Here is a 121,896-nt window from a genome sequence, read left to right as displayed (position 1 = left end):
ACCTCTTGCGAGCCCTACTGAAACATGATAAGGTATCAGTATATACCTGCCAAAAAATTCCTCAGAGTTCAAATTTGTTGCGGTCATTATTCCTCTATAATGAGTATTTTCCTAGCTCAAATCCTCAAATTCTGGAACTCCTTTAAAATGCACATTTCTTTCTAGCTCATCACTCAATAAGTGTTAGAAAGTTTGAATGAAAGAATACCTTAATCCTAATGTCTAAAAAATGCACCACTTGTTTTAGGTTCCTACAATTCAGAAGATTCTGCAGGTGACGTAAATAAAGATATCTTCTTGGTTTCCTGGTTCTTGGTGAAGCAAGATATTGCTGCTGTTATTTGTGTCATCCGTGTTTTCTGTTAAAAATAATATATGATACATATATACTATATATAATATATATAGAGAGAGAATGTTGACAATTTTTCACATATTTGGACTAATATTTTCCTTTGTATTTATTGACTTGCTCTTTAAAACTGAAGACTAATGAAACACTTGCATGTTTCCCGTTTTCTTTAATATGTCACAAATACCTCTAATCATCTATGAAAATGGAAGTGGATTAAATGAGTATGGTATGGAAGTTGGGAAAAGAGTTATGAATAATCAAGGAATCATAATAGTCCGTGATGGCTAGAAAAACGAGCACTGAGAATATAAATAGTTTCAAAATTGAATTCCTTGAATTTCCATTTTGTATGGAAATAGTTGTTAACAAGTGGCATAATTTGCAAAGCCGACTGAGGGAGGTGACCCTGGAAATTGAGTTATTAGGGCTAAAGCAACACTGCGTTAATTGTCTGGCTACGTTGTTGCCTTGATGAAAACCTTCCTGGGGAAAGAAAACTTCTAAGATGGAGAAGCAGGTGGCTGTTTCTCAGTGCCATAGCTGAGTCAACACTGGCCTCTTTTCTGAACACTGGCATATCTTCAAAGGTGGTTCATTATTGCGGTGGCCCCTCATTTGAGCTGAGGTCACATAATTTGCATACCAGGACGTTCACAGTCGGAACAGCTTAAAAGTCAATCATGCAATCCAAAGCAGTTCTTTCCCATTGTTTCACGTAAGCTGTGCAACTCCAAGGCTGCTTGAGGTTCTGCTCCAGGCGAAAATGAAGGAGCTGTGTTGGCTCTGTGAGTGTGAAGAGGTGGTCAGCTCTTGAGATTTCTGAGCATGATAGGGACTAGATGTCCACATCCTTCCCCCTCTTAACATCTGCCCTTCCCAAAGCCAGCGAAGGAAATACACAAACTTTCCCATTTCCCATTACTTAAGAGGCTTGGGGGAGATTCTTCCTTACGTCAGGTCTGAAGAATCAAAACCTGCACAACTGAGATACATACTTTGATATTTTCTCTTTGGGTTTGGAATAAGAACATTGCTGTACACACCGTCGATATCTGTTTTCATGTTGTACAAGGAAAGCATTTCTCAGCCCAAACGCTAGAAAAAGGTTACATAGGCAAAAGAAATCGTTTAATATTAAATCCAGTTTCTCAGGACAAGAACCTAGAGTTTTTGAATATTCTCAATGAATATGGAAAGTTTATGTAGATAACAAACAAAAAGAATTGATTCCGAGAGCAAGACTTCAACTACCATGCCCAAAGAGAGCCCACTTAAATATGAAAACCCTTTCTTCCTTAGCTAACAACTTCTGCAGCTTGATGAAATGCAGTTACGGCTTATGTGATGGAAAATGGGCACCTTCTAGAAGATATTTAGCATGCTAGGTGGATAGTGTGTATGTAAAATACAGATAATAAAAAGATGGAAAACAATGTAACTGTTGTCTCTTTCATCCACTACTCCTGTTTAAAATGTTACTGTTGTATTTAAAGTGAAATCCCATCGAAGCAAGGATTATAGACAAAGTAAGATGTACCAAAAATACCAAGTCTCCTGAGTCCTTCATTAACAGGCCAAAAAATTGACTCAAAATTCAGCATCTACAAATTATGTGAGATGTGAAACAAACAAAAATAAGTGTTGGTGTGGTTTCTGTGCTTGTAAAAGAAAGTCTGTTCTGTCATTACCTAGCTGGTCTCTTGGAGAAATGACAGGAGATACTGAGAGAGTAATTCTCGTGTTTTTATTTTGTTTTATTGTTTTTTTTTTTTTAATGTGGCAGGTGCTTTTATTTTTTTTTTAATTTTTTTTAACATTTATTTATTTTTGAGACAGAGAGAGACAGAGCATGAACGGGGGAGGGTCAGAGAGAGAGGGAGACACAGAATCCGAAGCAGGCTCCAGGCTCCTAGCTGTCAGCACAGAGCCCGACGCGGGGCTCGAACTCAGACCGCGAGATCATGACCTGAGCTGAAGTCGGACACTTAGCCGACTGAGCCACCCAGGCGCCCCTGGCAGGTGCTTTTAAAATAAAAACGTCTTCCTTGAATTATTAATACAACACAGGGAGTAAAATTCTGCAGTCCATGCAGTTAATTTATGTGTGGGAACAAACAAAAACCAAACCAGGCTTGTCTTCTTTCTGGTCATACCAAGGAGTACTTCAGAGAGAAGGAGGAGAGCACTGACTTTTTATTCCTGGCGGATCATAAGCTGATGCGTGTCCCCTGTCATTATTTGTATTCAATGAAATGTGTGGGTTTAACTCAGACTCACCGGAAGAGGTTGGGCCTCATTTCAAAATCAGAGTAAATGCAAGACTTTCTTTCTTTCTTTCTTTCTTTCTTTTATTTTTTTAATTTTTTTAAACGTTTATTTATTTTTGAGACAGAGAGACAGAGCATGAATGGGGGAGGCTCAGAGAGAGAGAGACACAGAATCTGAAACAGGTTCCAGGCTCTGAGCTGTCAGCACAGAGCCTGGCGTGGGGCTCAAACTCGTAAACGGCAAGATCATGACCTGAGCCAAAGTCGGACGCTCAACTGACTGAGCCACCCAGATGACCCAAGACTTTCATTTTCTTAACTGCAAGAACTATTCTAGTATCACAGGTAATACTCATAGCAGTCTAAAGTTCCTAATTCCTAAATTCTACCACAACAAAGTCTGTTAAGGGCATGACATTCTGTCAGCTTCTCTGAGATGGGAGGACTATTAAAATGACTTTCTGGGGAAAAAAGATCTGAGTGAATTTGTTTTACCCCTTGATTTTTCTCCTTATAAATATTCTGTAGGGAGTGAGGCTTTTCAGATGAGGTGGTTGTTCTTGGCTGGATTTTGGAATCTGTTATCCTCAAAAATTGTAACTGTAGTTGTCAATTATTCAAGGTATCCGTCATTGGCTTGATTTGTAACATGGGTACAGGGAACATTATAAGCAGGAGAACTGGTCCAGCGAGGCTTGTAAAATAAAACGAGGAGAGAAAACATGTGGTCAAGAATCGCCCTTTTTCTTGCCTGACATTCTAATATAGCAATTAACAATAATTAATACAATAACTGACACCATTTATTAAATCCTTATTCCTGGGCACTGTATATTTTTTCCCCTCCTTTTTGTATCATTTAAACCACACAGCAACTGAGTAAGTCATCTAGTTCCTACTTACGAATAAGGAAGCAGATTTCATTTTCCCCAGGTCACACAGCTTGCAAATGATACAGCCGGGATTTGAAACTAGGTTGTCAATCACTCCAAAGCCCCATCTCTTCTTTTTTAGCCCTTTATTCTCTCCCATCCTACAGCTATTTTGGTTCATGTACTATCTGGACAGTCAAAATAATAGATGAGAGGAATGAGGAAAAAAATACATGAATGTATAGAAGACGAGATGGTAGTAACAAATTAGAAAATAACAAAAAAATGGTGGAAACACAGCTTTAAAAAAAAAGATAGTTTTTATTAAAAAAAAAAAAGGAGGGGAATAGAGAAGAAAAAACCTGCATCTCCCAAGGTAATCCAGGGATGTGAGATTTCCCAGAAAGTCGAGTTCCTAGAGCCGGCAGGGCTGACACTAACCTGAGCCCCCAGCCTAAGCCGCTTCCACTCCTGCCCTGGGGTTCTGACAGCCTCCTGCCCTCAAGTCCGTTTACCACCTTCTGACTGTGGCCGCTGGAGTGACAAAAATTTCCTGCCCTAGGATGGCCTCTGGTGATGGCATTTTTCCCCACGAAAAAGTAAACTAAGCAAGCAAACAAAAGTACTTCTGGGCCCCCGTGCTGAGTCTCTGCCTATCAACACCCCCTCTGCCATCGCTGACCAGGCAGTGGCAGGGATGGGGCTGGGGAGCACACTCAGGGACAAAGGCTTTGCTCCCCTTTTTAGGTTTCCTCTAGAAATGTCTTCTGGCCTTAGGCAGACTTCAGCTTACACAGACCCCAGGGGGTCACAGTCGATTCAAATACGAGGCCTTTCAACCTGCGCAGGTCACGTTTCAGCAAATCCCAGCAGAAGTGGAAAGAACAGACAAGAGGGCAGAAGGCTCGGGTTCTAGATGTTGCCTCTTCGTGGAGCCCATCTGCTCTTGGGGAAAGTTTGCTTCCACTCATGAGTTAACATGCAAAGCATTGACATATATAACTTAGTTACATAACACAACGATGTCAATGTTTGCCATTATTATTATTCAGGTGTGTTTTCATTCATTCACTGTGTAGTGTTTCTCCACCGTGTTTAAGGTCACCCTATGCTTGTCAGTAAAGCTCTGGGCTTGGCTGCTGGTTTGGGAGTTGAGAACCATGGGTAGTGCTCCTGTTTTTTCCTGCTCCTCCCTTAGGACAGAAAGGTGATCCCCTCACCCCCGCCAGCCTGGCTTCAGCAGGTCTCCTAGGAGCCTGTACATGTGGCAGAATCCCCTTCTGCTTCCTTCTGAACACAGGCCATTCCCCCAGCACTGAGGAAACTGAGTCCCAGGGTTTCCACATCAGGGTTTACTATTGATCTTTGATTATTCTGAGGACTCCCCCCAAAACAAGGGCTGTTTCTTATTTGTCTTTGGTTCTCAGGAGACACTCGGGGAATGCTTGAGCAAATGAATAAGATGATATGTATTTTTGACATATACACCTACATTTTTATGTGCACGTGCGCATCTCTCTCTATATCTATCTATCTATATATCTTCATTTCTGACATATTTCTTTCCACAGAGCTATTATAACATCTTAGACTTGTAAGGCAGGCACATCATTGTTTACCAGTGCTTTAACAATACCAATTGTACTAATAATGATATCAAAATACTGATAATAGTGCATTGAGTGCTTTACAGGCGTTGTTCCATCTCACTCTCCTGACCACGGAGGTAGATATTCCTATTTCACCAGGAGAAATCTGTGGCTGAGAAGATTCAAATGCCTCGCCTTTCTTGACATCCTTAAGAAATGGAATTTGCTTTTGGTATTGTTTTTCAGTTCAGAGCTATGGGACTAAAAAAAAGCCCACAGTTGGGAAGCCTGGGTGGCTCAGTCGGTTAAGCCTCCACCTTCGGCTCAGTTCATGATCTCGCAGTTTGTGGGTTCGAACCCCACGTTGGGCTCTGTGCTGACAGCTCAGAGCCTGGAGCCTGTTTCCGGATTCTGGGTCTCCCTAGCTGCCCCTTTCCTGTTCACACACTCTCTCTCTCTCAAAAATAATAAACATTAAAAAAAAAAAGCCACAGTTAGTGAGTGGTAGAGTTGAGTTATCCACGCACTGGAAACCAAGTCCAACACTTTTTGCAGAATTAATTCGTAGAGTGAGTGCTGGTCACATAGGAACCAGGCGTTGTATCTTACAAAGATTTAAATTGGATTCATGTCTTATTACCAAAACAAGGCCAATATGAAACTCCATGATGGCAAACAGCTAAGCTGACTGATGAAAATAGACACATGCCAGACATGTGGAGTGGATCGATACTTTTGACCACCAATCGGTCTAGTGGAATGGGCTGATCAAGTACCATACACGAACCACCCTCTTTTATTACTGTTCACGGCTCAGCAGTAAGCGAAGGACACATTAAACCAATGCCTGAACCTTCAAGTTTCCCAAAGTAAAGAAGAAAATAATGCAATAAATAGGAAATCAACACTGATGCACATACCTAAGGTGCGTCCTTAACCAAATCAATTTTTAGAAACAATTGCTTAAACCCCAGCTAACGATTCTTTCTGGATCTTGAAAAGCACTTCCCTCCAATACATAGTGTTTTTATTTATTTATTTATTTATTTCATACCACGTATTTTTTTTAAATTTTATTTTATTTTTTAAAATTTACATCCAAATTGCTTAGCATATAGTGCAACAATGATTTCAGGAGTAGATTCCTTAGTGCCCCTTACCCATTTGGCCCATCCCCCCTCCCACAACCCCTCCAGTAACCCTCAGTTTGTTCTCCATATTTATGAGTCTCTTCTGTTTTGTCCCCTCCCTGTTTTTATATTATTTTTGTTTCCCTTCCCTTAAGTTCATCTGTTTTGTCTCTTAAAGTCCTCATATGAGTGAAGTCATAGGATTTTTGTCTTTCTCTGACTAATTTCACTTAGCATAATACCCTCCAGTTCCATTTACGTAGTTGCAAATGGCAAGATTTCATTCTTTTTGATTGCCGAGTAATACTCCGTTGTATATATACCACATTTTCTTTACCCATTCATCCATCGATGGACTTTTGGGCTCTTTCCATACTTTGGCTATTGTTGATAGTGCTGCTATAAACATGGGGGTGCATGTGTCCCTTCGAAACAGCACACCTGTATCCCGTGGATAAATGCCTAGTAGTGCAATTGCTGGGTCGTAGGGTAGTTCTATTTTTAGTTTTTTGAGGAACCTCCATACTGTTTTCCAGAGTGGCTGCACCAGCTTGCATTGCCACCAACAATGCAAAAGAGATCCTCTTTCTCTGCATCCTTGCCAACATGTGTTGTTGCCCAAGTTGTTAATGTTAGCCATTCTGCCAGGTGTAAGGTGGTATCTCCTTGTGGTTTTGATTTGTATTTCCCTGATGATGAGTGATGTTGAGCATTTTTTCACATGTCGGTTGGCCATCCGGATGTCTTCTTTAGAGAAGTGTCTATTCATGTCTTTTGCCCATTTCTTCACTGGATTATTTGTTTGTTGGGTGTTGAGTTGGATAAGTTCTTTATAGATTTTGGATACTAACCCTTTATCCAATATGTCATTTGCAAATATCTTCTCCCATTCTGTTGGTTGCCTTTTAGTTTTGCTGATTGTTTCCTTCATTGTGCAGAAGATTTTTGTCTTGATGAGGTCCCAGTAGTTCATTTTTGTTTTTGTTTCCCTTGCTTCCGGAGACGTGTTGAGTAAGAAGTTGCTGTGGCCAAGATCAAAGAGGTTTTTGCCTGCTTTCTCCTCGAGGATTTTGATGGCTTCCTGTCTTACATTTAGGTATTTCATCCATTTTGAGTCTATTTTTGTGTAAGAAAGTGGTCCAGGTTCATTTTTGTGCATGTCGCTGTCCAGTTTTCCCAGCACTACTTGCTGAAGAGACTGTCTTTATTCCATTGGATATTCTTTCCTGCTTTGTCAAAGATTAGTTGGCCATACGTTTGTGGGTCCATTTCTGTGTTCTCTATTCTGTTCCATTGATCTGAGTGTCTGTTCTTGTGCCAGTACCATACTGTCTTGATGATTACAGCTTTGTAGTGTAGCTTCAAGTCTGGATTGTGATGCCTCCTGCTTTGGTTTTCTTTTTCAAGATTGCTTTGGCTATTCGGGGTCTTTTCTGGTTCCATAAAAATTTTAGGATTATTTGTGCTAGCTCTCTGAAGAATGCTGGTGTTAGTTTGATACGGATTGCATTGAATATGCAGATTGCTTTGGGTAGTATCAACATTTTAACAATATTTGTTCTTCCTATCGAGGAGCATGGAATCTTTTTTCCATTTTTTGTGTGTGTCTTCTTCAATTTCTTTCATAAGCTTTCTATAGTTTTCAGTGTATAGATTTTTCACCTCTTTGGTTAGACTTATTCCTAGGTATTTTATGGTTTTTGGTGCAACTGTTAATGGGATCGATTCCTTGATATCTCTTTCTATTGCTTCATTGTTGGTGTACAGGAATGCAACCGATTTCTGTGCATTGATTTTTATATCCTGCAACTTTGCTGAATTCATGAACCAATTCTAGCAGTTTTTTGGTGGAATCTTTTGGGTTTTCCATATAAAGTATCATGCCATCTGCGCAGAAGAAAGTGTGACCTCCTCCTGGCCGATTTGGATGCCTTTTATTTCTTTGTGTTATCTGATTGCGGAGGCTAAGACTTCCAGCACTATGTTGAATAGCAGCGGCAAGCGTGGACATCTCTGTCTTGTTCCTGACCTTAGTGGGAAAGCTCTCAGTTTTTCCCCATTGAGGATGATATTAGCATTGGGTCGTTCATATATGGCTTTTATGATCTCAAGGTATGCTCCTTCTCTCCCTACTTTCTTGGGGGTTTTTATCAAGAAAGGATACTGTATTTTGTCAAATGCTTTCTCTGCATCTATTGAGAGGATCATATGGTTCTTGTCCTTTCTTTCATTGATGTGATGAATCACATTAATTGTTTTGTGGATATTGAACCAGCCCTGCATCCGAGGTATAAATCCCACTTGGTCATGGTGAATAATTTTTTTAATGTATTGTTGGATCCGGTTGGCTAATATCTCGTTGAGGATTTTTGCATCCATGTTCATCAGGGAAATTGGTCTATAGTTCTCCTTTTTCGTGGGGTCTCTGTCTGGTTTTGGAATCAAGGTAATGCTGGCTTCATAGAAAGAGTTTGGAAGTTTTCCTCTTCCTCTTCTGGGACCCCTAGGATTCTGATGTTATTCCTTTTTAATGAGTCACTGATTTCTCTAATTCTTAAATCATTCTCTTTTGCCTTAATCTCCCTCTTTTTTTCTGCTTCACTGTTCTCTATAAACTTGTCCTCTATATCACTGATTCTCTGTTCTGCCTCATCCATCCTTGCCACCGCTGCATCCATCCATGATTGCAGCTCAGTTATAGCATTTTTAATTTCATTATGGCTATTTTTTACTCTCTTATCTCTGCAGAAAGGGATTCTAATCTATTTTCGACTCCAGCTAGTATTCTTATTATTGTGATTCTAAATTCTGGTTCAGACATCTTGTTTGTATCTGTGTTTGTTAAATCCCTGGCTGTCATGTCTTCATGCTCTTTCTTTTGGGGTGAATTCCTTCGTTTTGTCATTTTGAAGGGAGTAAAGGAATTAATGAGGTAGACAAATTAAAATAAAAAAATTAAACACACACACACACACACACACACACACACAAATCGAATAAATGATGCTAGATCCTAGGTGTGTTTTGGTCTGGGTGTTGAAAGTGCTTTGACAGATTAGAGAAAAAAAAATTGGGGGCGGGGGGGAGAAAAAAAAGGAAATCTTTTGAGAATTTGAAAAAATGAATACACTGAAGTAGACTAAAATGAGATGATGGAGGTAAAATAGAATTTGAAAAAATATACACAGAAGTAAAGAATGTAGTAGAAAAAAATTAAAGAAAAATATTTTTATTAAAAATTAAAAATAAAAATGAATTTTTTCTTTTTCTATATTCAAGAAAAAGAAAAGAAATGAGAAAGAGAAAAAAGAGAAAAAAGAAAAAAAGGAAAAAAGGAAATCGTTTCAAAATTTGAAAAAGTGAATACACTGTAGTAGACTAAAATAAAATGATGGAAGTAAAATAGAATTTGAAAGAATTTACATAAAAGCAAAAAATATAGTAAAAAAGGTAAAGAAAAATATTTTTAATAGAAATTGAAGGTAAAAATGAAGTTTTTCTCTTTCTGCATTCAAGAAAAAAAAAGAAATGAGAAAAAGAAAAAAAGAAAGAAAAAAGAAAAGGAAAAAAAAGGAGATCGTTTGAAAATTTGAAAAGGTGAATACACTGAAGTAGACTAAAATAAAATAATGGAAGTAAAATAGAATTTGAAAAAATTTACACAAAAGTAAAAAATATGGTAATAAAAATTAAAGAAAAATATTTTTAGTAAAAATTGAAAATAAAAATGAATTTTTTCTCTTTCTGTATTCAAGAAAATTAAGTTTAAGAGAAAAAAAAAGAAAATTGAATAGATGGACCTATTAACAGACTGAAGTAGAACCGAAATTACTTCGTTTTCCCCTAGAAGTCAGTGTTTCATAGTCAGTGTTTTATAGTGTTTTATAGTTCAAAGTCCATGCTTTATAGTTGATAAACTAAGCCAGCAGTGAGACTTGAGTCCTTGAAGATCGAAGTTGGCCCGGTTGGGCGGGGCTCAGTGTAACGGCGCCGCTCTCCACTAGATGGCACTGCTAGCCTACTGGGGTGGATTGTTGCGGCGCTCATAGGTGCGTATGCGCATGCGCGGGGGCGGTGAAAAATGGCCCCACTCAGCTACCCAGTATGTTCTCCAGGATCAGCAATCGCGGACCCATCCTCTGTCTTCAGCTTTCATCCACTCCCCGCGTTTTCACTCTCTGTGACCAGGCCCTAGGCAATACTTCTGTCCTGAGTTTTGTCTCAGATGCGGCTGTTTTTCCCGGCCCCTTACTTCTGAAGGACTGCGGCTTTGACCCGTTCCGCCCCTCTGCGGGAGGGTCTCACTGAGCAATGGCTGAATGAGCAATGGCCGAATGCCGGTTGCACCCAGGAATGCCCGTTGGACCCTGCTGCTGTCGGTGCCCCAGGACTATGGCCAGGTGCCAGCCCGCCTCAGAAAAAGTTCGCGAGATAGTGTTGCAGCAGCGCGTCAGGGATTATAGACAATCACAACACACATCGGGCACCAGGCTTCACCCTTAAGGACCTTGTTCCAGCACCAGCGAATGTGGCCGTTTTCTAGGGTCTGCTGGGACCAGGTGGCTTCAACAGTCTCTACCAAATGTCCTTCCAGCAGTGGAACTGCTTTTCCCTGTGTGGCCTGAGAACCTCCCGGACCCCACTCTGTTCCTGGGGATTTGCCCTTCCCACCAGAGCGCCTCCAGGTATGGAGCTGTGGAGTTGCAGCCTTTGCCCTCCCCTTGTTTACAGTCCTAATGGAATTTAAACCCTCTCCTTCCTCCTTTCTCCCTTTTTAGTTTAGTCCCTGCGGCTGTTTCCAATTTTCTACTTTCTCTCCAGCTGCTTTTGGGGAGGGGTGCCTTTCCCGTATTTTCCACCCCCCCCACCCCACCCAGTTTCCGTCCTCTCTCCACTCGCAAAAGTACCTCCCTTCCTGCACCTTCTCGCTCCCCAAGTTCACTTCTCCGCGCCGCGTACCTGCTGAATTCTGTGGTTCAGGTTGTGCAGATTGTTGTGTTAATTCTCCAATCAGTTTTCTAGGTGTGTAGGACGGTTTAGTGTTGGTCTGGCTGTATTTCATGGACGCGAGACACACAAAAGCCTTCCATCAATACATAGTGATTTAAAGCCGTAAAGTACATAGTGTTCCAGGTCCCCAAGTTTAGTTGTCTGTATAAATAATGGGTGAGGTCCATGACTGGGAAACATTTAAATTTCCATCACATGAGTGGGAAGATTTTCAGTTCCAGTCTCTCTAGTACTATGTTAGATGAATCAGAAAGGGGAGCCCCATTTTGGCCAACTCCATCCATCCGTGGAATCTAACACTGATAAATAGATTCCATACCTATTATTTGTAAATAATTGAATTATTTAAGACGCTGAATATAAGATGCTGAGTTTTTTAAAAAGAATGTCAAAGATTGTGATTTGCACGACATATATTGTGCATCAAATAGCAAAGAGGAAAAAATAGAGGAATTTAAAACATACCATTCTTTGTTTTGGAATCCGGTTGTGAAGCATGAAACCATATTAGCTTGTGGTTAATATGGGCTGCCATTCGTTCACTTGCTCTCATTTCTGCCACTATTTGAAGTGAAAGCAAGCTGTGTTCGTGTCAAGGTTTGTGAAGGGGATAGAGATTTTTTAGGGCTTGACTTATTCAGATAGGATGGTCTGGGTAGCTTAAAATAGGAGGCCATCCGACCTTCCAAACTGTGACTCTTCATATTTTGTGGCACCGTTCCCTTCCCAAACACCGATCAGCTATTCATAGATTGATTAATGGGTATCTATTTTATTGCTTAAAGAGCCTTAAATTATTTAGCGCAGCTTACCACCATGCTGCCTAGAAGCTTAGGTTATTAAAAGATGTGAACTATCTAGTTCGTGATCTTATATCTGTGCAAAGCTAGTCATTTGGTAAAGAGGCAGAATGAAACAACGTTCGACATCTCCAAGGACCTAAGACAGACCGTAGCTCCTCCTCCCCACTCTAAGGGCAGGTGTCTGAGAGCCTTTGAGGAGGCCCCCCTCCCGCTGCCACTTGGAGCACACTGGGAAGCGGGAGATCAGAAAGCCTTTGGTAGACCCCAAGGCCGTGGCTTAACTTGCGGTAACAACAACCATCGTGGTAACCATCAACACTTAAGTGATGGGAAAAATCCCTGTTCTCAGAAGAGATTTTGTGGCATTAGCCACACACACATTTTTGTCTGTGAAGCCAGCTGCCCATGAATTGGCTTCTGCAGCTCTTATATACAAGTAGGCACTGAGAGCTCGGGACTCTCTCCCACCCCTGGCTCCCAAATCGTCATTTCTCAGAACCCCCGTGAGCTTTCAAATCAGAATGAGGGATGGAGATCACCTCAGCACAGGACAGCAGCTGCTTTTGCTGTGGTGGACAACCTGGGGAGGCACTGATGCGCATTGCTATCCCAGCAAGGCCACCGTGGTGGACAAAGGCCACCATGGATGAAAGTGGTTTGTTTTCATTTGTTTCATTTGCTTAGGCAGGTGAGGCCAAAAGTCCAGGCTTCTGGGACTTACCTCACTAGTACACAGACGAAGTCGTTCTAAAAATGTGTGCATTCTTTGACATCTTTAAGAAATGTAATTTGCTTTTGGTATTGTTTTTCAGTTCAGAGCTGCAAGACTAAAAAAAGCCTCCATTTTTTAGAGGATGCCTCCATTTCATCATGCCTCCATTTTTTAGAGGATGAAATCCAATCTTATGTATAACAATCTTCTATATTTTTTAACACAACTTATTTAGAAATATTTCTAAGCTTATTTAGCAGACTTATTTAGAAATAGCAGCATTTTACCTTTTTGTTGCAATTAGTTTTCACAACTAAGAGGAAATCATCAAAGAGAAATATATAAACACCTAGGAATCTTGTGCTTTCTGAGGAGAAAAAGGTGTAATTGGGGCTGGAAATAGTAAGCAGAAGGTGGTGTTTTTTGAATCAAAGAATCCCTTAGAAAGCAAGACAGGGCGGTGTCAGGGCACAGGAGGCTCGCAGCTTGGGAAACTCCAATCATGTGGATCGGAAAATTGCATTACTGTTAAACCGATTTCCCCCTCAAGCAGAGACTTGATGTGAGCCCATGTTTCCGCCCTTAAAGACATTGTATTTGTGACGTATTTCACGTGGATCCAAGGTAACTCAGTTGGTATTTGCAATGGTTTCAGCTAAGCCTAGGACACATCTATCCACTAATGGAATTTGCAATATTTTCGCCTCTCCACCCATCCTGGTGGTCATTGGCCAAGGTATACTTGACCAGAAAAAAAGGCATTTTATTATTGTTGTGAGCTGAATTGTGTCCCCCGCCCACTCCCCCAACTCATATGTTGTAGCCCTAACCTCCAATGTGGATTTACGAGGAGTAAGTAAGATGAAGTGAGGGCGTAAGGGTGGAGCCCTGGTCCATTAGGATTAGTGCCGTCACAAGAGGATGTACAAGCCAGCCGATTCTCTCTGCCACGTGTGGGCACTGAGAGTGAGGCCGTCTGCAAGCTGAGAAGAGAGCCCTCATCCGTCACTGAATTGGCTGGGAACTTCATCAAGCACTCCCAGCCTCCAGAACTGGGAGAAATAAATTGCTGTCCTTACAGTGGCCCCGTCTGTGGTATTTTGTTATGACAGCGCTAGCTGATTAAGACAGTCAGTAAAGTGACCTGCCCCTCGAGTTTTGCAGTGTGTCCATCCATGTTTAAACATTCTTCATGTAGCTTTATATTTATAAACTTTTCTGGTATCACTTTTCATAGTTACTTAAAGCAAATGGCCTTTTATATTTTTCCCTAAGAAAGGGATGGTAGTAGAAGAGAAATCAAATAGAATGGGGAGGGGCGCCTGGGTAGCTCAGTCGGTTAAGCGTCTGACTCTTGGTTGCCGCTCAGGTCATGATCTCACGGTTCATGAGTTCGAGCCTCGAGTTGGGCCCTGCGCTGACAACTTGCAGTCTGCTTGGGATTCTGTCTCTCTCCCTCTGCCCCACCCCCACTCTGTCTCTCTCAAACTAAACAAATAAACTGAAAAAAATAATAAAATGAGGAATTGTGCCTCCCTATTCTACGCTATCCCTTAGAAATTAGAAAAATAAATGGTTAAATATAAATGATTTCAGAGGAAAAAGCAGTCCCTTCAGAGGCAGATGTAACATATGTTTAAAATAAATATAAGAAAAATAAGTAAATTAATTAAGAAGTTAATTAATATTAGTCTAGGAGTTCTTTCTTAGGTGCTGTAAGCCCAGGAAACTATGTGGCTTAAGGTTAAGTTGGTAGATAAAATATTTAGAATTCAATTCTATTTTCTCCTCTCTTTTAAGTTTAGAGGAAAGATTCTATATTTGCATATCAGATATTTTATTCAATCTGGAATTGTCCTTGAATATATTTTTTAAATGTTTATTTATTTTGAGACAGAGAGCATGAGTGAGGGCAGTGCAGAGAGAGAGAGAGAGAGAGAGGGAGAGAGAGAATCCCAAGCAGGCTCCCCACTCAGCACAGAGCCCAACGTGGGGCTCAATCTCACTAATGATGAGATCATGACCTAAGCTGAAATCAAGAGTCAGATGCTTAACCAACTGAGCCATGCAGGTGCCCCTATCCTTGAATTTTTAAAAAAAAAATTGGGGGCGCCTGGGTGGCTCAGTTGGTTAAGCGTTTGACTTCAGCTCAGGTCATGATCTCGCAGTTTGCGGGTTCAAGCCCTGCATTGGGCTCTGTGCTGACAGCTCAGAGCCTGCTTCACATTCTGTGTCTCCCTCTCTCTCTGCCGCTCCCCCTTCATGCTCTGTCTCTCTCTCAAAAATAAATAAACATTAAAAAGAAATTAAAAAAATTTTTTTTTAACATTTATTCATTTTTGGGAGACAGGGAGCATGAATGGGGGAGGGGCAGACAGAGAGGGTGATACGGAATCTGAAGCAGGCTCTAGGCTTCGAGCTGTCAGCACAGAGCCAGGTGTGGGGCCCGAACCCATGAACCATGAGATCATGACCCAAGCTGAAGGTGCACGCTTAACAAACTGAGCCACCGAGGCACCCTTGTCCTTGAATATTTTTTAAAAATTGTATTTCATCACTACGAAACTTACTTTTTGCAAATCAGGTTGTGGCAAAGACTGCTTGCTGGTTGTCCCTCAAAAACTTTTCACCCCTCCTTTGTAGTAGCAGCATTTCTGAGTTTTAGTGGGTACATGTCCATTTCCAATAAATACTACATCTCCAAGCTCCCCTGTGGTTAAATATGACCAAGCGACTAAATCTGACCAATGAATATGAACAAAAGTGTGTAGCTTCTGGGCCATGTCCTTAAACAGCAAGGCTCTGATCTCCTGTCCCCCTTTCCACTTCCCCCTGGCTAGAATGGAGACATGCCAGTGACTCGTCTTGGACCACACAGAAAAAGCGATTTCCCAGGGATGGCAGAGCCAGCCTCCCATCCAGGTTTCCACGACAGACACCTCGCTCCCACATGACGTGTGAATGCACATCTTCACGTGGCTCTTCACTGAGAGATGGTCATGGGCATGTCCTCCAGGTTCCACCTGACTTCTCATGATGCCCAAACCCGAGCCTCAAAACTGACTCTCTGACCCACTCTCTCCGCCAGTCTCGGTGTTGCTCAACCAGCCTTTCAGCACATAGGTTAGGACACCCGGGGACGGCTTCGACTCGTTCCCTCTTCACCCACTTTGTCCATCAAAAGGTCCCCCTGCTCTTGCCTTTGAAACATCTCTCCCATTTATCTTTTTCTATTTGTGTCCATTTCTAACATTTTAGGATAGGTCAGTGCCCCTTACAGTGTTGGGAATTTGGTAGATAGAAGGCAGGGGTCCATAAAAATCTCTGATAATTCCAGGTGGAGGCCGATTTTGGAGGGAGAGTCATGTTTGAGCACAGAGCTGTGTTTTGCTTCATTACTTTGATTTGGTTTTGTCACAAGGCAAAATTATTATTTTTTTTTTTTAATTTTTTTTTTTTCAACGTTTTTATTTATTTTTGGGACAGAGAGAGACAGAGCATGAACGGGGGAGGGGCAGAGAGAGAGGGAGACACAGAATCGGAAACAGGCTCCAGGCTCTGAGCCATCAGCCCAGAGCCCGACGCGGGGCTCGAACTCACGGACCGCGAGATCGTGACCTGGCTGAAGTCGGACGCTTAACCGACTGCGCCACCCAGGCACCCCGGCAAAATTATTTTTAAAGTGGTGATAACATCAAAGAAAATTAAAATTGTCATCTTTTCAAAAGGAAGTGGGAGGGGCGTGGCCTGCAGGTCACGAACAGTTGAGAAGCCCAGGCCCGGCTCTTTTCACCCCACCCTGCTTCACTGCGGAATTTGCAGCAGGTGTCTGTGCTCTGGTACCCTCCCGCAGCTCAATGCCGTTTTGTGCTTTGCTTCTGATAACTCTTTCTTCACCAGCCCTTTAAACCTATCATGCTCCTATCCAAGAGCTCAATGACTTCTTGTTGCCAGCAGTTTTCTGGCTGGGTCCCTCTGCTTGGTTTCCAAGGTAGTTGCTGTGATTCTGGAAGCCTGCTATGCTGAGGTGGCCTGGTGCAGGTCTGATCTCTGCCATTTAATCAGCCAGGTGGCCTTGAGGACGATTCTAGAACCTCCCTAAGCCTCAGATTCCTTACCTATAACATGGGATTAAGTGTAACTTCTCTGCATAACTCACTGGAAGGAGAAAATGCATGAAACAGGCCCTTGAGGTCAATTGCTGGGCATGTCTATCTTTCCTAAACGGCAGTTGCCAGGTGGGCATTGTGTCCTGAACTGCCATCTAGCGCTCTCCCTAAATTAGAGGAGATTCTCAACGAGGTGTATTCAATAAGGAATTAGCGCCCAGCTCCGCCCCCGGATCACATGACCATAAATAGGCAACCCTGCTTCCGGCAGGGCTTCACACACAGCAGGTGACTAATCAAGAGTCTATGCAGACATGAATAAATGAGTGAATGCAAATCTTATTTCAGTCTGGCAGCCCTTTCTGATCATGATAGTATTTACTGAGCACGGGCTGGGTGCCAGCCATTCTTTAGAGTGCCTATCCATCAGCTCATTGAATCCTCACAACAAAGAGAGGAAACTGAAGTGTGGCAGGATTGCTGTAGGGGCCCGAGGTCACACAGGCACAACAGGCTGAGCCAGGAAGTGAGCCTGGCAGTCAGCCTCGGGGGCTCGCCCTCTGGACCTCAAACCATGTTGCTAGAGTCTCCACCTGCCGGGTGGCTTCTGCCTCCAAGCCTTTCTTCCTGCTATGCTTCTCATCTGGGATGTAATCCCTCCTGTCCTTCCAGGGACCTCTATCCTTTCTATACCCCCAAACCCACCTCCAGCCTCATGGACCACCCCAGTACGCCAACTTCACAGACTCTTAGCTCTTCTGAACTTACGCTGCAGGTCTGCTCATTATGGCAGAGCTTCTCAGCCAGAGGGAAAGGATTATACAGAACAATTACTTTATATTTTCCAATGGTATCTACCTAGCACAGCGTGTATTACATAATAGGGTCCCAATTGACAGGGTGGCCGCCCCAGTCACTGGGGGAGTAAAATGATGATGATAACAGGTGATGTCGAGTGTTTACTGTATTTCAGACCATGAGCTAAGCTCTTCATGTATATTACTTCATTTTAACAATGGCCTTATGGTCATCCCATTTCATAGGGAGAAAATGGAGGGCCTGGAGCTAGTTATGCTGTGAAGTCTTTGATCAAGCCAGAGTCTGCATGAGTCCCTAGGATGCTCTGATCCACATCTTCCATTGCCTCAGCCATACAGAGCAAATGCGATTCCTCCCACACTTCAATTAGTAATGATTGGACAAGTTACAAGATAGCATAGACATTGAATCAAAAAAAATTTTGTTTTAATGTTTATTTATTTTTGAGAGAGAGAGACAGAGCACAAGTGGGAGAGGGGCAGAGAGAGAAAGAGATACAGAATCTGAAGCAGTCTCCAGGCTCCACGCTGTCAGCACAGAGCCCGACATGGGGCTCCAACCCACAAACCATGAGACCATGACCCAAGTTGAATGCTTAACTAACTGAGCCACCCAGGTGCCCCCAAAGATGTTGAATTTTTAAAGGAAGCAGCTATTTGCCTGCAAGAGTTAATTTTCCTTCATAGAAAAGGTGTCTGGTGGTTGGTGACAAGATGTTTTCTGCCGTGTGTTCTTTAAAAATATGTTTCAGGCAAAACAAGGAGAGAAAATCACAGAGATATTGTTAGTGATTAAAAGAGAACATATTCCAGGAACCGGGGCAGCACATTTTACCTAGAAGGTTTGCAACATTAGGAAATGCTGGAAGGTGGACCTGAGAATGGGAAAGAATGGAAAACTGCTCAGAAGGGCCACCCCAAGAATGTCTGATGATGTCAGCCTCCCACATACAATGCCATGTGGATGAAGGCTTTACTTCTGGTTCATAAAATTAGATTTATTATTCAAGTGGACAGCTGGGGACTTTGTAAGACTAGTTTAACAATTTCCATCTATGTACCAAACTTCTGGGGAGGGACATAAGTCCTAATCGAACATTTTTCTACCTCTGGAATGAAGCTTTTTGTTTCTATCCCATAGTGGAGGCCACACAATAATCTTCCATAGATGTCTACATTTTTGGCAATTGTCAAGCCACTTCACTTTTCCTTCAAGGATCCCTGAAAAACAAGACACCATCAATATATTTTTAAATGCATGCATAAAAGTTAACCAAGATCCAAAAGTTAACCAAGATCCACAGAAATCATTTAGAAACACTGACTATCCCTGGAGCCAAACCGTATCTTAGGTTCATTTAACATATTGCTTGTTGTTTAAATGTCTTAGAAAAATGCACTAATTTGAAATCAGCCTCTTGAAGAGAAAAATGAAGCTTAATTAATTTAATTCAGTAAGTTGGAAATGTATTGTGCATTTTTATTTCAATAATATTAATAAAGCCTTTGTAGGTTTCTCTTCGTCCCTACACCATATAGTCTTTAATTAGAGGTGGGAAAATCAGACAAACAAGGACAAACGTATCTTTTGTACTAATCGTAAAACCTACATTAACTTCATAAGGATGATTATTGCTTTTTGACAAGAACTCATTTTCTCTTCTGAAGGGTTATATTAATTTTCCCACATTAAAATAACATATTACTAATGAGCTTTTGAAATAATTTTTGGAAGTATGGAGGGCAAGTCATAGACCCACAGAATCACACGGTGGGTGGGAGTCTTGAGAATTCATCTTTAAGCTCATAGACTTATAGGAAGCCACAGGAGTCTCTTCCCTCAATGATAAGGATCTATTTTTTTTTTTATTGAGAAATCTCCAGAAGAGATGCTGTTCCCCATCTCACAAACCTATCAAAATGAGTAATAATCTGCAAAGTTTTAAAAAGTCTTGCTTTGAGTTTTTGTCTTGTTCACTTAATAAGCTCAATTCAAGTTCCTAGGGTCATTTTAGAATTTGAACAAAAAATTTAGAAAGAGGGAAGAAACTCCCAACCGAATGGCCATTTTACTTTGAAACTTGCAAAAAAGTATTATTTCTGTACAGCTGATAATCTTCAATTTGATGTTGCTCCCTTTGGATGCTTCCCAGGAAATCTTGGTTTATGGGCATATATCAAAGATTTCTTTATTTGAATTTAGTTATAGAAAGCTCCAGAAATAAGGCATCAGAGGACTTGCTTAGTTCCTATTCCCAAATTTCAGTTCTCGAGATTGCAGCTGGCATAATTTTAGATGAGCTCTGGATTTCAGTGACCTAAAAAAAAAAAAAAAAAAAAAAAAGATGAATGATAATTTAGCCTCCGGAAAGGCTCCCCATGGTGTTTACCCCCATTTGCTTTGTGTGTGGGTTCAGCATGGATGTGAAACACAAAGTGCTTTCAATCATCTGGGAAGTAGGTCTTTCCTGCCTGAACTCACTTCTGAACGCCTTGGAGACAGAGCCACGTCCTGCACAAACTTGGCGTGGGAGTTCTCATCGGGTCTGCCAGGATGTGACTGGAGTCCATTGTTTTGCGCGTTTGATTTACAATGCACTCCCACTCGAATCCATGTTTCCGAGAGCCATGACCTCAAGTCAATGGAATTGCCTTCTAGTGTGGAAGTCCAAATGGTTCCCAGCAGCCACGGGGCCCTCTATCGCTTTGAGTAAACTTAGACTGGAGCTCTGGGTCACCTATCTCAGGGGCTTACTGATTGACCTTTCCATCTTTTCCTTGATGTTGTAGATCATGATTTTCTCCATAGAGTCTCTACTCCATTTCCAGACATTCTTTAGCAACAAGGTGCCAAGTCACCCCATCTGTCCAGTGGGGCCACCAGCAGCTCAGGCAGGTGGAGCCGTCCTCACTGTTCATTTTGCTCACACCACTGCAGAAGCCAAAAGCAGACTTTCAGAATATCACTTCTCCTATTAAGGCACTGAGAAGCCTGGACACGGGAAACTCTTAGAGACTTTATTCAGTAATTATATGACATACCTGTGAGCTTGCTAGGAAAGTTTATAAGCCGCGGACTAGACTTTGGTTTTGAAAATTCCATATTAAACTGTCTTTAGCAAGTATCTACCCACCAGTGCCAAAATCAGGGTTGGAAATGGGGTCGTTAAATATGGTTAAGAAGTACTGTTGAGGGGTGCCTGGGTGGCTCAGTCGGTTAAGTGTCTGACTTCAGCTCAGGTCATCATCTCAGGGTTCGTGGGTTCGAGCCCTACGTCAGACTCTGTGCTGACAGCTTGGAGCCTGGAGCTTGATTCTGATTCTCTGTTTACTTCTCTCTGCCCCTTCCCTGCTCTCTCTCTCTCTCTCATAAATAAACATTAACAAAATTAAAAAAAAGAAGTATTATTGAATATTACTGACTTGTTACTTTCCAGTTAAAGAAACGAAAGACTCCTTGTTCAGATGTCTTGTCTCCCCAGTAATGGTGATAAAGGCAGCCGTCCTCAGCCCTCCATGTGACACCACCCAATCCTCCTAAATAGTTTGGAAATTCATCATGATTTTGATGTGCTGGAAAAGTGTGAAATTTGTTAAATCTCCCAGAGAATGCATGGTCTACCCATGGCAGTGATAAGATATATTAATATACATGTTCCAGCTTTGTCTGCTCTTCTCACTTAAGAGTTTAGTTTCACCCATTGGTTTCTCCCTTCTCCCTGGCCCTTGGTGGAGATTTCTGGTTTCACCAGCTCTGCTCCCATCCTCACTGTGATGCACAGTTAGGAGAACTGAGGATGCACATGGGGGTAAAAGGGAAAGGAAGGAATTTTGTTCACTGGGGCAGTTCTTCAAGTCTCCTTTGTCGCTGAGATTCAGGGCAATGAAGAGAAAGTGAAAACAGAAGTCAAGAGGCTAAGTTGATCTACATGATATAGAGCAGAGACAGGAACGAGGAGGGATAAAGACAGACAATTTTCAATAGGGAGAGGTTGGGCCAAAAGGCAGTTGCAAGGTGTGCAAGCACCGGGAAGATTTTAGTAAGTACTGCTATGGGTTATACACTGAATTTCCATCAAAGGCATTTGAGAGACACAAGTAAAGGTGCGAACGGCTCTTCTATTTCTTTCATCTGCTGGACTGTTTTTTGGAATGCGACATGGTCTTGAATGGAGGGGCCCTGGCTTTTGATGACACATGACGAGTGGAACCCAGTGTTTGGCTGCTATGCACACAGGTGCATCAAAAAGTACTATTAGTACTGTTAGTGTGTTCTCTCCCTCTTCTCTTCTCCCACCTGAGTTGAGCTGTAAAAGGGTCCTACCCTTAACTAAATGTATTTCTTGGGGCACGTGGGTGGCTCATACAGTTGAGCATCTGACTCGATTTCAGCTCAGGTCATGATCTTATGGTTCGTGAGATCGAGCCCCACATCAGGCTCTGAGCTGACAGCGCAGAACCTGCTTGGGATTCTTGATATTTTTTCTCTCTCTTCGCCCCTCATGCTTGTGCTCTCTCTTCCCAAATAAATAAATAAACATTAAAATTTTTTTAAAAGATTTTTTTGTGCTGCAGGCTATTGCCCCTTTTCCACTTTTATGCTCAGTCCAGGCCCAGGTTAAATCCTTTGTCTTGTGACCAAGGCACTCCAGGACCAGTCTCAAGTGGGCTAAGGCACACTATAGAGATTCTCTTTGCTTCCCCAAAGACAGCCGTGTCCATCTTTATGCCCACATGTCAGCCCTTGCCTTTTGGAGATCTGGGTACAGCTGACTCAATGGCCCAGGGAAGTCCAAAGCCCTTATGTAGATATTTAGAAACTCACTGAGAGACACGGAGATTCCAATGGCTTTCTCTGGCCCCTGGACTCCTGTTTGCACACATACTTCTTTTTTGAACAGCATGGGACAAATGCCAAGCCAGGTCCATTGGTTGGTTTCCTATGTTGGTTTCCACTGTTAACCCCCTCCTGCCAAACACTTTATGAATTACGTATTTATTTTACTGAAGATTTTGGGTTGTGGGGAGGGGTCAAATACACGGCCCACAGCCCTCCGCCATTTTTCTGGTGCCATTCTCTTCTCTGAAAAGAGAGCTCTTTGTCTCCCTTACCCCTGAACTTTGCCCCCTTTCTCTCTCAGCCTCTTGCTTAGCAATTTATGCTCGTCTTTCACAGTTTGACCTCATCCACCACTGACAGGCTTCTCATCTGGCCACGCTAGCAGCTTTATCAAAGTATTTCTTCTGAAAACATTCAGGGCTCATTCCTCACAGGAATTCTGCCAGACACAGTCTTTTCCACTTCCCCATATACCAATGGCAGGTCATGAAAGTGAGTACTTGGGTGCATGATGAATGGAACTCTAGGAGCAAGGCTTCAAGGTCTTCTGAGGATCCCCTTCCCTTCTCTGCACCCCAGATTCCTGTTTTGGAAAATTGCAGAAGTCTCTAGACCACCTCCAAGTTCTCATCTGGTCAAAATGGCTGTGATTCTCATCAAGGTTGGGAAGGATGAGGAAGGACGCTGGAACTGCAGGTGTGGAGAGGCTGGGGGTGGAAACTGTGAGAAGAGGTGTGGGGGAAGAGGGCCTTCATCTGTGGGCTTAGTGGCTGATTTCCATGCTGACTCACTGGCAGCTGCATTCCAGCCGGGGTGGCTGGGAGCTCCAGTAATGGATTTCCTCAAAACACACAGGCCCAGGCCATTGCCCCATATTTCCACGCCTCAGGGGACAGCTCTGGTGGCCAGCACCCACCTTTAGTGCAGGTAAACGTAGCAACATACAATCTCCCCCACATAACAATATCAGGCAAGAAGTATCAGTGGTAAATAATTTAGACAAAGATCCAGGCAGGTAATTGGAAGCTTTTAGAGTTTTGAAAGTCCTCAGAAGAGAGAATAAAGCTATTTGATGATTCTAAAAGTAGCTATGAGTTTTTCTTTTATCTCCCCTTTTGGCTTTATTTTTCAGGTGCATTAGGGAAGAAAAGAACATCTCTATCAAGAAAGAGTGGACATAAAAGGCCTTTCAATGGATGGGTCTAGATCAATAGGATCTGCTTTTGTTTTATACTAAGTATCCAATGTGTTTAGGGGATCAGTGAAAGGAATTCAGGGCCCCAAATCAAACATTCTTCTCATAAATCTGTCTTGGTGGGACACAGCATGGTGCTGGGCAGTCAGCGTTTGTGGGATCTTGGGAAATATGCTTAAGCTCCCTAAACCTCATCTGTGAAATGGATAATGAGAATGATGATTTCATCAGGCTAGTGAGGGGTTTTGATGAAATAATCTACGCAAAGTGCCCAGAACAGTGTCTGGTATTTCTCAAACACTCGGTCTATGGTAGGTAGAGAGAGGTCTTAGCCACTGTTTAGTCGAACCGCACGAAGAGACCTAGTATAAAGTTGTCTCTTTCTCTGTCTCGTCCTGACTGTTTAGGAAAGAGCAGGGAGCATTCTACTCCCATCAGTGTTTGCCAACACAACATACAGACACTCATAGAGCCCAGGCCCATGTGGTATGGGGGTAAATTGATCCCAGTGCATTCAGAGCCCAATTCCAGGCAACCCATAGCATGACACAGATTTCAGTTCTCCAACCGCTCTGTTTGTTGTTTGTTTGTTTGTTTGAGAGAGAGGGTGCAAGTGAGTGAGGGGCAGAGAAAAAGAGAGAGAGAGAGAGAGAGAGAAGAGGGCTCGTGTTTTACCTGAAGTGGGGCTCGGCCTTACCTGATGTGGGGCTTGAGCTCACAACCCATGATTCAGATCATGACCTGAACTGAAGTCAGACCCTTAACTGATGAGCCACCCAGGTGCCCCAACCACGCTTACATCAGAGCATAGTAGGAGAACGAATGTCAGCCTCAGACAGGACTGAACTGGAATCCTGCCGGCCTCTTCCTTGAACGACTGTATCTTCCAGCAAGTTGCCTAATTTATCTAAGCTCCTGAAAAATGAGGATAATATCAGATCTCACAGGGGCACTGTATAGACAAAGAGATCATAGATGTCTAGTACGCAGCACAGTGCCTGGCCATAACAAGGGCTCAAGAATGAGTCACCTTTATTATTTTTACTTACTATTACATTATTATTATTATTATTATTATTATTATTTTATAATTATTACATGTTATAAGCATTATAATTCTTATATGTATTCTTATATGTATTGTATATCTTATATGTATTGTAATATTATGATTAACTACCTGTGGTGATGCTTTTGCTTCGTACCACGGGGCTGAGGAAGGCAGATGCACCTTCCATTCTTCCAGAGCCTCTACCTGACTCCTCAGTTTTGTTTCATGAGGCTAACAGCTCCCCAGCAATGGGAAATTTACCTGAGGTGTTGGAAATAGTTCTGGTGGAAAGACCATTGGATTGTTTTTTTTTTGCCTGAAGACTTTTATCCAGGTTCTTTTTTGCCACCTACTGGCCATGTGACCTTATAAAGTCACATAATCTTTCTTAGCCTCAGGGACATATGGGGAACATGTAATCAACTTTATAGTTTTGTGCTAAGGATTAAAAGAAATGTTTGACAAAGTGCCTGGTAAAGTATTATGCATTGTAAGGGTATTGTATGTTACCATTACAACATTTCACCCCCTATTTCTTTTCCCTAACTATCTTTGGCTGCTACATATATTTCACGTGTAAATGTAAACCAGTTGATATGAGATTTTTCCACAGTCATTTGGAAGCAGTGGCTGAGCTTTGTTAAATTAATCTCTGTCCTAGCTTGGAAGGGAGAGAAATGGACCTGGATTCTTCCCAGTTTGGGTCCCTGGCTAAGAGTCTAATCCATCAGCTTCCAGGGAAAACTTTTGCAGTAGGGTTATTCATAAATTTGGGAATCTAATGAGCTTCAGTTTGAGTAGCAAATTAAATACTGAAAGGCTGAAGCTACAAAAATGGAGCCAAGTCTCTTCCCAAAGATCATTTTTCTTTTCTTGGGTCATTCCACATCCAGGCTTTCTGGCACATCTGGGCCATGGCAAAGGTGCACTGATCCACAGCGAAGTCTTTGGGGAAAATGGCGGCCTTTCCTCCTTTGCCTTGCCTCTGAGCTGATGCTCTGGCGGGGCTACTTGCAGCTGCAGGGAAGAGCTGGTTTTCTGGAAAAGCTTGGACCATTTTCTCTGGATCACACAGAAGGGCTCTGGCATGATACTGAAAAGGTACAGGTCAGACTAAAGAAATATCAAAAGGAAGGGGGTTGGTCAAAGGAGCTAGAGAAGTCAAGGAAAATTCCTTCAAGATTTGCTTATTAACAAATGCTTAAGTTCCCCAGCAGAAATTCCTTGTTCTGGCACTTTGGAAGCCACTGCTGCCATGTTGTACAGGGTCAGGGCCATTTCCGTTGTGCTCCATGAGGTGTCCGAGGGGCCGCCATTCACATAGACTACAACATAAAGGGTCCTTCAGGCTTTTGCACACTAGGATTTTCCTGTAACCAAATCGCACAAAAGCCAAACTTCTGGTCACAAACAAAGCCTCGTTTTTTGTTCTATTTTCTCCTTACCCTGTACCGATTTCTTCCACAAACAAACCAATGAACAAAGAAAACATTTTTAAGCCCTACCCAAATTTCAGGAAAGAAAGATGACGTAATGTTTCCAGATGTGTACCATTTAAAATTCCAAAGTGTTCAGTGGACCATGTATTTATGGGGAAAGCAGATTTGTAGTTAAAATGTATTGTTGAGCATTCATCTTCTTTCCCATTTAATTGGGGTGTAATAATTCCCAGTACCTGTTATGTCCAAAGAGTCTTAGGAAAAATATAAAAGAAAATGGTACTTTCCTTTTAAATAAATTCCAAAGTCATCTCTTTGCCTCAGGCTCTCAAGATAAAAGACAGTGACTAAGTAATTCAGTAGGTCTGGTGGCTCTGACAGAGGCTGCCTCAGAAATACCGCAGGAAGAGAAGCAGAAGGAGACTCATAGTCAAGGAAAGCATGGACTTTCTCTTCACCTGTACCGTTAATCACAACAGGGAAAACTGGAAAGTCACCGTTATCAAGCAGGAGCTGTGACTGCGTGGATAGAAACAGGTCGTCTTCATTATAAACATTTTAAAAACCGAAATGGCATTCCCATAATAAACAGTTCACTCCTCAAGAAACCAACTCCCCCCATCTCCCACATGCTTAAAGAAAATTCTACTTAAGACATCTTGTTTTTAATGTTTATTTTTGAGAGAGAGAGAGAGAGAGAATGAGTAGGGGAGGAGCAGAGAGAGAAGGGACAGAAGATCTGAAGAGGGCTCTGTGCTGACAGCAGTGAGCCTGAGGTGGGGCTTGAACTAATGAGCCATGAGATCATGACCTGAACTGAAGTCCGAAGCTTAACTGACTAAGCTACCAAGGTACCCCTCCTTTGGATATCTTAATTTAATTCACCCTTTACCTCTGGTTGGCTTTGTTGAGGCCTACATATCCTGCATGGTTTCTGATACAAATATCACCTTTGATTTCAGTGCTCATGTTGGTCGATTAGTTAAGCTGGTGTTAGTAGTAAGTGATTAAAGTAGCAACATTTTACACTTCATCCAATAGTCCTCAAAAATATCCATAAACTTAATTTTCCTGCTGGATTCTAAAAATATAGCATTAAATTGGGGGGGGGCATCTATTAAATGTACTGGGCTTAGCACTTCTCTTCCCTTGTCTTCATTGTTCTTGTTTAATGTCTGAAACCTGCTCTAAAGACTTCACATTTGGGGGTGTCTGGGTGGCTCTGTTGGCTAAGCGTCAGACTCAGGTTGTGATCTCATGGTCCATTAGTTCGAGCCCTGCATTAGGCTCTCTGCTCTCCGCACAGACCTTGCCTCAGACCCTCTGTCCCCGTATCTGTCCCCGTATCTCTCTGCCCCTCCCCTGCTTGTGCGCTCTCTCAAAAATAAACATTAAAAAAAAGACTTCACATTTGTAAGCCATCTCAAATTTATTTTAGCATAAGGCAGATGGCCAATTCATATGTATATGTTCATATATCTAAGGGTCAAACAGAACACATCATACAAAGTGCCACCAGCCTAGCAAAGTGTGTCTTTGGGATGACAGTCACTCTTTTCTTGTTGCCAATGCTTCAGACACTTCTTCAGGATTCCATAGTGCCTACCATGTTGCTAAACCTACGTGCTCCTTGATAGACCTATTTATTAAAATAATGAGTAATGTGTCCCATTAAGAGTTTTCCAACAGTGTGACAATGTGATGGAGCGAGAGATGGAAGACAGATGTGCTTCTGATAATGTTACCACTCTAGGGAGTAGAGAAAGCAGACCCAGTGTAAAAAGCCACTAAAGGAAGTGACAGCAGTAAAGACAGAGATAACAAAAACCCAGAAAATATTTTTGTTATAGGACCTCAGCAGACAAAATGCTATGGGGAGAAAGGTCACAGTTTGGCTTCAACAGGAAGTAATTTGAAAGCCAATGATGTGAGTTTAGTTTCGAGTAGGGGGCTTTGATGCCTGGGCAGGAAATAGAGAGCAGGTCTTCTCAGGAGGCACTGAGATGCTTGAGAACTGCCATTGCCCAGAGGCTATCATTAAGACCACGAAGACTCAGGCTTAGAAATCCAGGTCCACAACCTATTAGCTCTGTGACCTTGGCCAAATTATCTAACCTCTGCAACCCTCATTTTCCTTCATGGTGACGTACTAAATGGCTCCCGTGTGAATAACAAATGTCCCAGTCTTGCCCTGGTGAGCTTCTTGTGAGGCACTGTGGTATTACCCTTCGTCTGCTTCCCCTTCCTGGGGAGGATTGCACGTACCCACTCCACTGAGGGTGAGCTTGGCCACGTGCCTGTCTTTGACCTTTGAAGTATCAGCAGACATGCCGTGCATTGCTTCAGGCAGAAACTTGAAGAGTCAGCGAGTGCTTTGCCCTAATCTCTTATGTCTTTGCCATGCAGACTGGTAACATTCCAGGTGGTGGCTGCTCCCTCAGCATGGGTCCCAGAGCGAGGTCAGTGACAAAAAAATGGAAACAGAGCATAAGTGAGATATGAGCCAAGCCACTGAGATTTGGGGACTGTTATTGTGGTACAAAAATGAGTTTAACCTGACCGATAGAGGACTTTTTAAATTTAGGAAAAGCTTTTATAATCCATCTTTGCACACTGGTAACATTATGTGAAGCATTCACCTGTGGGTTATATTATAGACTTTGGCAAACAGTCTATTGATGCACCATGCTTTAGTAGTCTGTAAAGTGCTCTCATGCTGTGGTCTGAATATTGGTGTCCCCTCAAACTCATATGTTAAATACTAACCCCTAATGTGACAGTATTAGGAAGTGGGCCCTTAGGAGAATAGGTCATGAGAGTAGACACCTTGTGAATGGGATTAGTGCCTTTATAAAAGATGCTCCAGAGAGATCGCTACCTCCTTCTGCCCTGTGAGGATACAATAGGACCAGAAGGGACCCTCACCTGACCATGCTGGCACCCTCATCTCAGTCTTCCACCTTCCGGAACCATGAGCAATAAATTTCTGTTGTTTCAAAGCTGCCCACTCTTGTGATATTTTGTTATAGCAGCTGGAGCAGATGAATACAACTTATGTGTTTTGATGAGAAGTTGCTATTTCTCCAGACTATTTACTAAAAACTACATGTAAATACGTTCCGACTCTGAAGGATTGAGATTTTATCTAATTCCCAATGCTACATTCCTCTTGTTTTTCAAAGCATTTCTTATTCAAATCTGTTTTCAAAATTTACTAAAGATCTCCTTACTATCACCTAATTTCATGCTTGTTTCACCTTAGTAAGTACTCCCTCCATATCTCACCTCGAGCATCACTGCCTTCCAAAGAATCTCCTATCTGTAACTACTTCACCATCTTCCCCAACCTAGAAGCTTTCTTTCATAATATCTATGTTCCTTTCCTGCCCCCCAGCATTTATCTCAATTTGATTGTATCATTAGCATCATTATTGGATTAATTTCTCCCCCACTAGACTGAAAACTCCCCGGGACCAGGGAGTGTATCTAATTTTGCACATTATCATGTATAGGGTCTCAGCTCCACACCTAAGCACTTAGTGAGTGCTCAATAAATCTCAATCTATGTTTATTTTACTTTATTTTTAAATTTTTTCCTACATTTTTTTAAAATGGATTGTAAAAATTTAAATTTTGCTGAATGAGGATATGGATTAAAAAGGTCAAAGTGGAAAAGTGGGGGAGAAAGTCCAAATATCTACTGAGGAAGTAAATAGCATTTATCATACCAAAGGTACAGACTTTCCTCTTTTCTTCTCCTTCCATACAGAAGTCTTATTAAGGGTGTTGATAAATGTGAAGGTTTATTTTGTTCCTTTCCGAGAGCCAGGAACCTCGTTAGAAGAACTGAACCATGTAATTAGCCTACACTAACTATTGCCATGAATATTGCTGTAAGTTGAAGCAATTTAAAAAAACAGACTTGGAAATGGTTTTTCCATGAATGCAGAATTTTCTGTTAATAAAACCCACACAGGAGAGGTGACAATGGCAAACAGAAATCTGCCAGTTATTTTTGAAAATGTCAACTGACAGAGCATCAGATGATGGTTCCTTTGTGGGAGGGTGCTGATGGAACTTTCTCAAGTACAATAACACACACGCACACATCAAGGGGATGTAAACAGCTATCCTGGGAGGTGGGTGAATTTACTGCATGAAACTGGGATGTCCCAGAAGGATTTTGCCTTTGTGAGCATGGAGATGAAATCCATCAGTAGTGAGGTCTCAGAAGGCTCAGCATAGTCCTTGATGATGCCAAAAACACTGTTTACAAAATCGAAGCTTGTCTAGGGTCAGAGAGAAAGAAGACAAGAGTACACATACTTCCAAGGGTAAGGACTAAACAATTTTTAAAAATTTTTTAACATTTATTTATTTTTGAGAGACAGAGACAGAGCATGAGCAGGGGAGGAAGAGAGAGATAGGGAGATACAGAATCTGAAGCAGGCTCCAGGCTCTGAGCTGTCAGCACACAGCCCGACATGGGGTTCAAACTCATGAGCCTTGAGATCATGACCTGAGCTGAAGTCAGAAGCTTAACTGACTGAGCCACCCAGATGCCCCCTTCTGGTTAATTTTAAAACATGGCTACTGGAACCTTCCTGCTTTGACTCACCTGACTTAACTCTTCTAGGTTTGCAAAAAGTCTCCATAAATCTACATCCGGAAGATATTCATGAGTTTGTAGATATTTTAATGTATTCATGAAGATCTTTTTAGAAAATGCAATGCACTTTATATTTTTCAATTTTGAAACTTGCCCTTTGGGAGAACATTGAACATAAACCTGAGTATAACTTTACAAAACAAGGTAGCAACCAGTATTTTCAAGGTTTAAGAATTTTACTAAATACAAATGATGACATTTAAGCTCCATAGAACACATATGGGAAAGGTGCTGTTCTGTACGAAGTCGCTGTTGCTTGCATGAGCCCCCTCAACAGTCCTGCTGAACATAATCTGTTCAAATGGCCCTTCTCTGCTTCTGGGGGCCAGAAAAGTCTCAAAGGTTCTCTTCCTGCCATGGCACTAACTTGAGACCAAAACAACATTCATACTAAATTTTCATTTATTCCTTCCTCTGCAAAAGACCCAAATCTCCTGTACATTCAGGAAATTAAAAATAAACAATTAATGAGTTAATATCTGATAACAGGGAAGATGTTTAGATTTGGAGAAAGGCATAAATATTAATGAGACATTAAGGGAGTCTTTATGTTATTATTACTTGATCAGATGCTTTCATACAATAGGAAAGCAACAGCAAATCAAGAAGGAACTATAGTTCTCCAGATAACTTGCCCTCATTCTATGCACTAGAGATCAGTTTATTGAAACAGGACTACTTTGTAAAAATATGATGAAACATTCAAAGGGGCCAATTATTTCAAAGAGCTTAGGTGTGAAAAAACTGGACTTTAGACCACCAGTCTTCTCCAGTTTCCATTTTCATATTAATGCAGTGGAGGCGCCTGGGTGGCTCAGTCGGTGGAGTGTCCGGCTTCGGCTCAGGTCATGAGCCCCGCGTCAGGCTCTGTGCTGACATCTCAGAGCCCGGAGCCTGTTTCAGATTCTGTGTCTCCCTCTCTCTCTGACCCTCCCCCATTCATGCTTTGTCTCTCTCTGTCTCAAAAATAAATAAATGTTAAAAAAATTAACGCAGTGAATGGTTCTAGAACTTGCATCAGAATCACCTAGAGGCCTTGTTAAATCAGACATTATTGTCAACCCCCCAAGTATCTGATTCGGTAGGTCTCTGATGGGGTCTGAGAATATATATTTCTAGTAAGTTCCCAAGTGATTCTGATGTTGCCAGTGTAGGGACCCCCACTATGAGAACCACTGACTTAGAGCTTCCCAAAGTTCATGTACAGGCAAACCTCATTTTCTTGCACTTCACAGGTATATCATTCTTTACAAATTGATGGTCTGTGGCAATCCTGTGTTGATCAAGTCTATTGGTGCCATTTTCCAATAGCATTTACTCAGTTTCTATCTCTGTGTCACATTTTCATAAATCTCATGTTTCATACTTTCTCATTATTATTATATTTTGTATGGTGATCTGTGATCCATGATCTTTGATGTTACTATTGTGATTGTTTTAGGGTGCCACGAACTATGTCCATATAAAAGGGTGAAGTTAAAATCGATCAATGTTGTGTGTGTTCTGACTGTTCCCCCCAAATCAGTCATTCCCCCATCTCTCTCCCTCTCCTCTGGCCTCCCTATTCTTTGAGACACAACAATATTGAAAGTAGGCAATTAATAGTCTTACAGTGGTCTCTAAGTTTTCAAGTGAAAGGAAGAGTCAATTGATGTGACAAACTTCATTGTTGCTTTGAGAAATTGTCACAGCCTCTTCAGCCATCAGCAACCACCACCCTAAGCAGTCAGCAGCCATCAACACTGAAGCGACACCCTCTACCAGCACGAGGGTTATGACATGCTGAAAGCTCAGACAGATGGTGGTTAGCATTTTTTAGCAATAAAGTATTTTTAAATTAAGGTAAACCACTGTTTTTTAGACATACTGCTATTGCATACTGGATAGACTACAATATAGTGTGAATATAACTTTTGTATGCACTGGGAAACCCAAAGATTCATTTGGCTTGCTTTATTGCCATATTCACTTTATCATGTGGGCAGGAACCAAACCCACAATATCTCTGAGGTATGCCTTGAGTATTGTTGTCTGGAAATCTGGAAACATCCAAGTATTTAAAAACCATAATTGTAAGAGACAGAAGTCATTGCTACAGAATCTTTGAGAAAATTTAGAAGAAATAGTATTTCTGCTATAAGATTCTTAACCTTATACAGAATTTTGCCACTTAAAAAAAAATAGTGAGTCCTCTGGTAGATTTATTTTACCACTTGACTTACAACAAATAACTTTGGGAAACTTGTATTGATTGTGTAAAGGAAGATATGTATCCTCTAAATACACTGGGACATTTGAAAATAAATAAACTCAAATTGACCTTAAAAAAACCCCAGAAAATGCTAGTTTGAAAAGCTTGTGTAGCTTACAGTGGGATTAAATAATTCTTATGCTGTTTATTAGGGCAAGGGCGGTAGCATAGCTCAGGGGGTTAGTGCTCCATAGTGAACATCTAGTGGTTACCACCCAAAACTCCCCTTCCCTAACATCTTCTGGTTTTCACCTCAGGATCTACTCGTCCCTATGCCTCAGATGTGCCATGTATCACAATGACCTTACTCTTAGAGATGGGTCTTCATTGTTTTAAGCCAATTAGCACTTTCCTTCCTCATCAGAGTGGTTGGTTCAGAAGAGGGCATGTGACTTAAGCCAGTCCAATCAGAATGAAAATGAAGACTTTGGCTATGAATGCTGAGAAGAGATCTCCTCTGTCCCCCTCTCTCTCTCTATGGCCTCAAGGACAGCAGCCAACTGTGACTGTAACAGAAGCCTGTCATAAGATGGGACTGATGCTATGGAAAGCAGGGATAAGAGATGGAAAGAAATTTTTCCTGGGTTTTGAATTCCTTGATCAAACCAACCTTGAACTCTCTCCCACCTGTGACATTTACAGCCACATGGGCCAATAAAATCCTACATTACTTAAGCTAGTTTTCTGTACCCTAACAGATATCATCTCTAAGTCTTAATTTTCTGAGTGTCTTTGTGGTTTAAATTTTGCCGGTAAAGTACATAACATTGTGACCTACCCAATCAATATTATTTACATTTTAACTGACATTTGTATAGCACCTGATAGATGTCAAAGAAAACTAATCTGATCATGGCAATGAGTAGATGTTATGAGATAGCCAGAGATGGTATCGTCATCCCTCTTTTATATCTTAGGGGAGGGATTGGTAAATGACAGCCTGTGGGATCAACCAGGCCTGCTACTCAAATAATGTTTTATTGTAATACAGCTATGCACATTATTTTTCTTTTTTCTTCCTTCCTTCCTCCCTTCCTTCCTTCCTTCCTCTCTCCCTCCCTCAGTCTGTCTGTCTTTCTTTCTTTCCTACAAATTATCTATAGCTTCTTTGGCACTGCAACAAAAAAGTTGAGTAGTTGCAATAAAGACCACGTGACCTGCAAAGCCTAACATATTTACTGTCTGGACCTTTATGAAAATGTTGCCAAGCCCTGATTTAGGAAATGGTGGACTAGACTTTCTTAAGGTCAAAGCCAGAGGCAGATCCAGAACTTGAACCCAAGTCTCCAAGCACAGCATTTTTTCCTGTGTAAGAGAGTAGCCTGAGTGCCAAAGCCCTATGGGCAGAGGCAACCTTGGCAGCAATGTGGCTCTTCCTCCCCTGTCATCTTGGAAGGCAGCTGCTCCCTGCCCATCCTTTGCCCTGGAAAGGAATCCTTTGCCAAGGAATTCTCTGCTCATAACTGTACTCAATCACGGCTGCAGCAGCACACAACGTTGGGGGCACCATTTCTCCCACAGATACCACGAATATACTGTGGAATCTGACCCCACTGCATCACGTGTGAATGGTTGCCCCAGAAATCTGTGACCTGTGGCTGATAAGAAGATTTGCTTGGCATTGTTCAGAGGGAACAAGAGCTCCAAAAGAGGGAGCTGACCGAAGGTGGGACCGGTACTTTGAGGATGGCGGTGAGCTCCCCCACTCTAGAAGTGTGTGAACATGGGGTGAGAAGGCAGAAGAGATTCAGACATCAGATGGGGAGCTGGACTAGTTTACTCAGAAGATCTCGCACAAACCAAACAGGCCATGTTTAAAAAAAAAGAACAAAGAGACACCAAGCCGCAGATAAACAAAAATACACCATAAGTGCAATTTTCTTCAGATTCCCTGAAAGAAGGGACCTTCCCCTCAACTTCCTTTTTTTTGCATGGCAGGGAGAAATGAGTCCCCAAAGAATCAAATTAATATTTTCCATCTACTATGAAACTGAAAGCCACATTACCATCTTAGGAACTGATAAATGGTCCAAGAAATCAATGCATTCACCCATGAAGACTTCCCACACGGCCACTTGCTGCTTTCTCAAGTCTAATTAATTGGTAGGAAGTTTTTGATATGTTTCCATGATTTCATTCCAGGTTTTATCCTGGACATGGGAGAAAAGAGAGAACAAAACATTTCCACCTCGGTGAGTTGACTTGCAAAGCAGCAGGAATAGGTGATTTCCAAAACCATGTTTCCCACTGCAGGCCCCGGGCATCCCTCTTGCTAGTGGTTCTGCAAACTACTCAGACTGTAGAACTTACATATCAGTAAGAATGAAGTTTCCTCTCTCTGAGGGACTTTGGGGTGCCAATTCCTCCTGATGCAAAGCATGGGAAGCATAGTATCCATAATGAGAAGAAATCTAAATTGATGTTGTTTTGAATTATGTTTCAGAATTTAATGAGCCCTCTCCAGTTTATTGCCCCAAACCCTCAAAGAACCCCAACCTCAGAACTGGGAAGTCTGATCCAGGTTCCACTGGCAATGCTTGTTGAAATTAACTACTGAAGCATCATGAAATAAGAGTTTTAACGTTTAAAGAGACCTTGAGAAGTTGTCTTATCAACACCGAAAAAACAAGCAGTCCAGTGAAGAAATGGGCAAAAGACATGAATAGACACTTTTTCTTTTCTTTTTTTTTTAATTAAAAAAAAATTTTTGTTAACATTTATTCATTTTTGAGAGTGAGAACGACAGAGCATGAGCAGGGGAGGGGCAGAGAGAGAGGGAGACACAGAATCCGAAGCAGGCCCAAGCTGTCTGCACGGAGCCCAACGCGGGGCTTGAACTCATGGACAGCGAGATCATGACCTGAGCCGAAGTCAGACGCTCAACCAACTGAGCCACCCAGGCATCCCTTAGACACTTTTTCTTTTTTTTTTTTTCAACGTTTATTTATTCTTTTTGGGACAGAGAGAGAGCATGAACGGGGGAGGGGCAGAGAGAGAGGGAGACACAGAATCGGAAACAGGCTCCAGGCTCTGAGCCATCAGCCCAGAGCCCGACGCGGGGCTCAAACTCACGGACCGCGAGATCGTGACTTGGCTGAAGTCGGACGCTTAACCGACTGCGCCACCCAGGCGCCCCACCTTAGACACTTTTTCAAAGAAGACATTCAGATGGCCAACAGACACATGAAAAGACATTCAACATCACCCATCATCAGGGAAATACAAATCAAAACCACAATGAGACACCACTTCAAACCTGTCAGAATGGCTAACATTAACAACTCAGGAAGCAACAGATGTTGGAAAGGATGCGGAGGAAGGGGAAACCTCTTACACTGTTGGTGGGAATGTAAACTGGTGCAGCCTCTCTGGAAAACAGTATGGAGGTTCCTCAAAAAATTAAAAATGAACTACCCCATGACCCAGCAATTGTACTACTAGGTATTTATCCAAAGGAGACAAAAATGCTGATTTGAAGGGGTACATGCACCCCAATGTTTATAGCAGTGCTATCGACAATAGCCAAAAGGTGGAAAGAGTCCAAATGTCCATTGACTGATGAATGGGTAAAGAGATACATAAAATGGAATCTTTTATATTTATGTAAAACTTATATTTCCATTTATATGTAAATGGAAATCCTGCCATTTACAACAACATGGATGAAACTAGAGGGTATTATGGTAAATGAAATAAGTCAGTCAGAGACAGAAAGATATCATATGATTTCACTCATATGTGGAATTTGAGAAACTCAACAGATGAACTAGGGGAAAGGAAGGAAAACTAAGGTAAAAACAGAGAAGAAGGCAAACCATAAAAGACTCTTAAATACAGAGAACAAACAGGGTTGCTGGAGGGGGATGGTTGGGAATGAGCTAAATGGGTGACTGTCATTAAGGAAGGTACTTTCCAGGATAAGCACTGCGTGTCATACATAAGAGAGGAGTCACAGGATTCTACTCCTGAAGCCAAGACTACATTGTATGTTAACCAACTTGAGTTTAAGAAAAAAGTTATCTTATCAAAAAAGGCTTAGAGGGGCCCCTGGGTGGCTCAGTCAGTTGAGCATCCGACTTCGGCTCAGGTCATGATCTCGCTGTCCGTGAGTTCAAGCCCCGTGTTGGGCTCTGTGCTGACAGTTAGAGGCTGGAGCCTGTTTCAGATTCTGTGTCTCCCTCTCTCTCTGCCCCTCCCCCACTCATGCTCTGTCTCTCTCTCTCTCTCTCTCTCTCTCTCTCTCTCTCTGTCTCTGTCAAAAAATAAACATTTTTAAAAAAGGCCCAGAGATGTGAATAATAATAACAACTTTCCACATTTGTACAGGACTTTCTGGTCTACAAAGTGCTGTTATAGCCATTACCTTTGTTAAGATAAAATAGCTTCTCCCAGATTTCAGTGTGCATTAGAGAGAGCAGACCATGTTCTGCTCAGCCTCAGCTTGTCTCCTGCTCTCTGCTGGTATTATGAACAAGAAAATAATCTGACAACTTAAAATAATGACTACAAGAAAAAAAAAAAAAAAAAAACCCAGCCTTGCAGCAAACAAGTTGAGTTACGTTATGGCAGTGGAACTCACAGTCCCTGAAGTCTGTAATTTTCACTGAGGACAGGCAGTTCTCCAGGTCAGGTATGTGCCTGTGTTTGTCTTCGCCCTGCTTAAAGAACATTAGAAATAGGATTTTCAAACACAAATTCTTTAAGGACACAACTTTAGTAGCCACAGCATCTTCCATTCTCTAATATGCATGACAAAAGATTGCACATTTTGTCTGTAAGCCACTAACACTTGAAAAGCCATTTCTGGGGCTCAGGTCATGATCTCACAGTTAGTGAGTTTGAGTCATGCATTGGGCTCTGTACTGACAGCATCGAGCCTTCTTGGGATTTCTCTTTCCCTCTCTCTCTGCCTCTCTCTCTCTCAAAAAATAAATAAATAAACATAAAAAAAATTAAAAAAAAACCATTTCTGAGTCATAGTCTGACCCATAGAACCACAGAATTTTAGATCCAGAGGACATTGACCGCTGAGGATGTCTAGTCTGAATATCTTGTTTTACGTATAAAAAGGAAAAAAATCCAAGACTCAGGACAATCATATATAACAAACTCAGCAGACGGATAAACTTTAGTTTATCTCTTGCCTTGTGGGAGACAGAACGTCCTTCTCAATCCTAACTTCTCCAAATACTGGACCATAGAACTTTAACAGAAGTTGCCTCTGATGTCTTATTTCAACTCATCATTTAGCAGATGACTAAATAAAGCCCAGTGTTAAAGGACTGTCCAACATGATAATTCTGTGCTTAAGAATATCAGAATATTCTAGAAACTCTAGTTTCCTTAGAATGGAACCACCCACATTTTTTGTTGTCATTGTTGCTATTGTTACAATTTTTTAAAAATAATATTACTTTAAAAAATCTGATTACAAAGATAATCATGGTTATGACAGAAAATTTGAGAGACACACAAAATCAAAGTAACCCATAATCCCTATGTCTAGATAACTCCTGAAAACCTTTTTCTGATGGTATTTATGATTCATATTTAATGGTGTCATATTTACCCATCCTTTTGCAACTTGGTTTTTAAACTTAATATGTTGCGATCTTTTTATATTTTTATTTGACTCATTCAGTAGTCTGTTGCAACATCATGAATTATCCACTTAAAGAGTTCATTTTACCAATGAAACCGGGAAGAAACGCTCATAACAATGTGGAGGGCTTTCTGAAGTCTACTTGGCTGCATTTCAAATGAATGTTTATCACAGATAATTTTTTAACTTGTTCTGTTGCCTCAGGGTGCATGATGTATGGTGCATAATGGTGGATCTAAGCAGTTTGGTGAAGTTACTCAACTTTATGTTAAGGAGCAAGAGAAGGCATGAGTTATCTGCTGTTGTGGGCAGACGGCTCCCTGTATATATGTGAAAGGAGAACTGTAATAGTTCTAGAATGTGCTCACGGGCTGTGGCTGGTTTTTCTGGTAGGGTTATGGCACTGGAGAAAGAAATCTATTAGAGGCTCATTAGCTTCCACAGTAGCAAAGGAATCTTGCAGCCAGCTGGAGACCTCCTACAGGATTTAGGACATATGCCTTTTGTTGCTGTCTGAAACCATAGTGACTGCATGTTGTGGAAATTAAAAAATCAGCAGGCAGTGGGAAAATAAAGAAACTGAGACAACAGAAGCAGTGTTGGAGCTGTGGGAAAGTGGGCACCAGCCCTCTATCTTCAGGGGCACTCACTGTTACTTTCCATGGGTCTGACCAACCTTTTGACCAAAATGCTTGGTGGACATACCAGTGAGGAGGGAGGGGACAGTCATTTGAGAGGTCATATTAGCTCTTTAGGGTAACAGACCCATTGTTGGAAACCTTGTTGCTTCTGCTTTGGTGGTATTGGCTAGGAGAGGCAATGAGAAGCATTTGAAGCATATTTGAAAGGATATAGAGGGAAAAGAAAAGGAATAAGCCAAGGTTAATTTTGGGGTCTCAAACTTAATAATTAAAAGGTGGATGGAATGGAAGTTTGCAGTAGCCACTGGTATCTTGGAACTAGAGTAAAATGGACATATGTGGATATATACATTTTGGAGTGGTTGACAAAAATGACATTGAATCGGTAGGAACAGGCAAGATTTTTGAGAGCTCTGATAAGAGAAACGAATGAAGACTGTTCAGGTCTGGTCGTGAAGCCCCACGTTTGGAGAAACAGGGCAATGTCAGGACCGAAACAGACTCAGAGCCAGATTGTCTGGGACTGCTGGGGAGGGGGCAAGACCCCACCCTACCATTTAAGAGAGGTGCGACCTCAAGCAAGCTATTCAGCCTTTCCAAATCTTGACTTACCCATTTGCAAAAGGGGATAGTCATGTGACCTACCTTGTTGGATTGTTGTGAGAATTAATGAATCAACATGTGTAAACTGTGACATACATAAACAGGAACATGTATAACAGAATCAGTGCCTGGTAGCTGGAAACATGATATATGTGTTTGCTTTTATTGCTAATATTGTTTTTTTGAAGTTTATATATTTATTTTTGAGAGAGAGAGAGACAGAGAGGGGTGGGGGGAGAGAGAAGGGGCAGAGAAAGAATCCCAAGAAGGCTCTTTGCCGTCAGTGTGGAGCCCGATGAGGGGCTGGGTCTCACAAACTATGAGATCATGACTTGAGCTGAAACCAAGAGTCAGATGCTTAACCGACTGAGCCACCCAAGCACCCCACTAATATTGCTGTTGATCGTTGGGAAGAAATGAAGGAGAGAAGGAAGGATGGCAAGAAAGGAAAAATCTGTAATAGGTTGGGGGAATCCATTACAACATAGCAGTGCATTTGTTATATTCTTGTGGATTATCATTTATGGAGATATGAATTACTTGATAAATCAGACTCCAAAGATGAAGGAGAGAGTAGACAAGTCAATTTGAAGAGGAGAAAATATTGCATCCTTTTGAAAATGAGGCTTCAAGAAATGAATTTCCCTTCACTACTGAGAACATTTGCTGAACGTTTTGTCATTCCCCTAATTATTCTCTTTGTGGATCTCCACCACTGCCTACTCACCTCCAACATTGTGCAAGCCATTTAGCACGTTTTTTTTTTTTTTTTCTCATTTTCATGTCAGTCCAACCTTCTCAATTGTGAGTTAGGAGAGGGCATCTTGGTGTCTTAGATATCTAGCCCAGTGCTTGGCACATACAGTCACCCAGCACATGTGGAACATGTTGCTCCTTTAGGGGGAAAACTAGACCTGTCAGATTTAAAAATAGATTGGACATCTTCTAGGAGTAGACTTGTAGGAGCATCCCTTCCTTAGGTAAGTCTCTCTCGTCTGATAGCACGTTCTATCTCCCTGGCAGGTCTTAGAACTTCCCTGCTCTGGAGGAGAGCTGGTGGGAGATTCCCCTTCTCCTGGCACCTCACACCCGACTAGTAATGGGCCCTGCCTCCATTTTTATGAGGAAGGAGCCCAGGAAAGGCTGCACCGCAGGCAGTCTCAGATCTGCCAGGTAAACAGCCCAATCATGTCCCTAAAGAAGGGTTAAATGAGAATGAATGATGAGCAACAACCCTGGTGCAAACAGTGTCAGAATTGAACCAGTCGTTTATGATTTGAAGCTTGTGATGTTTAGACTGTGTCCCTACAAATTGAATGTGTCTTTCCCAAACTTTTATGTCAAAGCCCTAACTGCCAAATGCATTGGTACATTTGGAGACGGGGCCTTTGGGGGGTAATTAGGTTTAGATGAGGTCATGAGGTTGGGGCCCCTGTGATGGGACCTGGGTGCTTATAAAAAGAGGAAGAGATACCAGTGTGCTCTCTCTCAGCCATGTGAGGCTGCAGGGAGAAGGTGGCCACCTACAAGCCAGGAAGAGAGCCCTCACCATAACCCAACCATGCTGGCACCTTGATCTTGGACTTCCTAGCCTTCAGAATGTGAGAAATAAGTGTTTGCTGTTTCGGCCAGCCAGTCTGTGGTATTTTGTTATAGCAGTCCAAGCTGACGAAGACACTCATACAGGTTTCTTATGCTTGAAAAAATTATGTGAGGGGCGCCTGGGTGGCACAGTCGGTTAAGCATCCGACTTCAGCCAGGTCACGATCTCGCGGTCCGTGAGTTGGAGCCCCGCGTCAGGCTCTGGGCTGATGGCTCGGAGCCTGGAGCCTGTTTCCGATTCTGTGTCTCCCTCTCTGTCTGCCCCTTCCCCGTTCATGCTCTGTCTCTCTCTGTCCCAAATATAAATAAACGTTGAAAAAAAAAATTAAAAAAAAAAAAAAGAAAAAATTATGTGAAAGTCATTCATATATTCAGTTAGGAGAACAAGTAGTTTCACAAATTCCAATTAAAATAATACTGCCAATAATGTGGCCAGTAATGACTGAGGGTCTACCACATGCCCAGCTCTGTGGTAAGCTCCTACAAACATTATCTGATTTACTCATCATGACCACCTTATGAGACAGGCACTATTACCATCCCTTCCTTACAGGGAAAGACCTGAAGCTGAGAGAGGGTAATTCATTTGGCCAAGGTCACAGAGCAGTAGTCAGAACAGCATAGATTGGAACCTCAGAGGGCTTTTGATTTCTCTATAGGACTTATAAAAAAAATATCAGTGTGTGTGTGTGTGTCCACAGATGACAAACTGATTGGAGGCCACGTGGGTAGATTTTTTATTAGAACGAGGCACAGCCACTACCCATAAGGCCTACCGCTCTGCTGGCTGTAGGCGTGTCGATATGTCAATGAAGCAGGCCTGAAGGAAAGGCTGGATTATGGCCAGTCCTTGTCTGAGGTAGTAAAGAACCAGGGATCATTGATCTCGACTTATAACTCTTCAATAATTGATGGAATCAAGAATGAATTTTAAAAACCTATTAGGATTAATCCAGCTGGCTTTCCCAGAAGTAGATGTGTACGTGTGGAATGTGTTTCTGTAATAGCTCATTAATTTTTCAGCGTTCCCAATGTGCATGGCGCTGATTGCAAGCTGGGGCATACGCTTGTGCAAGTTTACTTCAACGAGCGGGCTGTTTCCTAAGCTGTATCAAGTTGTAAACCTGGGGTTGTAAAGCATCACAATATTAGGATTCCTTGTTTGTTTGTTTGTTTTTGCAGAGCTCATTAGCCACTGGCAATTAGCATGTTTCGCTGCACAAAATGGCATCATTTGGCACCTTCGGCAGCCACTGTCACGGATGCGATGATATCAGTTAAACTCCACGTGCCATCTGCTATCACGCAAAGATAAAGTGGGATGAGGGGGCTCTTTGGCCATCTCTTACTTTCTTAGCTACCAGAGGCTTAATGGAAACAAAAATGACTATGTGCAACACTCTCCATGCCTCTCTGGGAGAAACACCATCTTGGCTTTTTGGATTCTGCTGGGTGAAATGAAAGAACATATATTAGTAATTCAAGTAACTGGTGACAGATCAGTACAGCGGTTTACTAAACCTGCCCTTTCAAATGAGCTCAACAGAATTTATCCTGCTTTGATTCTCCTCTTGAGAATCACAGAATGAATATTTATATTTACGCAGATGAGCAAATAAAGCAATGTCACAACTTAAAGGTCGGTGTCCTCTGGCTACCTTAAGGTGACATTGCCCTGCTTCTTTACTCTTGTAGTATTGTTTAGCGTTCTTCCCCCATCACTTGAGGAGAAACTTATGAACTGTGTTAAAGATGTCCAGTAATTTCTTGAAGTCAGAAAGTCCTGTTTATAGCATTCTACCATACACCAGGCCAGCACCTGCAACTTCAGTAGCCTGGCCAGACTTGATACGTGGAGATTGCATGGACCTGATAATCCCCATGTGTGGTTAGGAGGACTCCTGAAATAGGAGCCCCTATTGTCCTTGACCACCATCCAAATAATCCTTGGGAGTTTCTTTAAATTGAGAAGAAAGTCATTTTGGGGATTATCAGGAAGTGGGGATTAGATTCTGGCCTCTCGATTTTTATGTCATTTGCATCAACTTGCAATGCTACTCAGAAAAAGCTGGGAACTGTCTCTTAGGTTTAGACGAAATGCTCTGATGACTCAGTCTACAAAATGAATGTCTTGTGGGTCTGTCTCCTTTCTATTAAATTCATCAGGAGACTCTGCAGAATACTTCAATCAAATAGAAGCAATTACCCAAGCAGCATTTACTACAAAGGATGCGCTTGAGGGACTTTTCCTACTGGAACCCTGAAAGGCAACTGTCTAGCTGATTATCTCGCTCATTCTGACCACCTTATTGATCTTTTTAAAGGGGAGATGGTGGAATCTCGGTAGGGACGAATCAGTTTCGCAACTCTTAGCCCCCGAATGCCCAGTGGTAAATTATTATGTCCAATTTGAACGGCAATAATTGGGGTCTCTGGTCTTAGCAAATTTCTCTCTGCTTTTCTAACTTTGGGGATGATTTTAGGGCCTTGGGGAAGAGACACAAGTGTTCAGGAGAAGCTTGAAAGTCTTTATTGAATCCACAATCTTATTATCTGTATCAAATACTGAGTTTTGCTGAAACAGAATCTCTATTTCAACAATATCTTTAAATGACACATTTGCACATCAAAGCTTGAGAAGCACTGCACGTACCATGATTTTGGGACTTGGAGACTCTGTTCGAAACTCCTTGAAAAGGAGATGCGGTGGGGTACCGTGGGAGATGTTGCATATCTTATACTATGTGGTATTTCCCGTGATGGTAGGCACACAAGAGAGAACAATTAGTATGATTTAGAAGCACCATGAATGGTGCAGACTTTCCTGGGCTCCTTCCTGACATAAATGCAGGCGGGGCCAGTTACCGCTGAGGTCTGAGGTCCCAGGGGAAGGGACATCTCCCACTTGCTCTTCAGAGGGCCCCCCAGTAAGGGCTGTGTGGGAGATCGAAATATGACTGTGTTCCTTAGTGTGGAGGTTCCCAAACTTTTTAGCTGGCATCAGAATCAACTGGAGGTCTTGTTAAAAAAAAATAGGTTGCTGTGTTTGGGGCTCCACCCCTGAAGTTTCTAATTTAAAAGGTCTGGCATGGGCCCCGGAATCTGCATTTCTGACAGTTTCTCAGGTTAATATGGAAGCTCTGCTCTGGGGCCACCAGCCTTTGGGAAACACCGCTCTGGGTGTTAATCCATGCAGAGCATTTGCTCTCAAAGTGTACTAACTTGTGCTAAGCGTCTGCTGTGTTTAGAACGAGTTCTAATTTCTAGGGATCTGCCCTTGAGTAGATTGCTTAACCCCACTTGATTGTTTCATTTGGGTTATTATGTCCTACGAGACAGTACATGTTCATGTGGATTTGTTATGCCCAGAATTCGTGATCCCCAAAGACCACCAGGGAGCCGAGTCCGATGCAAAAGCAAAAGAGCCTTTATTCGAGCTAGCTCGAGCTCAATCCCCTACTTGCACTGACGCAGTGGTGAGATACCAGGGAGAGAGAGCGAGTTTCAAAAGCACAAAGGTTTTATTGGGGTCTAGGGGCAGTTGGTGAGGTAATGGCTGTGGCCTCAGCCAATTGGCTGGGGAAGGGTCAGAGTCCTGTTATGCAGGTCGCTGGGCGTGTTTTGATTGGGAAGTTTGAACGGGTGAGTGGGAGGTTACTCAAGGGGAAGAGGCATGGTCGGCCAGCATAGGTCCGCCCCTTCAGATTGTTGTGTCATATAAGACAGAAGAGGTGAAAGGGATCCCTAAAGAGTGAGGAGCAAACAAATGTTAGCTATGATTTATTCACTAGTGGCTTCCTGGTTCCACACACAGAACCTGCCGCTGCCCATGCTGAGTGGCCGAAGCAAGCTGGCTGGAGGGGGAAGGGGGGAAAGGGGACGGAGGGGGAGGAAGGGTATGGTTAGCAGTTAAAAGCCTAGGTGCCATTTGTCTGACTCAAGCCGTCTGACACCAGGCCTAGATCACTTCCGAGTCTCGCTTTCCCCCTTTTGTGAATGAGGAATGAGCCTGGTGTTGTCAGGGGTCCAGGGCTTCTGGGGATGCCTTGAAGGTGAGCCTGTGGGACTTACCCCAGCTTCCAGCATTGCAATTCCACCTGGATTGGATTTCCAAATAAGAATGCTTTTGTAAAGAGGGCGCCGCTAAAAACAAAACCTGTTTAAAGACTACCAGGAAGGATAATCTTCAGCTTTCAAAGTTCACCTTCAGACTCATGGAGGATGTCCCCAGAACAGCACGATTGTTCTTTTCTTTCACAACCAAGTTGAAGATGCAGACAATTTAGCCCTAAACCTGCCCCTCTCTAATCTGCTCTAACAGTAATCTGTTGTCACCAAGACCTCTACCTCCACATGCCACCACCCTGGATGGAAAATCAGTGCCAGTCTGAAGGCCAGGAGGGAGGTGGGGTCACCAGTACAACAATGATGGGAAGGTGCCCCCCAGCACAGAGAGAGCATTCTGTTCCCCGATGGTGACTGTCACTGGTGAACCTATTCTAGGCCCTAGACCTGGGGTAAATTATTTGACAAGAGGAGATTTTGCGAGAAGACCCATACCTTATACATCTCTGTGAGTTAACGCCTAATACCAAGACTGGTACTCAGCTGGTTCCAGTAATTCATGGCCGATGCCTGTCCTGATTGGTGACACATGCATTCTAACTGGTTGCTGCACACGTTCTATTAGTTATGAAATATTTTGAAGACCCCCTTCCCTACTTGTCACAATAGCTGTCCCCATGACATGTCTGCAGTGAAAGGAGAAGGAGCAAATGGGACCTGAATTCAGTAGCAGAAGGGGGTGGCACAGGTAATCTGCAGCTACATCTGACACCGGAATGTTCCCACGGGAACACCCCAAGTCCAGGGAAGTTGAGCACCGCAAAACCCTGCCTATGCTCATAGAACCTGTGCTTGAGAGATGAAAGGAGAGCTTAGAGCTGGCACACAGAGAGGGTCCTCCCTTGGGCCTCCTTTGGGCATCTGGAAGTGACTACTAGCCGCCTGGTTAATGGCCGTTTTCTCAGAAGGACTTGGAGGCCACTACACGTTCCAAGCACAGGAGGGCTGTGATCTCTCTCTCTCTCTCTCTTACACACACACACACACACACACACACTCACTCACTCACCCGCATGTACTCAACACCTTTGGGAGGCTTATTGACCATTCACGATTTTGATTGACCCGCAAAGGGGAGAGCTCACCTGGAAATGTCAATGCAAACATACCTGACTGAAATGTTCTGACTCAGAAGGATATCAGGAGAAAGCCCTCAAAGGCAGAAGTGTAAATCATGTGCAAAAGATGCACACTGCCTCCCAGGTGAGTAGGATCCATGGATGTGGCCACCAGCACCCCCTTGGAATCCAAGTTATCTAAAATGTATGTGTGACCGAGTCCTTCTTGGCTTCAGACACTTCAGCGGCTCTTTGTCTTGTACCAGAAAGACATGTTTCTAAGCACACACATGAGCCTCTCATGACCTGGCCCATTTACCTTCTTGATATTCCTTACTCTGCAATTTGTTTTCTGGAAACAGGGAATGGATTGTAATTTCCACACAGAGCGGCCCACACTGGTGGTGTTTGCCCTCTTCCTGCCCTCCCCAAGCCCGACTCCTAGTCATCTTGTGAGATTTAGGGCCAGGGATTATCTGTTAAGTAACTTAAAAGGGAAAATACTTCACATTAGGCTGGTGTTTAATTAGCTGTGTGCCCTTGAGTTTTAAAATCTGTTTTGACTTGATCTTTCTCTGGTCTTCTCCCTCTCTATTATCTTCATTGGAAAATTTTAAGATAATGGTGCAGGTACCGCTAGGCGCTAACCCAATGTGTGTGCTCTCCATTTTTCTTGCTACAAAAACCCTGCTTTGCTTGGTGGCAGGTGCAGAATTAACATGCTGACTTGCTCTGAGGCCATGTCACTCAAATATGGCAATGAGGTTTAAGCAGGAGTTGCAGGATGTGGCTTCTGGAAAAACTTTCTCAAAGGGGACAGAGTTGATAGCTTCTGTCTTTTATATATATATATATATATAGTCATAATATATATAAAAATATATATATATAATATTTATATATATGGTATGTTGATTTTTGAAAGAGAGAATCAGAGAGCAAACAGGGGAGGTACAGAGAGAGGGAGACACAGAATCTGAGCTATCAGCACAGAGCCTGACGTGGGGCTTGAGGTGAGGCTCGAAGTCATGAACTGTGAGATCATGACGCAAGTCAAAGTCAGATGCTCAACCAACGAAGCCACCCAGGCATCCCTGATCTTTGCTCTTCTTGTGGTCTGGAATATGGCTTGATATCTGAAAGCATACCAGTGGTCTTGCAAAGATAACAGCAGAACAGAAAAACAGAAGGAGCCTGGCAGGTTGCTGACACCTGGCCTGGGCTCTGGTCATATTACAGGAGAAACACTCTTTATTTGTCTAGGTCATTCTAGTTGGATTCTGTTACCTGCAGGCAAATGCTATCCTAACTTACACAGATCTCTCCATCCTGGACTTCCTTCTCTAAGAACAAGGTCATCTTTTGGCATTTGGACCTCTTGTGACTCTTTTACCATCTATATATGATGAGGTTTCATAATAAGATCATTAGAGATGATTCGAAAATCATTAACTTCTTACAATTCTCCCCTTCTTGCTATTTGTCAACCCAATGCCTATAGTGGTTATGAGGATACAGGGGGCTGAATTAGGAGATGGAAAAGTTACAGTGATTTGAATGAGAAATATATTCTAATTTCATTGGATGTAAGATAATTAGACTGATACATAATAAATGAACAGTTTGCACATCCAGCCAGGAATTTTCACAGTGCCATTCCAAAGCCATTAGATAACATAAAATGCTGGGAGCCTGTAAGGGGATCCCTGAAAAGAAATATTAGCAGTTTCCCCATTAAATTTATACTTCTCTTGATAAAGATCCTAGAAGCATATGATTAGAGTTGGTGTTTGAGGGGATAGATGAACCTGGATTGGATGGGGCATGGAAAAATTTTAATCATGTGAGTGAAAAATGTAACCTAGTTGGATTTTGGGGAAAAGGTTTACCCTTGAACTTGAACTCTAGACGTTTCATAATCTGGTGAGTATCAGAAGTTTGGTAGTTTCCTAAGATTCTATAAGCTATAACTATAATCCTATAACTACTCGTGGAATAAAAGGACGAGTCTTCCCCAGCCATGTCTAGGCTGGCTTGTGTTTCTCTCCCCTGCTTCCATAGTTCTCTGGAGTGATGGTTAAGAACGTAGAGACAAATTGTCTGGATTTTAATCTTAGCTGTGATTGAGGGAGTTAATAACCTCTCTGGGCCTGATGTTGCCATTTGTGAAATGTAGACAATAATGATATTTACCTATTGGGTGAGGACGATTGAAGTTAATCAACATAAAGCACTTAGATCGGTGTCTGGAACTTACTTAGTAAGCTGTCAATAAATGCTAGTACATTGCTTATTGAATAAACTATGATATGATGTTCTATTTATTCTACTAGATTGCCAGCTCCTTGCCAAACATGTCTTATTTCTTAATGTAGTGAGTATTCATTTAGTATTCAATCCATCGTTATTGAGGCACACGAATGAAATACCTCTCTGATGTTGCCTCCCTCGTGGTAAGTGTCTTACTTTATAAGGTGGTTTGCAGATTTATGCCTTATCTCCTCCCTTACCCTAAGCTCCTAACTCCTGTTCTAAATCCTTCTGTTTAGTATGAGCTCAACAAACATTTCTTGAATAAATGAAACATAAGCATTTCATGTGAGGGTTCTCACACGCCCAGAATCGTCATTTGTCGTTTCCTGATATGAACTCTTGCAGAATGTGTAATCCAGTGATAGCAAGCTGCTTGCTGTTCTTTAAATGTACCCTGCCCTTCACGTCTCCACACCTTGGCTCAGGTAGCTCCCATCTGCCTTCCGATCTCCATTTTGCCTGGCAAACAAACCCACATACATGTCTGAATTCCAGCTTTGACTCTCTTCCTCCAAAAGTCTGTTCTGATCCTCTCAGGAAGAGCCATCCCTCTCTCTCCCTCCCTCTTCTACCCTCACCTTGTCTTTTTACTCTATAATGATTTCAGGAAGGCTGATGCTGTGTCTTATATATTACAGAACCCAAGTACCTCGCATAGCACTTGACATAGAGCAGGTATTCAAATAAGCTTCTTGAAGGAATAGACACGTTGATCTATAGAAAGATACACAGACAGTCCTCTAATGAATGTGCTTTTCCATTCTAAGTCATAAATAAATAATCATATGCATTCACAACAGCAAAGTGCAGTATGAATCCTCCTCCCCCTCCCCCTCCCCCCCCTCCCCGCTCTCATTAGAGGTAGTTAAATTACTCTATCCATTTCTACCTTATCCAGGATACCTTCTGACATGAAGCATCCATTTAGGAGCACACAGGCCAGGTTTGGGAGTTCAGTTTGCACATATGGAGCAGAGGGAAGACAACTGGCTGGCACAGCCCTTGAGCCCTGACCTCGGCTTTGTTGCCTTGGTGTTCAAAACCCAATGATGCTCATTCTGGAAAGGTGGGCATGCCCTGGAAGGGGAAAACAGAATCTGTGTGGACATGGCCCTTTTATGTTCATAAGAAGCAGCCATGGGTTAATAAAAATATCAAGAACCACAGGGTAATTATACGAAGACCTAGGAAAACAATAAGAAAGAACATCTGCATAAAGTAACATGAAGAGACACGAATTGGTACAGAAAACCTGCCACTGCATCACCCATGTCTGGCAGTGGATTAGATTTCTGGGTACTCTCTCAAGAACCCCATGTCTGTGGCAGCCAGGCCTGTTAGGATCATTGGATTAATGACGTTAATGCAAATGGTTGCAGAGAATTCAGAATGACTTTGAATTTAGGTCTCATGGTAAGAGGGGTGTTGGTGATTCCAAACTGGTTATCTTCGTTTTGTTCTTACAAATCGAATTGCTTTCTACGGAAAAATGGCATGCGTGCAGGATCCTTGTGTCTAGTTCTGGACTGATTATTCACTAGAAACAATTACTGGAACAAATTCAGAATTTTTTATTTCCCTCCCCCAAACAAAATGGTGTGTGCATAGGGTAGTGGCATACTGTGTGGAAGGGGGTGGAAGGAAGGTTTTGAAACCTAATTTCCTCAGAGATAGGTCAGACTAGGAGATGGACTAACAATAAATACAAACACGTTTGGGGTTTGGGGTGTGGCTGGCAGTCTGCTGTCTCTGTGTAAATACAGTATAACTTATGCTGCCTTTATTTGTTTGGAAGCGCACAACTAAACAAACATCCTTGAGAAACGCATTTTTCTTTTTTGTTTGCTCGTTCGATGCTTGGCTATTCTGGTTATTTGCTTCAGGATGAAATTCTGGACCCAGGAGGTTGTGTAACCAGGTACCTGACCCAGACTTTGCAGCCCTCTTGGGCTGGTCGGCCTATCCCCCCTCCCCTCCCTCTCCACCCCACACAGCATCCAGAAACCCAAACACAACCACTCTAATCCTGAGTTGCGTTGCCCCAGGGGAGTCGTATCCCAAGGGACTAGTCCCATAGTTGCTGGAATAATCTTGTCTCCTTTCTGGTACCAGAACGTCTCCTTATTCTATCTTCCACTGAAGATTCAAAGGTCCATGGTGTGGGCTGGGACAGCAACAATTTAGAGAATCCAGAGAATTCTCCTCCCACTGCTGAGCAGGCCACACACCCATGCATCAACAGTCAACAATGAGCCTACTGTTACACGTTAGTGCCAGAAAAGTTTCTGGCTGGTGGAGATGTGTCCCCAACCCCCATACCGTGGACCTCGAATGCATACACATGGTAAAGAACAGATTGGTCTTGGTAAATATTTTATTCTAATTTAAAATCAGCTGGCACTTATTGGCCACTTAAGCATTTTAACATCATTATCATGTAGATTTTCCCAAGCACCCTGCAAAGTAGAATTTACTGTTCTCATTCTAGAGCCAAGAAAGCTAAAGCTTATAGGGAAAGATAAGCAACTTACTTAAGGTTGCCTTGCTAGTGAACACAGAGCCAGAATTCAAAGTTTAAATATGCAAGTTGGACTTGTAAATAGGGGGAAGAGAAAGACACTACAAACCATGTTAGAGCACTACATTTATTTATTTATTTTTTAATTGATATAATGATGGTTACATTGGGTAGAAGAAGAAACGGAGTGGGTTGAATGGAAGCTCCTCGAAAGATAGGTCCATGTCTTAAACTCTGGAACCCGCACCTGGGATCTTATTTGGCTAAAGTCTTTGCAGGTGTAATTAAATGAAAGAACTCGAGATGAGATTGTTCTGGATTATCTGGGTGGGCCCTAAATCCATCTACACGTGTACTAATAAGAGACAGGGTGAGAATAGACATAGAGAGGAAAGAAGGTTATCTGAAGATAGAGGCAGAGATTAAAGTGGTGCAGCCCCAGTCACGGAACACCCGGATGAAGAAGCAAGGAAAGGTCCTTCCCTAGAACCTTCGGAAGGAGCCCAGCTCTGCCAGTTCCTTGATTCTGGATTTCTGGCTTCCAGAACTGTGAAAGTGTAAATTTCTCTTTGTTTAAGTCTCCTGGTTAGTGGTAATTTATTATAGAGGCCACAGAAGACTAATAAAGGGGGGTAGTGCAAGTGAATGGCAAGGGCACTGGTCAACTTGATTCCCAACTCTGACCTTCATTACGTTTGACCTTGGCATGGGGTCTTCCTGAGCCTCAGCTTCGTTATGTGGAAAACACCTGTAGTGAGACCCTTTCTGTCTCTGGTGAATCAAGGATTTAGGAGCACTGCTCTCAGTTTCCATGCCAGTGGGCAGTGGATGGGAGCAGTAATTATACGGTGACCTTTATCTTGGCAGAAATGTTTGAAGATGAATGATTAAAGCTCCTCCTTTAGAAATATGACTAGTGCATCATTTGCATTTTTTTGCAATGGGCTTAAACTAAGAACTGTTGGCTTCTAATTCCTGGGTGCAAATTTTAAAGGAAAATAATGAAAAATACTAGAGATTACGGGGGTTACCTGCTGCCCTATGGTGATATGTGTGTCTTAATGATGTAAAAATCTTATTGAAGGTACTATATTTTGGATAAGGCATAATCTAACTCTTACTCCTGCTATGAATGTTGCCCAGTGGTTTCTTTCTTACCAGGCAAGCTCATCAGGCTGCATTCCTCGGATGTGATATCCTTGCCTGGTAGTAAAATTCATGGTAAATATACCTTTTCCAGCAGGTGGTTTTCCAGTAATTGTGTGACTAGACAAAGTAGGTATTCTATTTTAAGAACCATAGTGTTTTACTCTATGCAAGAGAGACAGTGCAATTTGGAATGCTTGCTTAGAACTATGCGTTGATTATACAAGAGGAGCAAATTAAGAATCAGCAACAATCTTAAAAAATATCTATCTCCTTTTATTTTTATTTTTTCTTATTTTTAATTTTAATTTAATTTTAATTTTTTTATTATTATTTTTAATGTTTATTCTTGAGAGAGAGAGAGAGAGAGAGAGAGAGAGAGAATGAGCGGGGGAGGGGCAGAGTGAAAGACAGACACAGAATCCGAAGCAGGCTCCAAGCTCTGAGCTGTCAACACAAAGCCTGACGCGGGGCTTGAATCCACAAGCTGTGAGACCATGACCTGAGCCGAAGTTGGACACTTAATGGACTGAGCCACCCAGGTGCCCTTAATTTTATTTTTAAAGAGAGAGAATAGGCAGGGGAGAGGGGGCCAAAGGGAGAGAGAGAGAGAGAGAGCACATGAGCTGTGGAGAGCGGCAGAGGGAGAGAGAGAATCTTAAGCAAGTGCCACACTCAGCACGGAGCCGCACATGGGCTTGATCCCACGACCCTGGGATCATGACTTGAGACAAAATGAAGAGTTGGACTCTCAACTGACCGAGCCACCCAGGCGCCCCAAATATCCCCTTTTAAAGTAATCAACAGAGAAATGACAAATAGATTGCCAGTCGGTGAAATCTGGGATATATTTTTCCATTACGAGTCTCAGAAGATAATTGGGAACGTTCCTTTTCCTGTTTGACTATAATTTCCAGCTCAACTTTCTACCAAAAGATTCCATTTGCTAGAATCCCACTGAGACTTCAGAAAGGACCGGGAGCCTGTGGCTCTTGTCCAGGGCCTGATACATAGTGGCCCCTTCATGAATGTGGAGTGAACATACAGAAGACTCATCCCTGACAAGCCATTTTCGACACAGAACAGAGCCAGCCTGTGGAGTCTCATCAGTGTGGAGAACTGCCAAAGCTGTGACCTCCAGGGCTCACCCCGCAGTAGTTACCAAACACACGTGCGGGCCAGGCCCCAGGGCAGCTGCTGGTGCTGGCAGCTGCCCGCTCTCACCAGCTTTTCAGGCTACTGTCCTTGTGGAATGGAAGTCGCAGTACAGCCCAGGGGGAAGAGGTAATACTTGTGCAAATGCCCAGCAACTCCAGGTACACGTAAGAGAGAAACACAATTCAGACTGGGAAGATGGGGAAGGTTACAAGATGCTGGAGGGAGAAAAGTATCCGGAGGAGAAAATATACAAAACACAAAAGGGATCATACAGTTTCCCCTACCACGCTTGTCCTAACTTAACTAACTCACCGACGAACTTCCTTTTTCCTTAAATAAACATGCACTATGCGCCAGGCTGTGTTCTAGGCACTAAGGATATAGGAATGAACAAAACAGACATGATCCCTGCATACATGGAGCGTCCGTTCTAGAGGAGCCGATGCCAGTGGAAGAATAACACACGGTTCCTGCTGTGAAAGGAAGCTGGCCGGCAGCCTTGCCCTCCAGCCACGCCCAGCTCAGCCTCCCTGAGACCCCAGTCTCCCCTTCTGACTAATTAACAACATGCCCTCTATCTTACCACAAAGGGCAAAAAAGTTGCAACTATATGAGGTGATGGACGTTAACTAAACTTATGGTGGTGATCATTTTGCAATACATACATATATCAAATCGTTGTAAGATACACCTTAAACTTATACGATGTTATATGTCAATTACATCTCAATAACATTGAGAGAAAAAAAGAAAGTGCAATACAGTAAAATATGATGCTGTGGAGTGTGAAATCTTTCAAAAAAGCTAAAAAACAAACACACAACCCCAAAATCAATATACAATCTATTAGTCTCTAGTTAATACATTTCTAACAAGCTTCTAGGCTCTGCAAGAGCCAGGACGGGGTGTTCTCCCTCTCGGGTGCCACCCAAGCTTTAGAGACAGTGCTACGTGTATGTCAGGTTTTAAATAAAAGCCTGTGGAGGATATAACATTGTATTGAATCTAATGTTCAGACACCTCAGGTGAACTTCGGGTGATAGACCATTTTACTCTGAGATCAGAATATCTTAGAAAGAATAGGTCCGTAACTTGCATACAGGAAGTGCTTAATGAATGAATGAGTACATGGTTTAAAAAAAAACAAAACACTAATATTTGTGTTGCTCTATTTACCACATCCAAAGCCTATTAGATGAGTACTATTTGCATCCCCATTTCACGGATGAAGATTTTGAGGTTTTGAGTTAAGAACCATGCCTGAGACCACACTGCCAGAGAGAAACAGGGTTCAAACTCAGGGAGTTTGATTCTAAAAGCTCCCTAACACTATGTTGTGCTACTTCAGATCTGACTTGAGGGGTTGGGGGTGGGGGATGTCTTACTGGCATTTAATGTTTTTGTCTGGTTTCTTCCTCGAGAGATTTTCGAATACCTTGCTATTTGGGTTTTGTGCCGATGTTACTGTTGTAGGGCTTTTTACCACAATACTCAGGATTCATTGTGTCGCCGCTTCAAAGAAAGAAGAGGTGGACATGAAATGTGCAGCAGGCAAAAATTTATTAGAATAGAAGATTAGAAAAGGAGAAAGTAGGAAAGCTCTTTTTACAGAGAGGGGACATTCCAAAGTGATGCCCCAGGACTATGGGGGAGGGTCCTTGTTTATAAGGTTCTGGTCGCCACCCCCTTGCTTCCCCCTTGTTCCTTCTCAGGTTCTACCCCCGAAAGCGCTAGGTGCTGGGTTGTCCATTCCTGATTGGCTCATTTCCATTGTATGAGGGGTGGTCTGGGGCCATACTTAGGTCTTTTGTCAAATTCCTAAGGGAAACCTGAGAGGGAGTAGGTGGGGTCTGTTACATTCTTTTTTTAATTTTTTTTTTTTTTTAATTTTTTTTTTTTCAACGTTTATTCATTTTTGGAACAGAGAGAGACAGAGCATGAACGGGGGAGGGGCAGAGAGAGAGGGAGACACAGAATCGGAAACAGGCTCCAGGCTCTGAGCCATCAGCCCAGAGCCCGACGCGGGGCTCGAACTCACGGACCGCGAGATCGTGACCTGGCTGAAGTCGGACGCTCAACCGACTGCGCCACCCAGGCGCCCCTGTTACATTCTTAACAAGAGCCTATGCCTGAGGGGTTTGCTGTGGTCAGACACGCCCAGCATGGTTCCTAGAGGTGGTTTGTCCATTTCCGTTTTCAGCTTCAGGGAAGACTGAAAAATTAAGTGAGGCAGATGGCTTTCTGTTATAAATTTTAAGGGGGCTAGAAAGATCTCCCTGCCCATAAAATCTCCCTGTTTGCTTCCTGATGTTTAAAATCCCACCAACGCACCTTCATCGCTTGGCCTCAAGTCATGTCCTCTGTCAAAACGCAAATAAATCAGGGATTGATAAGTGACACTGTAAGTCAAGCCACCTGCCAGCCTGCCTGCCAATCGACTAAGTGACCTAGGCATCGTCTTACAAAGATTAAAGGTAAATAAGAGGTCTCTGCCCTCAGGAAGGTCTTGACTCTGGAAGCAGACAAATGGAAAAGAAATGCAGCAGTGTCTTAGACATAGGTTTAGGGAGGAATTCCTCCCCCAAAAGGAAAGGATACACTGCTCTACCTGGAAAGATGAGCACAGATATCCCTTAAGCCTAAAGTCCTTCACACTTTAGTAAGAATGAACTATAAAGATTTTTTTTCCAGAAGGTGTATTTTGGTGATAGGAGAAGGTTTGGAGTGAGTGTGAGTTCAAAGGAATAGTACAGAGGCAGAGAGGGAATGGCAGCAAGAAAAAAAAAGTTCACGAAAACCTGGAATCAAGGTCATAACCCTGAGCTGATTTCAGAACCGAGAGTAGACTGGACCCTCACTTATATGAGCCTGCTCAATTGTCAGGCCACATGTTAAAACCCCATAATAAAAGAAGAATCAGTATTTTTACAAAAGGGCTCATGTCTATTCTATAAGGCAAAAAATGTTGCGACTGACTGATACACATATAGGCAAGCACTTCTTCATTGAATATCCTAGGGGTCAGCAAACTTTTTTAATAAACTGCCAGGTTGTTAACATTTTAGGCTTCGATGGGCACTATGGTCTTTGTAGTGACTGTAGTACAACTCTGCCATTGGCTTGTAAGAGCGGCCAAGACCAGTTTTCAAATCAGAGGGTGTGGCTGTGTTCCAGCGAAATTATTTACGAAAACAGATGGAGGACTGAATTTGGCCCAGAGGCCGTAGTTTGCTAGCTCATGGTTTATATCATTTAATAGACATGTTATTATTCATTCATTCATTTATTTTATTAAAAACACTTTTTTGAGAGAGAAAAAAACAGAGCAGGGGAGAGGGGCAGAGGGAAAGAGAACTTTAAGTAGGCTCATGCGCAGTGTGGAGCCCGACGCGGGGCTCGATGTCACCACCGTGAGATCATGACTTGAGCCAAAATCAAGAATCGGACACGTAACTGACTAAGTCACCCAGGTTCCCTGCCAAGTTGTTCCTTTGAATTTACCAAAACTAGTTCTGTTATCATCTTACAAAGATTCTGCATGTCAGTAAAAATTACCTGCGTGCTATCTTTTGCAAATGGTTGGTTGTGTCCTATCACTTAAACTATATGTCTGCTAACTTATCTTATAATCAGAGCTGCACACAGATTTTACCTGCTCTAGGAAGCATTCTTTTTTTAAATTTTAATTTATTTTAATGTTTTATTTTTGAGAAAGAGGAGAGAGAGAGAGATAGAGAGGGAGAGAACGAGAGGGGGAGGGAGACAAAATCCGAAGTAGGCTCCAGGCTGTGAGCTGTCAGCACAGAACCCAACATAGGGCTCAAACTCGTGAACCGTATCATGACCTGAGCCGAGGTCAGATGCCCAAACTTGACATCAAGACCTATAACCCGCCCTCCCCAATTCTTCTCCTCCCTCACCCGTCCACACATGGTTACCTAGATTGGTCAATGGAACTATCTGCCACCCAGAGATGCAAGCCAGAAGCTTAGAGGTCATTCTTGACAACTTCCTTCCTCTCACCCTGATGGTCTACTATTCACAAAGTCTAGATGATTCTACCTCCTAATACCTCCTCAACTGAAATACTTCTTTTTAACTCCAGTGCGTTCATCAGAGCCTAGCCTACTGACTTCTCATATCTGAACATTCTAATTGTTCTGCTGGAGTCCTCTCTCACCTAAATGTCACGTCCACCCTTTATCCATCTGGCCGTGTCTGTCCAGTCAGTGGTTTCAGACTGCTCTTAGGGTAAGGAACAAAATCCCAAACACCCTATTAGACTCTGCATGATCGACTCTAACATCATCTTTCTCTGAGACTCCTCTCTCTTTCCCTTCCTCTGACACACCTGAATCAGGCATTATTTTAGAGTTTTATTCTCATTTGTGTCTGTAGAAGATTTGTATCAATAATTCCATTCTTTACCAACTTTTGTATCCACACCCTTTACCAAGTAACGCTTCCGTGCTCTCCCATGTAGGTGACACATAATTTCCTACCCCACCCCCACTGAGTTCAGTCATGTGACTTGCTTTGGCCAGTAGAATTAGGACAGACACCAAGCCCATGCTGCAAGTGTCTTCCCGAACCTCTCCTTTCACCATAAGAAGAATATACCCTTTGGTTCCGTGAAAAGGATGAGGAACATGCAGAGTGGAACTACCCAGCTGAGACCAGCCTACTTCAACTCACACCTGATAGATGCACAGATACATAAGAAAAAATAGCTGGTTGTTGTTTTAAGCCCCTGAGGTTTGGGGTGGTTGGTCATATAGGAATAGCTAATGGAAACACTAACGCGATAATCTGCATTTTCCCATGTGGCTTTGTAAATGTCCTCAGCCTTAGTCGATATGTTTCCGTCAACTGGGGTTAAGAGGGTTAAAATCAACAAAGATGGCATACGCGGATCTCATTCCTCCGGCTGAAAACAGCAATATTTTGCTTGAGGATCGAGGTCCTGTAATAAAACAATGGCCACTTCCTGACAATTTCTCCGTGACTTTCCAAATGAAATAAGGGCTTTCCCGCCCAGCTTGCAAATGGGGTGGGTGAAACTGAGCATGGATCTTTCCCTTGCTGTCACAGGGGCTCTTCATCCCCGGGAAGAATGGCAAGCCCACCGGCGCATCCCTGGGGACCATGCTGAAAATCCAGAGCTGGTTTCTGACACAGCCTACCTGCTTCTCAAATACAGACACAATCTGTCAGAAGAGACCTTTGAAAGGTCGTCCTAGCTTCAAACAGCGCATCTTGCTGTTTTTATCCTTGCCCTCTGAGTTTCTCTTTGAAGAGCTGTTGAATGTTTCTGGCCTTTATATTTTCTCAGCCTGACAAAACCAATTACTAAGTGGATGTTAATTAAGCCACAGGGCCAAGTCATTGGCAATTCAAAATGAAAACCATGACCGCATGTGGCCGTCATACCTTGCCCCAAAAAGCCACAGCAAAATGCTCTGCCTTCAAGGAGACTCTTGAAATTAAGACTCTGTCACCCATAAATGTTAAGCGACTCGGGGGCTGTAAAGCAAAGTGCCCTGATTAATGTGCCATCAGGTTTGCTATGTCAGAACAGCCACAGAGAGGGAAAAGTCAGCAGTGGACAGTTTTCACAGCATTAGAGAAAATAAAGACGTGCCCAGCTGGCTGGGTGTAATTCTCTCTGAAATAAGTTTTTCAAATGTATGTTTCAGTTTTGCTTAAATCCACCCCAAATTCCAAAGCAGACATCTGGAAAAGAGAGGCAATGAACTTTCCTAGCTAAAATGTTCTGGATATTTTCTTTTTGGTGAGGAGGGGGAGAAGATTAGATATTTGAACAATTCTTCCTTTCTCTGCTTTTAAACTAGCCCTACCAGGTTGTCTTCAATGGCCTGGATCGCAAGAGGGCTGCCTTTACTATATCTAATGGCCGACAGACCATCGCTAACCTGACCTTCTACTCTAGAAGAAGAAAGTGAACTAGACCTCTGTTCTCCCTCTTCTCCAAACTACTTGGAGCCAACATGTCCTGAAAAGTGTGTGACTTCCTGTGCTGTCTCCCATCATAGGACCTCGTGGCATTTGGGGTAATATGGCAACCCAGAGACCCATCTTGCCTTGTAGTGCTCTGATCGAGCACGGGAGGTCCGACACCGTATTACCCGAGAACCAGGAGGCCTTGTGGCAGGGCTGGGTGGTGAGTGGCTTCCTCTCTCTGGAAGAGAGGCCTGGGAAAAAGACCCCCCACTGATGGGCTGAAGCAGGGGAAGGGGTTCAGATAAGACTGGATGTGTTCAGGGTGGTATGGCCGTAGATAGGAGAAGGGGTTCAAATGAGCCAGTTGTGTTGAGGACCTTTGGGGATCCGGAGGGAATCTTGGTTGGAGTCTCAAGGGCGATAGAGAATGTGAAGAATTCTTTGGGCTTCAGGCGGACTCTTGGGGAGGTAACGTGGAGAGCAGGCAGGCTCCTGCTGGCTTCCAGGCTCTTTCCAGGTGACCACTTCCTAGGTCTCTTGCTGAGGCAGCAGTGTGATGCTCCACAGACATTGCCCCTTAATCTCCTGTAAGTGGGAGACGTAGAGATGCGGTCTGGGGCTTGCTGGTCAGAGTGGAGAAGATTCTCCTGGTTCTCGCAGTGCTTCTTTGACCGACTCCTCACAGAGAACCGAGGAGACGCCCCACAGCCTCTTATCTGCACCTCTGGGCAGGGTGGCTCCATCTTTCCTATGCAGCTAAGAGCCCCTATTGCCGGAAGCTTCCAGGGGACATTGTTGGACTTGCTGTTCCTGGGACCACACTGGGGTTGTTCAGTTTCTGAATTCAAGTGTCACTCTTCCTCTGGTATGTCTTTGCCCTTTTCCAGAGGAAAAATTTACATGCAGGTTGTTGCATTTTTAGTGAGGAAGACCAGAGTGTGCAGTCTTTTGCAAATGAGGGAGAGCAACGTGAGAAAAAAAAGATATCTGAAATTTCAGGTGAAAACCTCTAATTTGTCACGGGACATCGGTAGAGACCAGTTATTAGCATCCTTTAAGTTTTGAGGATAAATAACATAAACGATTCCAACCTTCCCATCTGAATAGTTTGTATGTTGAAATTTGTACACTGTTTACTTATGCCTTCCAGGTTGAAACAAAAAATGTTTTAAGAACCTTAGTGACCTATGAGACTTTCCGAAGCCACAAAGCTCAACACCTTTTGATTATTCCATTTTAAGACAATTAAATATACATTAACATTTCTTACATTCTCTATCTATCTATCTAATCTAATCTATCATCTGTCTATCTTATGCTTTGGTGTATTTCAGGGATATAAGGCTATAAGAACAAGGAGAACAGGGAGCCTGGGTGGCTCAGTTGGTTAAGCGTCTGCTTTTGGCTCAGGTCATGATCTCGCAGTTCTTGAGTTTGAACCCTGCATCGGGCTCTCTGCTGTCCATGGAGAGCCATCTTTGGATCTTCTATTCCCCCTCTCTCTCTGCCCCTCCCCGGCTCATGCTCTCTGTCTCTCTCTTTTAAAAATAAATAAATAAAAGTTTAAAAATATATATGTATTAAGAAAAAACAACAACGACAACAAAACCCTTTCCCTCAAGATTTAAATTACAGGATGAAGCATGGTTTCAGTCATTGCTGTGAAGAATTTTGCAAAAGGCGTTCTAAGTTTTTGTCTATCCTTGTATTTTGGAAAAATAACTTGCAAATCTGAAAAGAAAAACCCATATGTCACCCAAATGCCCTACTTCTTGTGATTAGAGGTGCTTTCTAGGATTCACTAATGCAGAATGATCTCTCAATTATACTTTTCTCATGCTCAAGGTAAACTGATTCTACCAGTTGACAACTTGATCCATGGCAACATGGAAACGACTTACTACAGCTCTGTTATTTTGTAGTTTACCATATGAAGAAAGTAGCTTTGTGTGGGAAAGCATTGATCCTTACTCATCCTGCTAAAGATTGTGTAAGAGTCACCTCTCAATTACTTACAGGCCTGGTGTGGGGCTGTGGATAAGGTACTATCTTCCTTTGCCATGGACAATGTGGGAAGTGGTTTCAGACTGTGCATGGCTTGTTTATAGATGACGTATCAGTAATTGATCACATATTATGAGATCTCCAGTAACAATTTTAGCAAGTCTGTAATTCTAAAGCAAAACTCAGCCATCTGGAATGCATTGGGAATGAACACGTTTGAATAGCCAAATTTTAAGGATAACTAATAATTTTCTTTAGTACTCCATGATTTTAATTGCACTGACAACACTTTTTAGTAGATCTTTTTCTACAGTGTATTATTTACCTCCACAACTTGATAATAGAGAACACTGAACAGCTGTATATCTTTTCTTGATGACCTAGCCTCTTTATGTTGATTATCACTCATAGTACTAGTTGACATGCAATGGTTGTTACTATGTTTACCATAGCTTTATGAAGAATACAATAATTGTTACAGATTTTTATAGCATATGACAAAATGGCTTCACACCGATATATTCTCAAGTTCTTATTCATTATTTCTCATTACAGTTGGGGTACTTGCCTAAAGCAGCCTCTCTCCCCTTTGTTTCTTCCAGTCTGTTTCAGGCATAGAGGTCCAATGACCCTATGTAGAGAGGATTCATAGGTTCTTACATCAATAAAGAATAGGAGTCCAATGTTATTATGTTGTCATGACAATACTGTGACATTGACTTGGGGGACTCCATGTTCTCTTATGTTTACTGTCTGGTTCTCATCTGGTTTAAGGCCAAATGAAACTAACAGATACTAGATTTTAGACTGGAGAGTTGTTCAAGGAACTTCTTAGATACAAATTAAAGTCAATTCGATTCTTACCTACAAAAGAAATCTGCAATTCTTAATACTGAGTTGCTGAGGGGCGCCTGGGTAGCTCAGTTGATTCAGCATCCGACTTCGGCTCAGGTCATGATCTCACAGGCTCAGGTCATGATCCCACAGTTCGTGGGTTTGAGCCCTGCCTCGGACTCTGTGCTGACAGCTCAGAGCCTGGAGCCTGTTTCAGATTCTGTGTCTTCCTCTCTCTCTCTGCCCCTTCTCCACTTGCGCCCTCTCTCTCTCTCTTTCACTTTCTCTCTCTCTCAAAAATAAATAAACATTTAAAAAAAATATTTGCTTTAATATTTTCAGCGGAGTTACAAAACTTCACATGTAGGACAAAAATGTGTGACGTACCTTGCGACGTACCTTATTTTGGGGACGATGGAAGAGGGTGAGACCAGCGAAGAAACTTACATTTTAGCTACAATGGGGTTGAACTGATTTTGTTCTAAGATTAATAATTTCTGGCTGCTGCTTGAAAGGCTGCTACCAGCTTTGATGGAGAAGAATGAGAGGCCTATTGTCACCATTGATGATACTAGGTTTCTTTTCAGCTCCTGAATTGGAGCGGCCTATTCCTCATTCTCTCAAGGAACAAATGGCCAAGTTGAGGTACAGGTACTTTTACATACATACACACCCGGGAAATTGTATTATTTTCTCCTTTATAGCCACGTCCAAGTTCTAGGCAGCAACACCACGAAAGGATTCAGTACGTTTCCATAGGCACTTGCAGAAGAGCTTTATCAGAATTCTTAGTCCTTGGGTTTCCCCTTGGTCTTTGTGACTTCTTTCTCCTCCTCTGAGGGTTTAGGACCCTGCTTTGGGTTTTGTTTCCAGTTGTTGTGGCCAGTAGGAAGTCATTATGTCCCATATAATGTAAGGATCATTAAATACTATTTATTGGTCGGTGTCTGAAATATTGGAACTAAAGCAGTAGTGATGGCTGACATGATTCACCGCAGAACCGGAGAAACTTTAAATACAGCAGGTCTCTGGATGGCAGTTTGCAGAGAGCAAAGAGCCCAGCCTCTGGAGTTGACCACCTGCTGGCTATCCCCACCTCACTGCCAGCTAGCCTGTGACCCCCTCTGTCAGCCTCCAGGCCACATTTATGAAAGGGTGTCAGAGTACCTCCCTTCCTGGGTGGCTGCAGGGATTAGTGGATATAATGCATGGGCTCCTGGGAGGCCCTCCTTAAATGATTACCCCCATGGATCTGGTAAGGAGTCAAAAGGTAACAGAAAAGTAAGGCTAACTCTTCTCCTTTATATTCTCTGAAAGACAAACACAACACATGATCATTAAAAAGATTTACCAGGCTTTGACCTCCCAAGCCTTGTAAGAACCTAGGAAACACCACCCACACAGTCGGGGAAGGAATCTCCGTGTCCTCAAATTTAAACCACACAGATTAATGATTCACCCATTCTACTCAGACCTGAAGAGACCAGCCAGCCAGAACCAAGAGAAACTGGTAGCAACAGGATCTAAACAAATGGAAAGTCTGAGAGGGAAACAGCCCCAGAATGTTGGCTTTACCACCAGTGGGATGGTCTACCTCCGAACGTCTGAAGGTGACGTTGTCCCAGTGTGGCCCGACAGGGGAGTTAGCAGATCCAGAGTGAATGGCCAGGCGAAGGCTCAGAAGAACAGGTTCCACACCTGTAACTATGGACTCTCCAGGCCGAGTGCAGGTGAACTTGAGGCGAATTTGAATGAGGAACTGGCCTTTCTCCTCCTTAGAGACTTTTCTAGTTATTTGTTTATGAAAAAGCCCAAAGGGAAGAAAGTTCAGAACCTAAGACTAAGACCGGCTAAGACAAAGTCTGGTGATTTGTTTTTGTTGAACAATGGATGATCCAATTCAGAAATGATGCACATGTGGCTTTTTCCTTACCTCCAGGTGTTCAGTAATAGTCACCGATTGTTCGGCGAGGTGGTTCTCTTCTCTTTATTTTCTCTCAAGTTGTGAGAATCATTCCTTTCAACTTGACTTTGCTTGCATCTGAAAACATTTTGTGTGGCTCTATTTAATTCGTGGGCTGTTTTGATAAGCACCGAATAATAGAGGAAATGATCATCGTACTTGGGAACAAATCTGTGAGTGTTAATCTTCAAATAATTAAAATGGGAATGGAAAAATATGTGCAGGTACAGCATTCCCATTTAAGCAGGGCCCAGGAATGTATGCAATGCTACAGAATATCTGCAGAATCTTTAAAAAAACAAATCCAAACAAACTTGAATTAAGCCTAATTTACTGATGTGTTCATTGCTTAGAATCATTACATGTACTTCTTGTGAAGGTTTCTGCTGCCAGTGGTTCTCAGAGTGGGGTGCCTGGATCAGCAGCATGAGCATCTCTTGGTAACTCCTTTGGAAGGCAAACTTTCACCTTCCCCCACCTCCTGCACTGGAAATACTGGGGTGGGGCTGCCTGTCTGTGTTTTAACAAGTCCTCCTGGGGGGATTTTCACATTTGTTAGAAATTTGAGAACTGTTGCCATAGGGAAAACCGGGTCTAATTTTATCCATCTTGGCTTTGCGATAAACTTTGCGTTAGTCTTTAATGTTCCCCTTTTGGCCTTATTAGAACATCACTCACTTAGAACTGTGGAAAATGACTTGAACTCCTCCCTTTTCAACCATTACCGCTATCCCCGCCACCATACCAAAAATGAGGCATCAAGGGCCTTTCTCTATTTTACCAGCATGAAGCCAGTACAAAAAAAGAGTCTGAGTTCCTGCCAAGGCTAGAAATGAATTGTTTCACTTTAGGAAGAAAGGAAAATGAATAGAATGTTTCAGCTTTTGGTTTGTAGAAGGAAGGTCGTCCTTTATCTCCTAGTCTCCTCACGCATGCATGATTATAAAACTGTCTGTCCCGGGGGACATGATAATGGAATATTTGATCCCCATCCAGAAACTTCCAACCTCTGGTTGTAACTTAAATAGGAAAATTAAGAGTCTACAGAAAGGTCACAAAGTTATTACCAAGAAAGAAAATAGCACAACTTCTAAGGAGAAGGGCAGTTGGGAGGAATTTTGGATGGGGAGGGGGAACCCTGGCTGACCAGGCAATCCCTAGGTCAGCTTTTCCTTCAAGACCCTGGGGCACCTGCCTTGAAAGTGAAGGTGGCCCTTTAGGTCTCAGTGTGACACGTGAAGATTCTCTCCTATACTGTAGAGGGGGAGCTCTCTGCATGCTTTTGTCTCTGGTCTAGGTTATTGGATCAGGATAAATCTTGGTTGTGGAGAAAGCCACCTGGGATGTGTCCCATGCAGTCTAAAGTCCACAAGCTATTTTTCTTTCATCAATATCTACATCTGAGACAGAAAGCTCTGGAGTTCTGATTGGTCCTTTAGCTTAAAAAAAATTAACCCAACGTTAAAAATTAAGAGATTTTACAGAAAAATTTGGATTGCAAGCTTTTTAAAGAAAATGTTTATTTTTGCATTCCTTTTCAAAATAACACCAGCATTCTTCACAGAGCTAGAACAAACAATCCTAAAACTTGTATGGAACCAGAAAAGACCCCGAATCGCGAAAGCAATCTTGAAAAAGAAAACCAAAGCAGGAGGCATCACAATCCCGGACTTCAAGTTGTATTACAAAGCTGTAATCATCAAGACAGTATGGTACTGGCACAAAAACAGACACTCGGATCAATGGAACAGAATAGAGAACGAACCCAGAAATGGACATACAAATGTATGGCCAACTAATCTTTGACAAAGCAGGAAAGAATATCCAGCGGAATAAAGACAGTCTCTTTAGCAAATGGTGCTGGGAGAACTGGACAGCAACCTGCAGAAAAATGAACCTGGACCACTTTCTTACACCATACACAAAAATAAACTCAAAATGGATGAGAAACCTAAATGTAAGACAGGAAGTCATCAAAATCCTTGAGGAGAAAGCATGCAAAAACCTCTTTGACCTTGGCCACAGCAACTTCTTACTCAACATGTCTCCAGAGGCAAGGGAAACAAAAGCAAAAATGAACTGTTGGGAGCTCATCAAAATAAAAAGCTTCCACACAGTGAAGGAAACAATCAGCAAAACTAAAAGGCAACCGACAGAATGGGAGAAGATATTTGCAAATGACGTATCAGATAAAGGGTTAGTACCCAAAATCTATAAAGAACTTATCAAACTCAACACCCCAACAAACAAATAATCCACTGAAGAAATGGGCAAAAGACACGAATAGACACTTCTCCAAAGAAGACATCCAGATGGCCAACTGACACATGAAAAAATGCTCAACATCACTCATCATCAGGGAAACAGAAATCAAAACCACAATGAGATACCTCACACCTGTCAGAATGACTAAAATTAATCACTCAGGAAACAACAGATGTTGGTGAGGATGTGGAGAAAGAGGATCTCTTTTGCACTGCTGGTGGGGATGCAAACTGGTGCAGCCACTCTGGAAAACAGTACGGAGCTTCCTCAAAAAATTAAAAATAGAACTACACTATGACCCAGCAACTGGACTACTAGGTATTTATCCAAGGAATACAGGTGTGCTGTTTTGAAGGGGCACATGCACCCCCATGTTTATAGTAGCACTATCAATAATAGCCAAAGTATGGAAAGAGCCCAAATGTCCATCGATGGATGAATGGATAAAGAAGATGTGGTATACATATACAATGGAGTACTACTATTCAAAAAGAATGCAGTCTTGCCATTTGCAACTACATGGATAGAACTGGAGGGTATTATGCTAAGTGAAATTAGTCAGAGAAAGACAAAACTCCTATGACTTCACTCATATGAGGACTTTAAGAGACAAAACAGATGAACATAAGGGAAGGGAAACAAAAATAATATAAAAACAGGGCGGGGGACAAAACGTAAGAGACTCAAATACAAAGAACAAAGAGAGGGTTTCTGGAGGGGTTGTGGGAGGGGGGATGGGCTAAATGGGTAAGGGGCATTAAGGAATCTACTCCTGAAATCATTTTTGCATTATATGCTAACTTGGATGTAAATTTAAAAATTAATTAATTAAAAAAAGAAAATGTTAATTTTATTAACTAATCTGACAACACGATGTCCATTTTCCAATACTTCCATATCTATATAAAAGGAGTAGACCTGAGGACAAGCTTTATGCTTCAGATGGGACAAACAGCATCCATTTCACCACGTTCTCTGCCAGTTCCTACAATATTCCCGAGGCTAGTGTTGCGTCCTATTTGTCATTGTGTATGTGGTCTTATTTCTTCTGACAACGCTACAAATAATAGCCCCAAACTGGAAAAACCCCAGTGTTAGTTTCAATATCATGTCCATCGCCAACTGACAGATACACTGATATACTCACCTATGAAAATAAAGGAACAATTGCTCTAGCCTCAAACATGATGTTCAATGAAAGAAGCCAGACTCTGTGATTCCATTCACATGAACAAGAATGGGCAGAGTTCATCAATAGTCTTACAAGTTAGGATGATGGTTTTTATCTTTGGGGGGAGGCAGGAGCGTGGCTTCTGGGATGCTTATATGTTCAATTTTCTGATCTGTGTGCTGGTACCTGGGTGTATTGTATTTGTGGAAATTCATTCTCTGGTATGCTCATGCTAGGAGCACTTTTTTGTTTATGTATGCTCTGCTTGAGTAAACAGTCTCCTTAGAAAAGTATGTCTGGGCTGACAGATTATATCCTGGTTTGCTTACTTGTTTATATGACTTGCTGGCTAATACATATCTTTGAATTGGCCAATTTCTTAAAAAAAAATTTTCCCTAGTGTTTGAAAGAGGTAGGATTTTTATTTGAGTTTTCTTGTAGGTTTTAGGGTCATACAACTCAATGAAACCATGTTTAAAATTATTAGTCTCCATGCCTCTAAATATATCTCAACCTCTTTGAGGTACTTATTTAAGAAAGTTTTCTAGGCTGGGGCACCTGGGTGGCTCAGTTGTTTAAGCATCTGACTTTGGCTCAGGTCATGATCTCATGGTTCATGAGTTTGAGCCCCATGTTGGGCTCTCTGCTGTCAGCACAAAGTCTGCTTCAGATCCTCTGTCCCTCTTTCTCTCTGCCCCTCCCCTGCTAGCACTCTTTCTCTCCTTCTCTCTCTCTCTCAAAAAATAAATAAAACACATTAAAAAAACCCCAAAAGGTTTCTAGGCAGTACATATTCCAAACGGTTTCATATCTGAAATTGTCTTTATTTTGCCATCATCTAGGAATCCTGGATATGGAATTCTCATGTGGTTGTTAGAAGAATTCAGTTCCTTGTAATGGTAGATCTGAGGATCTCCAGTCCTAGAAGCCACCCATAATTCCCTGCCATACTCTCCTCTCCATAGGCAGATCATACTATAGCCTGCTTCTTCAAGGCCAGGGGGCAGTTTTTCCCTCCAGTCTGGTAAGATAGAGTCTTGTAGATTTATTGTAACATAAGCACAGGGGTGACATTCCATCACCTTTGTCATATTCTATAGATTAGAAGCAAATCATAGGTCCTACCCACTTTCTTAGGGAAGGGATTACTCAAGAGTGTGACTTGGGGAGGGGGGCCCAATAGGCGGTGCCAACTACAGTCTTTTCGATAGTAATTTAACTTTTGAAAATTATTTTAAAATTTAAAATTTAAATTCTAAGTATTTTAAAAAAAATGTTTTTGAATTGGTATGTAGCTATGCCAGAGACATCCCCAACCTCTTGAGCCATATCTTTCTTTTACTCTTTGACATCAGATTGGCCTGAAGTATGATTTTAGTGTTTCTGAGGGATAGAAGCCAGTTGGAGAAGTGGCAATAAACCAAGCAACCACACATCACAGAAACCCACGAAGTAGGCACAGCTACGATTTCACAATTCCTTAGGCTGGCCCTGGCTCTGTACCAGCCCATCTGTGTTTGCCTACACCCAAAGGAGGCAGCGTGGGGTCTATTTCTTTCGTTTAATTGTAGTGTGGGCTGCTTTGAATTTTGCTTTGACGTTCAACAGGGGCTTACAGTAACACTTAGACTTCCGTGAATGAATTTCTACTGATGTTGCTTAAACCAGCAGCAAATCGCCTACTTTGGAAAGAGTGGAGTTGAGATTTACGTGTGAAATTCATTTCTGACTGGTGCTGAAGTCCTGAGCTGCTGCTGGCTTACCCAGCCCATTTCATCCAGCTTGACTCAACCAATTTTTCATAATGACATTTTAAAAGTGACTGAGTTTGCCTCCCTTGTCAGAATTCTGGCTGTGAAGAAGTTAATGACTGCAATAATAACCCTAGAAATGAGTCTTAAAAGCCCAATAGGGGGGAAAATGAGTCTGTGAATTTTATTTGTAAATGTAGTAAAGCTAGAACAGATAATTTGGCTGAAAATTATCCTGGTTTTGGTTTTTCGTTGTGGTTTAGGAACCATTGTAAGACTTCCCCCACCTCACTATGTTCTCTGTCCCCAAGTCATAATTCTAGTGTGATTATGTCAAAATTATCTCCACAGTAGCCAACTGTGGTGTTATAAACAGAGAATTAAGACTTCAGGAGGTGAATAAGCAGAAGCAGCAGGAGCTCTAGAAACGGAGAGGCATAAACCTTCTGCTTTTCTGAAAATGTTCCTGAGGACAGCAAAGGAAGTGGGGGGTGGAGAGAGAAAACATGGTTTGTTACATAAACTAGAATCATTTCTTCTGTTTGTTTGTTTGTTTGTTTGTTTTGACAGAGAGAGTGCAAGTGAGCGAGGGGCAGAGAGAGAGAGAGAGAGAGAGAGAGAGAGAGAGAGAAGTGGGGCTCATGAAGGGCTTGTGTTTTACTAAAGTGGGGCTCTAGCTCACCCAAAGTAGGACCCAAACTCACGAATGGTGAGATCATGACCTGAGCTGAAGCCAGATGCTTAATGACTGAGCCACTCAGGTGTCCAAAACTAGAATCATTTCTAAATGGAAAGACGGTGGATCCATTTTCTCAAATGACAATTATGAGTCCTTCTCAAGCAAAGGGACTTTGTGAGATAGGTCATATTTCTGTCTTGTTGTATATAGATGGAAATATTTTTCAAAATGTAATAGGTATATACTATTTGTTGTACAACCTACAGTTATTATATAAAAATAAAGTCATCTTTAAACTTTTATGACTAAAAGCACCTTACCTGATAATATTTTTTATTTCTTTGCATGCAGGAATATTTCTCAGGTTGTTGTTCCGGAGATTATTATAATCAGAAACTGATTAGCATGGCAAGTGCATTTGTTGGGGAATTATCAGTGTACAAGGCTGATAATACATTAGAAAGTTAAATAATCATTTGGAATTACTTAGTTTCATTTCTTGTTTCTTTTAGCAGACAGAGATAGCTGTATTTGGTGGCTATCCAATTTGTTTTAGCCTAGGAGTGCTCTTTGTACATGGTTAGAAACTCAGCTCACAGGGTCAATCAACTCAGGAAAGATTCCAGGGATCTATATGTCATTGTCTGAAAAACCAATGCTTTATATTCTTATTTTCTGCTTTTCATATGTAAGGAGAATTTTGTATGTGTATGAGGTATACTTTAATTTTAACGTGGAAATTAACAAAGATTTTCCAGCTATCTTTCAGGGCAAATGTGGGCTCAATTGGAGTTCAGGTAGGATAATGGGGACCAATTATACCCTGAAAAAACTCATGAAGTTGGACAGCAGGCTATACAGAGGGGTCACAAGTTTCTGTGTCAATCAACATTTTTATACATGTTTGTATGATGGATTAGAAGTCCTGTTTATCAGATTTGTGGATGCCCCTGATAGATGGTGTGGCTGATGAAATGGACAGATGATCAAAATTACACAAAACAACCCCCCTCACTGATTGAAGTAGGACAGAAATCCAAGAAAATGGTGTATGACTAGGATACACAATGAAAGAGATTAAAATTTTTCTTTATTACATTTTATTTTTAGATATTAAAAATGTATCAAAATTGGGGTGCCTGGGTGGCTCAGTGAGTTAAAGGTCTGACTTCGGCTCAGGTCATGATCTCACAGTTCATGGGTTTGAGCCCTGCATCAGGCTGATTGCTGACAGCACAGAGCCCATTTCAGATCCTCTGTTCCCCTCTTTCTCTGCCCCTCCCTTGCTCTCTCTCTCTCAAAAATAAGTTTTTAAAGAAGTGTTTAAAAATCATACAGGGGCTCCTGGGTGGCTCAGTTGGCTGAACGTCCAACTTCAGCTCAGTCATAATCTCACCACTCATGAGTTCGAGCCCCGCGTCAGGCTCTGTGCTGACAGCTCAGAGCCTGGAGCCTGCTTCAGATTCTCTGTCTCCGCCTCCCTCTCTGCCCCTCCCCTGCTCACGCTCTCTCTCTCCTTCAAGATAAATATTAAAAAAAATTTTTTTAAATCATACAAAAAAGAAAATAAGTTTCTCATGTACTCACTTCCTAATCGTAGCATTTCAGCATGCTTTATAGATTTTTAAAAAGAATATGAGCGTGTATGTGTGTGTACATGCTCATACATGTATTTATATTTATATATTGTGGATGTATATAAGCAATACAGAAACGTGTTGCCCTGTGACAGACTTTGAGTCTGGAGTTCTCTCTTGTCAGCCAGACAGCAGATGCAGAATTGAATACGAGAGAGGCTAATGTCTAGGAGGAGACAAGACCCCCCCCTGAGCAAGGGTCCTTGCTCCATATGTATTAGGATCAGAAGGCTTACAAACGTGATGGACATGCAGAAAGAGACAGAGAAACAGTGATTATTAACTCATGTGTATGAGAGAAAGGGGGGTTTGAAGATATGTGGTGTTAGGGGTTTGGGTCAATGTATTGAACAAAATCCTGGTGCCGAGCAGATGGCTGTTTATGGCAGGCACCGGGTGGCGTGTCTGTTGATCTTAACTTTTCTAGGGGATAAGATGGACAGCGCATGCTACCTCAGGCTCAACAAGGTACCTTTCTTTTGTTAATTATCTCCAGGCAATTCCACGCTGCTGTGGTGGTCTATCACCCTGTTTACCTGTTTGCCCGTTCTATACGCTTTCGTCCGAAGCCTTGTTAACCCATTGGTGCAAGCTCAGGGAACTCCTAAACTTATTCCCCACATTGCTCTGTGAAAAATATATAGGTAAAGTTAGGTCCCGTTATAGTCTGCACATGTCCTCCCCAAATCCATATGTTGGAACCTAACCCTCAAATATGATGGTATTAGGTGAGGACTCAGGGAAGCGATTAGGTCATGACCCTTATGGATGGGACTGGTACTGTTTTCTCCCTCTGCTTCCACTAGTCCTACTCACACCAACACTCTGTACCCAGATATGTGGGTTTTTTACATGCTGACCAATTCTCTGACACCAAGTTGGTGTCCTACAACTCAGTGCAGGTCTGACACGATCCGCCTGGAATTCAGCAGATTCCACGAGTCAGGGGCTCAGCCCACAAGACTGTGCCCGCTTCAGACACCAATTACAAATCCTAGGTTGTACCCTGTGTTGCTGATCAATTGGCTATAAATTGAGGTCGCACAACCCTCTCCTTGGGTTCAATAATTTGCTAGAACAGCTCACAGAACCCAGGGAGATACTTACATGTACTGGTTTATTATGTAATAAAGGCTATGATAAGGAATACAAGAATGGCTCTGTCCCCATGGATTTGGGGTATGCCACTTTCCTGCCACATACATGTATTCACCAACCTGGATGCTCTCCAGACTTCTACTTTAGAGATTTTTATTGAAGCTTCATTACTACTGCCTAGATTATTACTCCATATCTGGTCTTTCTCCCCTCCTCAGAGGATAGAGGATGGGGTTGAACATTCCAGGCTGCTGATTATGACTGGTCTTTCTCATAACCAGCCCCATCTGAGAGCTATTCTGGAGCCCACCCAGAGTCATCTCATTAGAACAAAAGACATTGCTATCACCCAGGAAATTCCAAGGGATTTGGGAGTTTTGTGTCAGGAACTCAGGTCAAAGACCAAATGTTAGAACAAAAGATGCTCTAAGAACCCCTACTGCTTAGGGGATGACAAGGGTTTTAGGACCCAGGGGCAGAAACCAAAATGTATATTTCTTATTATTTCACAAGTTCCAACACCATTGTGCAGACTTTAAAAAATGTAATCAAGACTGTTGATATCACCATAATCTGTAGCACGACATTGCTAGATGAGAGTGGTTTTCTTCAGCCCCTTCTGGTAATTGTATCCTTTTTCTTTTGGTTGGAATGGGGCTGATTTTCCTTCCCTCTTCCACTCAACACAGACCCAGGGCTGGTCAGTCAGAACAGTTTATCACCAATGTGATTGGTTAGTAGTTGACAAGAATTACCATCCAGCTCAATCAAGACTTTTGCTAGGGTTCCAGGAAGCAGGTACTGCTTGATCGTCAATCACATGCTGTGAAGATGGCGTCAACTGGGCTTTGCTTGTGGCCATACCTGCTACCATTTGGGAACACCTTCTCCAAAGTGAGGTCAACTCAAGGAACATAAAGCATATGGATGCATGAAGCCAGTCCTAATCCCTTACATTTCCCAGCTGTGACATAAATTCTCCCTTTTAAAGCTGCGGTTAGCTAGGTTTCTATCACAGATATCTGAAAGAGTCGCAATTAACAGAGAGGTAAGGTTTAGTCAACAGAAGTGGAGATGTTTAGCTTATATGAGACAGCTGGGAGTATATGCGACCCTCCTGCATTTACACAACTTTTGTGTGGTAATAGTCTTATTCTGGATAGCTTCATACCAGAATTAGGTTGTAATTTAGAGAGAGGCAGATTTTGGCTCTAAATAAATAAAAACTTGTAACACTTAGGGCTGTGTCAGAATGAAGATCTGCTTCATAAGTGTTCTGAAGGCTACATCCTGGAACAGTAATATGGTAGCAAGAAACTTCTATGCTAACCAAGGAGACCTGTGGCTGTGGCCCAGCTCCTGGTCCTCAGGTCTTTAAGGGTGGTGATAATGGGATGAGGGAAGCTCAGGCTCTAGCTTGGGGCAAGCCAAGGGGTGTCAGCTGTAGTGTTTTGACCTTCTAAGAGGGGAGAGAGCTGGACTGACGTAAGTTGGAGAGGCGCTGCTTGACTGCAGTGGGGGTGGCTTATTCTAAGAATTCAAAGAATATTCAAAGTATATTCTTATTCTAAGAATACAAAATTGTTTTAACATTGGAACATTGTTTTAACATTCTCTCCCCACCCCCCCTTTTTTTAAACTTCAGGGCTTCAGTCTGCAAATTTTTTATTGACCTATTTTTGATTTTACTAATTCTGTCTTCCACTTTTAGTCTACTGTCAAACCCACCCATGAATTCTTAATTTCAGATATTTTATTCATTCAGTTCTAGAACTTCCATTCTTATTTTATTTAATAGATACGATTCTGTGTTACCTTCCTTTTTATTTTTCTCAGCTTTCTACCATTTGGGGGGGCACATTTATTATATTTATTATAGCTATTTTAAAGTTTTTGTCTGCTGACTCCAATGTATGGGTCATATGTGGACCTAATTATATTGCTTTTTTCTTGCTCTTGATTACTAGCCTGTTTTTCATGACTGTTGACATGTCTTGTAGTTTTTTGACTCGGTATCACATATGTAAACACTGAATTTAGTTAACTTTAGTCCACCTCTGTTAGACGTCTCAAGGATGAGGTCTATGGCATGCTTGTTACAGAGCACTCCTTTCTGTGAAATTTCATCGCCTAAGCATCATGAGACTGTGGGAAACTTCATACATGCCTTAGGGAAAAATGGCCATGCATTTAGGGCTTTCTGGATTTCATCTGTAATGCCAGCTCGTGTAACCATCAAAAACTGGGTTGTTTTTTTTCTCAGCTTCTAGCTGTGTCCCTCTGCCTCTGTCAAGCCAGTCTTCAACTCATGCAAGATTTAGCATATGTCTCCAGGGAGGAACATAGCTAACAGTCTCAGTTTACATAGAAAGGTCTTTTCGTTTTTTTCTAGTATTGCAGCTGAAATGATGCCTCGTTACTAGTTCTATTAGCTACTTCTGCTGCTACTACCACTACTAGATGAAAGAAATATCTTGGACCCAGTAGTTCATAGCAGCTTCCCCCAACCACCTCCACCCTGAGGCCCATATATTTATATAAGGCCCATATATTTCAACCCTTCTAAGTCACTGGGAACTCACAAACAAATGGATATACACATAGCTTTTTGGTATTTAAAAAAAAAAAAAAGTCTTCCAGGACCATGCCCTTGCAGGTTATAACAACAACAACAACAACAACAACAACAACAACAAGATAAAAGCAATCTATTGTCCCTGTATTATATTTTAGGTAGTCTTCTAAACCCATTCTCAAAATCCCCAGGAGGAAGGCATTATCATATCCTTGTTTTATAGATGTAGAAGTTGAAGTTCCGAGAAGTAAAGTACATTGTCCAAATTGTCACTCAGCTCTCAGCTAATGAACGGCAGAGCTGTAACTCAAACCAGGTCTATCTGACTTCTGCTTCTCTCAGTCATTGGACTAGTAACATTTGTCAGGAGAAGGATGTTGGAAGTTATAAGTCACAAGGCATAATAATGGCACCTTTGTCATACGGAACGAACCTATTCACACTACGAAGCAGATGTACTCCAATGGTCGTTCACTGCCATATATATTTCTCACTTAAAACTGTCCTGGGAAGACCACAGGAATAGAGTCTTGACATTTATCAGGACAGATCCTTCATATTATTTATTTCTGGGATTATTTCAAGTGAATTCTTGTTCTACTCCCAAATGACTGGATTTCAAAATGTTTAAGGCCCCATACTTAAGCACCACTTTGATGTTCGTGACATTTTCTCATCAGCAGAACCCTGTAGCAGAACCCTGGTTTTGTTGTTGTTGTTGTTGAAGGATATACAAGCAATTCTAATTTTTTTAAATGTTTCTTTATTTTTGAGAGAGACAGAGACAGAGTGTGAGTGGGGGGAGGGGCAGAGAGAAAGGGAGACAGAATCCGGAGCAGGCTCCAGACTCTGAACAAGCTGTCAGCACAGAGCCTGATGTGGGCCTCTAACCCACAAACCGTGAGATTATGACAAGTCGGACGTTTAACCGACTGAGCCACCCAGGTACCCCTATTTAAGCAATTCTAATTCAGTGGATCCATAAACTAAGGCTAACTTTGCTAAGTCTTGGCTCTAATTATTCTCTCCTGATATTAGCATTGTCCAGAGATTAGGGAAATGGAAACATCCTTCACTCATTGTTCCAACATGTTTTCCTTGGTTCTGAATGTGGTTTTATTTCACTGTTTTGCAGACACAGTTGTCTCATTATAAGGTCCATGACTGAGTTATCCTGGCTCATTATATCTATTTTTTTTTCTCATGTTTTTATTTCTTAGCTTCTAGATACCTTTGGTCAAAACTCCTACGTGCTTCCTTCCTTTCCCGTGGTTTCTGCCGGCAGCAAAATCAGTCTCAAAAATTTCCATTTGGCTGAAAACAAAAAGAAAGTCACCGAAAATATGGATGGTGACAATGGCTTCTCCTCCTGGCACAGCCTTCTCAAGAGAACTTCCTCGGAGGAAGGTACAGAGTCACCAGTCAAAACACCTTCATTTTTCAATCATGGAAAGAAAGCCCAGTGATATTAAATGATTTTCCTAAGATGACTCAGCTTCCAGTGTGCTGCTGGCATCGAAACCTGGGAATCCTGACTTCTGGTTCAGTGTTCAGTGCTCTCTCCAAAGCCCATCACTGGCCAAGCCTTTGTTATAAAGCCACTCATAGTAAATGTTGAGGGCAATGATACCACCATGTGTATTTTATGACTTTTCCTTCATCAATTAGCATCTCAGGAATCCTCATTTTTACCTTTTTCAGGTAAGCCAAGACATCCACAGGCCTTATAACCACTATCTGTGACACCAAAGAACTTAACGGCAACACTTATTCTGGCAGCTTTGTCTTTGGCCGTGTTTTAAGAATTTTCTATCCTGTGGAGGTCTGAGCAACAAAGGAGGGGTCATTCTTATCAGAACTGAAGAACCATCTCAGGGCGTAGTCTTGTGTGAGTTCACAGCACCTGTTGCGCCAAAGAAATAGTGAGAAACAATGGCTTTTGATTTGGGAGAAGCAAAATGACGATGTGGTCATAGAGTATCTCTATTTTATGGATCTAGGTATTAGATTTTTATTAGTAGTATTTATTATTATTTATTTTATAGATTTCTCTGATCCTTTCTTGCTCCCCGCTTCTGTCATTATCTCTGAGAGTTGGTTCCAAGAAGCTTACTATAGATTGTTCTGATTCTAACATTTGGTTCATTAGCCACGGTACTTCCTGATCAAATATACACCAGTAAAAGCCTATTTAAAAGCATGCTTAGTTTATTCTTTGCCTATCTGCCTTACCTTTTTCATTATTCTCCAGTGTTCCAGTGCAAGAAAAGAGTTCCACATCGGAAGTAAAGACTAATTTACTACTTCAGGATAGCAAGCATTTAAATATTAACAAAAGCAATAACAACAATAGTGGCAACAGCAACAAAGAGTTCTTTGTGCCAAGATTCAGAGGCAGAATGATGAATAAGACACAGTTGCTGCTAATTTGCAGGCTCCTTGAGGGCATGGCTAGGCCTCGTTTATCTTGGTGTTTCTCCCAGCGCCTGGCCCAGTTCCTGTCTGCAGTAGCATTGGGATTTGGCTAAGCACAGAGAAGTAGAAGGGCTTTCCAATAAAACCTGGAGTTCAGTATGAACAGGATGTGCTGGGGAAGGAGGTGGGCACGAGATGGTGACAGGGCAGAAGGGTGTGCTCACAGGAAAGTTGAACAGACCTGGGATCAGCCATCTTTTATCACTGGCAAGGCCAGAATGAGGCAGCACCCTAACGTGATTTATGTAGAGATCCTGATGCCCAGGAAAGTACAGTAGGAGAGACCTACACATGGCATTTCTGCTCAATTCCCTAGCATCTTGGTGTAGGAAGAGTAAGGTGACGATAATGATGAAGATAGCTTTTATTTAGTGAGCATTTCATATTTACATATGTTGTCTCTTTGAATCTGTTTGACAGAGGTTCACTCATTTAATCTAGGCTACAATTGTATCTGGTCCTCACAAAGAAGTTAATTGACCTGCTTGTGGTCACATGGCTGGTAAATACAGAACTAGGTTTAATCTCAAATCCGTCCCACTCTAAAGTCTATGTACAAATTGTTCGTGTATCAATAGTCAGATTACACCCTCTCCTATGCATTATGCCTTCAGACACCTTCACAACTGGCACCTTCTGGCCAAAGTCTATTCATAGTTAGGAGGAGTATCACAGGCAGGGTGAGATCCTTGTTCTATTCCAAGTTGGAGGAAAACTACCAGCGGTAAAATCGTAATCAGTGGATGATCACAACTGTTGATGGACAACAGTGGCAGACACGAGCGATTGCTTACCTTGTGGTCAGCACAGTTAAGGAGCTTCCTAAGGAGCCAAGGAAATGGTCTGGAGAACTCTTGAACCTGAACTGTGGTCTTCCTTCATCCTTCGTGCACATTTCTTTGTTATTGTGGAGAGTTATTTCTGTGCTGATAAATGATCTTCTCTATTTCTCATCCCTACCCAGAGACTGTAAAATAATTTCCTGCTCAAAAATAGCTTCCCACTTCCTATAGACTGAAATGAAGTTCTCTTCAAACCCCTCCACACTCTGACTTCAGAGTGCTTTGCCCATCCTTTCCCCCATTTCTATCTCTGTAATCCTGGGTCCTGGAACAAACATCTTTCCCGGGTAGAACTGTGCCCCTTTTCTGCTTATGGGGTCCCCGTTGCCTGGGATTCCCTTCTGCCTTCTAACCTCCTCACTTTGGATTTCAATATCTATAACTGGAAGTCTTCCTTTTCTTTCTATCTACAAATTTTGTTTTATCTTCTTAAGCTTCTCAATCAACCTTGGAATAATACAGTTGTAACAAGGTATTTAGTGGATTATTTTAACAGCTGGCACTGGACTAACTCTTCAAGAGGAAAAAACACTGATACGCTGATAAGGTTCTTGCAGGCCAAGATGGTGCTGGCGTTCAGCAGGAGCCAAGAGAACAAAGGTGTGGTTATACTCCTATAAAGGGGACAATCAGATGAAGGTCTTGTGCTTTAGGAAAGATAAATGGAAGGAGATAAAGGACAGAGGAGCAAGAGGGGTGTGTGTGTGTGTGCAGGTAGTAAGAAGACACCCAGACAAGCACTGTGGCTGGGTTTCCTCAGGGGTGAAGTGGCCAAACTTCCTGGATGCTTGGTTGGCTAAAAGGCATCTTAAGAACGGAGAGACCTAATGTCTAACCTGAACCGGCAGTTGAGTTTGAAGTGGAATGCACCACTAGATGTTAACCTTGCTATTGTAAACCTTCAGTAAATTCTACCATAACCGGAAATCTTTTCGGTGTGTGGCCGTGTGCACATGTCTGTCTGTTGCAGCGTGGTCCCAAAGTGAGCCAGCGTAGGCAGCAAAGCAAGAGCTTGGATGTGCCCACTCCCACTGGACCCGGCGGAAAGCTTGGGGCCCCTGTTGAATCTTGGAAAGTGGTTCAAGCCAAGCTTGTCCAGGTTGCAGCAAATAGTTATTTATTTATTTATTTATTTAGAGAGCAAGGAAGGGGCGGAGAGAGAGGGGAACAGAGGATCTCAAACGGGCTGACAGCAGTGAGCTCAATGCGGGGCTTGAACCCATGAACTGCGAGATCATGACCTCAACCAAAGTCGGAGGCTTAACCGACTGAGCCACCCAGGTGCCTGCCCCACAAATACTTATTTATGTACTTGTCTTATTCTATTTCCTAAATGATATACTCCTGCAAGGCAAAGCTCATGTACATTTTGTTCATCTAAAAGATCTTAAGATGCAATATTAGCAATAATAACAAAGTAATGAAAACAATCATAGCATTGCACCGTTATAGACACTTTGTAAATACAGTAGATTCCGTCTACTGAGTGCTTTTACTTAATGATAGAGAGAGGCACGAACTCAAAAGTGAAAAGATCATATTTGATTTCCAGATTTTCTAATTCTTTGTTACGTAAGTTTAGACATTTTTTTCCTGTGAATCTCTGATTTCCCATCTGTAAAATGGAAGAACACCAGCTCTAATTCATAACTTGTGAGAATCAAATTTAGTGGTTCGCTCAACGAGTATTTACTGAGTGCCTTCTACGTGCAGAGAATTGCCGGGCTGACAAAACCGTACATCGCCTGGTCCCAGCCCCACCTTTAACAGCTGTGTGTGTGTGCAAGCACAACACACATCCACACTGCATCGCCTCATTGTTATTGGTAACCTGGCTGCCTGTTTTTCCATCTTATTTGCATAGATGGCTCTAATGAGATGGAAATTGCATCAGGCGGAAGCATTGTGAGGAAAGGGTCAATCTGGTGACAGTTTTGTACACAATGTTTGCTTCCAGAATGTGCAAATGTGATCCCTAAAGCATGAAAGTCAGTGCCTCGTTTGCTTATGAGGCAGGATATTTTACCTGCTTTCTCCTCTGGGAAAGTTAATGTGTGGCATTACAGAGCCTATCCGGCTTTGGAAACTCTCTTGTATTTCGGGAGATCTTAAGCATCACATAGTAACCAATTACGCACTGAGGTTTAAATCCTTATCACTGTTCAGATTTTAATTGGGAAAAGTATAGCTACTTTGGGGGAAGAGATTGAGAGTGTGTGCATATGCCTCACAAGAGCAAGGGTATCTTATTCTGTATTCACAGTGGTGTTCATCCTTCTGACCCACCACGGAAGACCAATTAGTTGTCTTTCTATAGTAGGGTTCATTTGTAGAGGATCCTCATTCTCTCTTTTCCAGAGCCAAATGGGGTCATGAGCTTTTCAGAGTTTGAGAGTTGAGTTTGAACAAATGGGAGAGAGTGTTTGTCTGCAAAAATTATTTCTTTATATGAGGAAAATAAAACTCATGGAGAGGCAGTTATAATGGGAAAGTGAGAGATGCTGAAAAAGAACTCTTATTGATGAACTATTTGGTGATGAAATGACACTTAACGATTTCTGTTTTCATATTCGGTTAGGAGGTAAATTGTTCTATGTGGTGCAAATCTGCTCCATTGCTCCTTAGTAAAGCAAGGGCAGTTTCCATTCCTTTTTTGCTACAGCACTTACCAGTTAGCACAATGACTCTGCAGTTTCCCTGTGGATAAAGGCACATCTTTATTAAATGTACAGCACATTTAATACAATCCTATTCATTCATTCATATAATTGAGCTGACAGTTTGTATCAATATATAAGGAAAATATGTCATATACATGCTTATGTATAGAGAGACTTAAAGAAGAACAGAAACATACAAAAAAAGACACTTAATAATTTAGGAGAGGTCCTCAGAAAGGAAGCTGATGACACAGACATGATTTGCTCTTCTAGAAGAGGCAGGTGCTGGACTAGACAGGGGCAGATAAGGACAGGAAAGCAGAGCTTTTTATATTTGAAATTTCAAGTGCAAACTCACCAAGCCCTATTTGCTACCATGTCAGGGACCCAAAGAAATTCTGCTTCCCCACAGATAATTATAGGGAGAAGAGTATTAACAGGTGAATCTGTTAGAAGCATTAGGGGTCACCATTTCGCGTTCAACCATGGATTTGTCTCCTCATTATAGATCAAATTATCCCACAACTTAGTGACTTTGAAACAAGAAATGTTGGGGCACCTGGGTGGCTCAGTTGGTTGAGCATCCGACTTCGGCTCAGGTCATGATCTCACGGCTCGTGAGTTCGAGCCCTGCGTCGGGCTCTGTGCTGACAGCTCAGAGCCTGGAGCCTGCTTCTGCTTCTGTGTCTCCCCCTCTGTCTCTGCCCCTAACCCACTTGCATTCTGTCTCTGTCTCTCTCAAAAATAAATAAACATTAAAAAATTAAAAAAAAAAAACAAAACAAAAACAAACCAAGAAATGTTTACTATCTCACAGTTTCTGTGGGTCAAAACCCCACAGGGGCAGCCTAGCGGGGAGCCTCTGACTCAGGCCTCTCAAGAGGCTGCAAGCAAAGGGTTGGCCAGGCCTGTGATCACCTTGAGGCTCCAGTGGAAGAGGGTCACTTGGCAGTCTCAACTCCTTCCTGACTGTTGGCTACAGACATCACTTCTTGCTAAGTGGGCCTCTCCCTAGGGCGGCTCACAACATAATAGCTGGCTTCCCTCAGAGCGGGTGTCCCAGGACGGGGTGAGTGTTCAAGACAGAGGTCATGGTCTTTTTGTAACCTAATCTTGGAGGTGGCAAGAAGTGAGTTGCTAGGTCCAGGCCACACACACTCAAGACGAGTGCTAGGAGGTTAGGTTCACTGGGGGCTGATGAGGTATTTGGGGAGATGGTGGCATGGTTCAGAGCCGACGACCAAGAGGGAATTTTTGAAGACATCTTTGTTGCAGAAAGGTCATTTTATTAAAGCATGGGGACAGGACCTGTGGGCAGAAAGAGCTGTCCGGGATGGATGGAGAGACTGGTTATATACTATGGGGTCGAGGGAGGTAAAGTCCAGGGGAAGTTTCCAATGAGATTTTCATATGCTATAGAAGACTCACAGGATACTGAAGCCTAGCAGTTGTCAAGCTAAGCTTTTTCCCTCTAGCAAAGCATCAGCCTTAAGACAATAGGGAGTGCCTAGAGAAACTTTCAGTTTGCCTGCTTCAAGTATTTTCAATGGGCTTCAGGTTATAAGGAAATTTAATTTAATCCGCCATTTCCTTCTGCCTTTGTTTCCCACATCAGGGCCGTCTCAGAGGCTGCCTACTTACACCTAGGGATGGACCGCTTGCTTATGAAGTGGGCAATCTGTTCCCCCCAAATCACATCTCAGGGGAGCTCGAGGGAACAGAGTCCAGATGAGCTCCTGCTTTGTGGGCTCCTCCTTATATTGGCCTCTGAGACATTCCACATGAAGCAAACGTGGGATTTAGATCCAGCTACTATGAGTAACGTCTCCAGCCCTTGGCTCTTCGTCCAACTCTGAAGGCCATGCCCTTGGTGGTTGGGGGCAGTGGGCACAGCAGGTTGTCAGGCACTGGTGCCTTGCACTGTCACTGGTAGCAGCTGGGAAACCAGCCACACAGCTTTGAAAAGTCTCCCCACATAGGCCGAAGCCACTGAAAGACTTTCTTGGCCCCTGGGAGTCAGAAGCACTTACTTGTAGATAACTTTATCTTCTAGTTTATAATCACAGACCCAAAGTCTTTCTTTTAGCACTAATTCTTATGGAGATCAGACCTTTGGGTTTACTTAGTGGCACCATTTCAAGGCGGCAAAGAAAAGTGGTTGAAAATGGTCTTCAGGGTCAGAGTTGAATGTGAGTGCTGACCTACTAACTCTGTAGATAATAAGTCAATTAACCTCACAAAGTCCGGCTTTTCTCACCTGTAAAATGGGGACTGGAATTAGCACTGCCCTCCTGGGGTTGATGTGAGCTCTGGCGTCCTTGGTGATAGGTAAAGGTTAGCCTGTATTGCTGTGGTTCCAATGCTGATTACGTCTGTGGGAAAGTTCCGTACCTCTTGGTTTAGTAGAAGGACTGGGATTTTTACCCCAATCCCCAGAATTAAAAAAGATCAGGAAGAAGACCTCCACCTCCTCTCTGTGCCTCTTCTCCCTCCTTCCTACAAGCGGAGGAATGGCTTCTCTGGCTAGAGATTGCGGAGAAAAACTGAGCCTGCTCAGCTCCCTGTGCATTGGGAGCACCTTTTCACTTGCTCCTTCCTGTACTGAAAGTTTATCTAAGTACACTCTGTCCGTCAATGGGGATCCTTACTGTTTTTGGGGGGGGGGGGGTAAATTCTTCAGAGAGGGGGATTCTCAGGAAGCCCTAATGTCACATTCTCCCGTCCAGCTGTCAGTAATAAAACTGCTACTCTGATCTTTATCTATCTGCACGTTCCGAATAATTCCGCACAGAGAGAAAAAACGTCCCTTCTGTGCTCCCCTCACCACCCCCCACCATCATCGTTGTTATTGGTCAGTCAGCTTGCACAAACTGGCCCAGGTATTTGTGAAGGTCAAAACGAACACGAAAACATGCATTTCTCTGGAACCAACTCAACCTTCTGTTTCTCAGGAGACATCTTGCACCTTTGTGGGGGCGATTCAGGCCGCATTTGGGGATTAAACGATCCGTGGTGCTTTTCTCCGGTTCGCTTTCGAGTGAATAGAGCTGGTGTGACTCCTGAAGGCTGATGGTGTTACTGCAAGCCCTGGGGACCGGGGGACTTCCTACGCAGCGCTCCCCTCCTCCCAGACCAGAGGGAGAGCAGCCAGTGCGGGAGGGTGGCTGCCTGATTGTGGCTGAGCTGAGCTCCGGGAGGAGACTGCTGGGCGGGTGGCCAAAAAGGATTTTAGTACCTGATCATTAAATCTTCTAGCTCCCGGTTCTCAAATAAAAGTCCTTTGCATATTGAATCATCTCCTCATCTGCGAGCAAGCTGTCATTTCACTCCTGCTTTGTGGAAAAACATTTTCTAAAATTAGCTGTTCAAGTTTGTCATAATTATAATTGCAGCATTACCAAAAAGCCACACCTGACAGGGGCAGAGAATGCTACAGAGAGCTTTCGCTGATGGCTTTAAAATGCCACCACCCCTCCCCTCTTCGAAAAGAAAAAAAAGTAAAACAGGAAAGGAAAATAAAATCAGTGAAATTAATTGCTAAGAATTTGAGATTATCGTTGGATGGCTTCATGATGTCTTTGCTAAAACCGCATGGAAATTTATTTTCATCTGCTAACGATCCACTAAGTTAAGAGGGACTTTATGAGGAAAAAATGAGATAAGATATGTGAAGCACTTAGTGTCAACCACCTATACAGCAAGTTCTCAATAAATAGTAACTAATGGTCATAATAGCAATAATGGCAATAATAATACTGTCAATAGGACCATCATTTACACACATTGCAAGGAAAGCTGCCTGCTAGGAACTGTGGGAAAATTCAGTGAATAGGTCTGCCCTGGGGACTTTATGTGTGGTTCACACACATAAACACCTGAGTAGCCTGGACTCTAGTTTAAGCCTAGCCAGTGTTTCCCAAACTGGTGTTCCAAGGAACAATGTTTTAAGAGACGATCATAGATGGCTTGAAGAGAAACAATTAGAGTTCCACGGTCAAATGTGTGAAAATCTGCATCTTCACTGCCCCATCTCCCTAGAGATCCCCGTGCATGTTCGATCTTATAGACTTGGAGAAGTCTCATAAGAAAGGAAGGCGGATTCCCTTTGCTCAACTTCCCTTTGCTTTCTGGATTAGCGTAGACCCTGCATTCTCCACACTAGAGGGACTGCTTCAAAAGACAAATAACCCGCCCGGTCTTGACCCAGCGCCCTTCAGTGACTCCCCATTGCTCTCAGGATGAGGTGAAATCTCTTCAACACAGCCCATGGGGTGTTCTGGCTGCTGCCTCACTTCACACTGTCCTTTGCTCTCTGTGCTGTCACTCCCTGGCCGCCTGAACGTGACGTGGTCCTTCCTGCCACATGACCTTTAGACAAGCTTCCCTCCCTGTGGAGAATTCCTTCGTCCCCTCCCATATTCGCCTGTTACCCCTCTTCACCTTCCTTCTGCTCTGTTGTCACTTTCTTAGGCTTCCAGTCGCCACAGTGCTGGTCCTGCACAGCACTTATGGAGGATGTGTTCACTGATGGGTTATTTGCATGTGGCCCCATCCCCCAACACCATAAGATCCATGAGGGAGCCCTTCCTCCAAAATTCTGACTACCTTTGGGAATAATACGGGCTACCTGGAGGGTCTGCATATCAGGTGGGGTGGACCCATGAAGTAGCGTCTCTGTTGTTTTTGTGTTGTTTACTGTGATTAAGAGTCTTAATATTTCATCTTGGGAAACACTGAAGTACAGAGTAGAATGTGGTGAGGGTCCTATGGGAGCTATATAGAAAGCAGGGCTCTGCACATATGTTGGAAAGATACATCTGGAGGTAATCATGATAGCCCGCGTTTGTCAGGTACTCTCTGTGGGTCAGACACTGCTCTAAACACCTTTCAGTCTATACTTAGTTAATCCCCAGAGCATCTCTGTGAGCTTTCACAGAGGAGGAGAACAACACAGAAGTAAGCTGTCAAATGGCCTACTTGTAAATGGATGGGCTGCCGTCTTAACTGAGGCAGCTTGAGCTTGATTCCAGAGGCTGCCATGTTGACCATGGGCATGGCTTCCTGGAGGAGGTGGCCTTTACCATGGACCTTGGAAACTAGATAAGATTTGGATATTGGGAGATGGGTGGTGGTTGGGGGAGGGGAGGATATTAAAGATAAAGGCAAATGTCAAACACTGGGGATAGGAGGGCATAGACTCCTGAGCTTGGTGGAAGTGGCAGGGAAGGAAGAAAGGTAGCGAGAAACCATGGGATGGAGGGCTGGGGCAGAGCTTTGAACGCTATGTTCTTGAACGCTGTGTTAAGACATCTATTTGATGTGTGCCAATGAATTAGCGCAGGTTTTCATTCAGGCTGTGCAAGATCAGAGTTCAGCCTTAGGAAGATCAGGCTGCCCAGAAGGCTATAGGATCAACGTACCCGTACATCCAGAATAGACCTGGGTTATGCCTGTTGTCCCGGGGTGATCACGTATAGTGCCCCTTCCACTCAGAAGAGTCCTGGTTTGGATGATGAACTGAATGTGCATCCTACACAGGCAGGGTTAGTGGTAGGAAAGAGGCAGGCTGGGAAAGAAGTTGTTGCAATACCCTAGGGAAGGGTACAGAGTTCTGGGACTGTGAAAGGGCTTGCAGAGAGAGAGAGAGAGAGAGAGAGAGGGAGAGAGAGAGAGGAGGTGGATTCAAGGATGAGGGTATTTCACAACTACGCAGATATTTAGCCCATGTGTGATCATGAGCTGATTAGTCATTAGTCCATCGAGATGTCCCAGTTGAGAGGAATCACAGGTGGCTTGGAGTGTTGGTGTGGCTGAAGGGTGGACAGTGATCATCATGCTCTAAGTCAGGAGTGCAGGGACAGTGCAAGTTTGGGATGGATGCGGGGAGGAGGGCTCTCTGGGGCTCTGGGCTCTGCATGCCATTTGCTCATCAGGCACCGGGTAGAGATGTTGACCAGAGAGCTGAGCCAGCAGACCTGGCTGTGGGACAAAGCTTTGGGCCTGAACACTCAGGTTCGGGGGTCCTGTTCACGGGGAGAGTTAAAGCCCGGAGGCTGGTTGAGATTAAGGCTGACCTTATTTACTTACTCATGTGAGTGTTTAGTTATTTACTCCTACTACTTAGAAAAGTGGGCTTGGAGGTTACGATCTCGCGGTCCGTGAGTTCGAGCCCCGCGTCAGGCTCTGGGCTGATGGCTCAGAGCCTGGAGCCTGTTTCCGATTCTGTGTCTCCCTCTCTCTCTGCCCCTCCTCTGTTCATGCTCTGTCTCTCTCTGTCCCAAAAATAAATAAACGTTGAAAAAAAAAAAAAAAAAGAAAAGAAAAGTGGGCTTGGGGTGGCTTAAAACAATGAGTGGCAACCCCCCAACCACTCAAATGGGAGGGAAGAGATGGGTAAGAAACGGGAGGGGGAAGAAGAGGGTCTTCTGAGGTTGCTGAAAGTGTGGTAGAAAGCAAGACAGCTGAGAATAGGATGTGGGGAAGCTGGGACCTGTGAGGGGTGGAGGGTGGAGGAAGTTCGAAAGTTCCTGTTACCACCCTTCCCACGATCAGTTTTTCTCCCTAGCTTTGGAACTGCTCCCGGTTTCTCTGTCACATTTCCCCAACCCGGGCTCCAGAACGCTCACTTGCCAGAAGCCCACTTTCCTACTTAGGACTCCGAGGCTCATCTCGCTTCATGATTCAGATGGCAATCTGAATCACCAAGAGGAGACACTGAGAGTTGGGGCGGCATACTCCCGGAGAAACAGGGGTCCATGCGCTTGGAGCTGCAGCACTGAAAGGGCATTGTTTTCAATCTTTGGTTTCTTATTTTGTGTCTCGCTCGGGGCACGGCTTTCTGCTTTAAGGACTGGCAGTCACATCCAATGCTTCAGCAAGAAGCCACATCACTGAACAGCAAGATAGTTTTCTTACAGAGTCGCCAGTATGCAGATTGGTCCTGCTCTTCCTCTCCCAGTCTCTCCCTCCCTCCTCACAGTCCTGAGTTAGACCTCATGTATCTGTACACTTCTCCTCCTCCACGGTTTTCCAACATCTGCCCAAAGAAGAAGAAAAGTGTGGCCTTCTGAGAAGGTCATAATCATCTTCGTGATTATGTGGTTGAGGTTTTTTGGCTAAATGTCTTCAGGTTCCGCTTGTGTCCTGGCCAGTGCTTACAGTGTCATGGTGCCCTTTGCAAGACTGATGTTGCAAGCTTTCCCAAAGTCTCCCTGGGGTTTTTTCCTCCTCTTTTGCATAAGAGGTTAGATCTGGCAGAGAACTGGCAAGAGGGATGGGAATGGAGTGCCAGCCCAAACACCAAGAGCTGGAGACTAGAGTCTCTGATTTTTATCCAAGGAATGGGGCTCAGAATCACCCCACAGTGGGAGAGGTTCTATTTAAGAGCCATCAGAAGGAATATGCCAGTCAAGCCAAGGGTTAAAGCTAACTTTGATATAAAAAACCCCACTCTTCCAGGAATTGTTTGTCTTCTGGAGTTAAAAAAAAAAAAAAAAAAAAAAAAGTCCCTATGTGTTAAAGGCATCTTTTTCCTGACCTCTATTTTCCCTTTCCAAGTTTTTATTTGGACTGCTTGTTTCTAACTTACATTCAGATCATGTTGACAAAACCAGAAGACAACAGAGCCTTCTGAGCTCCAACTGGCTGTAAAATCTCTTCCATGGTCAACAGTTCTTTACATTGAACAAGGGAACCCACAGATGAATGTCCTTCAGCTCAGTGGTCAATGGAAGAAACAGGGAAGGCCTTCACTTCCTTCCATTACAAGAGTTCAAGTGAGAGTGGGGAAAACACAGATGCTAATCTGAGCCAAGTTGAGTTGATTTGGTTGATTCAGGGGGCAGGAACATGTGATTTCCTTTGCAACCACATCTTTCTTGAACTCACCCTCATCCATCAGCGGCTGTCAACTGCATACTGGCTGGGAGTTAATTTCAGCCTTGCTCTTACTTTCTAAAAGCTATCAATTCTTCTGACACTTAATAATTGCATGATGGTGTGGCATCCAAGGTCAAGGCTCATCAATATCCTAAAATATCCCACCAGGGGGTCATTAATAATAATGAAAATAATAATAGAAAAGTACTAAAATATTCACTTGCCTTTAGTCTGGTTTCTTTTAGACTCTTTTAATATCTTTCATAATTTAAGATCTATTAACTTATGTTAATCCCAACATAGGTTGGGAACCAACTTATTATATTTGCCAGTGACGTGGAGTTGAAGTCCAAGGATTGGATCCTAATGATGGTGTGATTTTAGGTCACTGATTTCACTACCATGAACCTCAGTTTTCTCATCAATATAAGGAGACATATACCCACTACACAAGATATTAAAAGATAAAAAGGAATTTGGCAAGTATTAACAAACCACATATAAGCACATTGGATTATTGTTGTCCTTTCTTGTCTTACCTTGACAAGTTTTTTAAAATTTAAAAGTTCATTCCAATATCAAATACCAGCAGAACCTTGTTCTCATAGCAGGGGAGGAAGTGCACAGATAACACAGGTCTCTCAGCCTTGAGGGTGGGCCTAGGAGGGGGAGGATGGGAGAGTGGGAGGGGCCTGTGCCGATGGCCATTGATTGACTGAAAAGCAAACACCAAACGGGGTCCGCTTTCGGAAGGAAGGTTAACTACCATTTAACTACAACTCTTACCTTACATTCCTTTTTGTGATGATGTTTAGTACATCTTAATCATTATGTCAACATATTGGCTTAAAATTTTTTTTTTTTAATTTTTTTTTTCAACGTTTATTTAATTTTTGGGACAGAGAGAGACAGAGCATGAACGGGGGAGGGGCAGAGAGAGGGAGACACAGAATCAGAAACAGGCTCCAGGCTCTGAGCCATCAGCCCAGAGCCCGACGCGGGGCTCGAACTCACGGACCGCGAGATCGTGACCTGGCTGAAGTCGGACGCTTAACCGACTGCGCCACCCAGGCGCCCCTTGGCTTAAAATTTTTGAAAAGGCATCAGTTTGGAGAAAGTGATCAAATTGAGCAATCTATTGCTCTACAGCAACCCTTCCTTCCAGTCTTGTCACCACAGTCACGTCCCTGCCTCTGGGTCACATGTAAACAGAGGGTCAGCTTGGCAATGGATGGCCATGAAAAGACAGTGATCCTCACCCAACTAGGAGGGCCATGACACAAAATGATGCGTAACCACAGATAGCAAAATTGACCAGGCTGGGGAGTTCCGGCAAGCAGACGGTTTCATGGTTGACATTTTTTTTTTTTTTTTTTTTGTGGGGAGAGAAGATAGAGAACTAGAGATGGAAGTTGGGGGAGGGGGTAGAGGATTGAAGATACAGCTTTAATAGGAGAAAAAAAAAAGAGCCTGGGCATGCACATGAAGTCGTCCTCTGTGAGGGGGAACTGGACAGGAGGAGAGGGAGAGGCAGTGATCTGAGAGGCTCATAGGCAAGGTGGGAAGGGAAATCATGTTTCTAAAATTATTATTATCCCTCGGTTGTTATTTTGGCCATATTTGATGGGTTGTTAAAGAGCAATAAAAGTCTTCAGAATCACATGTTTGAGCACTGAAATCCCAAGTAAACAGCATTATTCAAGGCCCACAAATCTAGTTGCTCTGCCTCTACTTGCTGCGGTCTGTGAGCACGTTTGCAAGTGCCTGACTCCATAGACACAAAGAGGTTTTGCAAAGGCCTATATTGTCCCAACAATGATGTCTCCTAGCTAGAACTGAGACAAAGCGTATTGTTTGGTGTAACAGATCGATGTTGACTCCATTTCCCATATGCCCTTTTCATGTTCTTTAATGAACAGCAAATGAACAAGCATTTGTGTTTTGCAACTATACAGGTGATGACTGTTAGAAAATTATTAAAATCCTTTAATTTATGTGGGGATATAACGAATGCAAATTTAGATGGAAGGGGAGGGAATTGAATGTTACACTTCATAGATACTACACTCCTATTAATAAAATGATAGTGATTACTTATGTTTTGGGAGTCATCAAATCTATTGATCTCCTAGATCATTCTCAAGAAAGTTGTGCAGGTTCTTTTGTTGATTTTTCCCTCTTAACAGAGCTGGATGATTAAGATTTATCCAGTGTGCTATTTTTTAGGGCTTCCTGAGCGATATTTTGCTTATTCTCACTCCATTCTCTTGTGTCATATACTTAAACTGTATACAAAAGATACACATTGGTCAACACGACAAGAAAACCATTATGAATCTACCACATTCGAAGAGGAAACTGACATGATGGCCCAAACTAGCATGAATTATCTGACTTTGTCCTCACACATGCACTCAGAAGCAAAGATCTAATAAAGACAAGCTTTAATCGTTCACCATTTAGGGCTACAGAGGGTTTCAGTGACTTGCTCCGAGTCCCATGGATAGTTGGTATAGAGGCAAGACTGTCCACTTGTGTCTTGGGAGGGCAGATTCAGTGCTTTCTTGGGGCCTCCCTGCCTTCCACCACTGCTCTGCAGCTCCCCAGAGCAACTGTGCTTGGGCTTTGCCTATGGTGTAGGATGCTTTTTCAAAGCCAGGAGGAAGAGTGTTTGCTTTTTCCCTTCATCTTCAGCAAAGGAGGCACTGTGGGAATGGGGAGCTCCCCACGGTGGGGATTTTGTTACATTTCCAACATTTGCAATAGATAATTAGGCAAAATCAATGAATGGTGCAAGTAACTTGTTTTTATTAAAACTATATAAAATGTTTTTAGAACAAATGAGGGCATAATTACTTTTTCTGAATAATCTTAAAGAAGTATTCTGGTTTCCAAGTCTCTTCCCTGGGCTCAATTCTGCCACATTTAGTTGGCTCAGGGGAAACATGAGGCATTTTATATCCTTTTTCAAAAGAACTTTAAGGATTAAAGTCCTTTAGACACTTTTCTCAATTTTAGTTTCCAATATTTGTGGTAAATATTAAAAAAAATATGGCTCTTATTTTTCTAAAACCTTTTCTGTGAGTTTCTTATAAAACATCACTAGTCCATTCTTGTGCAGTATTCCAGGTAATGCCATGTAGAAATTCTCCACTGAAATGTTTAGTCTTGTGATTTGTTTCCTGTTAAACATTCCTAAACTAAAATTACTTCAGGTAGCAGCCAGCATAAATTTCTGGATTCCCTTAATTTTTAATCTGGATTTCATGCAAAAAAGGAATGAATTTTTTTTTAAAGTATAACATTCTGTGTGTGTGTGTGCGTGTGTGTGCGTGTGTGTGTGTGTGTGTGCGCGCGCATGTGTGTGGGTTCAGCTCTTCAAACTTAGAATATTTAGTGAGATAAGAGTTGTGGATTTCGATTTCTGACCTTGGTTTTCATTTGGAAACACCATATGTACTATTTAGCAATCAAACTTCGCATGATGTAATCCCTGCTATTTTAATTTGTCTTGTGCTCTGTAATCGCTTTGGAAGCCTCTGATACACAAATCTCTTCGCAGTGAATTTTCTTTGGTGATGTTCTTCTTACAGCTTAAACATGTGGAAATATGGCTCATATGAATTATGTTTCTTTTTGAAACAACAACTCAATGGGGTCCTCCATCCGTGTCTCCATCTGGAAACTTCAGGTACTTTTCCAGCTCCTCTGTGTCTCATTGACCTCATCCTCTCAGTAGCCAAATCTTGCAAATTCTAATTGAGAAATTGCTCACTCTCTCTCTTTTCTTTTTCTGACAGACAGAGACTTAGCTCAGGCTTCACCTTCCTTTGCCTGCATTATTTCTATCATCTTCCTCTCTGGACCTCAGGTGTCTGGTGTCATCTTGCTCCAATTCACCTGCTACGCTCCATCAGATTACATCTTCTCATAAAACAACAAGAAGAACAGCAACAAAACTGAAACAAAGAGCCCCACATGAGCCCCACATTGGGTTATTTTCTGAATCAAAAGCCTCCATGACCTATATATATGGTAACGGTGGAAGATAAATGAAGCTGGATACTAGGGGAAGTGGTGAGAGCAGATTCTAGTCACTAATCTATTGCCACCCTGGGGAAAAGAGTCCAGCGTGAACTGAACACAATTTTGGTTTGTACAGGGGTGCCTGGGTGTTTTAAGGGGAGAATGAGGAACAGGTAAGGATTGGTGGGTTCACTAGGGTCAGGGCAGTGACAAATTATAAAAGTGGAAAGGGGGTTGGGTCTGTGTGAAACCCATCTGTTTTTGCTAGTTGGCACTTATTCAAGTTAGGCTCCTCTGCGTCTCTGGAGGTGAGGGGACAGGAAGTGGCTCTACCTTCAGGTGTTGGCTGGAACAAATAATAAATTCTCTTGGCAGCCTTGAATTTCCTTGGGCAGGCACCTTAGGAGGGACGAAGGTCATCCTAGGGGCACAGCCTTGAGCTGTTAGAGATCATGTTAGTGTTTGTTCAGATTTTCCTCGGCCACATTGAGGCCTAGCTCAGAAGAGTCCTCAGTGGAGCCTGGCTAGAGTCTGGTCAAGGAGAGAGTCTAAATGAAAACAAAATCAAACTCTTGAGCTTGGTAGAAAAGACCTTGTGTATTTAGACTTCTTTATATCTTTGTTGTTGTTTACTTACCCTGTGGCCTTTGTGGTCCAAATGCATTAATTTTCTCCTTCAAATGCACATACGGTCTCAGTTCTATACTTTTCTGGACACTGATTCCTCTTTCTGAATGGCCCTCCTTCTGTAGAGGAATGTGAACATACCCTTCTGGGAAGTTCTTCCAACTCTGGGCACTCTTCTCTGGATTCTTAGAGCACTTTGTTTATAATTCTTGCATAACACACACCATCTTGTCTGTCTTCTCTGTTACTTGTATGTCCTCCTGCCCACAAAACATGAAGAGGGAGGGATCATGTTATTTCAGCTTTTCCTAAATGTTCACGCTTAGCATACCACCTTTGCGATTTCTGTTAGATGGGACTCCACTGGAAACAAGGATGTTTCGATGAATGGCTGAAACTGAATTTTGTGATGTAGAAGGAAAGTCAGTGTCTACGTCCTGCCTGCTGGCTACATTTATAAGCAATATGATGCCTGAGCATCCTGCAGATGACAAATCAAGCAACGAAAAAACAGCAGACAGAATAAGGCAGAGGCGAGATGGAACATGATAGAAACAAGGTAGGAAAACAGAGTGTGATTGAGACCTCTCATCACGGTGGGAGCCTGGACCCAGGTGTGCAGAATGTATCACTTCTGTCTTGCCAGGAGTGAAGTCCAGTTGTGCAGAAAGTGCAATATATTCACCAAAACCCACTTCTTCCTCTAGTTCACACAGCTAGCCTACAGTTCCCAGCCCTCTTTGCAGTTGGATATGGCCTGGAGTTTTCACCAAATGTGGCCAAAGCACATATAGCCTCTTTCCAGGCTTAGCCCGCAGACACATCCCATGAGGGATCTTTCATTTCATGTCTCTATCCGTTGGGTGAGAGGCCAGGGATCTGGGGAAGGGCGGCTCCTGCAGCCATCTGTCTAGGATACCGCCCTTGAACAGTTGCGTCAGCATAAAATAAACGTTCATTGGGTGAAGACACTGAGATCTGGGGATTTAACTTTTTAAGCAGCTAGTGATGAACACCTTAACTAACAAATCTAGTAGTTAACCTTTCACCACTTAGGCTAACTTAGGTTGCATTTTTCACTCACCACCACAAGAGCCCTGCTTGCAACTCTTGGCCGCTCCAATGTCATGAAGTGAAGCCGCGGCCATGTTGCAGTGGAAAAATACTGGCCTTAAAATCAGAATAGCCACGTTCGCTGTCCTTGCCCTATCCACTTTGTAATTTCCATTCAGTGCATGTTGGGTTTACAGTTGTAAACTGATTTACTTTCTGGGGTTTGACTTTTACCATGGCTTTCCAGCTAATCTAATCGCCACCTCCATTACTTGATTTCTTCTGCTTCCACAGTGGCATTGTGAAATTTATTGCTATTTATTTGAGCAGACAATCAGGCCAGTGATTGTATTACATGGACTTTCTATTCGTGATTGCTTTCTTTCCAGGTACTTGGAAAAATCCCAGAAATAACCTTAAGAACTTCTTCCCAGGTGAAATATTTTCAGAAACTACTTTGGAAGTTTTCAAACATATGCAAAAGAGAGAATAGTATAACAAACTGCCACGTGGCCATTATCAACCACCAAACATTATCACTGTAACATTTGCCTGTTTTATCTCTTATTCATTGCCCACCCCCCTTCTTTGCTTTACTGGAGAATGTTAAAGCAAATTCCAAGCATAATGCTGTTTTACCCCTACACATTTCTTTTCTTTTCTTTTTTTTTTTAATGTTTTTTAAATTTATTTTTGAGAGAGTGCAAGCGGGGGAGGGGCAGAAGAGAGAGGAACAGAGGATCTGAAGCAGGCTCTGCGCTGACAGCAGGGAACCCGATGTGGGTCTTGAACTCACAAACCGAGCCTGGAGATCACGACCTGAGCCAAAGTCAGATGCGCAACTGATTGAGCCATCCAGGTGCTCTGGCTCTTAAATATTTCTATGTGTATGTATGTGTATATGTGTGTGTGTAGGTACATGTTTAATATATATATATTTATATTTATTATAAATTAATTTATATTAGTTATTATTGTTAATTAATACTATATGAATATATTAATATAATTATATAATATATAATTATAATTATATATTTATACAATTTAATAGATAATAATTAATATTATGTGTATATATATATATATGTATATATATCCCTAAGAGACCAGGACTTTTTATGAACCTAAGCCCAGTGCCATTACTACATCTCACAACATTGGCAATAATTCCTCAATACTCACTTCATTTTAATTTCCCCCATTTATCTTAGTAATGTTCTTTTATAGTTGATTTCAGTCAGTGTCCAGAAAATAAAGGATCCACATATCACATTTTGTGGTGTGTGTCTTTTGAGATTTCTCTAATCTAGAAGTGGTTGTAGCAGTTTTTGCTGTACAATCCCTATAAAACTAAGTACATAAACACTTAAACACTCTTTCATTTAGCATAAGATTCCATAGCTTGGCAAGTAGGGGTGGGTGCGGGCGTGATTAGGTGCTGGGTCAGAAGTCTCTTGTCTCCCGGGAGGGTTGGTTCCCATGATGCCAGGTTCCCCAAAGGAGCAAGTGGGAACTCCTGCAAGTCTTCCTGAAGCCTAGTCGTGCACCACACGTGCCCTTTGTCATGTTCTAATTGGCCAAAGAAGTCACAAGGCCATCTCACATTCAAGAGCTAGAAGTAAACCTCACCTATTAATGGGAGGAGTTGCAAAGTCACATAGCAAAGGACGTGGCTATACAAGGAGGGAAATAATTTGTGGTCGTTTAGCAATCCACTTAGCTTCACCTTCCATTTATTCTCAGGCAAATATGTTTGAACTTCCGTAACCCCGACTAGCCGTCAAAGTATATATATTTCCTAAAGTTTCTATTTTCAGCTTAAACTAACAATTCTTAAACTACTAGAGATTGATCACTTATAAAGTTTTAAGATCCAGTGGATCAAAAGGCATAAGATCTTTCTGTTTCTGTATACAAATTTTTTCTCAAGTTTCCTTCAGATAGCAAATTCAGTTTATGAATGTGTTTTTTAAAAGTTTATTTATTTATTTTAAGAGAGAGAGAGCAAGAACATGCAAGTGCATGAGTCGGGGAGGGGCAGAGAGAAGGGGGAGAGAGAGAATCCCAAGCAGGCTACACACTGTCAGCGCAGAGCCTGATGTGGGGCTCAAACACATGAACCGCGAGATCTTGACCCGTGCCAAAATTGAGAGTTGGATGCTCAACCGACTGAGCCACCCAAGCGCCCCATGAATGTGTTTATTTAAAACACACCTTTGTAATATCAGAAATAAACTCCTTGAGATATACAACAAGCACATAATAGAATGTTTTTAATTTTAATTTTAGCATATGAGTAGCAACTTTTTTTCCTCCTCCTCTTTCCAGAGGGTTACCAAATGCATGGGAACCATCAGGAAGGGAATTCTATTTCTCTGGTCCAAAGCAATATTCAATAGGAGACAAAGAAAGCTATTTATCTACAGACCAAGGGCCTAATTTATGTGGTGGGAACATTTCTGCCAAATACTTTGTAGTAAAGAAAAATTATCAACTGTTAAAGACCTTGCCAGGTCAGCTTCATCTGGTAGTAAAGGGAGGTGATGAAAAGGTTGATAAAACAGCTGTAAATCTTTACTGAATATACAGCTTTAATTGTCTGGCTTTAAACTGATAGGCTTCTCTTGCAATGTGCTGGAGCCAGCTTGGACCAGCTCGTGAGAGCCGACTGTACTCGTCCCCTTCTAATTCCGTGTTCAGAAAAGTCACATTCGTTGCTTGAAATTGGCCAGAGTGGGAATATTTACACCATGGCATTTGGCAATGCTACAAATCAGGGCCTCATTTTTTTTTTGCCAGTCAGTGGTTAAACATTTATAGCACCCACTGGCCTTTATATCTGTAACAAATGACAGGTACCACTTTCTAAGACTATTTGGAGGAAGTTTCTTTCGTGATGGAGGACAGCCATAATAGAGGAGAGCAGGGCTTCCTTTGGTATCTTTTCCATCAACCTGTGTCTCTAGATTGCTGGCAGCCCAGGTGGATATGAGCAAAGAGAGGGCACCCCGGAGAAATGCAAAGAAATGGAGATAATTAAAAAGAAACAGGAAGTATGGCTGGTCCTCTGCTTACCCTAGGGACTTGCACCTCCATCAGATGCAAGGTAGACATGCTCTGTAGCTTGTTTCCAAGTGTTTAAACATCATCTGAGACTGTTAGCAAGGAAGGTAGAAATTGAAGCACTCTTTCTATATTAGAGAATTTTGTCATTTAGCTCCGCATGAGTCCCTTACCTGACAAAGCGTTTCCCATCTGCAAGACAGAGATGGGGCACCTGTTCCTCCCCATGTGCAAGTACTTATGGTGAATGCCACGTTGCCGCTCACTCTGGAATAGAAAACGGAACAGACTGAGATTATTGAGAAGAGCCAGGACTCTCTGTGGAGAAGAGTTGGAAATCGTCAGAGGCAGTCTTGCTACTGCAAACGTAGTTCATAGGCGGGCATCATCGACATCACCTGGGAGCTTGTCAGACATGCAAGAATCTCAAGTCCCACCCAGACCTACTGCATCAGAATCTGCATTTTAACAAGATCCCATGTGATTTTTATGCACGTTGTAAGTCCGAGACTGATCTCAGTGGTGGTTTATTCATGGAAGCAGAGAAATACTCATATATTGTCGAGTATGCATTTAAATCTTAAATTATTGCCAGCTCTCTTTTATTTCCTTGCCTTTATTTCTCCACTTTTAGATTCCCATTTAAGCTGCATGCTTAGCAAACTGCTTGGCCTTTCCAGAAACGACATATACATAATCATCACAGTAGAAAAATGTATATTGATTTACGTAAAATAGTGGCACACTTATCTAGGGAAAATGGGGAAGGTGAGTGTTAACTCCTTATTCATAATAGCAGAAATCAATGGATCAGGCAAAAAAAAAAGTGTAAAAATCAACAAATAGCAATATCGGCATATTATTAAGAGATAGGAAAGCAATGGCCAAGATTTGTAAAAAAAACAGCTACATGATTTAAAGTAGTTGGCTTTGGGAAGTGGGACTATTTTTAAAATTCTCTTCAGACTATTTTTTTAAATGTGTATATATAAATTACTTTGATATCGATTAAAGATGTCGTGCACTTGTATTTTATGCATTCCTGCAGATCCTTTCTGAGAATAAGTTGGAATATAAGACAGTGAAGAAACAAAACCCAAAATCTTCCCCAGGAAGGACAAGCTGCCTATAAGGTTGGCGGAAATAGGAAACACCATGGTTTATGTTAGGAAAAAGATGTCAAGTATGGTAATTTAGAGAGGAAATGAGCTGATCATACCAGCGATGACCATATATTGGTGAACTTATATTTGACGGAGGAAAAGAGGAAATCTGGCTTCAGAAGAGAGATGGACAAGCCATGCAAGGTTGTGGTAGGATAATATTCATGAGAGAAGTCTGTGTTCCAAGGAGAGGAACTATTTTCAGAGAGATTTCCCTGGGTGATTTATCTGCCAGAGATGAAAAACTCCATGAAATCTGGGAAAACAAACCACAGAATGGGAATGGACTTTAATATCATTTAAGGCAGGGGTGTTTGGGTGACTCAGTAAGTTAAGCATACGACTCTTTATTCTGGCTGAGGTCATGATCTCGAAGTTAGTGAGTTTGAGCCCTGTATGGGGCTCTGTGTTGACACCACGGAGCCTGCTTGGGATTCTCTCTCTCCCTCTCTCTCTGCCTCTCCCCTGCTTGCGCTCTCTCTCTCAAAATAAATAAATAGACATTAAAAAATATATTAAAATCATAGGGCAATAGTTTTCAAAATTCATTTTAGCTGTTGAATTTTTTTCCTTCAAATACTCTGAACTCGAAGGGATGCCTGGGCGGCTCAGTTGGTTAAGCATCTGACTCTTGATTTCTACTCAGGTCATGATTTCGCGGTTCGTGAGTTCAAGCCCCACACTGGGCTCTGCACTGATAGTGCCTGGGATTCTCTTTCTGCCTCTATCTCTGACCCTCCTGTGCTCCCTTTCGCTCTCAAAATGAATAAACAAACTTAAAAAATATTAAAAACAATACTATGAACTCCAATGTATTATTTTTTTAATGTTCGTTTTTGAGAGAGAGAGAGACAGACAGAGCATGAGTGAGGGAGGGGCAAAGAGAGGGAGGGAGACACAGAATGTGAAGCAGGCTCCAGGCTCTGAGCCATCAGCACAGAGCCCGATGCTGGGCTCGAACTCACAACTGTGAGACCATGACCTGAGCCAAAGTAGGATGCTTACCCGACTGAGCCACCCTGGTGCCCCTGACCTCCAATGTATTAAACCAGAAGCAAGCAGAAGAGCTGAGGTCAAAGTTGAGGGCAGAAGATCTGTGGCCAGCCTGCTCCCACAAGTTTCATCTTGCCTTCAAGATGCCCTGAGCTTAAACAATGTGGCAGCTCAAAAATAGCCCTCATTTTACTAAGGGTTGGGGAGACCTATACGATTTGCTCATGGTCACACATAAGGTCAATGGCAGAGCCTAAACTTGACCTCACTTGCCTGGACTCTGACCAGAGTGCATGACCTCACTGCAGGGGCAGTCAGCTCCAAGGGACTGTATATTCTGTGCAGACTGAGATTGGTTTAGCGTCTTTGCCGTTGTAGAATGCTTGGCGTGTGGTAGGACCTCAAGTAATATTTGTGGAATAAATGAAATAAACTGTGTCATAAGTTGGCTTAAGTCCTTGATGCTTTTAGGAAGTGACACGGAGTTAAAAGATGTGAGGAGTGCGGTTAATTCATCTTGTAAGAGTCTCTCTCCAGCAAGAGAGGTTTAGTTCCTTGAAGATAAATGGTTTACTATTTTTATCGTTGCAAGCCTCCCATGATCCTCCCGTTATCCCTTTCCCGTCTGGTACTCCTCAGCTGGAGAGTTTTCACTTGTTCGGGATTAAGATCTTTCTGCTCGTTCTGTCATTGAGTAGCCCAGAATGCAGGCCATTTTCTAGACCAGCTCTTTGATAAGCTTTCTTTATTTCTATGGAGATTGACTTTGGCTATGGAGACACAGGAGTTGGAGCCTTCCCACAGACCCACGGTTGGGTTGAAGGCAACCCAGCAGCGACTTCTCTCAGAAAAATCTTTATTCAGTTGAAACCAAGCCCTCTTTAGCTTTTGCTTTGCTCCCGGCAGCGGGGGCGCCACCCTGACATAATAACTCAGCTGTGATCACTCATTTTAATTGCCTTTAATGGCTTATCTTGAGAAGGAACTTGTGCACAAAATCTGTGCATTGGGGGTCACAGTGTCCACTTAGCTCAGGTGAAGATGGAAGCTAAAGGCAATCTGTTTGACGACTTCCACCTGTGTCTTAGTGGGTGTCTCTCCCGATCAGGTGCCCTGGACAACTGACAGTGAGAAGGAACCTCAGGAGAGGTGCATGGAGAAGAGAAAAGAAAGAGTAAGCCATTAGCGCTTAAGATATCGCAGTTACTGGTGGTAGCTGAGCTTGGCTGCCAGCACATTCTCTAGGGCCCCGGGGGTGTCCAAGTTCACTTTGTTTTTCTTTGGAAGAATTAGCAAAAGGTATTGGTTGGCTGACCTACCAGCCGCACTCTGTGGCTGAAACAGCCTGTCGAGGCCAGAGTGAAATGTTTACTTATTCCTTCTTCCCTATTAGTTATTCCACTGCACTGAAGTTACCTTTCCAAAGAAGCAACTACAAAGGTCATTTTATCTTCAGTGCGAAGGGGTGGACCCAAAAACTCTCTCCAAAAAGTTGCTGCCAAGTCTCGGGCTGACTGGGGATCATGGGCTGGTTTTTATACAGGAAAACTGACCAGAGGGAATTTTGAAAAGTTGGCATCAGGATCTCTCTCTCTCTCTCTCTCTTTTTTTTTTTCTTTCTTCTAACACTAATGAATGAAGCATGTTAGGCTTGTTTTCAATTAGGCAACAAGTCCTCATTCATTAGAAACCCAGGCAGTGATCCTGGCTGTACCTTAGTGACCGAATGTACCGGTTCCTACTTGGCTCAAGGTCGTGCAGTTTCAGTGTTCGGCATCTGCCCTGCCAGCTCAGGTGTCCTGGGAGTGATTAGCTGTCTACATATGCAGAAGAAAGTGCAAATCTTTCCCACCTGAGTTTAGAGGGCTCAGGGCTTGTCATTTGTTTCTGGGACATGGAGAAGTGGGAAAAACAAGAGTTCCAATCTCATTCTGTGCTGCAAGGGAAGGGGATCCTCATATTGCTGAGTGGGTGGGGCTGTTGGGTCCCCCCACCCCCTCACCCCAGTCTCCTTAGCATTACTGCCTCACATACAAGAGCATTGTACCTTTGAAATTCCTATTCATATGGCTAAGAACATTTAAGATGTCACCATAGATCCAGACTTTGGGATGTTAGGGTGGATGAAAGCAGAATCCACTTATATTCTTGAGTCCTAAGTTGTCATTAAATATAAGATTAACCTTGATTTAGTAGTACCTTTATATCTTTTTTTTTTTTTTGAGGGAGTTAGGGGTTGGAGAGAAGAAACAAATATAGAAGTACCTATTGATTATAAAATATACTTCCATATTAGAAACATCAAAATGTGAGCAAATTGCCTTGAACAGTTTTAGCCTTGAGAAAATAAATATGTTATGAAATCATGGGAAAATAATGTTTTATTGGAGCTGCATAATGAGACACCGGAAGGACTGGTTCTTTCTTTTTCAATTACTTGGTGGACCTTTGATGGGTAAGATGAGCTTAAAGGTTTTATTTCTTCTTGAAGGACAAGGGAAGGATTGGGGAAGGATACATACAGGTAATAATGACAATAATAATGATCACCATGAAGAATAAAACAACTATGTGATGGGACGCCTGGGTGGTTCTGTAAGTTGAGCATCTGACTCTTGATTTTGGCTCAGGTCATGATCTCGTGGTTCATGAGTTCAAGCCTTGCATAGGGCTCTGTGCTGACGGTGTGGAGCCTGCTTGGGATTCTCTCTCTCTCCCTTTCTCTGTCCCTCCTTCACTCTCTCTCTCTTTCAAAATACATAAGTAAAACAAACAAACAAACAAACTTAAAAAAACTAACAAAAAACCAAAAAAAAAAAAAAATCCACAGCTATGAGAAATACACTGAGCCAGATGCTTTGTATATGTTATTTCCAGTTCTTTCTATAATCTGGAGACATGGGTATTATTCACCCTATTTTACAGAGGAGGAAATTTGGGCTCAGGAAGTTTACATGACTTGGCAAAAGTCATAAACCTGCTAGAGGATTAAGATGAAATTTGAAATGTGTTCTGCTTGACTCCCCCAAAGTCACGCTTCAGGGGTAGGGAAAGATGAAATGTTTAAGCCTCAAACCAAAGAACAGCAGAGTGGGAAGGGAGAGGGTTAGGGTTAGGTCCCAGGAAGTGACAGGGAAGAGAGGACCTTTTCGAGTTTTGGAGAGGACAGCATGCTTTCTTGTCTGGGCTCCACAGTAACAGCAAAACTTATGTGCCAGGCTTAAGGCCACACGCTTTGCATGTACGATCTCATTTAATTCTTATAGCAGTCCTGAGACATTATTACTCTTCCCATGATATAGACAAGAAAAATGCCCAAAGAAGGAGTTATTTAGTGGGTAAGTTTAAACTGTGGTTGTCTGACTCCAGGTCCTGTACCCTTGACCAGGAAATTATTTTATGACGTATACGACTTAACGTTTTTCCTGACAAATTAGGACATCTCTCCTATATTCTCTCCCAAACTTCCACTTCTTCAGCCTGAGTTGCAAAACTGGTTTCCACCACTGCTGGTTTTGTCAAGCTCTGGCTTTGTTTTTGAGCTCGCAACGAAGGGACCACAAGGTGGCAGTATAACATTACACAGTTCAAACATGGGGGACAAGGTCTGTACCTTCCAGACTGCTTTTCACCAGGTCAGGCGGAAATGTCAGACAGAGAAACCCTTGATAGTAAGACTGGCCTTGGCAGTTTATCCTGTCATGCAAGCAAACACGTGGTATTCATTCCTCTCTAGGTAATCCAAGGGAAAAGAATCATCAGAGACCTCAGGTAAATGACAATAGTGGTCCCAATGCTGTGGGGTTTCAGGGGTAAGTGCTCTACCAAGACCTTGAAAAACCAGGACTTTTATTTTTATTTACAAAATTTCTTTTTCCTCTTGACGTTGCACTCCCCCTTCCTATGTAGGCTTTATGGAATTGATGCTTGAAAAGTGCAGAAGCAGTGGAAAGAGCAAGGAGAATAGGCAGAAAGAAAAAGAGTAGGCTTTATTGTCAAAGGACCTGGACACAGAGAGCATCTCAGCTGGCTCCATGATATTAACCATGATACCCAATACTCCTGCACTCATTTCTTCATGCATGACACGGGGGGACAGTGTCTGCTTTGCAGATTGTTGGGAATATTAAATAAGGCAAACCCATGAAGTATTTTTAGGTGCTGCATTATGGAAACCATGTGCTTTCTTCAGATGTTTGTTTCCTTAGCTTAGGGACATATGGCGACTAAGAGAAAGACCAAGATTCCTATAAAAGAAGGGAAGAGGACAGCCCAGCCTCGGTAGAAATCAATGTACAGTCTATGGACAAAGAGAATTCCTGCTGTTGTAATAGCATAAAAAATATTTATGAGGCTGATGGAACAAAGGGAATTCTGTTTGTTTCTCTCTGTGTAGTTTGTTGTATAATGGCAACAAGAAATAATCATGTGTTTCAGGAGGAGTGGGAAGATACACTTAGAGAAATGTGTTTGATTTCTAAAGGCTCTTAGGCGCCGGTGAAGTCTTCCTGATTCGTACCTCACAGATCATCCTTCATGTGTGCCAAGTTCTGTCTGGATGTAGACCAGGCTCAGGAGTGAGTGAGCTCTGTTTTCAAATACAGCTCTGTTATTTACTGGCTTTGTGACTCAGAGCCACTTGCTTAGACTCGGTTTTCTCCCTTAAAAAATGGGGGGGGGGAGGGAGGGGAGGCGTGCGGAATTATAGTAGTTCCTACTTTACAGACTGATATAAGGATTATGTAGGATAATGCATGTAAAGTGCCCAGTGCATAGTGAGCCCCAGACAGGTACTGGTCATTATGATCCCTAATTTTGCCCAGTTGCAATAGCAAAAGTGCTTTTCGTGGGCCTGGAATTCAGTCACAGCTGGGAATCTGGTAATACCAGAGGAAATTGCTCAACTTGAATAATAAAGAGACAGAACAACATTCAGGTCTCTGGTGAGTGACTTTCTCCCATCCTTTCACATCCTTTCAACAGTGCCCAGGATTGTGGTGTCTTCATCAGGCCAAACTGACTCTCGTTTGCACTTAAGTTGCATTTTGGGGGATCATTTGGGAGCCTGCCAATACTTTGAGACTTCACCAAGCCAGTAGGGTCAGAGGAATCCCTGGTTTGCACTGATTCACAGAACAGATATTCCACAAATAACAGCATCTTGATCATAATTTCAATTTTTTTACTTCCCATTCCCCATCTTTTATGGCGATACTTCCATTTAAAATCAAACACCCTTATGTTCTGTAATGAAAAATTTCCTAACAGATAAAAGCCCACGACCATATGGCTTCATGGGTGAATTATACCAAACACTTAAAGAAGAATTAAAACCAATCCTTCTCAAACTCTTTCAAAAAAATTGAAGATGAAGGAACACTTCCAAATTCATTTTATGAGGCCAGTATTACGCTGATATCAAGGCAAGGACACTCTAAGAAAATTATGGGCCAATATCCCTGATAAACATAGATGCAAAAATTCTCGATAAAATACTAGCAAACTGAATTCAAGAGCACATTAAAGGGGTCGTTTGCCATAATCAAGTGGGATTCAAGCTGGGATACAAGGGTGATTCAACATATGCAAATCAATGAATCTGACATACCACATTAATAGAATGAAGGATAAATATCGTATCATTTCAAGAAGTGCAGAAAAAGGACTTGACACAATTTAATGTCTTTTCATGATAAAAACTTTTAACAAATTAAGTATAGAAGAAATACTTCTAACATAATAAAGGCCATATTTGACAGGCCCACAGCTAACATCATAATGGTGACAAGATAAAAACCTTTCCAATAAGATTAGGAAAAAGACGAGCATGCCTACTCTCACCATTTCTGTTCAACATAGTACTGGAAGTCCTAGCCATAGCCATTAGGCAAGAAAAAGAACTAAAAATCATCCAAATTAGAAAAGAAAAAATAAAATTATCTCTGCAGATGATATGATCTTATATATAGAACATTCTAAAGAACTATTAGAATAAATGAATTCACTACAGTTATAGGATACAAAATCAGCATAGAAAAATCAGTTACATTTCTAGACACTAAAAGCATACTATATGACAGAGAAATTAAGAAAACAATTTCATTTACAATAACATCAAAACAATAAGATACTTTGTAATAAATTTAACCAAGGAAGTGAAAAACCTGTGCACTGAAGACTATAAGACATTGAAGAAAAAACTGAAGAAGAGAAATAAATAGAAAGATCTCATTTTCTTGGATGGGAAGTATTAATATTGTGAAAATGTCAATACTGCCCCAAATGATCTATAGATTCAATGCAATCCTTATCAAAATATCAATGGCATTTTTCACAGAAATAGGAAAAGACTATCCTAAAATTTTTTACGGAACCACAAAGGACTCTGAATAGCCAAAGCAATCCTGACAAAGAAGAACAAAGCTGAAAGCATCATACTTCCTGATCTCAAGCTATATTACAAAGCAATAGTAATCAAAACAGTGTGGTAGGAGTATAAAAGAGGAACAGAATAGAGAGCCCATGCATAAACTCACATGTATAGGGTCAACCAGTTTTTGACAATGGCTCCAAGAATGAAAAATGTGGAAAGGATAGTAAGGGTAGTCTCTTCAATAAATGCTGCTGGGAAAACTGGATATCTACATGTCATCTTTTTTTAAAAACTTTTTTTAATGTTTATTTACTTTTGAGAGCGGGAGAGGGGCAGAGAGAGAGAGGGAGACACAGAACTCAAAACAAGATCTGGTTCTGAGCTGTTAGCACAGAGCCTGATGCGGGCTCGAACCCAAGAACCTCGAGATCACGACCTGAGCCGAAGTCAGAGGCTTTACTGACTGAACCTCCCAGGCACCCCTGGATATCTACATGTGAAAGCATGAAACTGGACCCCTGCCTTACACGACTCACAAATAGATCAGAGACTTAAATGTAAGACGTGAAACCATAAAACTCCTACAAGAAAACATAGGTAAAAGGATCTTTGACATTGGCCTTCACAATGATTCTTAGACACCAAAAGCAAAGGCAACAAAAATGAAAATAAACAAGTGAGGCCACATCAAACTAACGAGCTTCTGCATAGGAAAGAAAACAATCAGTAAATTGAAAATATAAGGTATAGATGAGGAGAAAGTACTTGCAAGCCATATATCTGATAAGGGGTCCATGTCCAAAATATATTAAAAAAAAAAAAAAAACACCTCATATAACTCAATAGCAAAAAAGCAAATAATACAATAAAACACGGGCAAATGACCTGAATAGACATTCTTCCAAAGACATACAAATGGCATACCGATAGGTATATGAAAAGTGCTTAATAGCACTGATAATCAAGGAAATGCAAATCAAAACCACAATGAGGTATCATCTCTCACCACCTAGGATCGCTCTTACCAAAAAGACAAGAGATAATAAATGTTAGCAAGGGTGTGGAGAAAAGGGAGCCCTTATACACTGTTGGTGGAAAGGTAAATTGGTACAGTCATTATAGAAAACAATGTAATAGTTCCTCAGAAATTTTAAAGCGAACTACATATGGTTCAGCAATCCCATCCCTGGGTATATATATATGAAGGAATTGAAATTGGTATCTTGAAGAGATATCTGCACTCCCCTTTCGTTGAAGCATTACAATAGCCAAGATACGCAAACAACTGAAATGTCCTTTGATGGATGAGTGGATAAGGGAAATGTGGTATACACATATTCACACACACACACACACACACACACACACACACACACACAATGGAATAGGATCCAGACATAAAAAAGCAGGAAATCCTGCCATTTGCAATAACATGGATGAAACCAGAGGACATTATGCTAAGTGAAATAAGCCAGACAGAGAAACACAAATACTGTATGATATCACTTATATGTGGAATATAAAATAAGATGCATTCATAAAAACAGGCAGCAGAGTGGTGGTTGACAGGAGCTGGGGGAAGGGGAATGGGGTGATACAGGTCAAAGGGTACACATTTTCAGTTATAAGAAGAACGGATTCTGAGGATCTAAAGTACAGCATCTTGACTGTAGGTAATAATATGGTATTATGTACTTGAAAGTTGCTGAGAGTAGATCACAAGCATTCTTAACCACACACACACACGCGCGCGCGCACACACACACAATGAAAAAAGGAGTACAGCATAAGCATGTTAGGTGATGGATGTATTTAATTATGTTGATCTTGGTAATAATCTCACAACATATATGTATGTCAAATCATCATGTCATACACCTTAAATACACACAATTATATTTATTGTGTATATAATAGCATATAATAATTATGCTAATTATTCCTTAATAAAATTAAAAAACAAAACAAAACACTATCATGTTTTCCTTCCAACCATCCTCATGGAGTTGAGCATTACTACAGAAATACCTACATTATCGATCCGGTGTCTTCAAAGTAGAAACCAGTGTCGGCGTCACAAATTCTTGGCCTGCACCACAGCCTGCTCATTCAGATGAGATGGTAGGGCCCCACGATTTGTGTTTTAACAAGCCTTCTGCATGATTCTGATGCTTGCTCAAAGTTGAGAATTCCTTCCTCTAGCCTCAGAAATAGGTCATCTCTGTGCCATGGAGATGCTTTCGCACTTGTTGCCAAGGACCAAGTTTTGAGATCAGATTCATGATATCGTTTTTGACGGCCATCTATATTTTGTCATATTATCCCTGCATTTTGCCCCAGGGAAACCAACAGGATTTGGAATCCTTCTTACGACCAGATCCTGTCTTACTCTCCCTTCATGTGCATACAAATATTTAACTTATTTCCCTCCTCATTGGTGCAAACTGTAAGGCTGAAAATGTTAACAGATTTTGCCCTTTTAAAAAATTAACACTGATATGTGCTGTTGCATTCCATAATGATTCTTTTCTTTTGTGTTTTTTTTCCCTCCCTTCAGGAAACAAAATAGTGTCTCTTCATTATCTTTAATCCTGAGGCTGAACTGGTTGTGGATTTTTGTAGTATATGACAGCAGTTATGATTGCTTCCAGTATTATAGTACTGATAGCACCAATGATAAAACCAATATATTAAATAAGGCTAATGCAGCTGTATAATTTACAGATGGCTGTCATATGTATTTTCTTCTTTAATTCTTACTTTTGCTATTTGTTTTATTTTTATTTAAAAATGGGGAAACTGAGGTTTGGAGGGGTTTCGCTTTCATCATACGGTATTTTGGTGTGTGGGGAAACACCATATGATTTTGACAGAACTTTCTCTTGGAATAACAATAACAACTAAGGCCTACTGTTGCGGTGCCTTCTGTGAGCCAGGCACTGTGATTGCTGTGTTCTGTTTTACTTCATCCGTGAAGTAGTAGTATTCCTATTCCGAGAGAAGGTAGTAAGTATTCCTATTTCCATCATACAGATGGGAAGATAGTCTTAAAGAGGCTAAATAACTTGTCTATGTCATATATAATCTCACGGAGTGATTGAGTTAGGATCAGACTCAAGTTAGTTTTAATTTAGCACCTGTTCTTAGTCAGTTTCTAAGATCTGTGGAGGTGTTGAATCCAGGCGGTATCTTAACCTTTAAGAGATGGTTAATTCTGTAAGGGGAATTTTACTTTCTACCATTTTCTGTAAAGAAAGAGCCAAGGACATTCCACCAAAGACCTGATTCCTTTAAGCCAAGGGACTCTCTGCTATTATAGGATGGAACAAGGAGCTACTTACACCCTATTTATCATACCAATGGTTACTGATGGTTTATTTTGTAAATGCTCACCTTGATCCAGAAAAAATTTTAGAAAGCTCCAAGGGTCCATAAAACAGCTTACAAAATCCCATAAGTAGCTTTATCTACAGATAGGACAGGCATCTCCTAAGAAGATAGCCTCCAAGTGAGTTATTTTACGTTGATTGGGACATTCTGTTATTCTCATCATACAAAGGGCCCAGATATAGCTGAGTTTGAAACATCAACCTACCTGTTCAGCATAAAAGTACTTTGAATAAAGGCAAAAAATAATAATTACAGATTGCTTTGCCCATATTCAAGTGGTATAGATATACGAACGGCAAAAACGAAATAAAAGCTTTTCTGTAATCAGATTTTAACATTTGAATGCTTTAGGAGATCAAGCAGTGAACACAGCTGATGGGGAGAAGATATTAATCCTCCCCTGCCCTCCACTCCCAACCAACCTCTTGGATCCCACTGCAGCAGAAACAAAGTTCACTTTCCTCTTTACCTCGTCCAGTCTCTGGTCTTCCAAAGGCTGAGTAGGCATCATGGGACTCCCTGTCTAGGCACACGTATTATCAGCCACCCTCTAATTGCGGTTTGTTGATCTCTAGTTTCTGTTAAGGGCTGGTGTGCCCTTTAATAACCAACAAATGGTGCAGCAGTCCACTGTTTCTTTGTTATTAACACGATTCTCCTCTGTTTGTAAAGCGTTACTTGTGCAGGAAATGAAGTTGCATGCCACAATCCTATAAGGAGCCTCAAAGTTCTGAGCATAGATTCCATTTGTAAGTTTTTGTTCTTCTGAGAACAGTTCTTTTGATACATAGTTCACATAACATACAATTTACACCATACAATTCACCCATTTAAAGAACAAGGCATCTATTTATTTCCCTATAGCATGTGAATTGCCCTTCGATTTCCCTCCTGTCTTTAATTTATTCAACAAATATTTATTGAGTACCTCCTGTGGGCTAGGCATTGGGCGAAATGTTGGAGGCCTAACAGTAAATAAAACAGAGATGGTCTCTGCTTTCAGAAAGCCTTGAGTCTAGGAACAAACATCTCAGAATTCAAGTGAGCTTATAAATAAAATAATTATAAATCATGACAGGTGCTATGTAAGAAAACACATTAGGGTGCTTATCGAGATAGGAAATAATGAGTTGGCTGTGTGGGAGGAATCTCAGGTGGGTGGTGAGGGAGAGGACTCACAGGGGACTGGGCCCCTGAGCTGGGAAAGACCTTGGTACGTGCTGGGCACAGGTTGGAAGCAGAGCAGCTTACGTGTATTGAACCACGAGTTAGAGAAAGAGAGGCAGCAGCACTCTCACATGGTAAAGAACTCATGTCTGTGCTATTGGGAGCATTGAAAATGGGAATTATCATAATCCAATTTATACTTTTCAGGTTTTTGTGTCAGAGAGCTATACTTCAACCTCTGACAAACATTGGTCTGTGAGCCCTGCCCTCCTCCCTTCCCTAGTGAGATTTTTCTGGATCGTCTAGACTTCAGAAGTCGCTGTTTTTTGTCATGGTATATACTAGAACATAGTGTGAAAGGTGCTTCCCTGGAGTCGGACAATGGAATGCAGTGATTTCATGTCATCTCAAGAGTCGGCTGGTGTCACAGGCCATTTCATCTCTAACCCAGTTTAGATGGGGTCAGAGACTAACCACCCTGCCTTGGACCAAACCCATTTCTGTATTGTTATATAACAGTTACAATTGTTAATTCGAATGAAAATATTTAGTTAGTTCTACTTAGGTGACTTAACAGGCCTGATTGAACCAGATTTAAATAAACTAATTTCCCAGGTTACCAGATAATTCCTGTAGATCTCAACAGGTCACATAATAATGAGGGAGTTCTTGTTAAAACACACCTGTACATACACACACACAAATACCTAAACAACCATAAAAACCTGGCTAAACAACCAGGAGTATGTCACAGAAGGCTCAACTGAAAAAGGGCACTTTTGACAGTCTATTCCCGCAGTTACCCACATTTGTGTATATTGATTTTGTGGATTAAATTGGTCATGTGAAAAGTGTTCATGTAGAAAAAAAAATCCAAAGCCCTCTCAGCATCTTGCCCACTTACAAAGATCTGTGAGTGAGCTTCGACAGGTAGAGCCAAGGTTGAAGACATTGTATGCTTGTGATTGCGCAGGGTCCTTGATGACTTTCTCTGGATCCACAGTCCCCAGCCAAGGGCAGTTGGCCTGCTCGTGGCCACTTGCTGAGGACTGTCAGTAGAAACCCACAGTAATAGCAGCTGATACCAATGGAGCCCTTACTGGGTACTAAACACAGTGGTAAGGTTTTCCATGTGTTACTTCATTTAGTGCTCATGACAACCCAGTGAGACAGACGTTACAATCCCCCTCCTTTTATAGAAGAAGTAGGGATTTGCCTAAAGTCCCATGGCTGACAGAGCTGGCATTTTAACACGGACTTCAGATCAGAGCTTGTCTTCATGTCGTACGCCATGTTACTCTCCATGATGTTACCCTTGGCTATAGCTTGCTGGGGGAGTGGTGACTGCCTGAACCAAGGGTGGTGAATCCATAGCCTAACAGCAGTCAATGGCAGGACCTGTTAGATACAGCTGTGTCAAAATCAGAATGGGGCCCATTCACCAGGCCAATCAGGTTTTCGCTCACGGTGCGAATTGAGGAATATAGAATGGAAATATAGAAGGCAGGGGCTGACGCCAAAAACTCCCATGGACAGAACTCAGGTAGACTGAGGCCTTAGGGCCACAGAGGTCTAGTGGGGCTGTAAACAAACCAAAGCAATGGTCATCTACAAGTAAGAGGAAGCAGAGGTATAAGGTAGAGAAAAGATGCAGAGCAGAGGATGAAATTGATAGTGATTGTGATGTGGCAGGGAGTTTCAATGAGCTCTAATGGCCAGGGAGGCAGAGACCATGTCCAGGGTCACAACCACATTCCCTGAGGCCCAGGAGATCTCAACAGGCGCCGTGGGTTGTGTAGAGAAGGAAGACAGCACTCGAGAGGGAAGGTGGGTCCTGCTAATGGAAGCAGAGCTGAGGCCATCCAATAACTCTTGCTGTGGCACAACTGATGTGATCCTTCAGCCTCTGGAGCCAAATGACTTGGAGGGGACTCTCGTCTCTCTTCTATGGCTCCTTTTTTCTCATGAGATTTCCTTCTCCTTTATTGTCAAGAGTACCATTCTGATGAAACCCCATTTGCATTTCTTGACGTTGCTTAAAGCTACTTTTTTTTTTTTTTTACAAGAACAACTCAACAGTAGAACATTGTTTATGTGAAAAAAGAAAACAATTCCTCTATATTCCTTCAAGTTTTTCTTTTCCTCTCATGAGGGATAGGAATAAGAACGTTTAATTTTCCACCCAAGAGTGAAAGCTTTTTAAAATCAAAGCATGCACAGCTAAGGTTTGCCTCGATTTTTTAACATCTTAAGTGTAACAAATTTCAAATTACCTTTCAGTGGTGAAAGATGTTTTGTTTTCTTTCCTTTGTAAAAATTCAAGATTGATCATGCATTTGCATGAATAATCTAATGCCTTCCCATTTATTAGAATAATTTATAAAATCTACCTCACATCTTCTCCTTCGCTGTCATTTATATGCCTCAATAACAGCTCAAGGGCAGTTTTACAGAAAAGTTTTCATCCTCTGGCTTGTTCCCTGGGACCCAGTCTTGAACATGAATTTAAAGAATCAGATAAGCACCACGTGGGACATGCTTCATGGACAGAACACAAGATGTGGATTCAGTAGTCCTGAGTCCTACTCCCAGTTTTGCTACTGTTTTGGAGTAATCTCAAACAAAGCACTTAACTCCTCTGAACATCAGTTTTGTCCTATGTAAACTGGGGTATGTAAGAGTAAATTTAATAATAACTATTTAACAACATCTGTGTTGAATTTTTTTGATTTAACAACAATTCTGATAATGCCCTATATGTGCAAGCACTGAAGAAATAATTTTCAAGATCATTTCAGTTTTCCCCTTAGCATGTATTATTAGCTACAAGCTGATTCAGTTTTGCTATGTTGATATTTCTTATACACGTCCTTACTCACTGGCTGGATGACTTTGAGCACGTCATTTTATAGCTTCATCAACATTTTTGGGACAAAGAATCTTCAGTATGACTCTCTCTCTAGGTTAACGTGTCTCTCTACATGTTGACACAATCTTCCTACCTCAAGATCACCTCCTTCCCTTGCCGTCAAAGCTCTTTGTACCCTAGAGCCTTGTACGTGTTGTTTTCTCTGCTTGAAATGCTCCCCAACTCCACCCTTGCCCCACCATCCTTTTATCTTCATTAAGGCCCTATAGATATCAAGTCAGATGTGACCTGCCTGGGGCAGTCCTGAAACCCTGGGATTCGCTCAAGTTCACCTGTTCTAGGTCTGAGGGTGGTTCTAGTCCACCCCCTTCTTCTCCTTCTTTGTACTTTTCACTTACCACCCTGTACTTCTTCTTCCTTGTACTTTTCATGTGACAATTGCAACATCTTCCTGAAAACAGAGGCTGTGTGTGTGTTGCTTTCACTGGGAACCCAACACACAGTTCAGTGTCTGGCATACAGTGAACACTTGATAAATATTTGTTGACTGAACTAAGGGAAAAGTAACTTGAATACAATCAGTAGAATCCATAATGCAAAGTAAGCGTATTAAATAGTCAATGAAAATTAATACATGCTAATAACTATATCAGGTAATTGATCAGATGCATGAAATCATTATTTATTTTATTTATTGGTCACATAAGAATGGTGTTTGTCTACAAGCATATATAATTTACTGGCTAACATACAATATTTGAAAATGGTACCTGAGAATACATAACTATAAACAGACAAGGCCAGGTAGAAAGATGGAATAAATGTTTAGACGGACTAGAGAGTTAACTACAGAGTTAATAAAATTGAGCTGTAAATGTCATTCTAAGTTTTTGGGGCCAAAACAAAAATGAAAATAGGGTCAATTATCTAATGGTCATTGACCTAAGGGGAAAACACTCTAGTTTCTGGGAAAAGAAAGCTGTTCATGGCAATTTTTTTCCTGAAGACATTTCTTTGAAGGGAAAGAGCTTATTTTCTTCATGGGTCCTTGAGCAGCTTGGCAGCCTAGCCTTCTAAACCCACAGCATTAGAAGGTCAAGGATGCTGTTCCCAGATTCTCCTCTCCTCAATGTCCTCTTCTCCTCCCTCCCCTCCCAATTTCCCCTCTTTTCTCTTCTGAAATTTCTATCTCGTTGCAATTAAAAAACAAACATCAAGCGTGGCCTTTCCCATAGCCGGGGTGGCAGGGGGGTGGGAGGGTATCTATATCTGGCAGGTCCTAATCGAGTGACGTCTGTAACAGCCCTCCGACAGACAGATGCTGTCCCACCTCTCACTCTGCCCTCACCTGGATGGAGTCACTTAATTTCCCTGAGGCTTACTTTTTGTGTCTACTTGGGGCTGCTGAAGTCTCCTTGAAGGGCAGCTGGCACTGTGAATGACAGAACGCCTGGAGCTGTGCCCAGCAGAGCCCATGTTTCTCATGCATTTCTTCCTCCCTCTCAGAACTGGCATAAGGACCAATGGAAATACAATTCTTGATATGTGTGAGCATGGGTATATTCTAGAGGCCCAAAGAGCAGAGAGGAGAGGCTCATTCTCCCAGCTTAACAAACAGAAGGGGAGGAAAGAATTTCATGTATGTCTGTTTCATAATGATCTCCTCCCCTGAATATTTTTTGTATATTTTCATTTATTTTTTACCCAAAGCAAAAAAACAAGAAATAGACTTGTAGCCTCTAATCTTTTTGCTGTAATTTATATACAAATGCAATTTATATGTGTATGTAATTTTTTAAAAAATCCCTATTTCTGCAAATTACTCAGTGATATATGCAAGTCAAAACAAAACAGGAAGTTGTGGGACCAGCTGTATCACAGTTAAGTGTCAGGGATGACTTAACAGTTGAGTTTGAATTGGGGTTCCCCACCTTTGCTGCCTTTTAGCTGAAAGATCGGGCTCCAGCTTAGCTGAACTTAATCATTGCCAGAGATTTCTCTTTCTATAAAATTCTCAGAATGTTTATTTGATTTTTTTTTTTTTTTTGCCAAATTTCTGCATTAATAAAAGTAATAACTCAACCTAGATTATAAAGTCTATGACTCCTGGGCAAATTCTTCTTGCCTTTCTAACTTATTCAAACCAGATTTTTTCCATTTGGGAAGGTCATGAGGAACGTGTAGTTTCTTTAGGGGCCACTTCAGATATGATGGTTTCCATGACAAAGTCTCAGGAGTGACAAACTATTTTGCCCAGTGGTTACCAGCATAGTCACCAGAGGGACATGATTATTTGTACAGTAATTTCCTCTAATTTTTTTCTCCTGAAAGAAAATATCCTGGTAGCACACCAAATCTAAAATTGGATACCCTGTGTGTGTCTCATTATGGTTTTGTGGACAAAGGAACTAAAAACAATGGTAGTTTAAAAATAAAATTGCTTTGTTTCCTCTGGCAGTGTCAGAAATGTAGACTCTTTCACGGGGAGAAAAAGGGTGCTAATTGTGTGGTTGTAACCCACTAGCAAAAATGTATCTGGCATTGAGCATTATAATTGGTAAAGGCTGAGCGAAGTTATACACAGAAATCCAGGATATTCTTCTCTGTTAAGAATATTTAGATTTAGGGGCGCCTGGGTGGCTCAGTCGGTTGAGCGTCTGACTTCGGCTCAGGTCATGATCTCACGGTCCGTGAGTTCGAGCCCCGCGTCGGGCTCTGTGCTGATGGCTTAGAGCCTGGAGCCTGTTTCAGATTCTGTGTCTCCCTCTCTCTCTGACCCTCCCGTGTTCATGCTCTGTCTCTCTCTGTCTCAAAAATAAATAAACGTTAAAAAAAAATTAAAAAAGAATATTTAGATTTAGTACTGTATGGATATTACTGAGAGAGATGTTAATGACCAGTATGTATCCAGATGTGATACTGACTTGACTGGGAGACCTACTCCTCTGTTTGAAACATCTGGCATTTCACTGGGTTCAGCAATTTTCTATCTTTAAATTTTCTAAACTTGGAGTAGTAACCCCAAAGGCAGCCACTGAAGGCAGTCCTTTGTGGTCTGTGAAACTCTATTCCGCAATCCTGCATTGGGACTGGCAAAACATTTCCAGCTCTGAGAAACTAACATGTTATTTATTACAGTAGCTACATAGTACCCACGTAACATGTAATAAAGATGAACATGGCACTTTCCCCTCATCCAGTACTTACTACATTTGTTGCAACTCAAGGTCCTTTACCTGTATTATCTCATTTAACTCTGACTTGGTATTATTATTCCTATTTTTCAGAAGAGAAACAGGTTCTAGGAGTTTAAGTGACAGCTGGTGTAGATCATGGAAAACACGTTCCAGTCCAGGAGACTTTGGCTGTGGATTTGTTTCTCTAAATTGCTACATGTGTTGCTCCACGAATGTCTGGTTAATAAGTTACTGAATTATCAGCAGGATAGAAGGATGAAGACTGGTTTCTAGTCCTAGTCTCCAGCTTATTTCTTATGTGACTTTGGATGTGTTATTGATTCTTTGGCCTTGGTTTCCTTATCAGTGAAATGTGGAGAGTTGAACTAGCTGGTTTTTAGAATTCCCCTTATCTTCTTATTTATGAGTCTGTGATTAATGTGAATTGTTTGGACAGTCTGGATAATTGGGGAAAGCATCGGCTGTTACGTTCCACATCATAGCTCTATGTTTTATAAAAGAGAGTTGCTTCCCAATAACACAGGGCATGATGGTATAGTAGAAAGTACCCTGGACTAGGCATCTGATGGTCTTCTGGAAGGAGGTCAGAGGGTCTAAGCAGTCACCTATGCTATAGACTCAATGTTGGTGTGCTCCAAAAGTCACATGTTGAAACCTAATCCCCAAAGGGATGGTATTAGGAGACGGGGCCTTTGGAAGACGATTAGGTCATGAAGGTGGAATCTTTGTGAATGGAATTAGTACCCTTATGAAAAGGCTTCAGAGAGCTCCCTCTGTTTGGCCATGTGAAATTACAGTAAAAAGACAACCATCTATGAACCAGGAAGCAGTCTCTCACCAGATGCTGAACCTGCTGTCACTTTGATCTTGGACTTCCCAGCCTCCAGAACTGTAAGAAATAAAATTCTGTTGTCTATAAGCCACCCAGTTTATGGTATTTTGTTACAGCAGCTGAACTGACCAAGACAACTTGTTGTAGCACTTACTAACTACTTAAGCTTTATCAGACAACGTTGCAATTCTGAGTTTTAGTTTCCTCACCTGAAACATAACAGTGTCTATTCCATACTCAATGTCTTGGGACTAAAAAAAAGTGTATATGAAACCTTTGTACATACAAGGGCATGATGATTAGTAGAATTATTAAAAGAATATTGCTAAGCAGTGACCAAAAGAAGAGTAAAAATAGAATTTAGACTCATTAACTTTAGATCACATCACAGTGTTATGGGCTGAATCATGTCTTCCCAAAATTCACCTGGTGAAGTCCTAACCCTTAGTGCTTCAGAAAAGTAGGATTGTATTTAGAGATTGGGCCTTTAAAAAGGTCGTAAGGTAAGATAAGTTACATAGGCCTGCCCTAATCCAATGTCTGTTGTCCTCAGAAGAAGGGGAGAGTGTGACACAGACGTATGAGCGCATACAGAGGAAGACCATGTGAGGTCACAGCAAGAAGCTGGTCCTCTGTCAGCCAGGAGAGAGGCCTCTGAAGAAAGCAAACCTGGCAAATAGTTACAGAAACACTGAAACACAAATTATGCAGCCAACGCTGTGACAGAAGATAAGTTTTAAATAATTTCTGCTCCCCTGTTCAGGTTTTCAGAGCCTTCTCAGACCTCCCCGGATTGTTCTCTCGTGACCCTTCTGTACAAGAGACAGATAACTGGGGGATAGTTGAGCGTCCCCCACACATGTGGGTGCTTCATTTGCCATGCTGCCCTGGGGCTGATCTGCTCATTTATATAACTTGTTGCTGGAGTGGAAGCCACCAAAGGGCACAGTCCTTCTCACCACACCACCCAGTCCCACCCCTGGCACAGTCAGGGCTCCACAAATGTTTGCTAGAAGACTGTGGGCCCTTGCAATCCCGCTAGGCAACACGAAACACAGTATATTTATGCAATGACACCAAAAATTATAATCAAAACGACAACAACAACAGTAATAATAGCTATTGCTTATTGAGAACAAGGCACTCAGCCAGCAGAGAGTGATTACCTGCATATAAACCACATTTGGAGCATTGTACATTTGATCCTTTAATTGCTTTCTCCAGGCCAAATCTGGATGTTTGGATGTGGAAAGACAAATTGATGATTTTAGCCTGGGAGAGTTGCCTCTCAGCTCATAGTTCAGTTCTGGGGGCATCTTCCATTTTACTCTTTATAGCAATGCTTTATGCAGTAATGTGAATTTTATTGCACTTTTGCACATATTTTATAAAAATGCATGGAATGGAAAAAGGAAAGTGTGAGAGTGCTGGTTTTAATGATGAGCAATTTGATCTCATAAACTTAATTCAATTTAGGAAAAGATGGAAATTATATGGATGCCAAAAACTGAGACAATTTATCCTTAATTAGACATTTATTGGTCTTAAGCCAGTCAACTGTAGTTCAATTGTCAAAGGACAGAACAAAATTATAGGACATGTGCAAATCCATGGTCAAAGATTATGTTTCAAATGGGATGTAATTAAGAACTTTATATTTTTTATAGCACACTGAACACGAAGGCCCAATGATATGATATGTAATAATGCTGTTCAGTTTTTCAAATCTGAAAACTTTCTGTAATGTCATATATAATAAAATTAGGACCATCATATGTTTTGCTTACTTCTTCAAACAACTCTTAAAACTGGGAAGAATCCTCGCTACAATAAGTAAGCGATAACGAAAGACCACAGACGGGGTGGGCTAAACAACAGATTTTTTCTGCCCCCTCAGAGTTGTGGATGCTGAATGTCCACGGCTGAGATGTTGGCAGGTTGTTTTTTTCTGAGCCTTCTCGCTCTTTGGCTTACAGATGCCGCCTTCTTCTCGGATGGTCTTGTCATCCTCCATGTGTGCTCACACATCCGTGTCAAGCCCTCCCCTTCCTAGGGGGATGCCAGTCATATTGGATTAGGGCCCGCCCACATGACCTTACAGTCACAGTCAGAGGTGCTGGGGGGTTAGGACTACGCCATATGAATTTTGGGAGGACACAATTCAGCCCACAACACTATGACATAAACCGAAGTTAGTGACTTTCAACTCATTTTTGGAGGGTAGTGGGGGGAAGGGAAGAACTTCTGTTGAGGAAGTAGGGCAGAATGAAGACAGCATAGAAGACACGCCCAATTGGGAGATCAGTGTGGGAAGGCGTGGCTCAGAGCACGGGAAACAGAAATCAGCCTTGGGAAGTTAAAAGTGTCTTTCTCTGAAGCAATGTTTTGCTTTTCCATTGTTGACAGAGTAAAAACAAAACAAAACAAAACAAAACACTAACCAAAACAAAAAGAATCTTGTGGCTTTAAGCAACTGACCCCAGGACAAAGTTTATAGAACAGACCAGGACAGATTACTGCTTTGGGTCCACATACAATGGATGCTTCCCTGCAGAATGGCTAAGTTGTTCGGGGAGCTTCTATTAACCTAATCAGGTCATCCTGGGCTTAAAGGGGTTCTGGTTACACATCTTCAATACCTCTGAATTACTTTCTGCATCCACAGGCGAAAAGGGCTATTAAATGGGTTGCACAGAGAGGTGGAAGTAATACTACGTGACTGAACTAGGATCATCATATTCTAAACAGCAATTAAAATAATTCCGACCTTTGGAAAGTAATTCACAAATTTTTTTTGTTAAATTCGAACCTGAGAAAAGGCAAATGGTGAGTGTGATAAGCATGAATGTGTTATGTAACTGAAACAAATTTGGAGAATTTTTAGTACATAATTTTCCTTAAAAAAGTAAGTTAGCAATAGTATAATCCAGCTTTTTACATTGCCTTTTGTGTTGAAGAAGGCTAGTGTTGAAGAAGACTTGTGAAATATCTCACAATGCATATGTTTGCACATATACATACCAAGGAGTGTATATTCATATAAATATTACCCAACATTTCATTAGTAGCTCATTTTCTCAAGTGTTCAGAAGTCATTTCCCTTGTCATTTCGATTGCTAGCACAGTAAAACTGGGAAAGAAGCAGACTGACTTCTGAGGAGTAAAAGGGATGTTCAGTTCCGCATGAGGACTGAAGTATTAGAATTTGGCTCCTTGGAGAAGCCCTTAGTTGTCACTCAGGGCCAACAGACACATTTCTAACTAGCTTAGTAAGCCTGACTTTGAAAATGCAAATTAGAGGAAGCCTTGACCAAAATAGATTCGCGGAAAGCAACGTGGAAAGGTAGAGAGAAACGATAACAGCAGACAGGGAGCTTACTGGAGGCAAAGCCAACTGTACAAGTTTCGAGAACCTTTGACGGTATCTCAGTACAGCAACATAGGTTCCTGTCAATGACCCAGAGTCACAAA

General features: G+C 42.1%; 1 protein-coding gene across 1 annotated transcript; it reads right to left on the bottom strand.

The window, feature by feature from the left end:
* Nucleotides 1-251: 251 nt before the first annotated feature.
* PLEKHG7 (pleckstrin homology and RhoGEF domain containing G7) lies at nucleotides 252-60,580 on the bottom strand. The gene is given in 23 exon segments (XM_045466506.1): nucleotides 252-359; nucleotides 1,351-1,389; nucleotides 1,392-1,450; nucleotides 5,793-5,947; nucleotides 13,027-13,105; nucleotides 18,327-18,435; nucleotides 18,786-18,886; nucleotides 20,421-20,514; nucleotides 20,517-20,599; nucleotides 26,481-26,549; nucleotides 26,552-26,589; nucleotides 30,379-30,479; nucleotides 30,809-30,904; nucleotides 35,117-35,260; nucleotides 37,670-37,765; nucleotides 42,957-43,003; nucleotides 46,341-46,407; nucleotides 46,409-46,469; nucleotides 49,704-49,768; nucleotides 59,735-59,822; nucleotides 60,023-60,287; nucleotides 60,290-60,392; nucleotides 60,395-60,580. Coding segments are annotated over 23 exon segments (2,253 nt in total).
* Nucleotides 60,581-121,896: the final 61,316 nt, after the last annotated feature.

The sequence above is a fragment of the Leopardus geoffroyi genome, chromosome B4 (assembly GCF_018350155.1).
Source record: "Leopardus geoffroyi isolate Oge1 chromosome B4, O.geoffroyi_Oge1_pat1.0, whole genome shotgun sequence".
NCBI classification, from domain to species: Eukaryota; Metazoa; Chordata; class Mammalia; order Carnivora; family Felidae; genus Leopardus; species Leopardus geoffroyi.
The sequence above is the reverse complement of the archived record's forward strand: the minus strand, read 5'-3'. Positions and strand labels throughout refer to the sequence as shown.